The sequence below is a fragment of the Perissodus microlepis genome, chromosome 7 (genome assembly GCF_051167445.1).
Source record: "Perissodus microlepis isolate ML-2025 ecotype Zambia chromosome 7, ASM5116744v1, whole genome shotgun sequence".
NCBI classification, from domain to species: domain Eukaryota; kingdom Metazoa; phylum Chordata; class Actinopteri; order Cichliformes; family Cichlidae; genus Perissodus; species Perissodus microlepis.
Genome location: NC_140467.1, coordinates 41,118,452 through 41,239,399, shown reverse-complemented (window position 1 = coordinate 41,239,399; position 120,948 = coordinate 41,118,452). Strand labels below are relative to the sequence as shown.

The 120,948-nt window shown below is 40.6% G+C and overlaps 5 protein-coding genes and 1 pseudogene across 12 annotated transcripts; 4 read left to right on the top strand and 2 right to left on the bottom strand.

Moving 5' to 3' along the window:
* Positions 1 to 24,344: 24,344 nt before the first annotated feature.
* Positions 24,345 to 39,599, top strand: LOC146383680 (sodium/glucose cotransporter 1-like; annotated as a pseudogene). The gene is made up of 15 exons (XR_014800783.1): positions 24,345 to 24,534; positions 25,298 to 25,369; positions 27,021 to 27,125; positions 27,315 to 27,374; positions 27,467 to 27,571; positions 27,697 to 27,769; positions 31,952 to 32,032; positions 32,125 to 32,333; positions 35,108 to 35,243; positions 35,361 to 35,468; positions 35,552 to 35,702; positions 35,778 to 35,946; positions 36,761 to 36,976; positions 38,782 to 38,887; positions 38,997 to 39,599. The product of XR_014800783.1 is annotated as a sodium/glucose cotransporter 1-like (transcript).
* A 5,747-nt stretch (positions 39,600 to 45,346) lies between these two features.
* On the top strand, positions 45,347 to 67,597 carry LOC146383679 (sodium/glucose cotransporter 1-like). The gene is made up of 15 exons (XM_084935077.1): positions 45,347 to 45,535; positions 46,300 to 46,371; positions 48,260 to 48,364; positions 48,545 to 48,604; positions 48,692 to 48,796; positions 48,890 to 48,995; positions 49,467 to 49,547; positions 49,640 to 49,848; positions 61,884 to 62,019; positions 62,137 to 62,244; positions 62,327 to 62,477; positions 62,563 to 62,731; positions 63,795 to 64,010; positions 66,186 to 66,291; positions 67,389 to 67,597. Exons 1-15 carry the CDS (start codon positions 45,389 to 45,391, stop codon positions 67,595 to 67,597), a joined length of 1,980 nt encoding a protein of 659 aa, XP_084791203.1. The 5' UTR covers positions 45,347 to 45,388.
* A 2,430-nt stretch (positions 67,598 to 70,027) lies between these two features.
* On the top strand, positions 70,028 to 79,031 carry LOC146383678 (sodium/glucose cotransporter 1-like). Of its 4 annotated transcripts, none has more exons than XM_084932592.1 (15): positions 70,028 to 70,174; positions 71,037 to 71,108; positions 71,382 to 71,486; positions 71,659 to 71,718; positions 71,862 to 71,966; positions 72,056 to 72,161; positions 72,610 to 72,690; positions 72,768 to 72,976; positions 75,183 to 75,318; positions 75,452 to 75,559; positions 75,649 to 75,799; positions 75,883 to 76,051; positions 76,759 to 76,974; positions 78,217 to 78,322; positions 78,419 to 79,031. In XM_084932592.1, the coding sequence occupies exons 1-15, from the start codon at positions 70,028 to 70,030 to the stop codon at positions 78,625 to 78,627; spliced, it is 1,980 nt and encodes a 659-aa protein (XP_084788718.1). In that variant the 3' UTR covers positions 78,628 to 79,031. The 4 variants fall into 4 exon arrangements, with proteins under 4 accessions (XP_084788718.1, XP_084788717.1, XP_084788716.1 ...); XM_084932591.1 differs by having other exon boundaries at positions 78,217 to 78,342; positions 78,427 to 79,031; XM_084932590.1 differs by having other exon boundaries at positions 78,217 to 78,355.
* A 4,612-nt stretch (positions 79,032 to 83,643) lies between these two features.
* rnf208 (ring finger protein 208) lies at positions 83,644 to 92,192 on the top strand. 2 transcript variants are annotated; one of them, XM_084935076.1, is made up of 2 exons: positions 83,644 to 84,470; positions 90,019 to 92,192. In XM_084935076.1, exon 2 carries the CDS (start codon positions 91,050 to 91,052, stop codon positions 91,821 to 91,823), a length of 774 nt encoding a protein of 257 aa, XP_084791202.1. In that variant the 5' UTR covers positions 83,644 to 84,470; positions 90,019 to 91,049; the 3' UTR covers positions 91,824 to 92,192. The 2 variants fall into 2 exon arrangements, with proteins under 2 accessions (XP_084791202.1, XP_084791201.1); XM_084935075.1 differs by having other exon boundaries at positions 83,644 to 84,474.
* A 194-nt stretch (positions 92,193 to 92,386) lies between these two features.
* Positions 92,387 to 99,516, bottom strand: LOC146383676 (uncharacterized). Its single transcript, XM_084935074.1, has 6 exons — positions 96,899 to 99,516; positions 95,208 to 95,369; positions 94,791 to 94,965; positions 94,583 to 94,665; positions 94,377 to 94,474; positions 92,387 to 94,165 (listed from the first exon to the last, which is right to left on the bottom strand). The coding sequence occupies exons 1-6, from the start codon at positions 97,508 to 97,510 to the stop codon at positions 94,084 to 94,086; spliced, it is 1,212 nt and encodes a 403-aa protein (XP_084791200.1). The 5' UTR covers positions 97,511 to 99,516; the 3' UTR covers positions 92,387 to 94,083.
* A 5,832-nt stretch (positions 99,517 to 105,348) lies between these two features.
* On the bottom strand, positions 105,349 to 120,738 carry LOC146383675 (AP-4 complex accessory subunit RUSC2). Of its 3 annotated transcripts, XM_084935071.1 has the most exons (11): positions 120,435 to 120,738; positions 120,200 to 120,308; positions 114,191 to 115,589; positions 113,617 to 113,890; positions 112,519 to 113,526; positions 110,594 to 110,670; positions 110,312 to 110,486; positions 110,125 to 110,230; positions 109,988 to 110,034; positions 108,675 to 109,338; positions 105,349 to 108,542 (listed from the first exon to the last, which is right to left on the bottom strand). In XM_084935071.1, the coding sequence occupies exons 3-11, from the start codon at positions 115,532 to 115,534 to the stop codon at positions 108,431 to 108,433; spliced, it is 3,807 nt and encodes a 1,268-aa protein (XP_084791197.1). In that variant the 5' UTR covers positions 115,535 to 115,589; positions 120,200 to 120,308; positions 120,435 to 120,738; the 3' UTR covers positions 105,349 to 108,430. The 3 variants fall into 3 exon arrangements, with proteins under 3 accessions (XP_084791197.1, XP_084791196.1, XP_084791199.1); XM_084935070.1 differs by lacking the exon at positions 120,200 to 120,308; XM_084935073.1 differs by lacking the exon at positions 120,200 to 120,308 and having other exon boundaries at positions 112,618 to 113,526.
* Between the last annotated feature and the right edge of the window lie 210 nt (positions 120,739 to 120,948).

Here is a 120,948-nt window from a genome sequence, read left to right as displayed (position 1 = left end):
CCTACGTGTGATTGGGTGACGGTGCACAGCAGCACGCAGACTTCATTCTAATTAGTGTATAAACTCCAGCATCACCAGGTGGGCTGATAGAGTCCACAAATATTTTGGGATTTTTGCACTTCTTAGTTTTTAGTCAAGTAGTCATTTCAAACTTCCCATACTCTAAACGAAGAAGATATGCTATTAAAAAAATACTTTCACTGTATTCAAACCTATAATAGGATGATATGACCCTGTGGCCATCCTAGTACGCTCAAGTGGAACAAACTTTTTCGTGTTTGATTTAGCATTCAGTATGTCACACAGGGGACCAAGCGTTAAATAAAACTACTACTATTTTGCCTTTTACATCCTGCTCCTTTCATCATGATCTACATCCATGTGTGGGAAATGTCTTCAGGTCATGGGGATATTGTTTTGTGGACTGATTGAACCAACAGTGGGAATCTGTTTGAGGGATGAACATAAATAAAATTCATTTCTGAGAAGGCTGAAATTGTGCCTTATGACTGTCATGTGGTTGGAGTTGGTGCCAACTTTGAAAACTGAGAGAGAAGTCGCTGCAAAAAAAAAAAAAAGGTCAAAGTCCTGCATTTCTTTCATTAATTTGTTTATTAATTCAAATGAGACTGGAGTTTAAATTATTTATTTATTTATTTTCCAAATAAAATTTGAAGTACAAACTGGTCGGCCTTATGCTGTCAGAGGGTAGCACTAAGCAGCTCATTGTGACACTGACAGATGTTTTTAAAGAAAAATAACACAAAAAGTAGCAGTAAAATGTTTCAACACACTCAACAAACCTTTGGTGATGTGTACAGATCTGGGTTTTGTGGTCTAATAACTCTTAAGAAATAGCGCTAGAAATGATCGCAAACAGTTTAGCTTGCCAAGACTCATGACAGCTTAAAATTTCATTTTCTAAATACAGTAAAAATAAAAATGCACTCTTGTTGGCAAATCCCAGTAGTTTTAACAATTTTTGAAACACTCACAGCAGTCCATCTGGAAACCAGCAATGTTCAAATTAATATAAATCACCTTTCATCCTCATCCGATGCTCAATTTGACGTCCAGCAGGTCGTCTGGCCCAGTCTACGTTTCTAAATGCATTGAGTTCAGAGTGATAGACCAAGAGTTTGTCACTGAACGCTTTGGTAAGTATGAAAATAATGTGAATCACATGCTGCCTTTGTAGCCAGAACAAAGTCCGATTTTGGACTGACCTGTCAGACAGTAGCCTCTATGATCAAAATAGCTGGCATATTTCATCCCTGCAGAAGAAACTGGAAGAAATGCTCAGGACTTCACCAATACATGTGACATGATAATTTTTTCAGTACATTGTGTATATACATTGTAAAAAGATGCAAAAATAATTATTCCCCAAGAAAATTAACAAAGAGTGATCTAGAGTAACAAAAATTAGGATGGTAACAGGGCTAAAATAAAGATGATGGAAGGTTCCCTAACTTTTTAATGGTCAGTGTTCCCAACATTTTGAGATATTTACAAAAAGAATATAAAATCTTGTGATCTGCTATATTTTAAACTTACCAAAATGAAAAAAAAATCTATCAGAATATTACAAGAAACTTTGTCACCTAGTAGTCTGTATGGGTCAGTGCGTTCTCATATGAATTCAGAGGTCAGGGTCAGGTTTTTGCTGTTTTACGTGATGGAAATACATGGAAACAGATTGATTGGCCTATAAAAAAAATTACCGGCTTATAACAAAACCTCTGACTGTTTTTACTTTTAGATTGTGAAGCATTGCCCATAAATCTAAGACTTAAACGGGGGCCAGAAACCTCCGGTTTGTCATCAGTATTGGGACATACAATATATAATAAGGAAAAAGGACTGAAGCATTTCTAAAAATAAGAAGTAGTTCAAAAAACAACCACAGGCACAGAAAGAGACATTTTTGGCCATATGATGACAGCTCTGAAACAATAAATATCTGTAATTCCTGGCATGCTCCAGCCCTGTCTATTTGTAGGCCTCCTGAATCATTCAGACATTTTTCAAAGAAAGAGAAGGAAAACAAAGCCTTTCCCACTAACTGGTCTTGTCTGTTTCCATGTTGTTGACCAGAACCAGACCTCTATAAGTACACCTCCTCACGCCATTCCCACTAGGTATGTCTTGTGATTCTTGTGTTTCCGCTTGTCCTCAGCTCAACTCTTTTAACTTACTTCAGCTGACTTTTCCCTGCGTCTCCGCACTGACCTCCACATTTATTCTTGCACTCTATTTCCCTCAGGGCGCTCTCTCCCTCTTTCCCCCTAAGCTTTCCTATCTGCTCCCACCTGCTTCTTGGCTGTAAACAGCCTTGTGAATCAAATGGACAAACTTCAAGCAGCTGTAGGAAAATTCCACAGGTCTGGCTTTCTTGGAAGAGTTTTAGTATTTCATCTCTATCTTTCTTTGCCTGTATCTGGTGGCAAATCTGCCATTTACCACTTTAAATCCAGTCGATCCTCTCATCTCATCTCAGCACTGCTCAGCTTACTCCTCCCTCCTCTGTTTGCTTTGTAAAAAGAATGATGACAGCCAAGCCTCATCCTTCAAACTAACCTTTGGACACTGTCTCCTCCTCTGACCCCTGTAACACAAGCTTAACGCCCTAAATGAAGTTCTGAAAAACAGACTTAACTTCTGTCCTCTTGAAACGACCTCCTGCTTGCTGTCCCGGACCACTGCTGCTGATCTGCACTACTTCCTAATGAGTATTATCAACCGTCCCTGACATCTGGCTGTGAACCATCTGCCTTTGAGTCAGCTCTCTGAGCTAAAGTTACCCTCACAAAACATCTTCTGGACCCTGTGACATCAGCTGTCAAAAACAATAAGTTATTGCCAAATATTAAGTCATTTTTAAAATTTTAGCAATGCCATTTTACTGGATTTTAATGGGTGGATAATGCATACTTATCAGTGTGTGGGTAGAGAGGTGAGCTCAATTTAAAAGCAAGATTTACATTCTGTTACATCATTTTGTGAAAGCCCAATAAAAGCTCAATCATAAATTACAGAGTAATAAATTTAGAACTTACATTTATTTATTTTTCCGGAAAATGAACGAGCAAGTGTGCAGGTCCTCTTCTTTGACGATCTACAGCACAATGCCAGGATCACTATAACTGCAAACATCCAGAGGTTAAGCAGCTACAATGAATGCTTATCATTTAGTAATTTATGAGCATGCTTTGTTTTATTAAATTATGCTAACAAGAAACAACATGTGGTTGATTGCATTGGCGTTAGTTATGCAAGCATTAGTCAAGAACTAGAACACAATTATGATAATTACAGTAATATAATAATATCTGATGATGGTAGATGTTAAAAACATAAATAAATCCAGAATTCAAAAAGTTTCTGCAATGCATCATGGTGGAGGCGCAACTTTGTGTGCCGAGATTTAGGCTAAAAAACAAAACTCAAAGGATTACGAACTCAGCGGGCCGATATTATCAATCAGTATCAGCTGTCTATAAATACTGATATTAATCTATCAGTATCGATATTTATTTATCGATATCATTCTATTAATGATAAGGGAAAAATGAAGAGATGATTGAAGAGATGATTGAAGAGATCACCATTCAGATGTTACAAGTGTGAGTTTGCATAGCTTGTCCACCAGAGGGCACTATGCAACTGCCCTGTTTGTAACAACCAGCTGATCCAAGCAGCGTGAACAAGTAAATAAATATCTACACATCACAAATGTACAAGAAAAATCAGTTTACATTTTGTGTCTGAAAGAAAACAAATATTGCTGATAAATTGATTATTAAATGACCAAATATCAATCTTAAAAATCGTACATCAAGTTGGATGGTTATGCACCATCAATATCTATAAAGAAAAACTTGTAATTCTAATCTTTCTAATAGTGGTTCAAATGTTTCTATCACAAGAAAAACAATGTCCAGCACAACAAGTCTTTATTATACTGGTATGAGAGGCAAAAGCAGAACTCTCTGTACTGAAAACAGGCCTTAACAGGTCTGAAGTGGTGGGGAAGGCCTTGGTCAAGTCCATATCACAGTGCCTGTGGGCATCAGATAAAGTATGCCAACATTCCTCTGCTGAAGCAGAGGGTATAAAATAATATTTCACTCAGCTGCAGTTTGGCTGTGATTGCACAACACCAGGCAATATAGACTGAATCATAAAAAAGGCTGAGGGTTAGGGCCCAGTCCTACTAGTCTTACATTTGAAGCTTAAATCCATTCCGGTAAATGGTTTCCATATTTAACTTTGTACCAAGCATTTAGTTATGTTCACAGTATGGGCAATAAAGTTACAAAATGGCCAAACACTGGCAGCTACGTTGTCACTGAGTTGCAGTTAAACTGTTGCGCAAAATGCAGGATTGCATTTGTGAACTTTTCACTTCCTATTCAGTTAATGTTGCAACAGTAAATCACCAAAACACTTGTTTCACAGGGTTCCTCAGTCTCAGTGACTGAACGAGCAAAAACCTCTGACAAAAAACAAAGAAAAAACAAACGTCTGACAGTAAATTCACCACCACCAATCCAATGAAACCACAAAACTAACACCAGCACCACCAACCCACAGCAACCCTCGTCGGCTTCCTGCTTCCAATGCGTGTCCCTGCAGCAGTGCCAACTGACGAGGTGTCAGAAATTGTCAGACTGACAGATATAGAGACAGTCACACTAACACAAGGCCAGCAGGAACTCATCAGTGAAATAGTGATGCACAGTAGCTGCTTTGCCATTTGTCTTATTCTGCAATGAATCACTTCCTCCTTTTTTTTATTATTTTGGTCACAGGAAAACACATACAGGACGAAGTAGCTTCTGTGTTTAGCTTTGGTCAAGTGTGATAGTCTAATGCTGTTAGCCAGTTAAAAATACTTTTTTCTGTCTTTTGTGTGTGTGTGTCTGTGTGTGTGTGTGTGTGTGTGGGGGGGGGGGGGGGGGGGGGGGGGGGGGGGGGATTTGTCTGCCAAACTCTATGAAAAGCTCTTCTCCGCACTGTGCTTTTATGAACTGCACGCTCTTTATTATTGTAACACTTCTCCAGCTCTGTGGAGAAACAACACTCTGTCTGTTCACATTTTCTATGCTGGCCTCGGTTAATTGCTTGGGTGTCGGCAAAATGGCCTGCAGGCATTATTAAGGTGTCAGAAAACATACTAACTCCACAATCATTTGCTGTACTGTTGACAAACTTATTTTTGACTGGGAGGCTCTGTTTATGAATGAACAGTATGTCTGTTATGCATTGACCTTGTGACCTTGATTTGCTGATTGCTCTGCACTAAATAATTTTCATCATTAGTTGAAAATTGACATCTGTCTATTATTGCAATATAGCCTGTATATAAAAGATGTACATAACCACCAAGACATCACGCCTTGGTTAATGAAGTCCTGTCTTTCAACTGTAACTTGGTGTTATGAAACTTAACAGTGGTGGATCTGACAGTAGGACCCTTATGCCAATCCTTTATCTTCCATTTTGAATCTAATGAAGGCTACAATTATGTGGTGTTAAATAAAACATGAAATTAGCAATTGAGACTATAAACACAGTAAACTGGGCAGTTTCCCCACAGATCTCAAAACAGCTTCTTTTTGCAACCAGAGGAGATACTCTAAAGAAATCAGATTGGCTTTTGATTGGCCAACTTATCTGTGCGATTAGCGTTACATCGCCACCTGCTGCTTCGGCATTCTGTGGACATTAATATTTTCATGTGGACAGTAGAAAAATCCTCATTTTAATGCACTCAGAATAACCCTTTTAACACAATACAGCGACAGAACAGATGCAAAAGTGAGAGAAACTGAAGCATGCGAAGGCTTGCACTGAGATGTGGTGAAAAGAAGCATAGAAACAGATGCAGGTAATGTGTGTTTTAATTGAACAATAATACTGTAGATGCTATTAGTTGTAACCATAGCTGTTCCATCACATTTATCTCTCCCTAACTCACTTCCATTGAGTTTTCTGAGCTTTCTTTAAAACTTATTTTATTCAACTTTCATTGTGTTTTTTCCACCACTTTTATGTTTTATTCAGTTTGTGTTTTGCGTGCTTTTTCAGCATTTTTCTATTATTTTTTCACGGGTTGAGTACAATTAACTGATTTGCTATGGATTTGGATTCTTTCAGATTGACAGTGTGATGGATTTTGAAGGATACACTTTTGACAAGTTGAAGTAACACTCCTTATTTTCTTCCTGAACCTGGTCCACAGAGTAAAAAAATCTTCTCTACTTGAAAAAGTAGCTAATTTATGATCGATAATTGCTGAAAATCCTGTTTTTAATCCACATCAAGATTGCAGCTGCAACCATATTCCAGTTCATTTTCTTTTTATCTCCCTTTCCATGGTGACCCTGCATTTTATAACCCCACTTAAGGACCAGAATCATTTCCAGCCTCTCTGAGACCTTTCATTGTCATCTGTTCCATTACTTCACAAAGATCACAAAGATGCAAGTTCAGAGAAGCAATCCACCTATAATTAACAGGCTTACTGGTTTTCCAAATTCTGGGCAGTCTGCCCTCCAGTCTAAAAATGCCTCGGATGCCTTATCACTAACATCATCTGACCTAACCTTTTGGATGATTTTCGCTTTGATTTTTCCATCCATCCATCCATTCATCTAAAAAAAAAAAAAAAAAAAGCACTTTTCCGTAAGATTTGCTTATGTCTGATAGCTTTTTAACAATCACTTAGTTTCTGTTTTGTTTTGTTTTGTTTTACAGCCAGGTTGATTCCACGTGCATGCTGCCCTATGTCACTTATGTTCTTTTCTTTGCTGAGAAGATAAATTTATCCAAAGGTAGACAATACAGACTAATCTAGTCCAATGCAAGTTCACAATCTGAACCCCTTATCCTGCTCAGGATTACTTCCCTAGCACATCACATTCAGGAAAATGTGAGGTAACTGCATCCACCAGGACATTTGGTGCTGATAAAAGCATTTGTCTTTATTCAAAGTCCATATAATATAGACCAAAAGCATCTAATCACAGAAACACTTTGTCCATGTAATAATTATTAAATGCCACTATATGGACTACTACAGGGTCATACATGATACTTACTCTGTCTCTGACGTATGAAAAACTGATACTAGCCAAGCCGCTGTCCTAACAGCACCTCTCCTGACAGCTATTTTAAAAACATAATGTAAAACATTCACCTTCTCAAAATTGTACATTTGCAGCGTCTATGTAGGAATAACAACCCCAGAAGTCCTGTGTCCATGAGGCCCAGGCTGTTTTGATGGACAAAAGGAGCCTACATAATATAAGACAGGTGATTTTAATTTGTGGCAAATAATAGCTTACCAAATCATCCAAATAACTCATCTGGAAACTTATCCTGGAAATCCAAATGCATGTTAACAACAACAACTTGGTTACAGTATTAGTTTAACATGTGCTTACTTTTTAACTTTGATAACAAAATGTTTACGCACATAAAAATATTTATCTTGGACTTGGTAAGTCTGAACATAGTAGCTTATCTGGCATCACACACCCCGGTCGTTACTAAAGGAGAGCTGAGCATAAATTAAGAACACGTACACTAAGTATAAAAGTAAATTATCTCGTGGAACGGGATCAGAAGATGACTGTGACAAGAAGGTTTGAGTGTTTTATGCCTACAAGTAAATCTAAAAACAACCATATCATAGCTGTTTTAGGCACCGTGGAAATAGTTCTCAAAGTAGGTGATTTTTCCCCCCCCCACAGAAAAAAGAGAAGAAAATAAACCAGTCAGACCATAAAAGCAGGAGACTAAAGCTCAAAGAGTTCAGAAAAGCATCACTGTAATTGGTTTAAGGTAGTTGGCAGAATGAATGAACGGACCTCTGGGGCTGGTTTTACAAAGATAGATTAGACTGGTCTGTATGGTTAGATAAAGTCTCACATTTCCACAATGGAAGTCAGACCATTTAACAAAAACAACAATGGACTAATTTTCAGCCACAGAAACATCTTAACCCCAGACTAACTAACTCTATTATAATAATATAATATAATAATATACCAACTATTTGTACCCAAAGAAAAATAAAAGGGAAAACTGTTGACGTGCAAGTTGCCTGTAGTTTCCTTGTTTGATGTATTATAAATTATATTAGTGAAATTCAATTCAACCTTTCAATTTAATTTTATTTATTTGGCACCAAATCACAACAACAGTCACCTAATATTATAAGCTAGAGAAACTAAAACAATAAAGAGAAAACCCCAACAATTAAACAAGACTCTATGAGCAAGTGATTTTGGTGACAGTGTGAAAGAAAAACTCCCTTTTAACAGGAAGAAACCTTCGGCAGAACAAGGCTGAGGGAGGGCCAGACATCTGCTGTGATCGATTGGGTGTGATGGGAGGACAACAGGACAAGAGACACACTGTGTAAGAAAGCAAGAGATACATAATAACTAGTGATTAAATCCAGATAGGTGTTTCAACATATAATGGGTGAAAAAAAGGTGAGTAAAGAAGAAACTGAGTGCATCATGAGAAGCCTCCCAGCATCCTGGACCTATTACAGTATAACCAAGGGAGGATTCAGGGTCACCTGATCCTGCCCTAACTATATGCTTTATCAAACAGGAAAGTTTTAAATCTAATCTTAAAAGTAGAGAGGGTGTCTGTCTCTTCAATGCAAATTAGTATCTGATCCAAATTAGCTTGTGTTTTATTTTTCCATTGATTAATATCAACCTGTCCACTGTTTATTCCCTAGACCAGAGGTGGCAGCTCATATATATCTTCAACGCTATATGTTTTATGGTCCTCCTCCTAATTTACCCATAATTCACTGCACTATTGTCCTGCTTAAGATAGTCAGAGTCTAAAGTTCTTTGTGCAATGGATGAATTTAGTCACCTACAGTGTATGTGAACTATGACTGCTTTATCAAAGCCATAGTCAAAATCTGTTCCCTGAAACTTCTGTGTACTCTTCTCATAGGCTCTGTATGTAATGAAGGTTTTAGTTTGTTTTTTTTAGCTGCTGCCATGTCTAATGTTGGTGCTGTTTCAAATTTCAGCAAAACTTTTGCTAATGCCACTATCTCAATGTTTATCTTTCAAAGGCAGAAAGAAAATTGTATCCCAGATGTGATTATTTGAGATCTCAAGACATCTATATGTCACCTTCAGACTCCAGAAGTTATCCTGTCCTTTTCTTAGGTAACAGTAATGTAAAAATAGCTCAGTACAGGTGAAGGTTATGCTTTCAAAAGTAGAAATACTTTCTTTGTATATAACTATTGGATGTGGCTGATACAATACTACATATGGTATAACATTACTAAATCTGCTTCATCTACTTAAGAGCAGTAAAGGTGTTCTATCACATAAACTTACTTAAATCTTTTTGTCTTTTTTTAAAAAAACTATTTGGCTCTTTGGGATTTAAACAGGCATAAAATTACTCATGTCTGAGAAAGATTATGAAGAACCTCGCGAACCTGAATGGATAAGTGTTTAAGAAAATGAATAGGAAGACGTTAAACAATGTGGCCCCAGCTAAAGGAGATACATTTCCACAAATGGGATACATTTCCACAGCAAACTATAGTAAGAAACAAAAGAAACTGGAAAAGTATAGATCTTGAATGAATGCTGTTGATGTCCAGCTAAGAAACGCCTCTGAACTACCTGTTAAATATAAAGTAGTAAACAATATTATCTCCTTTTTTGGCTTCCAGAGTTCTTTCAGTTATTTCTCTTGTTCAGTGACGCACCACTTTTGCAGAGTTATGCTACGATGCCACCTTGTGGATAATATAATATAACATACCTAGTCTGTCTGTCACAGAGTGAACACAGAGGGGCATACAACCATTCACACCTAATTTAGAATCACCAGCTAACTTAACATGCATGTCTTTAGACTGTCAGGGGAACCCAGAGTACACAGACACCATAACACACCATCATATTCATAGTCGAAAACAGTAAAAAATAAAGGTTTAAAGTTTAATGACAGCCCTGTGCCCTTAAATATCAATGTTGCACATTCTGCCTCCAAAGTTTTCATGTTTAATTTTTATATTTTCGCTAGCATCACACTGTTAAGGATGAGTAGTGGCTAGATGATAAAAGAGACTTAGATACTACCACAGGGGGCTGAAGAGCAACACTAGATGCTGTATGCTGTGTCCCTCCGTTCTGCTCATGTGAACACCCATCAGATGGAGAGGACTTTTTAGTTTTAAACATACAGGGGAACTGCATCTCCAGTGATAGCAGCAGATCCTGTTTGCAAGCTCCAGCTGGTCACCCTGAAGCTCTTACTTCACCCAAGTTTACTACACTTCAAGACATCAACAGTTCCCTAGGTGTTAACATTGCCTCACTGTTGCATGAAATGGGGTCATGCTCATAGATGGTTTTAACCATTTTTGACCTGCAGGTGAACACTGGCAGTTAGTAGTAGACACTCATCTCCAGCGGCTGGTTCCTGAGCAACCTGGACTATCAAGGCTGTCTGTGTGGCAAGCAGATTAGGACCCAAATGCAAGACTAATGAACACGGGAGGCAAACTAAAATGCAGCTTTGTTAACTTAAAGTGAGTTCAAAATAATCCAGGTCAAAAACATAAGGAAGCAAAAATCTACAAATCTTCCAGGAACCCACACTGTGAGAGCAGACACAAGTATAAGTGAGAGCCTGACAAAGAACAGAAGAAAACTGAGGGTCTAAATGAGATAATCAGCATAGAGCGGAGACACTTGGGAACACAGGTGAACAGAATCTGACCAGAGAGACAGGGCATGCAAACTGAACAAAACACATGCGAGAAGAGGGACTATCAAAATAAAATAGGAAGTAACGAACACGGAGACGAGGACTAAGGCATGTGAGCCAGACACAGAAGCACAAAGGAGGCCGAAATAACCTGGGATTCATAAACCAGACTGACACCTAGAAATGCTACTACAAGAAAGTATGAAACCAGAGCACAACAAACTCCAAGAAAACTCCTACGTCAAAGACTCATAATGCTGACCTGAAACCAAATTAGAATCAAGAAACAAAGATGATCAAAATACAAAGGTATGTATTAACTATTCACTATAGATGTGTGGGAGATATAACTATATATCACCTATACACTAGAACTAGAACTAGCATAACTACCTCAGCCATGATTATTTCTTTCAATAACTAAAAGAATTTAAACTTTACACATAAATATGCCAGGTCCTGCTTCTGTCCCAAGACAACCTGTGCTAGACAGTTATGTCTGTGTCTTAGAGTGACCCCATGAAAGACTTGGGGATACTTTAAACTTGCTTAAAGGGGATAAAACATTTTAACTTATTCTTGTAAAACGATTTAAAACTACAGATTGATTTGAAAACGCCATTGATTCAGAGATCTTCTGCATACTTTTAACAAGCTGTTATTAAAGTTACCGTTTTCTTCCTATCAGCTTGAAGTAGTCTGGACATTCTCCTCTGACCTCTGTCATCAACAAAGTATTTTCAAACACAGAACTGTGACTCAATGGATATTTCCCATTATTCAGACCATTCTCTCTGGCTCTATGGCTGCCTGAAAATTCCCAGTAGGTCAGCAGTTTGCGAAATACTCAGACTACCAACAATCTTGGTACACTCAAAGTCACTTAGATCACCTGGCTTCCCCATTCTGATGCTCGAATTGATCTTCTGTATTTTTATTGACCATGTCTACCTTAATGGACTGAGTTGCTGGATGTGAATGGCTGATTGGATATTTGCTTTAATGAGCAGCTGACCAGGTGTACCTAAGAAAGCATCCAGTGAGTGTATATTGCAGTTTGATGCCTTTAAAAATATTTTTTCACATCATCAAAACTAAGTATTAATTCTATTTTCTTTTCTCTTTTCTAAAACTAACTATTATAGGCAGCTTTAAGGCATATTATTTATTTATTACATATTATTAAGTGTCTCACAGTAATGCTTGTATTTTGTCAGTTCTTTTGTGTTGGCATACGTCTTCTTCAGGATTATATTTCTCCCATTTTCCTAATAATAGTAGATAAGGTAAAGATCAGTTAGAGACAGTATCTGTAAATAATGTGAGATTTGTACAGCCACAATGTTTACACCATATGAGAATTAACCAACTTTCACAACTTCTAGGCACACAGCATTGAACACCGTGTGTGTCCCATTGGGATCATCACTTATTTGGAAACATCTCCATTGTTGTTTGGGCTACACTCAGAGTAGTGCATATTTGGAGCTTAATTTTTTCATATTTGGATTTTCAATTTTCTTGTGTTTCCATCACTTGCATGTTTTTTCTTAGGTTGCAGCCCACTTTGTTCTCAGAGTCACCACACAATAGGGCTCTCTGCAGACACCAGCGACACAGAGATATGCTCATAAGGCATCACATCTGCATTGAGCGCTGGAGATCACAGTTTATTTACCCAAGACTATTTTTTCACACTAGACTCACCCTCCCACAAATGATTGCTTTTTGGCACTATTCAGTAGTGTCTGTTTGTAGTCTTGCAGCACACTGATAGGATCATCTTTTGTGCTTAAAATACCAAGATGTCCCTGCCACGTTATAGATTGAGTCTTGGTGAACAGAAGCCGAGAGACATAAAACTACAAAGAAAACATTACCCTACCTGGAGACTTTTGATGGTTGAAGTCTCTGCTTGTGTTTTAAAATCAGGACCAAATTCAACGCATGCAACTGAGCCTTAATCCCCAAAGAGCATGGCCTCATTCCAGTGATTGATTCTCATTCAAGTGAATATTGATTGTCCTCATTCAGAGAGTTCAAGCAGCCATTTGTAACAGTAACAGTCTGATATCTCCTCCTTTATTCCTCTTCCTCTCGCTGTCCTGGCTGTATTCAGTATCAGTAGGATGCTGTGGTGTAATAGTTACAAAAGCCTACAGACAAGGTTCAAGGTAAATAATACTTTTTATCAGAGCTCATAAATATAATCGGTATCATAACCATATAGTATTATAATCATTGTCATCATGCCAGCCTTACCAGGCCATTACTGCCAGAGCTGTCCAGGGTACTCTAGTGTTTAGCTCATCATTACCTAACACCCTAATCTAATAGATAGACAGAGCAACCTTTTTCTCTAAAGCTCACTCTGCAGGGCACAATCCCTCACGTACTGCTGAAGCTTTAAGGCACACAGTGGTCTCTCTTAATTTGATGCTAGCAAACATCTCAGCTCCTGTTACTCTGACAAACTGAAGCCTGCATGGCAGACAGATTGTCCTAAATACAGGTGTTACTTTCTTAAGTTTGGCAACATTTGATTTTTGCGTCATCGTTGACCACAAGTTTGGTGATTTTTATTCCATTTTCAAAGTGATGTGTCTCTGTTTACATTCCTTGTGTTGTGCTAAATCAGTTATTGCCTAATTGAGCCAGCAGTCTCTGATGTATATAATAAAGAAACCTATGGAGCAACAAAGTGTATTTGTTTTTTTTGTACACCTATCTTGGCTTTAAAATACAAATATACCTGAGATACCCAATAACAGTCATTAGTTACTTCTTTTCCCTAATCACGCTTTGCTCCTCTCAGATGGTTAATGCATATCACTCTTCAATTAGTTTCGATTTTGCATGCTGCAGTCTGGGGTTGGTTCTGATGATGACAAAGAAATGTTTGCTTATCATAACAGGAAATTGTCATGCTCTGTGCTGACCACTGGGTTGTGCAGCGTTCCATCTGTACCATGTAATTTTTGCTGGTAGTCTTTAAGTGTACCACATGCACCTGTTTCCTGTCCTTCTGTATTTGTAGTGGTTGTACAAATGTACCTAACACAGTGCTCCTTCGACCATGGTACATGTCGGCTCGCCGGCTTGTGCCATTCAAATAGTTTGTTATAGAAGTCAGTGTTGCTGTTGTCACGTTGTATGTGAAAGGCCCTTATCTTGTTGAACTCAGTTGGGCAAATCCAAAATTAGCTGCGAAGATTAGACCAGGTCAGCTGATGATAGCCTGTATGCAAAGAAAAATATAACAAGTAATTATGTGACTACTTTTTCTAATTAAATATTTTCCTCACACTGCACCAGTACACCTGATCTTAGGTTGGGTTCCCCCACCTCCCAAATCCCACTTTAACTACTGACCCCTTTTTCCCCTAAATTTTTTTTAATCAAATCATAAATATGAGTAAAAATCATTGAGCAATGTATGTGTTTTAACAAAAATGAAACATTTTTAGTTTGACAAATTTCCTTAATATAGTCATTCTAAAATTGAGGCGTGAACCCAATAAAATATGGAATAACAAGTTTGCTTGTTTGTTTTTTCAGAGAAAATAAACAAATTATAGTTTGATGCTATTTTGCAGATATTTATTCCACTGAAATTCAGCTTTGATCCTCTGTTGTTGTTAATGATTGATTAAAAAAAACTGTGGTGTGTGGGGCGTGAACCTTTTCCAGTTTCTCAAGTTTGAGAAACAATGCTCTAATGGTTTCTCCTTTGCTCGCTCCTCGTGGAGCTGGCAGTAAAAGAATACTATAACCTTGGACATAGATCTCACCATAATGATGATAGATAAAGTGCCAAACAGAAATTTAGTGGTTGGAAGGAGTACAGAAGCACTCGAACAAGTAAGTGTGGGACGTATGTTAGTGCAAGAAATCCTGTGCAGGCTACACTGTGTGCCTTCAGAGGTGGTAAGCAGAAGAGTCTAAAAAGAGCCAATTCAAATTAAAAATTACCTTTTTTTCTTAAATGTTACAATTTCTCACTTACAACATTTGATTGCAATAAAATACAGTTTCTGTTTTTATCTCCATTTTATTTTGTAAATTCAGTTGAAAACATCATCCTTGAATAAAGTAATCACTGGTTTAAGCTTCAACTTAAACTGTTTATATATTTGGTTGGTTATTGTTCAGTTCCTTAGGAGTTAGTTCATTTGCGTTATAATTACAGAGGATTATAATTAGCACATTTAAAGTTTCTGAAGATGCCAACAACCACTGTTAATTTGCCTATGTATATAAAAAGCATAGCTACATTAAATCCCCACTGGTTCTTTAAGGAAATGTGTGTAGCTCTGCTGAGTAAACGTTTGCTTTCTATATGGCTGTATTTATTGCTTTAAAAACAATAAAACCTCTGCTGAACAAATGGCAACTACAATAATGACTTTATTGTGCTGATGTCATGAAAGATTTTGATGAATCATGCAACAGTGTAAATTATATATATATATATATATATATATATATATATATATATATATATAAGTAAAAGCTGTGATTTATTGATGTACAGAATTCAGTTTGAGGTATTTGGTGGTTAAGGCACAGCAGAATGGAATCCCAGCGGTGATAAGGATCAGGGCATTACCCTCTAGACACTGAGGGTGGAGATGAAGATGAAGGCTTGAACTGGGTTGCACAAAGGCGGCTGCAAGGAAAAATGACAGATGAGCGGTGAGATTTAAAGTATGGAGTGAAGGCTGATTGGCCTGAAGAAGGCAAGCAGAAAGCTGATTGGGCTAGACCTGTGGTGTCACAATCAGCTTGAGAGTGTGGGAAAGTGGAAATGATGTAAAGCTTAGATTAGCCAGAAGCATAAGCTTCATGCAAAACTGAGGTTATTGTAATCACCTCTAAACATTGACTTAATACTTACATTGGTATGACATATACGTATGTATGTACAAATATGTAGGGACTGCTTTCTTGCATTTACCCAATATAAAATTAGAAAAATCCTATATTAGAGTGATGCTAAAAACTCTCCTCATCCCCAGCTGATCCAGGCAGATGGCTGCCCCTTCCTGAGCCTGGTTCTGCCACCGGTTTCTTCCTGTTAAAAGAGGGTTTTTCCTTACCACTGTCATCAAGTGCTTGCTAAGAGGGCTGGCCATTTGCCAACAAACGATTGTTGGTGTTTTCTCTGTATTATTGTAAGGTCTTTACTTTATAATATAAATCTCAAATTTAATGGACTTGAATTACTTCTTGTATGTTTGTGTGTTTCAGGCTCTTGCTGTGGTCGTAATTCTGTAATGGATCTTTGTGCCCATCTACATTAAAGCTGGGGTAAACAGAACTCTAAGGCTGCATATTGACCTGAAAGGTCCTCAAAATCTATTAATTTCCACTACCCAAATGACATAAATGACTACTGTGTCTGACAACACTTTGAGTAATGACAAAAATCTCATGCTTTGTGGATGTATTTAAATCGTCACCTGAATACTTCAGAAGAGGTTGAGAGGACAGTGCATTCACATTTATCTCTCTGTTCTCTCCCTTGTCTTGTATATCTTCACCAGTACCTCCAAAAGCAGCAGAAAATGTTTATATTATACCTGTTTTCGATGGTCCTAAATTAAATCCTACACTTTTTTTCTCCCAATTCAGGCAGATATTTTCTCTGGTGCAACTTTTATCCAACAGGCCCTTGGGCCTTTGTTTTTCACTTCTAGCAGTTACTGCACGATATACTGTCAAAGGTTTGTCCACAAGAAAAATTTCCTTCCTTTTCTATGGAACTCACAGATATTTTCCTAGAAAACTACAGTGCCATAGTACAATAACAAGTGTTATCGTACTTGAGAAGACTATGCCCAGTCATGGTACGATAATACTTGTTATTGTACTATGACTGGACATAAAGTATTCACAAGGCCATGTGACTACACATGGAGATTTACACACACACACACACACACACACACACACACACACACACACACACACACACACACACACACACACACACACACACACACAATCTCTGTCTTTCTTCATTGCTGGTTTAAATGTGCTGACTTGTTGTAGTCAACTGGCCGTGGACTATGATAACCATGAATTGGCCTTATGTTGCTTTTTAGTAACAACACATCCACAATTGAAAGTTTTACAGAAGGAGTAGTTACATAATTACAATATATGTGTTTCCAATAAATAAATAATATATTTTATCCAAGGTGGACTGATCTACACAGACACTTTACAGACCATCGTCGTGGTTATTGGATCATTAATTTTCATGGGCTTTGGTAATATTTTACTTACAATTTATTTGTTGGACAGTTTAAAAAAAGGTGGGTGGTGGTGATTCTCCTCAGCTTTCCATGAAGTGAAAGGCAATGAAAACGTCAAGAGACTCTAGATGCAAGCTGTCCCTCAATCAAGGGTAATGTCAGTGCAAACTGCTATGAGCCCCTGCCAGACTCCTCCCATATCTTCAGGGATCCAGTTACAGGAGACCTCCCATTGCCTGGCATGGTGATCGGACTCATTATTTAGGCTACCTGGTACTGGTGTACTGATCAGGTGAGTAAAGAAATAAACAGAAACACTGGGCAGCTCAGGTGCAGTTTTTAGCAATCATTTACAATTAGTCTGTCGTCATAACCAGAGACTCAAACAACTGATTTACAGATTAACTCATTAACATATACACATTAATGCCCCTTCATATTGATTTTTGAAGCATACTCAAAAAGCAGTCTACAATGGGAGGATAACTATGCTTTTAGTTTAGTTCTCTTAGTAAGAGCCTGACGCCAATGTAATATTTTTTGTTCCATTACAGATAAAGATGATTTGCTTCATTGGTTGTGAAGAAAATTATTATTGAAAGTGGAAATCCATGACATCATTTACTTACCAATCCAATCAACCATTCATGGAATAAAGCAAAACCCTCTTAGTCTCAGACTTCATCAGCCAATACTGTGTTACTGCTCTACAGTTTTTGGTTTAAAGTCAAAATTACAAGACTAAACACACAGAAAAATGAAAAAACTCAACTGATGCAGAGTGGGAATGGATATCTGAAGATTTTCTTGCAAAGCTGCAAAATTAACAAGGACTTCTTTACCAAGTTTCACGAGGAACACTCAATAGCAGCTTTCTGACTTCACACAAAATTACAAAAACAGTAAGCCATTTTCTGATGGGAAGTTTATCAAAGATTGTTGGTGGGCTCTGATCTGCTAGTAAGCCCATAGAAAAAAAAGAACGGGCAAGAACACTGAGTCATAGACAGTTTGTCGGACTTTGAAGCATGTGAAACTGAACATGGTGTCATAGGCTTCCACACAGCTGTCAGGTGGCTAAGTCTGCGTGAAGTGCTAAAAAGAGTATGGGAGCAGAAACTCAAGCATTTTGTGAGGAGAAAGGCAATTGTATTTCAGATCTCTCATATGACAAATGCAAGGCAGATCTTCCGGGGTTTTTTTTTTATTATTGATGTGCACTAATAATGAACTAAATAGCAAACTACAAGACCAGAATCTCATATGTGAATTGCACACCCTGTGATGACGTTTATGAGAATGTTGCAATTTATTTCAAACCAGTTGGAGAGCAGCATTCGTACTCACATGTCAACAGTGAAAGAAATCGTACCATCCATTGATCGCCTCAGCTGGTACTCATCCATGTTTGGGGCCTTGCATGTTAACTTTTTAAGGTGATTTGAAGACTTCAAATTAGTTAAGAGTGAAATGCACATGATTTTGTCTCCCTCCACTTGCACTTTATATACTACATCCAGTGATGTTCAGCTTGAACTCACTGACCTGCAGTCTGATTCACTGTTGGCAAAGCATTTCAAGTCAGTATGCTGTCAAAGTGTAAAATATACACTCAAGTTTTATCCCACACATTCATGTTTTTACACACTGGATTATTCATAGATTAAATAAAGGATGTGTGTTAGTTACACAAACTGGTAAAAGCTTTTGTGACCATTTATCCAAAAGTTGTATTTCATCAAATACAACATTGTATAACATTAATACGTTTGTTATGTAACTATTAATATATGCATTCATTAGCCATTTAGGAACTGTATCTATCTGATTCCTGTTTGTCCTTTTTATTTTTTTGTTTTCAGGTGGCCTTATTGGGGGTGTATTGGCTTGAGCAGGATGATTACCGAGTTTATTTATGGGACAGATAGGTCTCCTGCCCCAAGTAATATATACAGTATCTCACAAAAGTGAGTACGCCCCCAAATTTGTGTAAATATTTTGTTATATCATTTCATGGGACAACATTGAAGATATGAAACTTTGATACAATGTAAAGTGTCAGGGGCTGGGTCTGTCACCCAGTGTTTTCAGCTTGCTTTGAGTTCTTATGTTATTTTTGGAGATCATGTTGAGTTAATAGGATTATTATTTGTTTGCCTTGAGTTTAGTTTAGCATGCTTCCCCTAGGTTGTCTGTGTTAGTCTCATGTATATGTTGTCTGCGTGTTTCATTTTGTCAAGCCAGTGTTGTCATGTCTATGTCTCTCCATGTTTCCTGTTTTATTTCGAAAGTCTTGTGTTTCTTTGTTCAATGTGTTTAGTTTTACCCTTCTCCTGTGATGTCATTAGTTTCATTTGTGTCAGCTGTTTTCCTGTGTGTTTCCACTTCCCCTGATCACCTCCTGTGTGTATTCAAGTCCTCTCACTTCCTTTGTTTGGTGTCAGGTTGTCTGTTTTCCTACACTGTAAAATGTAATATTGTGTTTAATTAAAAATATTAAATAGGCTGAACTCAATTTTTATCAATTTGTTATTAGAACTCGATTTAAATAAGTTACCAGTACTTTTTATGCAAAAATGCTGATAAACTCAATTTATTTGAGTTGTCTTAACTTAGAAAAACTAAGTAAGCTGGAAGTTTTGCTTCTCAGTGCGGAAGGATGAAAGATGTGTTTTTGCCACGTCACTACCGTCCTATGTGAGTGAACTTGGCCCCCCACCTTCTTCAAATCCAACAAAAGTGGTATCAAACGTTTGTGCTACATTTGTGCTGGTTTGTGCTGCAAAAATTTTCGTTTGTGCCGCTATCATTTTAAAGATATTAAAAAAATTTTCTAGAGGTCATCAGAGGTCAACCAGCCCCCCCACATTAATTAAATCAAACAAAATTGGTGTCAATCAACTGTGCTACGTTTGTGCTGGTTTGTGCTGGTTTGTGCTGCTAAAATTGTCATTTGTGCTGCTTCTGTTTTAAAGATATTAATGAAAATGTAAAGGTCAAAAGGTCAACCAGCCCCCCCACATTACCCAAATCAAACAAAATTGATGTGAAACGTTTGTGCTACGTTTGTGCTGGTTTGTGCTGCAAAATTTTTTGTTTGTGCTGCTATCATTTTAAAGATATTAATAAAAATTTCTAGAGGTCATCAGAGGTCAACCAGCCCCCCCATATTAATGGAATCAAACAAAATTGGTGTCAATCAGTTGTGCTATGTTTGTGCTGGTTTGTGCTGCTAAAATTGTCATTTGTGCTGCTTCTGTTTTAAAGATATTAATGAAAATGTAAAGGTCAAAAGGTCAACCAGCCCCCCCCACATTACCCAAATCAAACAAAATTGATGTCAAACTTTTGTGCTACATTTGTGCTGGTTTGTGCTGCAAAAATTTTCGTGTGTGCCGCGATCATTTTAAAAATATTAATAAAATAACGTCTTGATGCTTGCTTAATCATCCAGGTAAGTAAATTCCAAAAGGTTGATTCTGTTCATCTGGACATTTTCAGTGGGAGAAACGTTTCATCACTCATCCAAGTGACTTTTTCAGTCTCAGCTGACTGCAGGTTTTCCCAACCTTATAAACAGTACATTTGCATAGTGAAGGAAACTAGCATCACTGAATGAACAATGTGCTGGGGGGTTAGTTCCATGATTGTTAGTATGCAAATTCTTATGACCATTGATCAATGACAACTAATCAAAGCCTACTGATCAATGGCCATGAGTACCATTCACAGAAAGTGGGGAACAATCACAACATTGTACCCTTGGTGAAAGATGTACCCTTGGGCCCCCCTTCTCGATTCAGAGATGGTCAGCATCCTGACAGCCTGATGGACGAAGCTGTCTCTCAGTCTGCGTGTTCTGGCCCGGAGGCTCTTCAGTATCCTTCCTGATGGCAGCAAACGGAAGACGCTGTTGAAGGGATGAGTGGAGTCACCTGTAATGGAGAGGACCTTCCAGATGAGGCAGGTGCAGTAGATCTCCTGGGGAGGGAGGCAAGAGAGGTCCCCACAATGCTCTTGGCTGCTCTCACTACCCGTTGTTATTTTTTCCTGCAGAACCCAGTGCAGGAGTCATACCACACAGTGATGCAGCTGGTGAGGATCCTCTCAACTGTGCCTCTGTAGAAAGTGCTCATAATGGGGGTTGAATCTCTTGTGCTTCTCAGTTTGCAGAGGAAGTAGAGTTACTGTTGGTCTTCTCCACATTCAGGGACAGGTTGTTGTTGCTGTACCACTCTGCCAGATGGTTAACTTCACCCCTGTAGTAGATCTCGTCGTGGGTCAGCAGAGTGAAGAGAAGGAGGCTCAACACACATCCTTGGGGAGCCCCCGTATTCAGTGTTCTTGGGCTGGAGGTGTTGCTGTTGACCCGTATTATCTGCTGTCTTCCTGTCAAGAAATCTAGCAGCCCGTTATACAGCAAGGTGCTGATTCCCAGCAGATCCAGTTTGTGAATGAGTTGCTGGGGAATGATGGTGTTGAATGCTGAACTGAAGTCTATGAACAGCACTCTGACATATGAGTCTCTAGTGTTCAGATGTGTGAGGGCTGAGTGAGGGGCAGTTGAAATTCCATCATCGGGTGAGCGTTTTGACCGGTATGCGAACTCAAATGGATCCAGTTTGGGGGAAAGCGATAATTTGATTTGATGCATGACTAACCGTTCAAAGCACTTCATAATGATGGAGGAGAGTTTGACAGGACGGTAGTCCTTAAAGCAGGAGGTAGATGACTTTTTGGGTACAGTAATGATGGTGGAGGCTTTGAGGCATGTGGGAACGACGGCCTGACCCTAGTGATGTGTTAAAGATGTCTGTGAAGACATTTGTCTGTTCCACAGCATAGTCCGTCAGTGCTCGTCCAAGGATGTTATCAGGACCTGGAGCTTTGCGTGTATTGATTTTGGCAAGGGATCTCCACACACTGTCTGGGGATTGTGTCACCACGGTCTGTAGAGTGGGCTTGTAGTCTGTGATGGTTTGTATTCCTTGCCACTGCCTCCAAGTATCTCTGCTGTCGCTGAAGCTTTGCTGTAGCTGATGCCACGTGACAGGTTTGCCCTTGCTGTTCTTACCCATATGGAAAAGATATATATAAATCTTATAAAGTTTGTATCTGTCTGGTGTGAAACTTGTATGAAAAGCATATAAGAGTGAAAACAGATATAAGATCCCTTGAAAAATTATATAATGAAACTTGTATGTTTTGGATACTTACTAAAACAATGTATGAAAGTAATGAGAAAGTGGCCACTTTCATGAGTAAATCATGTAAGCCTTATATGATTTACTCATGAAAGTGGCCACTTTCATGAGTAATCACATATAAGTTTTTACTATTTCTTTTCCATATGGGTAGGCTCATCTAATTCCCGGCTCTGAAGGCTGCATTTTTCAACCTTAGGAGCATTTAAACCTGACCTGTGAGCCATGGTTTCTGATTGGCCCGGACAGTGATAGTCCTGGTCTCTGTGACATCATCGATGCATTTTGGGATGTAGGCAGTAACAGTTTCTGTATATTCCTGAAAGTCTGTGGTGTTGTCGTGTGTGGCAGCCTGTGGTGGAAAAGCAGTCTTGCAGTGCCTCTGAGGACCCTTCTGGCCACACCTGTACCTGCTTACGAACTGGTTTGGTGACTTTCACCAGGGGCCTGGGGGAACCCATGGCACACTTAGGTTTCCGCCTGTACCGACCCTTATGCAAAATAGGTGGAATTAAGACACAGTTCCAAAAGCAAACACAACTGATCAGTGCTGAGAGTGGTCCTGTTGCTGAGGTTGGGGGTGATCCTGTAATCTCTTATGAACGACCTCCAACGCTTCCGTGACTGGGATGCAAGTGAAGACAGATGTAACATCTCTCTCTCACTGTACATGTACTGTGTATAAAATTAGAGAAACATAACCTGCACAAACAAAATAATTTGCAGGACAAATGTTTGACATCAATTTTGTTCGATTTGAAGAAGGTAGGGGGGCCAACTTCACTCACATGTGTTTATAAGGTTGGGAAAACCTGCAGTCAGCTGAGACTGAAGAAGTCACTTGGATGAGTGACGAAACGTTTCTCCAACTGAAAATGTCCAGATGAACAGAATCAACCTTTTGGGATTTACTTACCTGGATGATTAAGCACGCATCAAGATGTTATTTTATTAATATTTTTAAAATGATAGCAGCACAAACAAAAATGTTTGCAGCACAAACGTAGCATTGCCAGCTCACATTCTGGCCAGAAACATGGCCGGGCAAACCTGCTGCTGCGGCAGGGTGATGACTGGAAACCTGGAAGGCAGAAACGGGGAGGAACCTCAGGGTGCTGACCTTAATCGCTGGGATGCCAGAAATACAAAACGAAACTGAACTGGAATACAGAAACCTAAACCAAACACACAGAGAAACACATAGCCATGAGGGAGATCGCAACGCAGGACAGAGGGAGACGCAGACATAAATGAGCACGAGGGAAAACAAGCGAACAAACCACGGGAGGGAACACAACTGAACATGAACTAACCAGACAGGTGGAAACACTGTCACAATAATACAGGAAACACTGAGACGTAGACTGACACGAGCTTGACAACAGGACATGGAACAGACATGAAAACTTAAAACAGGGGAGACGAGATGGGAAAAAAGGAGAGAAACACTGGAACAGGTAAGGGAGACAAAACAGAGACACCTCTAAGACTGCAAGGGCAACAGAGAGGTAGAGAAAACACAAGACAGAGAGAGGGACGAGAGAGGTCAAGAGAGCAAGAGAGGGCGAGGGAGGGCGAGGGAGAGCTGATGGGCTGGGGAAACATGGGTAAACATGCCAGACAGGGGAGACATGGAATGAACACAAGGAGGGGGAACATGACAACAGAAAAGGAAAAGAAGACACAAGGACACACATAAACAAAAAACACACAGAAGACAAAGACACAAGGGCAATCTAAATAGACAAGAAACTAAAACATAGAATAAACTCAAGATTACTAAATAAACCTGAAAAAAGACCAACCAACCAGAATACAAAATTGACACCAAAACAAAAGAACTCAAAAACACTGGGTTAAATGACCCAGGATCATGACAGTTACACATTTTAACACATTGTTCAGGTCAACATTGTTGAATGAGCAACGTTCATATGTGCATCCACCTTCAGCCAACTGGAGTATGTGTTAATGTCTTAGACAAACCCACTCTTTGTTTACACTTCTTCTACATCTACACTATCTACACCTCCTGCTTTCATCTCCCTCTCACATGCACACCAAAGGTTATAAAGGTAATCGCTTTCTGTAAACGCTTCAAACAGAGCCGACTCAAACAACACTGCTGTTGTCTGTCTCAGCTAAAATGTCTCAAGATTATTCTTATTTTGGATTCTCTTATATAAACAGAAATGCAGAAAATGATGCAAAAAAACACCACGGCTCTTAATAATGCTGCAGATATCTCTGTTATTGTGGTTTACTTCCTGGTCGTCTTGGCAGTTGGAGTTTGGGTAAGTTTTGCAATCACTTTTAAAACTAATTTCTCTGCAATTCCTCAATAATTTTATAAACTGTTTCCAGCTAAGAAGATTTAGTATAGTTTGTATGTTAATGTGTCCTAATGTGTCTTACAACCCTGATTCTAAAAAAGTCAGGACACTGTGTAAAACGTAAATGAAAGCTAAATGTAATGATTTGAAAATCTCATAAATTCATATTTTATTTCTAGCGGATATTTCAAATTAACCTGAAAAAACATGTACCATTTAAAAAAAAAATCCTAATTATGAATTGGATGGAGGAATTTTATCCCATTTTTGTCTAATAATATAGGATTCTAGCTGCTCAGCACTCCTGGGTGTTCCTCAAATTTTTGCCTAAATGGTTTGAGTTGGTGAAAGGTCTGGATTAAGGCCAGGGCAGATCAGTCTTTTCTACTATGAAGATATCCTGTTGTGATAGATGCAATGAGCATTGTCTTGCTGGATAATACAATGCTGTCACTGAAAAAGATGTCATCTGGATGGGAGCATATGTTGCTCTAGAATCTGCACATACAACACCTTGCAGCATTAAAGGTTCCTTTACAGATGTGCAAGCTGCAATGGCATAGGAAGTAAGACACCCTCATACCGTCGAGTGACTGAGTGCTGTTAACAAGCCATGTGTTTCTTCTCCTCTTTAGTCTGGATGTCTTTGTTTCTTCAATGTAGTCTGTTACAGTTTTGCACATATTTAAGGATTTTCTAAAAACGTGCCTTTGTCCTGTTACAGTCTATGGTCCACACTAACAGATCCACTGTAGGTGGCTTCTTCCTTGCAGGGAGGAGTATGGTATGGTGGCCGGTGAGTATCTTTATATTTAGAATTAGATGCTTTACAGTATTCTTCCTGCATTTAGAGCCATTAACAATTTTTTATTGCTGTGTTCAAATGGAAAACAATGTGATGTAAGCTATCATAAAAGAAACATTTTATGGCACAGTGGTGGTTATCATGGTCATGTCATAGCAAGAGTGTCCCCCAGGTTCAAATCCTAGCTGTGCCATTCTGTGTGAGTTTGCATGTTCTCCCTCTGCCTCCAGGTATCCAGCTTCCACCTGTAGTCTAAAGACATGCATTTAAGGTTGGCTGATCATTCTACATGGACCATGAATGTGAGATAGATGATGTGCCAAAGTAGCTGTTCAGTAGCCAAACAGTTTGTCCTCAGTGCAGGTTGACATTCAGAAAAATCAAATGCCTCAGCTTGGATGGGCTGATGCGGTTTCTCCAATTAGTTAGTGTCTGCTTCTTTAAACTGCAGCCAGATGCTGCTTTGTTTATGGGTGTCAGTCATATTCACCGCTGTATATCATCTCACTGACTGACTGAGGGGTAGTGATGTGTGGAGCGGTCCTGAACTATCAATGCTTCCATTACCAGCGTTTCATGTTGCAGGATCAATTCCCATATGAAAATATCAATAACTAATTTGATTACACTTTTCTAATTTTAAATTTTTTACATTTTTAATTTAAATATGACTTACAGACAAAAGTAAACTCCACAATTAGCGGGACATTTGGCAATACCCTTTGGATAGGAACTACAATCGCCTTCCACCTCTCATTCAAGTGCGTGCTAAGGCTCCACAAGAGTGTGAGTCAGTGAGATACCCAAGGCACAAAACAGACCACAAAACACTCAGTCTTGACTTTGTTCACAGATTATAACTGCATTTATGTTCAGCATATAAATTATGCTGTGTGCAATGTGTGTGGGAAGACAGTTAAATACTGTAGCAATGCAAAAAACCTTGTTAAAAAAAAGTGGGGTGCTGGCTCTCACTCGATGGTTCGATACAAGTGCCCAGTAGAGGTGAAACCTTTGGCCATGAAGACTGTTTTGAAGCCTGAGGAAGAGTGCTGGTATCTTCCATTGTTTGGAGTATACCATCTGCAAAAGCCTGGACAAATAAGGGTTGTTTTTGACGAGGGGGTGTCATTGAATGATGTCCTTTTGGTCCAGACTTGAACAACACCTTGGTTGGTGTGCTACTGCGGTTTCTAAAAGAGCCCATAGCAATAACTGCAGATGTGAAACAGATGTTCTACTGCTTTACTGTAAGGGACGATCACCGAAATTACTTACACTTTCTCTGGTACTGAGACAATGACCTTGCAAAAGATGTGACAGAGTTCTGCATGACAGTGCATATGCTTGGCAATAGTCCCTCGCCAACTGTGGCGATGGATGGGCTACAAAAAGTCTAGTTTTGAACAGAGATTAAGACTAGTAAAGTCGCATAGAAATATGATTTATGAGGTTATATGAGATTAACAAATCATCATCATTACTTCTGAGTAATCAAATGTGTAAATCATTTACAATTTATACAATATACTGAGATGTGGGCTAGCATAAAAAGCATAACCAAGTTGATTCTTGAATGAATTCTTAAGTCTCCTTAATTTACAAATGGACCTACTGACAGATTGAACTGTGCTCTCCACAGATCGGAGCATCGCTGTTTGCCAGCAATATTGGCAGTGTCCATTTCGTAGGAATTGCTGGTACTGGCGCAGCTGCAGGAATAGCCATTGGTGGATTTGAATGGAATGTGAGTAACTGTTCCTGAGCCACTGATCCATTATCACTTTTTATTTAAAAGAATTTCTCGCCTCTGATTCTGTATCAGTTCATGTCAGCTCATAGTTTATTGATTTTTATGAGCGCTCCATCGTGCAGCGGACAGAAGGATGAAAGGAAACAGGGTTCCTGATTATTGCATATTTCTTGTGTGTTTCAGGCTCTTTTTGCGATTGTTATCATGGGATGGCTCTTTGTGCCCATCTACATTAGAGCTGGGGTAAACAAAAGCCCTCATATATATATTTATTTACCCTTTCTAAATAAGCAATGATTAATGAGTAAAATCTCATGTTTTGTGGATGTATTTAGATCATCACCATGCCTGAGTACTTGAAGAAGAGGTTCGGAGGACAGCGCATTCGCATTTATCTCTCTCTTTTCTCCCTTGTCTTGTATGTCTTCACCAAAATTTCAGTAAGTTCCTGAAAGAAAACCAGAGAATATTTCTATTGTGCCTGTTTTGGATGATCCTAAATGAAATCCTACTTTTTTTTCTCCCCATTCAGGCCGATATTTTGTCTGGTGCAATTTTTATCCAGCAGGCACTTGGGTTGAATATCTACCTCGCTGTTATTGCACTTCTGGCGATTACGGCACTGTACACTGTCACAGGTTTGTACACGGGAAAAAAATCATTTCCTATTTTACTGAACTTACAAACAGACATTTTCCTCATAAACTACCCAAGAAGTAATATCTACAGTTATATTATGACCAGTGTTGGTCAAGTTACTTGAAAAAAGTAATCAGTAACTAATTACTGATTACTTCCCCAAAAAAGTAATCCCGTTACTTTACTGATTACTTATTTTCAAAAGTAATTAATTACTTAGTTACTTAGTTACTTTTTAAAAACACGATTTACAACCCGAATAGGTGATAAAGTGATAGATCTTTCAGCCCAATTCTACTTTTTCTGCATAATCCATCATACAAAATGTAATCAAATGGAAAAGTCCCTTTTTAAAACTTGTTTTGTTAGTTTTAATCTTTTAACTTTATGCATCAAGCAAAAATTTAATTATATGCAACATTCTCTGACTTGAATAAATTAGTTTAACATTTAAACCTATTTTCTGCACATTCCAGCACATAAAATATTTTTTTGTGTGTGTTTACACTCACTCTTTCAAATAGATGCAAGTAAAACACAGCAGAAAATAAATAAAGTCACAGACTAGCGGTCCTGTTGCTCTATTTTCACCTGTAAAGCAGGAGTAGGGTAGGCGGAGGTGTGCCCTGGTGCAGGTGAGCCGCAGCGGTCAGTGGAAGAATCCGCGAGTTTCTCTGTAAATTTCCCATTACGTCATAGCGCACTCTGTGCTTGCTTGGAAGTTTAGGGGGTTTTTTCGCTGTAAAAAGAAGTTTTCTTCCCACGCACAACGGACACTAATGTTTTTGTCACTTTTTATGGAATCAAACTCAAAATAAGGTCAGTACTTCCACGCTTTAAACGCTGCACGCTCATACTCTCTCCCGTACTCGATATATGATCCATTGTTGATCTGCACACAGCTGTTGCCACGAACGTCGCACTTGCTTACGTCACTGTCATGAGACATTCTCGCAAAAAAAAAATCACGGTTTTAGTAACGCAGTAACACAGCGTTCCTACGGGAAAGTAACGGTAATCTAATTACCGTTTTTGCAATAGTAATCCCTTACTTTACTCGTTACTTGAAAAAAGTAATCGGATTACAGTAACGCGTTACTGCCCATCTCTGATTATGACTGGGGGTAAAGTCTTCTCAAAGCCGTACGTGGAGATGTAGACACACGCGCACGCACACACACACACACACACACACAATCGCTCTCTTTCTTCAATGTTGGTTTATCTTTGCTGAGTTGCTGTGGTTGATTGCCATGGACTATGATAAGCCTGAATTGGCCTTCTGTTGCTGTTTTGTAACAACACATCCACAATTACAAGTTTTAAAGAATGAGTAGTTACATACGGTGGCCCCTAGAGACAAAGCACGTCCAAACTCCAAAACACTTGCAAACTCCAAAACAGATGCAAACCCCAAAACACATGCAAATTCCAAAACACAACAGAAGTGCTCCAGGACGCTAGGGGCAGTGTTGAGCTCGATTTGCAAAATAAACTGCAAGTTTTTCTGTATGGACGGTCTAGTCTCCGTCGCGCTTCCCAGGTTGCCTAGCAACCATGATACTAACCGCTGGAAACGTGTCATACAACTTTGTTTGACAGAAATGAAGGAGAACATATTTTGTTCATTTGTTTGTTTGTTTCTACAAGAGCTTTGTGTGATTTGATAAGTATCTGAGGCTGAGACCACAGGACAGTAAAACATGATTTTTGGGCTTCATTTCTGTACTGAACAGTCATTTAAGATTAGTTAGTAAATAACAATTAGCTAATGTTGTTCATGAGACTAAAGTCATCTCACTTTGGTAATGTAAATATAATATGGCCAATATTATAGTTATTATATTAATCATTATTAGCTATTACAGCAGTGAACATGAACTGTGTGTCAAATACTGAGCTTCAGTACAGATTCAAGTTGCAGTTATTTATGTCTTATCACCTTAAATCTTCACTCAAAGACAAGTATCTTTGACAGTGCATATATAGGTGTATCATATATAAGAGACAAATGCTGTTCCTTCAGTATGTTGGCATTACTAAATTTGGCTCATTGCTTACATATATTTATAAAAAGAAAATGTACAAGCTGTGATAACTGTTTCTGATAAAATGAAGAGTAGACTGATATATTAAATATTCCTTTATTGGGTGAGAAAATCAGACCATGTCATAACTGCTGTAAGTCATACAGAATAGATATCAGAGCCTTAAACAGGCTGACTTCTGCTAAATGGGTCAAACTGGGCAGAAAGTATCCAAACACATAACATCCTTATAGAATATGATGTAACACTATAGATCAACTTACCTCAGAATATATAAAGCATATAAACAATTACAGCAATATGAGGCAACAAACACAGCAGTACTACTAATCCAAAATACTCAAAGCTTCATAGAACTGAAACAAACATTTATTTTTAGGTCCATTCTGCTGCTGATACATACTTTAGGTTTCTGAATATTAAACTTGTTACTGCCTTTCATAGTGTGTAACTTCAAGGCCCTGAGTACTTTCTCCCACACTGAAAACACTGGGAGGATAAAATTATTTGAACATTACCTAATAAGACTGATTCAGGACAGACAATTAGTGATTCTAAACTTTTCTAGCAGTCCTTCACAAACAGGGAACAGTCTGTCTATTCTCTCCATCTGTCAGCTGCTGCTGGCTCTTCCTCCTCCTCTTCCTCACACACTGCTGAGTTTGTCCTGGTGGATCATCAGGGGTGCAAAGCCTCACAGATGACGTGTAGCAGTGGGTCCCTCAGTCTGTCCTCACTCTGGACACTTGCAGTTGCCACACATGGAAATCAAATGTGTGATAAGCTGCAGGATTCAAACACAAGTGTAACTTATAAATACATGTTCATACTTTTATTACACAATCAGAGAGAAAGAAAAAGAGAGAGAGTGCAGGACAGACAGACAGGTGACAGACTCAGGTGTACACACTGCTACAAAACAGCACAAAAGAAGGAGGATTTAGTGTTTGTGTTATTACGAAACAAGAAGAGTTCCCAGATGGTACAGTGGACACATGTGTGACTGCTGTGATTAAAGCATCTTTCTTTCAGCTTAACGAGTGAACCGTCAGCTCGTTCAAACACACGTTAAAGTCCGTTTGGCTGGACACCACCGAACAGAGGCAGCAACATAACATAGCTAACATTAACAGTGCAGTGAATCCTGCTTGTGCCGTGATATTCAGGACTGCAAACCGAGCAGCATCACTGACTTTCAGCCTGTTGTGATTGTGGATATATGACTGACTTTAATTATCCACAAAATCATCACATTCTCTGTAAGATTAAAGTCAACTATTGAACGGCATATATTTTGAAGTAAAGGCTTTAAAACCAAGTTAGTACAAACATTGCTAATGTCACGTAACTTTCCCAACATGTGGCCAACATGTTTTAATGTTCTTCATTATAAAAACATTTGCGCATACATAAGTGACATAATATTCAGTACTTACTTCTGAAAGTTTATTCTTCGGCGGCTCCGCGTCCGCCGTTTTTTTCGGCAAAATTATCCACACCACCGCTGCGCTATGAAATCTGGGATATGTTGGGCCATGAAGGCTACACCGACCCATCCTTAAAATTCAGGGAAATTAAGGACGCATTTGAGGGCCGCATTTCGAGCAGCCTTTGAATTGGGACAGCCTTCGTCGTGTCGCTGTGACGTAATCGGCCTTAAAATGCGGCCTTTAAGGCTGCAGACCCTAAATTGGGATACAGCCCAAATCCGGTCATTGGTACTTCCTGGCTTGTGTAGTTACTAGGTAACAAAAGCTCAACACTGCCCCTAGCGTCCTGGAGCACTTCCGTTGTGTTTTGGAATTGTGTTTTGGGGTTTGCATGTGTTTTGGAGTTTGCATGTGTTTTGGATTTTGCAAGTGTTTTGGAGTTTGCACGTGTTTTGGATTTTGCAAGTGTTTTGGAGTTTGCACGTGTTTTGGATTTTGCAAGTGTTTTGGAGTTTGCACGTGTTTTGGATTTTGCAAGTGTTTTGGAGTTTGTACGTGCTTTGTCTCTAGGGGCCACCGTAGTTACATAATGACATGATGAGTTTATTGAAGAGGACTTTTTTATGTATATTAGTGCTGATAAAATCTCAAGTGATTAAGTGAAGATTTTCACAGACTGATAAAATCATATATTTTATCCCAGGTGGACTGGCAGCAGTGATCTACACGGACACTTTACAAACCTTTATCATGCTTATTGGATCATTCATTCTGATGGGCTTTGGTAATATGAAAAATTTTACATACAAATTATTTGTTGGAAAGTTACAAAAATAAATAATAATGTTGATCTAACTTGCACATGATTTTCCTCAGCTTTTAATGAAGTGAAGGGATATGAAAACTTTGAGAAACTCTACATGCAAGCTGTCCCCTCAATCACGGGTAACATCAGTGCAAACTGCTATGAGCCCCGGCCAGACTCCTTCCATCTCTTCAGGGATCCACTTACAGCAGACATCCCATGGCCTGGTCTCGTGTTTGGACTCACTATTCAGGCTATCTGGTACTTTTGTACTGATCAGGTGAGTTAAGCAAATAAGCATTGGGCAGCTCAACTGCAGTTTTCAGCAACCAGTCTGTAGTCAAAAACCGAGACAAATTCAACTGATTGCCTCGGTGTGTTCATATATTCATGCTAGACTGAATTTAAATAAGGAGAGAACAATTGGAAGAAATTCAGTTAAGTTATGTAACCTAGAGGTGGTGGAGAAAATGCAGATGGAGTCTTGGATCCAGCTATTAGTAAACAGGGTGAAGCAGAGATGAGGAGGACCTGGGCTGCATGAATAGGAATCATAAAGGCAGAATGACAGACAAGCACTGAGATTTAAAAGTATGCAGAGAGGAGAGTAGCAAGGAGAGGGCAGGGGAAAATGATTGGACTAGAACAAGGATATCAGGACTGAGTCTGATGTGGGAAGTGGATGTAAAGAATAGACCGAATGCCCGGGAAAGCAGGTAGATGAGTGATTATAGATCTTCCTTATTAATCTTACGTGTAAAGTCATTTCAATAACAAAAGATTATTTGAAAGAACTGAACATGATTTACAAAGATACAGAATTCAATTAAGTTATTTGGCAATTAGGCTATTGATCAATGGTCTTTGATCAATGGTCATAACAATTTGCATATTAATGATCAAGAAACTAACCTCACAGCCCATTGTTCATTCAGTGGGCTAGTTTCTGTCATTGTGCCAATGTACTGTGTATAAGGTTGGGCTCTAGTGTGGTGGCAAAATAAAAACCTAGAAACTTGGCTTGATACAAAGTACACTACAAGGAATCCTGCGTGGCAGCCTGAAGAACATAACAGAACATTTCATAAGCAGTGACTGGTGGTGTGGTGCTTGCGGTGCGCACTAGAGTGAGAGAGAGAGAAAAGGTGTTGGTGGGTGCATAGTTTGGGCCAGAGGTTATAGTGACTACTGAAATGGAGTGTTGGAGTGGCTTACTTGGGCAGAAAGATGTTTAGGCTCAGAGGGGGAGGCAGAGGTCCGAGTGGGTGGCAGAGGAATGACCTGAGTTTTCTAGGCTCCTGTGTGGGATGGTGATAGCAGCAGGGCAGGCAGGTAGTGCGGTTGGTGGTACTCCCTGGAGTGTGGCTGAGAATCCTGAGAGGTTTTGTGTCCAGAATCCATAAAGGTGAACCTTAGTGTTGGTGTCGTGGTGTAGCAGGCTGGTAGAGCTAGGAGAGAAGATGACAAGGTAAGCATACAAGGACAGTGAAGCTGGCAATTAATACCCTCCATTAATTGGAAGAGGAAGGGAACCACACAGGTCACACCCAGCTGCTCGCACCCTCAAGCCCTTCCCCTCCTAGTCTTGAACAATCTTGTCTCATTGGTTACCTCCTAATTCCAGAGTAGGCATTTCCTTCTTAAAGTCAGGACATCAACAGTTTCCATACTAGTCTTTTTATCACAATAAATCCACATCAAACAGATTAAAATGGATCCTCCCTCCAGTGTCATTTGATTATTTTAAAAGCAACCTTCCAGGCTAAAACTATTTCCCTTTAAAATGTTAACTTCTCTCACTGGAGTCTCCAATTTCAACTGGCTTCCCTGCTGCAACTGTGTCCTACAGATGTTGAGTGGAAAGCCGGTCTTGCATTTGCTATTAATGTTCATGAATGAATGAACCTAATAGAAAACTACAAGGCCATGATCCCAGTGAACATTTTGATAGGAGGAAATATGCAGTAGGTCTCAAGCCAACTGAAGACCAGCATTCTTACTCAGATGCCATCAGTGAAAGAAACCATAGCATCAAGCGATCACCTCCACTGATACTCTTCCATGTTAGGAGCCCTAGAGTTTTAAAGGTGATCTGAGGACTTAAAATCAGTTGAGAGTGAAATGGATCTCTTTTCACTTGCAGTGTAGATAATGCATCCAGTTATGTTCAGCTTCAACCCATTAAACTACATTCTGATTCAGTCACAGATTTCATCTCATAAGCTGACCAGGTGCAAGTTCCCAGCAGAAACATGCTCACTGTATGATTCAGGGTGAAAGGTCTTGTACCTGGGGAGCAGGTGTGAGCCTTCAGCCTAGAGAGAAAGAAAAGCATTTCTCCTAAACTGAGCCAGTGCGTTGGACCCTGCAATGTGTATGACAGACCGCCAGATGTGGTTTACATGGTGTGGCTGGTAAAAATAAAAAGGGTGGTTGTGCTCCATCGTGACTGTCATGCACTCAGGGCTCCAGCACTAACCCTAGACTCTCAACCCAACTTGAGAGACCACTGAGAAATCTTCTAATCTGACTCAACGACAGTGTCACCTCCCCCAACATCTCAAAAATTTTGACACAGACATGTGGGTTGTTGGGGACAGCTAACTACCTAGGTGAGGGCTGTGTGGAGTGTGGGAGTGTCTAAATCTAATATCCCATCATGCCTCTGAAACACTGTGTTTCATACTGAATTTAAGAAATTTATGTTTACTGTTATGTAGCTGTAATAGTTTGCTCCATGCTGCAGGTCTGTTTAGACTTATACGTGTTCTTTATGATGGAAAAGAGATGTATATGTTATAAGTTATGCACAGTGATAGTAACCTGCTGGAAGCACAGTGTTAATATGCTTTTTAAATGCAGAATAAAAGAGCACAGCCTTTGGAGTTGTAGGGTTTACAGCAGTATTTGAAGATTCAGTGCCTCCTTGTGAGTTTCTCAGCTTGCTGCAATATTGTGCAATTACAATACTTCACATTGAATCTGGCTCTATGAGTAAATGTATTTTGTTGCTTACCACCATTGAATTGTACTACAATTGTTTCCTAATTGTAGGTGATTGTGCAGCGCTGCCTCTCTGCCAAGAGTCTCTCTCACGTGAAAGGAGGTTGTATCCTATGTGGATACCTGAAGATACTGCCCATGTTCCTCATGGTTTTCCCCGGGATGATTAGCAGGATCCTGTACACAGGTGAGTGTGGTGTGTGGTTTTAAGAGTCTGTTGTATGTAAATTATGTAGCAAGCTTACTGGTATATTTAAAGTTGTGATAAACTGAAATACTGTGGATTTTCTTGCCTTTAATCTAGATGTGGTAGCATGTGTGGATCCAGATGAATGTGAAAAACACTGTGGGACCAGGGTGGGCTGCAGCAACATTGCGTATCCGAAACTGGTCGTGGAACTCATGCCTAAAGGTTGGTGACCTTTGTCTTATTAACTTTTAATAATTGCAGATTTCTTTTATATTTCTAATTTTTAATCTGTTACTCTATTTCAGGCTTGCGAGGTCTTATGCTGTCTGTGATGCTGGCCTCTTTGATGAGCTCCCTTACCTCTGTCTTCAACAGTGCCAGTACTCTCTTCACCATGGACATCTACACTAAGATCCGTCGCTCTGCTAGTGAGAAGGAACTTATGATTGCTGGCAGGTAAAACACATTTTTGCCATTGATTGCAATGAGAAAAATGATTGCATTGCATGACTGATTGCATTTTTTGTACAGAGTTTTTATCTTGGCCCTGATTGGTGTGAGCATAGCATGGATTCCTGTGGTGCAGGCAGCCCAAAGTGGTCAACTCTTTGTCTACACTCAATCCATCACCAGTTACCTTGCCCCACCTGTTGCAGCTGTGTTCTTGCTTGCCATTTTTTGCAAACGTGTCAATGAGACTGTGAGTGTTTGCTTGACTTTTTCATGAAATAAGAAAGAAATCTGTTCTTCACTGTGGTTTTGTGCAGTGAAAGAATCCTTCACATACCTCTGGGATTTAGTCAGGAAAATGTTATCAAGAGCAAAGCTTTTGTCATTTGTCGCTTGGGGAAAAACTGTTTTTATGCCGAGTGTTAGGGACAAATGATTAAACCAATCTGTAAGTCTGTAGAGAAAAATAAGCCAAGTAGTTCATAGCTCGGCTCAGTAGATGGACTGGGAATAAAATAGAGCTGTCAGAGTGCTTCTTGGCAAAGGTAGTTATTTCCACCACAACCACTGAAAAAGTTCAATTAATAAGTTGTTTAATCATTCCAGACATCCCAGTAGGTCCTGACCAAAAAATTGTATAACACTTGAGCAAAAGTGGTAAATATTCCTTCATGAACTGTCCAACTACTTTTTGTAGACACAATTTTTATATTATGGATGTGTACATATTAAACAATCCTGTGTTTAATATGTACACATCCAAAATATAAAAAAGCATGTTAGCTAACAAGAGTTACAAATGCCGGTATGTTAATATACTGTAAGAATCATGATTCCAGCTTCCTGTTCAATATGCATCCAAATGTAGCGCTGAGTCAATCTCACTTTTAGCAAGAAGCATTTATCCAAAACTATTTCTTCAAACACAATATTATATATACATATGTTGCTATCTATTACTATTTTACTATATTGTATTTATTTACCATTTTTAAAACCTTTAAACTTTTTAAAAGTATTTCGATATAAAGTAATATTTGTCCTTTTTTTCTTTCTTTCCACAGGGTGCATTTTATGGCCTCATAATTGGGCTGTGTATGGGCTTGAGCAGGATGATTACTGAGTTTATTTATGGGACAGGTAGCTGTGCTATCCCCAGTAACTGTCCCACTATCATATGTGGAGTTCACTACCTTTACTTTGGGCTCATTCTGTTTGTCATCTCCGGCATCGTCATGCTGGCAGTGTCTCTCATGACCAAACCTATTGATGACAAACATGTAAGTTTTTAATTTAAGACACCAAAATACCAATGCACCTATAAATTGTTGTATAGAGCATGAGATTTCATGGTCATTGATCACACATCAATGACATAGAGGTATTATGTCTGTAGCCTAGCGCAGCCTTGAAACTTTCTTCTCTTTGTTGCTCCTGTCATGATGATGAGGAACATACTGCTATTCTATGAAGTCTGACAGACATCCACCATCACATGAACTCCATTATTTATTTGTTTGTTTTTTTGTCTTGGTATCCCAGAGCAGCAACTGCCAGTCGCCTTTGTGAATCTAGGTTCAGATTGGAAACAGATATTTGTGACATACTTGTAAGATAGCCAATGCTCAGTTTATGTGATTGACACTGAAGATATTTACACAGAGGAGCACATTGATAATATTCATCAGCTAACAGTAAAGATTTCGGATGAACCAAACTAGCCAGATGTGGTCAAGTGCTGATCCAGATCTTTGGTGACCTACCAAGCCCTGATGATGCTGCTGTTTGCTTGTCTGTTACAACCATTCAAGCCGTGGCTCAGGAAGACATAGGTAATGAGTTGGTTCTGAGATACTTAGAAGAACTAGGTGCGAGGTAGTGGTGAAGCAGGTTTTTTGAGTGTTATTCAGAGTAAGGTCCAAAAAGCTCAACATAACCCCAACACTCACAACGACACCCAACTAAGAATGGTGGCACATCCCCCCAACACAGTAACTATTGATCATGGCGAACCTACCTACAGTGCACCTTCCAGTGCTGTGGTGGACCTTGATAGTATTGATCTCACTCTACTAAACCCAACTCAGACCTAGAAGCTCTTGGTCAACACAAACCAAATCACGCACCTTTGCTGGCCACACTCCCTTTCCCACTGGTGAGGTAGACTATGAAGCATGACAGACTCAAGTAGATCTCCTTCTTAGTGATTCCCTTTATAATGATGAACAAAAGATGAGTAAATACTTTGAAGTTTGCTCAGTCCAGTTGCAGAAGTTGTTAAGCTTCTTGGTGCGAACTCCCTACCCACTGCTTATATTAATCAGCTTCAATTAATATAAGCAATTTAGTGTTGTAGAGAAGTGTTGTTTGCAGCATTTCTCAGGTCCAATCAGAATAGTGAGGAAAAACTGTCAGCATTCTTGAAAATACCCCATCATTGCAAACAAGGAGGGGCTCAGAGCTAATCCCCGACTTAATCCCACCCCACCTTGCATCCATCTGTTACTTCTACCGCACGCCACACTGTAGTTTCACTGCTCTCTTACATATTAGTCTTACATACTTCTCTGCCACTCATGACTTCTTCACGCGATACAACAGTTCCTCTCTTGATACCCTACCATATATTTTCTCCACATCTACAACACCTCCCGACCTCTCATGATCCTGTCTGACACTCTCTTCACTTCTACAACAGTATACACATACTCTTAGTTTGAATCCATCTCCAGTGCTCTTGGCCTTGCTTCTATTCTATCTGCTCTTTTGCACACAATACATCTACCTTCTTCATTATATCAGCCAGCTCTCTCTCTTTACCAGCCATAGTCCCTACATTTAAAGTTGCCTCTACACTCCTGCTTTTTTCTTCTATCTTGCTGCCTCCTAACACACCTTCCCTCTGTCCTCATTCTCCAGCTTCCACCAGACTGATCTAGTATGGAGATTTAACCTGCTTCAGCCTTGATATTTAAAATCTGCTGAGTCTCCTTGTTAAACTGTGTTTAATCAGTTATTAAGAAGTAAAATAAAATGATAAATTTTCTGATAATATTTTTCACCACATTTTGTGCTGTTTGACTAGTTGTATCGACTGTGCTGGAGCCTGAGGAACTGTACAGAGGAGAGGGTCGATCTTGAGATGGATGATTGGACTGATAACCAAGATTCCAACAGTGTGGACTCAGACGGTAATGAGCTGACATACGCAGCAGAGTAAAATATAGCACAGTAAATATGCATACATACATATAAACAAATACATGCAAACTTTCGTTTGTCTTGTTTCTTCTTTTGCAGATGATGAGCCTGGCTTCTTGAAGAAAGCGGTGATGTGCTTCTGCGGCCTGGAAACCAAAAAAGCCCCCAAGCTGACTAAAGAAGAGGAGGAAGAGCTGAAAAGGAAGCTGACAGACACCTCAGAGGTGCCTCTGTGGAGGAACGTAGTCAATGTCAACGCTGTCATCCTTCTGTGTGTGGCTGTGTTCTGTCATGCCTATTTTGGCTAAGAGAGCTTATTTCAACTGCTCTCTGACTCTCTAATTTATACCTCTCTGACCTGTCTTCCCCATGTGATGTTTTGTGTAATGTATGTATTGTCGAAGGGTAAGATGGCGCCGCCATTGCGTGCAATAGGTCGGCAGCCTTATGAAATTTCCCCTTGTGGGACTAATAAAGGTATATCAATCAATTAATTTATACAAATTTAACAGACTGCTCAGTAGGCCTCAGCCCTAAAACCCTGTTTAAACCTTATATGTTTAGAGCACTGTGCTTTTCTTTATCGCTTCTTGATATTTAAACGTTTAAGTGAACCAGTAGACAGTACTGTAATAATACAGTGGTATGCAAAAGTTTGGGCACCCTTGATAATTTTCATGATTTTCCTTCATAAATCATTGGTTGTTTGGATCAGCAGTTTCATTTAAATATATCATGTAGCAGATGAACACAATGATATTTGAGAAGTGAAATGAAGTTTATAGGATTTACAGAAAGTGTGCAATAGTTACTTAAACTAAACTAGGCAGGTGCATAAATTTGGGCACCCTTGTCGTTTTATTGATTTGAATACATTTAGCACTAATTTTTGGAACATAAAACTTGTTTGGTAAGCTCATTGACCCTTGACCTACATACACAGGCGAATCCAGTCATGAGAAAGGATATTTAAGGTGGCCAATTGCAAGTTTTTCTCCTCTTTGCATCTTCTCTCAAGAGTGGCTACATAGGAGCCTCACAACAACTCTCAAATGACCTGAAAACAAAGATTGTTCAATATCATGGTTTAGGGGAAGTATACAAAAAGCTACCTCAGAGATTTCAGCTGTCAGTTTCCACTGTGAGGAACATAGTGAGGAAATGGAAGACCACAGGGACAATTCTAGTTAAGGCCGGAAGTGACATCTCAAGGAAAATCTTAGATAAGTAGAGGCAAAGGATGGTGAGAATAGTCATAGCCAACCCACGCACCAGCTCCAAAGACCTACAACATCATCTTGCTGTAGATGGTGTCACTGTGCATCGTTCAACTATTAAGCGCACTTTGCACAAGAAGATGCTGTATGTGAGAGTAATGCAGAAGAAGCCTTTTCTGTGCACATGCTACAAACAGAGTCGTTTGAGGTATGCTAAAGCACATTCGGATAAGAAAGGTTAATTTTGGAATAAGGTGCTGTGGACTGATGAAACTAAAATTGAGTTATTTAAGCATAACCAGAGGCGGTATGCATGGAGGAAAAAGAACACAGCATTCCAAGAGAAACACTTGCTAGCCACAGTAAAATGTGGTGGCGGTTCCATCATGCTGTGGGGCTATGTGGCCAGTGCAGGGACTGGGAATCTTGTTAAAGTTGAGGGTCGCATGGATTCCACTCAGTATCAGCAGATTCTGGAGACCAATGTTCAAGAATCAGTCACAAAGTTGAAGTTGCGCCAGGGCTGCATATTTCAACAAGACAACGACCTTGAACACTGCTCAAAATCTAAGACATCCAGGCAGAGGATCAAGTACAACATTCTGGAATGGCAATCTCAGTCCCCAGACCTGAATATTATTGAAAATCTATGGTGTAACTTAAAGGGGGTTGTCCATGCTCGGAAACCATCAAACCTGACTGAACTGGTTATGTTTTGTTGGAAGATCTACCAAATGTTGATGTAAATTTAGTTTAAGTAACTATTGCACACTTTCTGTAAATCCTATAAACTTCATTTCACTTCTCAAATATCATTGTGTTCATCTGCTATATGATATATTTAAATGAAACTGCTGATCCAAACAACCAATGATTTATGAAGGAAAATCATGAAAATTATCAAGAGTGCCTTGATACCTTGCCCTGTGTCATGTATTACTGCTAATGTTCATGTGATCCATTCCCTTCTCTGTTAGCTAATTCAAACGGCTCTACACTCTTGCACTTATAAATCTCTGTATTCTGTATCAGTGTTGCAATTATTATATTTGAAAAGCACTGTCCTTTTTTTAACTCTTTGAGGTATTTGAAAGCTTAAGTGAAGTAAACTGTGCTGTAACATAATAACACATATTAGACCTCAAACAAGTTTAGGTAATATATAAATATTTGCACATTTATATGTTATCTATATTAACGGTAACTTTACAAAAGATCTTAAATGGAGCTGCAGGTTTGTCTTCACTCCAAAACAATTAGTGGAAATCTATGATTTTATTTTTCATGAATTATAATGGATGAGACAGATTTAACATTTTCAGACATAATTTAATCGAAAGTTTTGTGTTTAAATGCTTCATTATTGCTAGTGTGTAAAATGAATTGTTACATAACTTTAAACGGAGCTTTATATTTAGCCACTCTAAAGAAGGTCTCTCCACTCCACAGCAATCTGTGCATGTTTAGATTTACTATTCACCACAAAAATGGTTCAAAAGTTTATCCCAAAATAAACTTTCATAAAGTTTCTTTTACTTAAAAACTAAGGAAACAAACATTTTTAACAGGATCTGTTCTTCATCTGTGTGAGCTTAGTGCCATGTGGCTCGTGAAGCTGTTACTTTAGAGACACCTGTTGCTTGCTGATAGTACTTGCTCCTTTTTACAGAGGTTCACTTCATAGATCATATCCCTAAGTTGACTTTGTGATGGAGATCAGCACAAAACTATAAAGTAAGAGATATTTATTTTGTTCTGCATAAGTCTCCCTCTTTTTTTAGGGCTTTATTTTTACTTACAAATTTATATTTATGTTCTTTTAATGGAAAAAGATGAAGATCTGTCTTTGATGTTTTGAGAGAGATCGATAGATCTATCACTCAATTTATAAAAACATTTTTGGAATTGGATAAGCATTAGAAAACAAATAGATGGATGCTTACACTGTTATGTGAAGGCTGTGTGCAGGCAGGAATGGTGGATCCAAAATGCAGACGCTCGGAGGCACAACGTGAACTCAAAACAGCTTTAATGCTGAACTCAAAGTAACAAACTTCCAAAATACAAACATTAATGCAGGCAGGAAACCCAAAACACACAGCATGGGTGAGGGTAGATAAGAGTAGATCACAACACAGGCACAGAGAAACACAGGGCTTAAATACACAGAGGGAGCAATCAGGGAATGGGTAACAGGAGAGAAACACAGCTGGGGCAAATCAGGCCTAACGAGACAAAGGAAGCAAAACCAGACGCATTTACATGACACACGGACTTTCAAAGTAAAACAGGAAACATAACACAGAGACGTGAACTTGACAAGGGGATACAGCTGACAGGGGAGACAGAGCAACTAGAGAACACAGAGACATAAACCATAAGACAGAACTCAAAGAAACCAAAGACTAGAAATGATAAATAATATAATAAACTCAAAACCCTGGGTCAACGACCCAGGCATCCTAACATACACATTTACACTTAAATAAGAAACTTTTTTTTTTTTGCTGCTACAGCTTTATGTTAGCCTGCTGTTATCAGAGAATGATAAGATGAAGGATTTGTATGCTTTACTTGACTGTTTTATTGCACTTATCAGAAGGTAAAACACCTGTAGGTAAACAATGTTGTGAACAAAGACCCTTCCTGATTTTCTTATTGTAATATTTATCAGACTCTCATATTTCAGATCATTAAACACATTCTTGTATATTCAAATACAAGTAAACATAAAAATGTAATTTTTAATTCATTAACCACATTTATTAAACATCCAAGTTCAATATCACAAGCCACAACCAGGCCTCATTACACCTGCTACACCTTCTGAATCAAGAAATCACTGAAACAGAACCCGTCTGTCAAAATGAAGCAGTCTAAAAGATCTCAAACATCACGCCATGACCTAAAGAAACTGAAAAACAGATCAGAAGCACAGTAACTGACATCTATCAGTCTGTCAATTGGCAGGCTGGACTCAAAGGCAGGACTCTGACAACAGGGTAAATTAAGCTATTTAGCAGATAAACTATTTACAGCAGGAATTAATCCACAGTCTATTCACCAGATCTAGCTCTAACTATAAACTTTATCAAAAAGAAAAGTTTCAAGTCTAATTTTGAAAGTAGGGAGGGTGTCTGTCTCCTGAATCCAAACTGAGAGCTGATTACACAAAATCCTTCTGAGCTGTCCCACCATCTCTATCCACACTAGCCACAAGCCACCAGGCTGTTACTGTAGAGACACGGCAGACATTGCCGGCTTACAGCCAATCCTCCTGAGGTGGTCCATCACCGCCGAAGTTGACCCGTAGTCAAGTTCCATCTCTGACGCTGTCCAGGCCCCATAACTGTTCTACAGCCTTGCACCTCACCAGTGTTTGACTTTGCAGTGCTCTGTTTCTTGTTTTTGTTCACTTGAGCCTACAAGGTAGCTCTTCTGTGTTTGTAACCCTCTTCAACACAAGTTGTTTTGTTTCCCTGATGTATAATTTACAAGATTTGTAAATTGGCATTTAACAGTGTACACTAGGGATGGGAATCAACAAAGAAACATTTGCATTATGCTCCTAACACAACTTTGGTTCTTTGCAAACATCTGCTGTTTTTTACAGGATGTGTAAAACACTGATGAGCAGTCAGGCTGGTGCCTCCATTTCTACCTATTCATGTTTCCACAGTAGAATCACCACCACAGCTACAGTCTCACACCACACACTTGGGAGTGTGTGGTGTGAGACTGTAGCCTCAGGGTTATATATTTTTAAATGATAATTATGAGACAATGTGTTTCAGTTATTTTACAGAGTAACATGAAAGTAATGTAGCGAGTAGTGTAATGAAGTACTTCTCATTTTTCCCAACACTGATCATAGCAAAGAGGGGAAATACCTCCAACAATGTGTTATCCCACATTATCTGAATGATATCGACATTCAAAATAAATAAGACATTAGTTTAATAAGCAGAGATCATATAGACCAACTGAACATGATTTATGGGGATAAAAAAAATCAATTAATAAGCCATTTGATTTGGCAATTGGACTCCAATGACCCAACACAGCAGAACAGAATAACTGTTTATATTCATGGACTAGAGGAACAAGCATTGAGTTTGGCAGTGTGAGAAAGAGGAAGTGATGTAAAGAATGCAACTGCAACTGAACACACGGGAATACAAACAAATGAGTGATAACAGATCTTTCCTAATTGAACTTAAGCTTCATTTATTGCAACGGTGACACTGAGCTTTTGAGAACGAAAAGCTCTTTGTCAAATGCTTTTAAAGGTGGCCTGGATTATATCTATGCTTAAAAAATATAAGGGATTATTTAGCATATGCTCGCTTGAGATGCTGTGCAACAGAACTTTATGGCTACGACGTTCTCCCGTTTACAGCTGCACATTGACTATTTTTCGCAGCAGAAAAATGTCCAGCATGTAACAGTAGCACATTTATTGGTATCAGGTGATTTTTGCGTGCACATGTAATGATCTCTAAGCAAACAGTAAACAGCAAACAGCTTTCTTAAAGCGAAATGATTGAGATTTATGAAGCTGAACTCCAACTCTGTTCAGGTTTTCCTATGTGCACTTGTAAAATAATTTCACATGGGTTCAGATTTGTGTGCGAATTGGAGCATGTATTTATGAGTGCTCAATAGTTAAACACAAATCATTGTACAGATTTATAAATCTTAGTTTATGCTTGTGGATCATATCATAACTAACTGAAACTAATTTAAATCCATAATCAAACATTGTCCTTGATGTGCAAATTATGAGTGTGACAAGTTATCAGTGAATGTGTTTGATAGCAATGCCTATTTTACTGATGGGCATAGGTGTCAAAATCCAAACAGATTCAATTGGACTGAATTAAATTTTAGCTATAAGTCATTGCAATGCAAATATTACCTGTAGGTTTTTGTTTTTACAAACCCTGGTGTATTTACTTGAGGTATTCCCTTGTAGGGTTAATAATTAACAATATTATTTGGTAAACAGTTACACATTTTAACACATTTTTCAGGTCAACATTGTTGAATCAGTAAGGTTCATATGTGCATCCACCTTCAGCCAACTGGAGTATGTGTTAATGTCTTAGACAAACCCACTCTTTGTTTTCCCTTCTTTTACATCTACACTATCTACGCCTCCTGCTTTCATCTCCCTCTCACATGCACACCAAAGGTTATAAAGGTAATCGCTTTCTGTAAACGCTTCAAACAGAGCCGACTCAAACAACACTGCTGTTGTCTGTCTCAGCTAAAATGTCTCAAGATTATTCTTATTTTGGATTCTCTTATATAAACAGAAATGCAGAAAATGATGCAAAAAACACCACGGCTCTTAATAATGCTGCAGATATCTCTGTTATTGTGGTGTACTTCCTGGTCGTCTTGGCAGTTGGAGTTTGGGTAAGTTTTGCAATCACTTTTAAAACTAATTTCTCTGCAATTCCTCAATAATTTTATAAACTGTTTCCAGCTAAGAAGATTTAGTATAGTTTGTATGTTAATGTGTCCTAATGTGTCTTACAACCCTGATTCTATAAAAGTCAGGACACTGTGTAAAACGTAAATGAAAGCTAAGTGTAATGATTTCAAAATCTCATAAATTCATATTTTATTTCTAGTGGATATTTCAAATTAACCTGAAAAAACATGTACCATTTAAAAAAAAAATCCTAATTATGAATTGGATGGAGGAATTTTGTCCCATTTTTGTCTAATAATATAGGATTCTAGCTGGTCAGCACTCCTGGGTGTTCCTCGTATTTTTTGCCTAAATGGTTTGATTTGGTGAAAGGTCTGGATTAAGGCCAGGGCAGATCAGTCTTTTCTACTACGAAGATATCCTGTTGTGATAGATGCAATGAGCATTGTCTTGCTGGATAATACAATGCTGTCACTGAAAAAGATGTCATCTGGATGGGAGCATATGTTGCTCTAGAATCTGCACATACAACACCTTGCAGCATTAAAGATTCCTTTATAGATGTGCAAGCTGCAATGGCATAGGAAGTAAGACACCCTCATACCGTCGAGTGACTGAGTGCTGTTAACAAGCCATGTTTTTCTTCTCCTCTTTAGTCTGGATGTCTTTGTTCCTTCAATGTAGTCTGTTACAGTTTTGCACATATTTAAGGATTTTCTAAAAACGTGCCTTTGTCCTGTTACAGTCTATGGTCCACACTAACAGATCCACTGTAGGTGGCTTCTTCCTTGCAGGGAGGAGTATGGTATGGTGGCCGGTGAGTATCTTTATATTTAGAATTAGATGCTTTACAGTATTCTTCCTGCATTTAGAGCCATTAACAATTTTTATTGCTGTGTAATAAAATGTGATGTAAGCTATCATAAAAGAAGCATTTTATGGCACGGTGGTGGTTATCATGGTCACGTCACAGCGAGAACGTCCCCAGGTTCAAATCTTGACGTGCAATTTAGGATAGTTGATCCTTCTACATGGACCGTGGATGTGAGATAGATAATGTGCTGTATGAATGTGTGGTTAAAATATGGCTGCAAGTCTAAAGCATGTTGAATGCACGGGGTTTTTCCCAGGCACCTGGTTTCATCTCATAAACCTAAAAAATGCATGTTAGGTTCATTAGTGATTCTATACTGACCGTGGATGTGAGGTCGATAAATGTGATGTATGATTGGGTTTGGTTACTACTCTAGTTTTGAATGGAGATTAAGAACAGTAACGTCCCATATAAATATAATTTATGGAGTTATTTGAGGTTAACAAACTATCTTAATTACTTCTGAGTAATAAAATGTTTAAATCATTTAATATTTACACAATATACTGAGAATATGGGCTAGCATAAAAAGTAGGGGTGGGAGTCGATTAAAAAAATGTAATCTAATTAATTAGAGGCTTTGTAATTAATTAATCTTGATTAATCACATTTAATCGCACAAGAAGTTCAAATGTTTTTTAATTTTAAAGGGTTTTAGTGGACGACAGAAGAAATATTAGACATTGACATGAATATTGTCAACTGAAGCTCTTTTAATTTATGGGAAAAAGGGATTTAAACTGTATTTAAATGCAAAACAGAAAAAATAATAATATCCTTAAAAGTAGAGTTATTTTAAGTACTTTAAGTACATTTTTCAAAAAGGTATTGTCTTTAAATAATAATAATAACAATTTCAACATAAAGTGGAGTTTTAATTCTTAAAAAAAATAAGGCAGAAACATAAGGATTATTTGACCAGCTTCACCTTTAAACTCTGAGTAACCTTAACCAACATTATTTTGTACATTAGGCTAAAACAGTGTGGTCATCGAACATTTTAGTGCAAAAAATAACAAACTCACTGGACTCACAATACCTCCATGCTTATTTACTGTCCACCTCTATCAGCCAGTTACTTAGAAAAAACTAGCCTGTTTACTTTTTTAGAGCTCAAAGCAGTTCTCTTTTTTGTTACAATGTAACCTGGAAGTGAGAACAGTCTCTCACATGGGACAGAAGTGGCAGGACTAATCAAATACTTGCAGGCCAGGACTGGGTTCGTCCCTGCTCGACCTGACCACCAGTCTGTCTCGCTGATGGTGATTTTCTGCTCTGTACAAACTCAGGGCCCTGTTACACAGGGTTTCCTCATCTGAATATGGAGCACAATTTCTAACGCCACTGATAGTGGTCTACAGTCCAGAACAATCCATTTTGTGAGAGAATTTGTACGTTTGTCCGATGTTGACTTACTAATTTTGGTCCCGAAACCAGTCATTTCATCAATTTTGGGCTGCTGACACCCTTTGTTGGTAGTCGAACTGCTAGCGCTAACCGCTCCCGCGGTTTCTGTGCTCGCTGCAACATGTTTTGCATTTAGATGGTACCATAAGGTTGAAGTGCTTCGGTTGTATGCAAAGTCCCTTTTGTGCTTTCTTCTGATTCTTCCATTTTTGTAACCGTGTGCATCAGTGTAATTGGTATACAAGGAAATTGTGCATTGGTAAAAGTTCCATTTTGATTCCACTTTGAAATTAATTAATCGCAATTCACAAGTTAAATTCCCACCACTAATAAAAAGCATAACCAAGTTGATTCTTGAATGAATTCTTAAGTCTCCTTAATTTACAAATGGACCTACTGACAGATTGAACTGTGCTCTCCACAGATCGGAGCATCGCTGTTTGCCAGCAATATTGGCAGTGTCCATTTCGTAGGAATTGCTGGTACTGGCGCAGCTTCAGGAATAGCCATTGGTGGATTTGAATGGAATGTGAGTAACTGTTCCTGAGCCACTGATCCATTATCACACATTAACACTTTATCACCTCTGATACTGTATCAGTTCATGTCAGCTCATAGTTTATTGATTTTTATGAGCGCTCCATCGTGCAGAGGAAAGAAGGATGAAAGGAAACAGGGTTCCTGATTATTGCATATCTGTATGTTTCAGGCTCTTTTTGCGATTGTTATCCTGGGATGGATCTTTGTGCCCATCTACATTAGAGCTGGGGTAAACAAAAGCCCTCATATATATATTTATTTACCCTTTCTAAATAAGCAATGATTAATGAGTAAAATCTCATGTGGATGGATTTAGATCATCACCATGCCTGAGTACTTGAAGAAGAGGTTCGGAGGACAGCGCATTTGCATTTATCTCTCTCTTCTCTCCCTTGTCTTATATGTCTTCACCAAAATTTCAGTAAGTTCCTGAAAGAAAAGCAGAGAATATTTCTATTGTGCCTGTTTTGGATGATCCTAAATGAAATCCCACTTTTCTTTCCTCCCCATTCAGGCAGACATTTTCTCGGGTGCAATTTTCATCCAGCAGGCCTTTGGGTTGAATATCTACCTTGCTGTTATTGCACTTCTGGCGATTACGGCACTGTACACTGTCACAGGTTTGTACACGGGAAAAAATCATTTCCTATTTTACTGAACTTACAAACAGACATTTTCCTCATAAACTACCCAAGAAGTAATATCTACAGTTATATTATGACTGGGGTAAAGTCTTCTCAAGGCCGTATGTGGAGATGTAGACACACGCCACACACGCACACACACACACACGCACACACACACACGCACACACACACACACACACACAATTGCTCTCTTTCTTCAATGTTGGTTTATCTTTGCTGAGTTGCTGTGGTTGATTGCCATGGACTATGATAAGCCTGAATTGGCCTTCTGTTGCTGTTTTGTAACAACACATACACAATTACAAGTTTTAAAGAATGAGTAGTTACATAATGACATGATGAGTTTATTGAAGAGGACTTTTTTATGTATATTAGTGCTGATAAAATCTCAAGTGATTAAGTGAAGATTTTCACAGAGTGATAACATCATATATTTTATCCCAGGTGGACTGGCAGCAGTGATCTACACGGACACTTTACAAACCTTTATCATGCTTATTGGATCATTCATTCTGATGGGCTTTGGTAATATGAAAAATTTTACATACAAATTATTTGTTGGAAAGTTACAAAAATAAATAATAATGTTGATCTAACTTGCACATGATTTTCCTCAGCTTTTAATGAAGTGAAGGGATATGAAAACTTTGAGAAACTCTACATGCAAGCTGTCCCCTCAATCACGGGTAACATCAGTGCAAACTGCTATGAGCCCCGGCCAGACTCCTTCCATCTCTTCAGGGATCCAGTTACAGGAGACCTCCCATGGCCTGGTCTCGTGTTTGGACTCACTATTCAGTGCATCTGGTACTTTTGCACTGATCAGGTGAGTTAAGCAAATAATTATTGGGCAGCTCAACTGCAGTTTTCAGCAACCAGTCTGTAGTCAAAAACCGAGACAAATTCAACTGATTGCCTCGGTGTGTTCATATATTCATACTAAATTCTACTATTTCTATATGAACAGATCAATTGAAAGAAATTCATGTTCAAGGTGTTGAAAATGCAGATAGATTCTTGGATCCATCTATGAGTAAACAGGGTGAAGCAGAAATGAGGAGGACCTGGGTTGCATGAATAGGAATCATAAAGGCAGAATGACAGACAAGCACTGAGAATTAAAGTATGCAGAGAGGGGAGAAGCAAGGATAGTATGTATTCTGCCCTCACTGCTACACTGGATATAGTTATGCAGATAGATAAACTCCTCGACAACTGACAGGTGTATCGTCCCTTTTATTTACGCTGCCTTCAATTATCAACAGAGTGAAACTACAAACAGAAGAAAATAAGCAATATTCAGTCTATATATTCACACGATAATGCAAATCAGTTGACTAAACTAGCTAACATTGGAAAGAAAGTTAATCTGAATACAGTACACCTTTAACCATAAAAGTGCATAAATAATAGCAAATATAGTTGCATTAACTCTTGTTCAACTTAAATACTCACAAGCGATGCTTTCTGTAAAACAACGAAGAGGATGGATGCAGATGTTTATCCGAACAACATGCTGAGTCAGTCTTTTCTCAAAGAGTGCTGCATTACTAACTCTACAGCTAATAACAAACAAATCTTGGCATGAAAGAACTGTAGTGACTCTTGCTGGTGGGAAGAAGAACTACACCAGCACACTCCCCGTCCAACATCTATTGGATGTCATCACCATCTTTAAGGATCAATGTCTCTATTAGTATTTTGCAGCAGGAGTACAGTCTCTGTCACTGGTCTTAAGAAGGTTTTAGATGTTCCTCCAGAAGTGACCTTTACCTCAATCTTTCTGACATGTCCGTCTTGGCTAGGAAAGGTCTCACCAACCATCCCCATGGGCCAGTGGTTTCTTTTAGCTCGACTGTCCTTTAGGAGAACTAGATCTCCCTTTTGAAGATTTTGACTCACAGATTGCCATTTTCTTCGCTCTTGGAGTGTCGGCAGGTACTCTGTTTTCCAACAGTGCCAGAAGACATTTGAAAGATGTTGCACTTGTCTCCATTGGCGTCCGAACAAATCTTTATTGTCAAAGTGCCCGGATGGTGTAGGTGGTAATCCAGTTTTCTGAGTAAGGAGGGTAGCAGGCGTAAGAAGAAAGGGGCAATCTGGATCTGACGAGACTGGTAGTAGCGGTCGAGAGTTTACAATAGCGGTTACCTCTGCTAGAAAGGTAACGAGAACCTCATGGGTCAACAGGAAAACTGGGTTGACAGTCAGCATAGAGTCCAGTATGCGCTTCATGATGCTGATCATGCGCTCCCAACTTCCTCCCATATGAGAACTATGAGGAGGGTTGAAGATCCATGTGCATTCATTCTTGGATAAAAAGTCTTGAATTTCCTGGTTGTCGCAGTGTTTTGACGTTATTCCGAGCTCCTTGCACGCTCCCAGAAAGTTGGTCCCACAGTCGGACCTCAGCTGCTTTACTGGTCCTCGGATAGAGATGAATCGTCTCAGAGCATTGATAAAACTACATGACTCCATCGTCTCGATGACCTCAACATGAATGGCCCTGATGCCCAAGCAGGTGAAGATGGCGGCCCAGCGTTTGCTGCTAGCAAGGCCTCCTCTTGTTCTCCGAGAGCTTATTGTCCACGGTCCAAAGACGTCAACTCCGACGTAAGTAAACGGGGGGCAGACTGTCACACGATCGATGGGTAAGTCTGACATTTTTTGCGTTTCTGTGTTCCACCTTAGCTTGCGGCAAATTACACAGTGGTGGATGACAGAACTGATGCTCCGTTTCCCACCGACAATCCAGAAGCCAGCCGATCTCATGGCTCCCTCTGTGAAATGGCGCCCCTGGTGCTGCACCTGTTGGTGGTAGTGTCGGATTAGTAGAGTAGTTAAATGGTGGTTGCCTGGGATGATAATGGGGTGTGCTTCGTCGCTTTCCAAGCTGGCTTGTGAAAGGCGACCACCAACCCTGAGACAGTCTGCATTGTCTTTGAAAGGTGAGAGTTTTCTGAGAAGGCTCTGTTTTGGAATGTCTTTTTGGGCTTGAAGACATGTGAAGATGTCAGGGTAAACCTCGTGTTGAAGACCACTCAGAACAACGCTCTTTGCCTTACTGTAATCCTCTGGACTAAGACTTTTGCAGATATGCCAGCCATGACACTTTTCTGGGGGAGTGCTGTTCCTGTAACACCTTCCAATATGAATGAGCCTTGCTATCGCTCTCAACAGTGACCCCCAAGTAGAGAAAGACACAAATCGTCTCGTTTCGAGGAAAGAAGCCGCGACATTGGTTGAAAGTGATGTCACCGTTGGACGGATCTCAGGATCTGATTCAGGATTGACTAGTTCAAAGGTATGTTTAGTCACTTCAGGGGTTGATCTCAGTAGGTAATCTGGTCCTTTGAGCCATGTGCTTGACGAGAGTGCACTAGCTGGGATTGATCTTGAAGCTATGTTGGCCGGGTTAAGCTCTGTTGGAACGTAGTTCCACTGCTCTGGGTTGGACGACTTTCGAAACCTCTGTACGCGATTGCATACGTAGACGTAGAATTGTCTGGATTCATTCTGTATATATCCAAGTACCACTTTGCTGTCTGTGAAAAATCTTGTAGAATGGAAGGGAACATCGATTTCCTCCATAATAATGTCAGCAATCTCGACAGCAAGAACAGCTGCACATAGCTCGAGCCTGGGGATTGTTATTTCTTGCTGCGGTGCAAGTTTTGCTTTGCAAAAGACGAATCCCAGTTCGTTTTTGCCTTCTGAATCTGTGAGCTTGATGCAGGCTACTGTAGCGATAGCTTTCGTAGACGCGTCACAGAGCTCCCTTTTTTCTGCACCACTGAAGGATATGGAGGTGTACATTCTTGGTATTCTGACTTCTTCGAGAAGTTTCAGGGACTCTTTCCATGCACTCCACTCTTTTCTGGGAGTGGATCATCCCATTGACATATGTCTGTGGAAAGTTCTCTAAGGAGAGCTCTGCCTTTGATGCTGACCGGAGCTGCAAACCCGAGAGGGTCAAACAGACTGTTCACAACTGAAAGTACCCCTCTGCGGGTATAGGGCTTCTCAGCAGTGGACACTTGAAACGTGAATTTGTCTGTTGCAATGTCCCAGCTTATTCCGAGGCTTCTTTGCATAGGTGGAATGTCAGCTCCTAGGTCGAGGTCTTTTAGACCCTTGGCTAGATTGTTTTTGTGGAATGCCTTCATTACGTTCACGTCATTGGATGCAATCTTGTGTAGCCTCAGATTAGATGAAGCCAGAGTGTCTTAAGCGTTTTGCATAACAGCAATGGCATCAGTACTTGATTGGAAGGAGGCGAGACAATCATTTACGTAAAAATGTCGTTCCACCAGATGTTGTGTGGTGATGTCTTGCTTGTCTCGGTCCTCTGATGCCCTTCTGAGTCTGTAAGTTGCAACCGCGGGTGACGGGCTTTTGCCAAAGAAATGTACGGTCATTCTGTATTCCACGATCGGTTGATCCATGTCATTGTTTTGGTGTCAGAGGAATCTCAAAAAGTTCCGGTGATCCTCCCTGACCACGAAGCAATGGAACATTTGTTTGATATCGGCTGTGACTGCCACATTTTCTTCACGGAGTCCCATCAACACACCCAACAAGCTATTGTTGAGGTTGGGCCTAGTAAGAAGAACATCGTTGAGGGATACTCCATTGTGTTGTGCACTTGAGTCGAAGACAATGCGTATTTGTTCCGGTTTGCGCAGGTGGTACACTCCGAAGAAGGGGAGGTACCAGCACTCTTCTTCTTTAGTGAGTGGTGGCGCTATCTCAGCGTGGCCATTGTCAAACAAAGTTTGCATAAAGTCTATAAACTGACCTTTTACCTGAGGGGTTTGTTCAGCATGTGGCGTACCAACGTAAGGCGTTGCATAGCCTGCCGCTTATTGTTCGGCAGGCGTGGCCTGGGTGAACGAAAAGGTAGTGGCGCGACCCAACTGTTAGCACTGTCCTGGTAGACTTCCTTATCCATTATCTGTAAAAAGGCCCTTTCCTCCTGTGAGTAGCCAAAGCTCTTGTCCAAACTCGTTTGTTTGAAAACTGTTTCTCCAATCGAAGAGTGCTTTGTTCGCATTGGGGAGTTGACCTTGTTGTAGCCTTGCGAGTTGAAACTTTCCTTTACCTGAATGGCATTTTTGCATGGAAGGAAGTGACTTGGACGACGATTGTCTAAGATGTTTGTTTTGAAAATGTTAGCACGCGCGGATTTGCGAGCTCCACCCAGGCAAACGTTCCCAATGATCACCCATCCAAGAGCTAGCTTCTGTGCAAATGGCGCGTTTGGAGGTCCATTGCGCTGGTTGAGAACTTTGTGTGCTTGAATAACGTCCCTTCCAATGAGCAGCAGGATCTGAGCGCTCTGGTCGAGAGCCGGGATTTCGGTTGCGATTTCCTGAAGGTGGGTGTGGTTTCGAGCAGCTTCAGCTGTGGGAATCTCACTGCGGTAGCATATCACACTCGATAAGTGTCTGGAGCTCAAGACGTGACGTGCAATCTGCCGATTCCACAATGAAGTTAAAAGCTCTCCTCCCTGTCACTTCCTCCAATCCAGCACAGGTTCTCAATTTATATGGAAAGGAGTTCCTGGTGATGCCAAATGTGTCAAAAACTGATGATTTTGCAAGTGACCTGTTGCTTTGGTCATCTAGGATGGCATAGGCCTTAAGTTTCTTTTCAGGTGAGTTCTTTGGGTAAATGAACACAAGGCAGATCTTGGCACATGAGTGACTTTCAAATTCACTTCCACAGACTTGTGTGCATGTCAAGATAGCTGTGGGCCGTGCCGCATTGCACTCCCCGCCATCAACTGTTACGGGCTCTGCAATAGTAGCTGTCGCAGTAGTCGTTGGTGCCAGTCCCGGATGAAGAGCTGTAATGTGTAATTTTGAATCACATTCTGTACAATGTATTTCTGACTTACATGTCTTTGCCTGGTGGTTTGTAGAAGCGCAGCATTTGAAGCATATCATGTTTTTCTTGAGATAGGCCTTTCGCTCCTCCAGTGGAATTTCCCTAAATGCTCTGCATTTTTTTAGAGCATGAGGTCTTTTGTGGATAGGACATTCCTTATTTGGGTCCTCAATGTTTGTAGGAGTTGATTTCGGCTCCGTACTGACAACTTCGGTTCTGATGACTGAGATAGGTTCTCTTTTAGCATGTTTTTCGTAAAGTTTATTTGTCTTTGAAAGGGCAGGAGGCGGCGGCACAGACTGCCTAAAGGTGGGGTCGTTGCGCATTTTTGCTTCTCTACTGATGAAGGCCACAAATGCAGAGAATGGTGGAAATGACACACAATGGTCCTCTTTGTATTTAGAACCATAGTTCATCCATTTTTCTTGCATAGCATAGGGGAGTGTTTCCACCACTGGATTAATGCCTCTCGCTGTATCGAGGTAGAGTAGACCTGGAATGTAACCTTCACTCTTTGCGGCATCTATCTCTAGGAGCAGGTCCTGTAGTTCTCTCAACAGTTGTGGATCTTTGTATGAGATTTTTGGGAAACGGTCCAATCTGTCGAGCAGTGCGTTCTCTATAGCTTCGGGGGAGCCGTAGCACTCATTTAATCTTTCCCACACTTTAGCAATCCTTCAGAGGGATTGTTAATATGCACAGCTCTTAAACGATATGCATATTGCACTGATTCTGTGCCGAGCCATTTAATCAGCAAATCCAGTTCCTCACTGGCCGTTAGGTTTAAGTCACAAATCGCGTTCTCAAACGAAGATTTCCATCCCCAGTAACCTCCTGCCTTGTCACTGAATCTTCGGAGGCCACCAGTGAGTAAGTCGCGTCTTGCAAGAAACCTGGCTATGTCAGAAATGTTTCCTTGTTGCATGCTCACCTTATGTTCAAATCTCGGTGAAGTACCTGGTGACGTTTTCTGCATTAATTTCGGAGACTGGAAAGCGTTTTCTCCTTTGTCAGTACTCAGAGGTTGAAGGACATATTCCTTTAAGGTGTCCGACCTGGTTGGCTCTTGTTTTGGCGTGAGGAATGTGACATTTGGTGCAGGCATTGAATTATACTCGGTATGGCCAATTGGGCTTGTGCTGTCTTTGATGATGAGCTGGTCTTTCACATAGTTAAAGGTGCATTCCAAAGTGTCAACCCATTGAGGTACGCACGCGTTCTTCTTCGAAATCATTGACTGCTGTTTCAAAAACTATTGCTTCGGCGTGTGCCGCTTCCGCATCACGTTCTTGTTGGAGGGCTTGTAATGTGGCCTCTAGACGTGTTTCTTCTACTTTAAGCTCTGCTTTCTTAACTTGCATTTCGATTTCCTTTTTAGCATATTCAGCTCTTTTGCGTGCTGCTTCAGCTTTGGCTCGAGCGTTTAGGGCAGCCATACTGGCAGATGACCTACTTGTACCTTTTGACACATATGATTTCTCTGAACGGACAGATGATGCTTTATCTTCTCTTGGTTCAGACATGGTTGAAGTAGCTGAGTTGACGTAGCATCCAAAGGTTGTCTTGTAGAAGGACGCTTTTTCACTATTCTGCCCTCACTGCTACACTGGATATAGTTATGCAGATAGATAAACTCCTCGACAACTGACAGGTGTATCATCCCTTTTATTGACGCTGCCTTCAATTATCAACAGAGTGAAACTACAAACAGAAGAAAATAAGCAATATTCAGTCTATATATTCACACGATAATGCAAATCAGTTGACTAAACTAGCTAACATTGGAAAGAAACTAAATCTGAATACAGTACACCTTTAACCATAAAAGTGCATAAATAATAGCAAATATAGTTGCATTAACTCTTGTTCAACTTAAATACTCACAAGTGATGCTTTCTGTAAAACAACGAAGAGGATGGATGCAGATGTTTATCCGAACAACATGCTGAGTCAGTCTTTTCTCAAAGTGTGCTGCATTACTAACTCTACAGCTAATAACAAACAAATCTTGGCATGAAAGAACTGTAGTGACTCTTGCTGGTGGGATGAAGAACTACACCAGCACAGTATGGCGTTATTTTTGTGCCACTATTCTGAGCGTACGTAAAAAAAATTTGCAAGTGTAGATGATGCATTTTGAGGAGAAATTTATTTTGAGCAAAGAAAAGCTCAATTTGAGTGAACAAAATTCATTGCTGCGTGCAAGAAATGTATTTCAGTGTTTGCTATTATCCATACACACACACACAATGGCAGCCCCTCTCGCTCGGTTTTTGCATTTGCGCTTGCTCGCAATGTGTTGCTTGCGCTCTCAACATTTCTGCCCAGGCGCGTTCAACTCTTTCTGTACACCGTTATATTTGTGCCACAAAACCAGCCAATCACAGACTTGACTCACAAAAATTCTGATTGCCTGTTTTGGTCTCCAATCAGCTCGAAATGACGAAATGCAATATCCCAGAATCTATTTTGTCCAAAATTCAAACAAGGCAGTGGCGGAGGAACACAGAGTGGCGGAGTTTGAAATATTACACAGCAAAATCTCCAGTGTTAAATTAACACTGGAGTTAAATTAACACTGGAGAGTGTCTATATGGGTCCACACCTCTGAGTGTTAAATACAACACTGTTGAGTGTTAAATTAACACTTTTGACAGTGTTATATGTTTAAAAGTAACCTAGTCAGTTTTGAAGATTAACAATGGCTAACACTGAGCAGTGCTGATTTTCTAACACTGGAAAATAACTCAAAATGTTAGAAATATTCCAGTGTTAGAAAATCAGCACTGCTCAGTGTTAGCCATTGTTAATCTTCAAAACTGACTAGGTTACTTTTAAACATATAACACTGTCAAAAGTGTTAATTTAACACTCAACAGTGTTGTATTTAACACTCAGAGGTGTGGACCCATATAGACACTCTCTAGTGTTAATTTAACACTGGAGATTTTGCTGTGTACTCTTTCTGATCACAAAATAAACTTTTAAGATATTTTCATGCGAGAATGGTGCTGTGTAAACTCCAAATATCTGCTCGATTTATCAAGACATCACATATTTGCATAAGTGCTCTAATGTTTTCGGAGATGCCTGTTACCCTCCAGCTGACCGCAGAGCTGGACTGGACATTGGGCATACCGGGCATTTGCCTGGTGGGCCATGGTGATTTTTCATTTTTATGTTTGTTTGTTTTTTTTAAAACGGTATAAACAATGAAAGGTGGTGGATTAGCCAATTGGTCATGATCAACTCTGGGCTGGACCAATTACAATACATCTGTATTGAGGGGAAAAGGAATGCGATAAGTCCTTTAGCTAGAATGAAAAAAGACACAAAGCTGGAGTTATTCTGTGTTTTTGCTGCACAACTGAGTGTTCTCCCCTCATTCACCCCCCTCCGTCTCCTGTTGCTACTTCAATCATGAAACTGATCAATGATCAGCTGATCGGCTTTTCTGCCACAAGACCCGTCTTTCTTGTTTGTTTATCGCCCACTTTGCACCAGAAAGAGGAAACCAGCGTATGTCGCGCTAAATAACAGCAGCACGTTCAAGCTTGATCAGCTGTTGTTAGAATTTATTTAATATTAATTTTTCTAGTATCAGCTGATGTTTGCTGGAGCCACAGCTGTAAAAGCTGCTGCTCATGATATCGGTTTGGAAACATGAAGGTGATACAAATCATACATATATACCAAAAAGACAGTGTACATTGTCACAACAGCGTTTGTTTTAGTTCAAAGGCTTTATGGTTTTTCCTATAATACCTGGTGGTGTAGTTGGCTGATTTTTTGTCAGTTCAGCCTTATATATTATGCTTAACCCGAGTGACCACCCCGTCAGCTAGTGGGTAACAGGCATCTCCGAAAACATTTGAGCACTTATGCAAATATGTGATGTCTTGATAAATCGAGCAGATATTAGAAGTTTACACAGCACCATTCTCGCATGAAAATATCTTAAAAGTTTATTTTGTGACCCAGAAAGAGTAATATTTCAAACTCCGTCACTCTGTGTTCCTCCGCCACTGCCTTGTTTGAGTTTTGGACAAAATAGATTCTGGGATATTGCATTTCACCTGTCCAGGGTGTACCCCGCCTCTCGCCCTATGACAGCTGGGATAGGCTCAGGCACCCCCCGCGACCCTGAAAAGGATAAGCAGTAGCGAATGGATGGATGGATGGATATTGCATTTCGTCATTTCGAGCTGATTGGAGACCAAAACAGGCAATCAGAATTTTTGTGAGTCAAGTCTGTGATTGGCTGGTTTTGTGGCACAAATATAACGGTGTACAGAAAGAGTTGAACGCGCACGGGCAGAAATGTTGAGAGCGCAAGCAACACATTGTGAGCAAGTGCAAATGCAAAAACCGAGCGAGAGGGGCTGCTATTGTGTGTGTGTGTGTGTGTGTGTGTGTGTGTGTGTGTGTGTGTGTGTGTGTGTGTGTGTGTGTGTGTGTGTGTGGATAATAGCAAACACTGAAATACATTTCTTGCACGCAGCAATGAATTTTGTTCACTCAAATTGAGCTTTTCTTCGCTCAAAATAAATTTCTCCTCAAAATGCAACACTTGCACCTGCAAATATTTTTTACGTGCGCTCAAAGTTTTTTTTACGTGCGCTCAGAATAGTGGCACAAAAATAATGCCATAGGAGAGGGCAGGGAAAAATGGCTGGACAAGAGCAAGGATGTCAGGACTGATGTGGGAAGTGGATGTAAAGAATAGACCGAATAGAAAAGCAGGTAGATGAGTGATTATAGATCTTCCCTATTAATCTTGTGTGTAAAGTTATCTCATTAACAAAAGATTATTTGAAAGAACTGATCCATGATTTATTAAGACACAGAATTCAATTAAGTTATTTGGCAATTAGACTCAGACGACCCATCATACCAGATTACAAATCCAGAGATGATTTAAATGAAAACAAGAGTTCACAAAAGAAAAACATAAGAGCCTGGGAAGATCAGTTTGTATAATATAAAGCACATTAAAATTAGCAGCTACATGACCAAAGGAACAGAATATAGTCAACTGATGAAAAGGTCCAGATAGCAAACAGGAAAAAGGGAAGCAGGACAGAAAATGAGCCTGCGATAAAAGCTCAAGGGCCATCAGAGGCCAGCAGAGAGTGATATGAACCTGCAATAAGATTTGTGGGTTGACAGAGGTGAGTAGGAAGAAAAAGGCCTGTAATAAGGCTGGAAAGCTGTTGGAGGCCAGGCCAGAGCCTGCATTAAGGCTGCAATGTTACAGGGGTCAGGAAAGGAGGAGAGAGAGAATTTTGGCTCAAGGCCTGTCAGAGGCCAGAAGAGAGTGTGAGCCTGCGATAAGACTTAAGGGCCATCAGAGGCCAGGATGGAAAGCAGAAAATCTCCAAAAGGCTGAGAGTTCAAGAAAGAAGAGAGAGCCTACAATATCGCTCAAGGGCCAATAGAGGCCAGGAAGAAGAGCACAGAACCTGCAAAAGGCTGAGAATTGACAATGGTCAGGAGATACAAGAGAGTCTGCAATAATGCTGGAAAACCATTTGAGGCAAGAAGAGCAGAGAGAGAGCCTACAAAAGAGATTGTAGACTAATGAAGACCAGAGAACAAAGTACTTGTAAACAGTAATAGAAATTTGAATAAAGGTGGAAAAAGGCTAAAACTCGCTGTATGTCTTCTTACCAAGAATTTAACATTTGAGTGACTTTAATATGAGGAGCAGAAACCACAGATAAAGAAGACGTGGATGAAGAGAGAAAACATGGATATACCATGATGCTGGAATTTAAGAAGGATAGGCTACTGCTGATCATAACAAGACAAGGAACAAAGCCTTGTGAAGCTGCTGAAGAACCACCTGCCTAGCCTAGAGGTAGCAACCTTACTCAGAGCGGAAAGAGTGGTGCGGCTGGTCAAATAGAATAGGGTGGTTTTGCTCCATGATGAGCACTCCTTGTCTTGCACTCAGGGCCCCATCATCAACCGTAGACCCTCAACCCAACTTGAGAGACCACCGAGGAATCTTCAAAGCCAACTCAACGACAGTGTCACCTCCCCCAACAATTCAAAGATTTTGACATGGACATGTGGGGTTTTGGAGACAGCTAACCACCTAGTTGGGGGATCTCATAAGCTGATGAGGTAGGCCCTCGTTGATGCAAGTTCCCAGCAGAAACATGCTTACTGTATGATTCAGGGTGAAAGGTCTTGTACCTGGGGAGCAGGTGTGAGCCTTCAACCCGGAGAGAAAGATAAGCATTTCTCCTAAACTGAGCCAGTGCGTTGGACTCTGCAATGTGTATGACAGACCGTCAGATGTGGTTTACATGGTGTGGCTGGTCGAATAGAAAAGGGTGGTTGTGCTCCATCGTGACTGTCATGCACTCAGGGCTCCAGCACTAACCCTAGACTCTCAACCCAACTTGAGAGACCACTGAGGAATCTTCTAATCTGACTCAATGACAGTGTCACCTCCCCCAACATCTCAAAGATTTTGACACAAACATGTGGGTTGTTGGGGACAGCTAACCACCTAGGTGAGGGCTGTGTGGAGTGTGGGAGTGTCTAAATGTAATTTCCCATCATGCCTCTGAAACACTGTGTTTCATACTGAATTTAAGAAATTTATGTTTACTGTTATGGTTATGTAGCTGTAATAGTTTGCTCCATGCTGCAGGTCTGTTTAGACTTATACGTGTCCTTTATGATGGAAAAGAGATGTATATGTTACAAGTTATGCACAGTGATAGTAACCTGCTGGAAGCACAGTGTTAATATGCTTTTTAAATGCAGAATAAAAGAGCACAGCCTTTGGAGTTGTAGGGTTTACAGCAGTATTTGAAGATTCAGTGCCTCCTTGTGAGTTTCTCAGCTTGCTGCAATATTGTGCAATTACAATACTTCACATTGAATCTGGCTCTATGAGTAAATGTATTTTGTTGCTTACCACCATTGAATTGTACTACAATTGCTTCCTAATTGTAGGTGATTGTGCAGCGCTGCCTCTCTGCCAAGAGTCTCTCTCATGTGAAAGGAGGTTGTATCCTATGTGGATACCTGAAGATACTGCCCATGTTCCTCATGGTTTTCCCCGGGATGATTAGCAGGATCCTGTACACAGGTGAGTGTGGTGTGTGGTTTTAAGAGTCTGTTCTATGTAACTTATGTAGCAAGCTTACTGGTATATTTAAAGTTGTGATAAACTGAAATACTGTGGATTTTCTTGCCTTTAATCTAGATGTGGTAGCATGTGTGGATCCAGATGAATGTGAAAAACACTGTGGGACCAGGGTGGGCTGCAGCAACATTGCTTATCCGAAACTGGTCGTTGAACTCATGCCTAAAGGTTGGTGACCTTTGTCTTATTAACTTTTAATAATTGCAGATTTTTTTATATTTCTACTTTTTAATCTGTTACTCTATTTCAGGCTTGCGAGGTCTTATGCTGTCTGTGATGCTGGCCTCTTTGATGAGCTCCCTTACCTCTATCTTCAACAGTGCCAGTACTCTCTTCACCATGGACATCTACACTAGAATCCGTCGCTCTGCTAGTGAGAAGGAACTTATGATTGCTGGCAGGTAAAACACATTTTTGTTGTTGTGTCTGATACAATGATTGTCTAAAGTGTTGAATACTGATTGCATTTTTTTCAACTATGTACAGAGTGTTTATCTTGGCCCTGATTGGTGTGAGCATAGCATGGATTCCTGTGGTGCAGGCAGCCCAAAGTGGTCAGCTTTTTGTCTACACTCAATCCATCACCAGTTACCTTGCCCCACCTGTTGCAGCTGTCTTCTTGCTTGCCATTTTTTGCAAACGTGTCAATGAGACTGTGAGTTGCCTCCTTGATTCAATGTTTGCTTGACTTTTTCATGAAATAAAAAAGAAATCTGTTCTTCAGTGCAGTTTTGTGCAGTGAAAGAATCCTTCACATACCTCTGGGATTTAGTCAGGAAAATGTTATCAAGAGCAAAGCTTTTGTCATTTGACACTTTAAGAAAAACAGTTTACGTTTTTGCTGAGTTTTAGGGATAAATGATTAAACCAATCTGTAAGTCTGTAGAGAAAAATAAGCCAAGTAGTTCATAGCTTGGCTCAGTAGATGGACTGGGAATAAAATAGAGCTGTCAGAGTGCTTCTTGGCAAAGGTAGTTATTTCCACCCACAACCACTGAAAAAGTTCAATTATTAATAAGTTGGTTAATTATTACAAAATTTCAACATCATGATTGAAATGTAAAACCAATTAAATTGCAACATTGCTGTAAGCGCTAGGCCACCACGAACTATTCATCCCCGTGGTGTCTTAGCAGACACTTACTACTTAAAACTCAGCAAGTCAGAAGGATTGTGAGCCCCTGCTTTCAAAGTCTGTATTCATAATTAAATTGCAAAATTTAATTGTCTTATAGTTATCTCTGGTTTCCATATAAATAGTCACTGTCTATGTGTTGAGAATCAGCTTGCGTAACATCCCAGTAGGTCCTGACCAAAAAATTGTATTACACTTGGGCAAAAGTGGTAAATATTCCTTCATGAACTGTCCAACTACTTTTTGTAGACACATTTTTTATATTTTGGATCTGTACATGTACACAGGATGCATGTTAGCTAACAAGAGTTACAAATGCCGGTATGTTAACATACTGTAAGAATCATGATTCCAGCTTCCTGTTCAATATGCATTCAAATGTAGCGCTGATTCAATCTCACTTTTAGCAAGAAGCATTTATCCAAAACTATTTCTTCAAACACAATATTATATATACATATATATGTTGCTATCTATTACTATTTTACTATATTGTATTTATTTACCATTTTTAAAACCTTTAAACTTTTTAAAAGTATTTCGATATAAAGTAATATTTGTCCTTTTTTCTTTCTTTCCACAGGGTGCATTTTATGGCCTCATAATTGGGCTGTGTATGGGCTTGAGCAGGATGATTACTGAGTTTATTTATGGGACAGGTAGCTGTGCTATCCCCAGTAACTGTCCCACTATCATATGTGGAGTTCACTACCTTTACTTTGGGCTCATTCTGTTTGTCATCTCCGGCATCGTCATGCTGGCAGTGTCTCTCATGACCAAACCTATTGACGACAAACATGTAAGTTTTTAATTTAAGACACCAAAATACCAATGCACCCATATGTTTTTCTCTGTTGCACCATTCATGCTGATGATACCCTACCATATACTTTCTCCACATCTACAACACCTCCTGACCTCTCATGATCCTGTCTGACACTCTCTTCACCTCTACAACAGTATACACATACTCTTACAGGGCTCTACACTAACTTTTTGCTTTTTGCCAGTTGCACCAGCGCCAAAGTTAGGCACACCCAAATTTTTCAACCGCATTGCTTAACACCACAGTTTTAGATGTGCACTCTTTGGGGGGGGGAATTGCTGTCCATACAGACAATATTGATTTGTAAATGATTAACTAACAATCTTGTCAACACAAAGTTCTTTATTTGGAGCACAGTTGTACACGAAAGATAAGTTACTGAAAAAGTGCTTGTGCTTAAAGTGCATTGGCATTCTTTGGTAATATTGTAGACAAAATTAAACTTAATCATCACATCGGCCTCCTCTGACGACCTGTTTGCTGCTGCCTGCCGCTGAAAGGCAGTGGGGAGAGGGGACACTTGGGCAGTGCATTTATCACAGCATATAATGTGTTTTCTGGATATATGTATTTTTTCAGCGTTTAGATACTGATGGCTCCGTGTCAGAGCACTGACTATGAATTTCAGACGGATCAGGCCTTAACAAAAAAGTTGTCAATCGTTCTTTTCATCTTTTCTTATTACCCACAGCTACATCCACTTCTGTCGGGCCTAGGCTACTCACTAGGGCTGGGTATCATCACCGTTTTCTATAATCGATTCAATTCGATTCAACTTTGCCGCAGACAGTCAGAAATATTATAATTCTGATCATTTATCAGTGCTGATACATGTGTGACTTCATCAGAATTGTGAACATCACAGCAGATGCCTTTGTGTCAAAGTAACTGAGAATAAAACACAGAAAAACATGAAGGAGATTTCCCTGGCCTGGCTTTTTATAACAGAAAACTTAAAAGAAAACTTAAATTTAAGATTATTCTGCAATTTTACATAATTTTAAAAAGTTTAAATTTCTTCAGTATTGACCAGCAGAAATTAGGCTTTGTCCGAGGTCATTTAAGTAAAGTAAAAATAAAAAAAAAGACAGCGGCCAACAGCGCTGTAAACATCGGTAGACTGGTGGGTAATAAGCGAATGAATAATACCGAAAACAGAGACTTGAGATGAGAAACTGTTCTTGAAGTACACACAGAGAGAGAGAGAGAGAGAGAGAGAGCTGTGCATGAAGTGTGATTTTATCATGGTGGAAAAAAAAAACAAACAGAAAAAGTAAGAGGGAATTAATGACGACATTTATCAAATGTGAATCGTAGTTTGGATCGTCTTTTGCTGCTGGTTCAGTGAATTTTGGTTGGAGAGAGACAAAACCTGCAGCTCTGTGTACCTGCTCTCATTTGCTGTTTGGTGGTTGTTGAAATAGTTTTGTGAGCTTTAACCTGAGATTCTGGCATTTCTGGCAAAATACGTTTATATTTAAAAGTCGATTCAGATTTAATAAATCGATATCGCTTTATTCAAGCAATTCACCTCTCTCTATCCGCCTGCACTTTCAAACGTACTCGCGAAGGGCTACAGGAATATCTAGACCAATCAGAGAGGTCCCACCCCTGACTATCCCTGATTGGTTTAGACCACGACAGAGGCATAATGTGTGTCTGTTGTTGACCACAGAGACTTTCAGAGTTGCGGAGTCTTTTTTTTCCACTCAAACAGTTGGTCGCACCAGTGCGACCTAAGATTTTTTTTAGTCGCACCATTGAAATTGGTCGCACTCTAGAGTTTGAATCCATCTCCAGTGCTCTTGGCCTTGCTTCTACTTTACAACTACTCTTTTGCACACAATACATCTACCTTCTTCATTATATCAGCCAGCTCTCTCTCTTTACCAGCCATAGTCCCTACATTTAAAGTTGCCTCTACACTCCTGCTTTTTTCTTCTATCTTGCTGCCTCCTAACACACCTTCCCTCTGTCCTTATCCTCCAGCTTCCACCAGACTGATCTAGTATGGAGATTTAACCTGCTTTAATCTTCATATCTGCTGAGTCTCCTTGTTAAACTGTGTTTAATCAGTTATTAAGAAGTAAAATAAAATGATAAATTTTCTGATAATATTTTTCACCACATTTTGTGCTGTTTGACTAGTTGTATCAACTGTGCTGGAGCCTGAGGAACTGTACAGAGGAGAGGGTCGATCTTGAGATGGATGATTGGACTGATAACCAAGATTCCAACAGTGTGGACTCAGACGGTAATGAGCTGACATACGCAGCAGAGTAAAATATAGCACAGTAAATATGCATCCATATGTAACCCGTTCATGTGTTACGCCTGTTGTTGTTGCGTTGTGTTCTGGCATGAAAGTAAGAGGCTGGAGACAGCACTGGGTCTTTGGCTCTTTACTGCACATCTGCAACACAGAAATAAGGGTCTGATCTGTGTGTGTCACGCACCTGCCAGTACACCTCTCCTCCGGCCATGCTGAAAGGAGCTGTGCCTGCAGCTTCATTAACGCTACAATAATATAATGAATCAAATACAACAAATTGTTTTAAAACATTAACTTAAGCTCTCAAAAAGAAAAAGCACAAAATAAATAATATGTCACTGAAAAATCATCAAAAGAACTTATAAGAACAATAAACAAAATAATTCAAAAACAAATAAACAGTCAGACAAATACAATTTAATAACCAGGACCCAATATTCTAGTGCTTATAGTTCAATCATTATACTTCAGTACAATCATATTAACAACCGCCATCCAACAGGCAATACAACACTGTACCATAAAAACACTGAATGAAAGACCGCATCTCCAAAACATGAGAACATCTCCATACCTGCAACACAGAAATAAGGGTCTGATCTGTGTGTGTCACGTGCCTGCCAGTACACCTCTCCTGACGAAGGAAAAAAGAGTGCACGCTGTTAAAAAAAACTGCAGCGAATACTCTCACAAGCCGCTAGCGATCAGACTAACTTATCCCGAATGAGTCTCTTAATGACAAACAAAAACGCTGCGGTTCAGCTGTATTCACATTGCAGCTTGGGGTCTGAGCAAACGTTAATTAGCTAAGAGCAACGTGGCAGTGACTTACCTCCGGCCACGCTGAAAGGAGCTGTGACCGGGGCACAAATGCACGCGCCTACGTCACCACGCAGCGCACACACACACGAACGCACACAGACTCAGATCACACAGGTAGGAGATTGAGATGCAAAATGAAATATTTAATTTAAAAAAAGGGTGTTTTGGGTGAAACTGATAAGTATTTAAACACATGTTACGCATACATATAAACAAATACATGCAAACTTTAGTTTGTCTTGTTTCTTCTTTTGCAGATGATGAGCCTGGCTTCTTGAAGAAAGCGGTGATGTGCTTCTGCGGCCTGGAAACCAAAAAAGCCCCCAAGCTGACTAAAGAAGAGGAGGAAGAGCTGAAAAGGAAGCTGACAGACACCTCAGAGGTGCCTCTGTGGAGGAACGTAGTCAATGTCAACGCCGTCATCCTTCTGTGTGTGGCTGTGTTCTGTCATGCCTATTTTGGCTAAAAGTCAGCTGATTTCAACTGCTCGCTGAGTCTAATTTATACAAATTTAACAGACTGCTCAGTAGGCCTCAGCCCTAAAACCCTGTTTAAACCTTATATGTTTAGAGCACTGTGTTTTTCTTTATTGCTTCCTGGTATTTAAAAGTTTAAGTGAACCAGTAGACAGTAATATATTAATACATATTAGACTTAAAAAATGTTGAAGAAGTGCATAAATATTTGCATGCTATTTATCATTCTAAAATGTCTGAAGATCATTTGGGCTAAGTATGAATTTTCTTCTTTATCTTAATGGTAAATTTGAAATATTTTGTGAATGAAGCTGCAGGTTAGCCTTCACTTGTAAAGAACAATCCAGCACTGTGGTCTGTGATCATCTTTGGGCTCTTGTTTGTGTATTCTGAACCATTATTACATTTAGCTTTCATTGCAGTGGTCACCAGGACATAAAAACCTTGCAATGGCCTGTATTTTGTATAGTGCCTTACTAGTCCCTAAGGACCCCAAAGCGCTTTACACATCCAGTCATTAGTGATGGCAAGCTACATTGTAGCCCCAGCCACCCTGGGACGCACTGACAGAGGCGAGGCTGCCGGACACTGCCGCCACCGGGCCCTCTGACCACCACCAGTAGGGAACGGGTGAAGTGTCTTGCCCAAGGACACAACGACCGAGACTGTCCGAGCCGGGGCTCGAACCAGCAACCTTCCAATTACAAGGCGAACTCCCAACTCTTGAGCCACGATCACCCCGTATATAAAAATCACTATTCACATCAGACAAAAACACTTCAAAAGTTTATCCTGAAATAACGTATCATAACGTTTCCTCTACCTCCATCTTTTCCGTTGTAGAACTCGCTCATAGAGTAACACTCTGATGCCATATCTTTTTCTTATATCTTCTCTGGCCTTCAGGCAATATAAAAAAGACAATATAAAAGCAATAAAACCTTAACTGACTAAATAGTAACTACAATAATAATTTTATTATGCTGATGCCATAAAAAAGGTCGCTGAGTGTGGTGAATCATACGATCATGGAATGCAGGGCGTTGCTTTTTGGGAACCACACCTACACCACACCTGTGTCTTCACAACCAAATAATTACTGCAAGCTAAGAGCAAGCTTTGAGCATTACACGTGAGAACAGAGCCTTGAACACTATCATGTGGTTTGTTTATCAGGTGTCAAGCAAAGTAACTGGAAACAAAGCATAAGGAAAGAAACTTTAACACAACCTGTTCTTCACCTGTCAGAGCTCAGTGACATCTGGCTCATAAAGCTGTTACTGTAGGGACACCTAGTGGCAGCTGATAGTACTTGCGTCTTTAGTCACCTCATAATATTGTTTGCTTGTGCTGCATCTATTTATTCCTGCTCTGTCCAGTCTGATGCTGTAATATTGTGAATTTCCCAACTGCTGGAATAACAAAGACTGTCTTATCCAAATGATATTAACATGTAAAGGTTCACAACATCAACTGTATCTATCCATTGACTTTAACATACATACATAAAAATCATACATATCACCCTCTGATGTGTTTCCTTTGTTGTTTTGGTGTTGCTGTTTGGTTTGGCTGAATATCACAGGTAACATTTTTAATTCTGACATTGGTTCTCATGTATTTTTCAGTCTGTTACAGACCTCCTCAAACAGCAGTGAGACTAATAAATAACCTAGAAAGGGGAAATAAAACATCTTTTATCAATATTATTTCCTGTGAGTATTAGTTGTCATAGACTTGCAGTAAGTGAGAAAAAAATATTTCCTTGTTTCCTTGACATGAGTGACACAAGTTATCAGTGGCAGTGTTTGACGGCTATTCTTGTTTTACTTATCAACAAAGCTGTCACAATCAGTTTATCAGTGACACAGCAAATGGTTATAGTTTAACAGAGCTGTCATATACACACTTGCAGCAACCTGAACTGGATTATACTTTATTAAATTTGAGCTATAACCCACTGCGATACAAATACTACCTGTTAGGTTTTTGTGTTTGGGCAACCCCAGTATCTTCACTTGAGGTATTTCCTTGTAGGTTTATAATTAACAATATTATTTGCTAAACAGTTACATATTTTAACACATTCATTTTTAAACCAACATTTGTGTAACCGTAAGATTTACATGCCAATCTGTACATGCATCCACTTTCAACTAGTATGTGTTTTAACAATTTAGATGATTAAATCACGATCAATGATTAAATCCACTCTTTATTACCCTCCTTTACATCTATGCCTCCTTCTTTGACACACTATCTCTCCAACACACACACAGAGACACACACAGACACACACAGACACACACACACACACACACACACACACACCAAAGGTTATAAAGGTAATCGCTTTGTGTAAATGCTTCAGACAAACAGGGGCAACTCGAGCAACACTGCCGTTGTCCATCACAGCCAAAATGTCACAAGATTATTCGTATTATGGATTTTCCTACATAAAGAGAAATGCAGAAAACAACACAGGCAACACGGTGGCCCTTAGAAATGCGGCAGATATCTCCGTTATTGTGGTCTACTTTCTGGTTGTCCTGGGGGTCGGAGTATTGGTAAGTTTTACAATCCTTCACCTGATCATTCTTTAAATCCCCTGTCTCTGCAGCTGCCTAACATTTTTATAGCTTTAAGTTGTTTTGAGTTATTAAATTTTCTGTTAATAGTAATAATGAATTACATTGCCAAAGAAAAAAATAACATTTCTTTTTATGTTAATGTGAGAGGCAACTTACTAAATAACAAAGGTGTCATTCTTTACTAATAATCATTTTGCACAATTGACACAATCATTTTTCTCAGCAACCTGGTACACAATAGCTTTCCACAGCAGATCGCAGACACATATTTCACATTTCATAATGTTTATCTATCTTTTACTGTGATATCTTTAAGTTGTGTGAAATCATCCACAATTTTAAACATAAGAATTATACCATACGAACAAAATTACTGAGCCACGTAGCCATCACACCTACAGGAGCTGGCAGGCCATGGAAATACATCCTATGAAGCGCCCAGTTTACTCTGATGTTAGTGCCACAGGAGGGTTATTCATCAGGACTCAAACTGTAACCCAAGCTCTGTAACTTTACATCGTCTGCTACTTTGTTGCTGAGTTGTTGGTAAATGTAATATCTAGGAGGGAAGACACTTAAGGGACTAGTTACAACAGTGGTATTCTATTACACTGCAGTTCTATTATTTTAAAATGACTCATTCTTCCACAAATATTTTTAAAGCACAGTGGCTAGGTGCTTGATTTCATACACCTGTGGCAATGGAACTGAAACCTTAAGCGGTGTGGCCGGATACTTTTGTCCATATATTGTATGTGATGCTTATGAACAGATTATCACAGTAGTGTGTTGCTATTTTGCACAGATTTAATCATTTTCAAAAATTGTTCTATTACAGGCTATGATCCGCACCAACCGATCCACTGTAGGTGGCTTCTTCCTTGCAGGGAGGAGTATGGTTTGGTGGCCGGTGAGTATCTTTCCTTGGAAGACTCCTTTACTTTATAATCCATGCGAAGTAATTAGTTCTTATTGCTTTATTCAAATAGATGGAATGTAATGTGATTAAGGGTGTCATAATAGAAGAATTTTATGAATTGTCATATTTGTATTAGAGCAATCAAGTGTGTAAAACCATTTAGTACTTATTCAGTATGCTGAGTATATGACCTTTCAAAAAAACCCATAACCCATAATGAATTTTAAAAGGAGCTACTGACAGATTTAACTGTGCTCTCCACAGATCGGAGCATCGCTGTTTGCCAGCAATATTGGCAGTGGCCACTTTGTAGGAATCGCTGGTACTGGCGCAGCTGCAGGAATAGCCATTGGTGGATTTGAATGGAATGTGAGTAGCTGTTCTTGAGTCAGTTATATCACTTCTCATGTAGTTCTTGTCCCTGATACTCTATCAGTTATCTTTGTCAGGTCAACTGATAGATTTTTACGAGAGCTCCGGCCTGAAGAGGATGAAATGAAACAGGATATCTGATTATTTCTTCTATGTTTGTGTTTTTCAGGCTCTTGTTGTGGTTGTCATTCTGGGATGGCTCTTTGTGCCCATCTACATTAAAGCTGGGGTAAACAGAATACTACTGCTACACACTGGCCTGAAAGCTCCTTATATGTATTAATTCTCCTATCCAAATGGGAATTCATAACCACCGTGTTTATCTACAGTGTGAGTAATGAGTAAAATCTCATCTGTTGTCGATGTATTTAGATCGTCACCATGCCTGAGTACTTGAAGAAGAGGTTTGGAGGACAGCGCATTCGCATTTATCTCTCTGTTCTCTCCCTCTTCTTGTATGTCTTCACCAAAATCTCAGTGAGTCCATCCAAGAGATGCAGAACACACTGTTCCATTTGTGGATGATCTTGAATAAAATCCTGCATTTTTTACCCTTTCCCATATAGGCAGACATGTTCTCGGGTGCAATTTTCATCCAGCAGGCACTTGGGTTGAACATCTACCTCGCTGTTATTGCACTTCTAGCGATTACGGCACTGTACACTGTCACAGGTTTGTACACGGCAGAAATACACTTCCTTTTCTATGGAACTTATAGATTGACATTTTCCTCAGAAACTACCCAAGAAGTGTTATCTACAAAAATTATATTATGACTGGGGTAAAGTCTTCCCAAGCCCATATGTGGTCATGTACACACACGCCACATACACACAATCTCTTTCTTTCCTCATTGCTGGTTTATCTTTGCTGAGTTGCTGTGGTTAATTGCCCATGGACTATGATAAGCCTGAATTGGCCTTCTGTTGCTGTTTTGTAACAACACATCCACAATTACAAGTCTTACAGAATGAGTAGTTACATAAGGACATGATGAGTTGATTTTTGTTCTTTCAAACAAGTGCAGTCTGTTAGTTGTGATAAAATGTCAAGATTTTAGGTGAAAATGTTTACAGATTGATAACATTGACATAACATTGATAATCCTATTTTATCTCAGGTGGACTGGCAGCAGTGATCTACACGGACACTTTACAGACCATCATCATGGTTATTGGATCATTCATTCTCATGGGCTTTGGTAATATGACACTTATCATATATCACATATCTGTTTGAAAGGTTTAAAAAGTCTAATTTCCATATGATTTTCCTTAGCTTTCCATGAGGTGGGAGGCTATGTAAACTTTGAGAAACTCTACATGCAAGCTATCCCCTCAGTCACGGGTAACATCAGTGCAAACTGCTATGAGCCCCGGCCAGACTCCTTCCATATCTTCAGAAATGCAGTTACAGGAGACCTCCCATGGCCTGGTCTCGTGTTTGGACTCACCATTCAGGCTACCTGGTACTGGTGTACTGATCAGGTGAGCAAAGAAATGAGCACTGGGCAGCTTAACTGCAGTTTTTAGCAACCAGTCTGTAGTGAAAAACTGGGACACGTTCAACTGATTGCCTCGGTGTGTTCACATATTTATACTAGACTCAATTTCTATACGTATATCATTCACAACAAATGGGTGGTCATAAACACTGACTCAGCCAACTGATTTACTCACATGCATGTTCATGCACATTCATGCCCGTTCATACAGATTTTTAAAAAAAAACAATATTCAAAAAACAGTCTGCAGTGAGAGGATAACCATGCTTTTAGTTTAGACGCTGGATCTCAGCGAGAGCCTGACACCAATTCATGTGACATAGAGCACACACAAACAAAACATTATGGTATATCTATTTTCCGTTACAGAAGAAGATGATTTGCTTCTTTGGTTTACTCAGCAAACATTTTGAGTTCAACCACAAAGACTGAAAGTGGTTTGAAATCCATGACAACCACTTACCCACCCAGTCTATCATTCAGCCAAGTCCCCCTTATGCTCAGAATCAATTGGCCAGACTGTTGATTTAAGCTTGATTTATAGTACTGTATTACTACAGCCTGACGTTCAGCTTTCATACACGTTGCGCCAATGCAGACATCAACAACTATGATAGGTCTGCATGGTAGTAATATGCCATGTAAATAGGGTATATCAATTAGCATAAGGATAATACATCTGCTAAACCAATAGACTGCAATTGTATCTAGTTTGCTCACAATCCTAACACGAACAACATATGTTGTGTTTTTAATTTCCATAGCTCTGACAATTCGTGTTTCAAGTTCAATAAAAGCCATGATCGTTCCAAATGTAGTTGGGTTTTTTTTGTTGTTTTTTTCACACCAGCTCATAAGTGCAAATGTAAAAATGTAGTGTCAGCCACTTGTATAGGCTTTGCGGTCAATTAATGCAGGGCTATGAACAGGTGTACACACAGAAGAGACTGGCAACGTGGCAACCAGAGACTGTAACAAGTCAATGAAATTCAGTATTCTCAAGCAACAATGAGTAAACTAACCATTGGCAATGCAAGCAGGTCAGCCGAAGGCTTATCAGGGGGCTTTTAGGACAAGCTGATAATAATGCCACCTAGAAGTAATAAGCATCACTGACATCACTCTGAGACCATATTTTTCTGATTTTGGAGATGTTGCACAAATGCAAGAACCGCTACACTGCAGTACCTGCAGCGGACCCAAGTTAACTGTCTGTTGGGATCTCTGGATCTGTTTCCTGGTGTTTTGGACTTTTTGAATCAATACTGTATTGTGTTTTGAGAAAAGGGTTCTTAATTTATGTCTGGATTTAGTGATTATACTACTGTTGTTTTATACACAAGAGTGTTAGCCAGACAACAGGACCCTGGAATATATGCAAGCAAACTGCTTCCAAACAGGAAGCAACATGCATCAATAGAGAGCCAATGACTTCAAGAGAAAAAGAACGATACACAGGTGACCCAAAGTGGTTGGATCTTAAATTAAACTTTTAGCATCTTTAAGGTGAGCGCTCCAACAGCTTCAGTATTTATAAGGCTGATGAATTAAATTTCAAAAAGTAAAGAACATCACAGTGCACTCTGTAACATCCCTGCTGGCAATACAAATTAAACAAGTAAATAGCAATACATAACAAATGCTAGAGAAATTGGTTTATGTTTCGTGTCTCTGAAAGGTGTATCCTGTGTGGATACAGATAAATTAAACAAGCCCATAAAAACCCATGTTTTCATGATAGTTGATGATTTCGAAATTATAAGCTTTTATTTAACACCATGCGCACGAAGCCTGCTCCAATGTGACTGGACAAGAGAGCTCTAGAAAGCAGATAAAAGCTTCTAGTACCCAAAGTATTTTCCATGACCACATATTCTACATATTATTTTCTAAAAACGAGTCTTGTTGAAGCTTTTGCTCTTGAACGTTCATAGATGTTCCTCTACATGTGTAAACTATACTTTATAATTTGGAAACATATCATATGATTTGTGAAATCTTAGTTTGAATGTAAAAGACATTACTATTCTACAAGTATAATATTTTGCATCGAATCTCAATGAACTAGAAATAACAACTACCACCAAGTTTAAAAGTACAGTAAATGTGCGTAAAATTGTGATACCTGAGTAAATGTATTTAGTTGCTTATGACCACTGAACTGTACTCCCATTGTTTCCTAATTGTAGGTGATTGTGCAGCGCTGCCTCTCTGCCAAGAGTCTCTCTCACGTTAAAGCAGGTTGTATCCTATGTGGTTACCTGAAGCTTCTACCCATGTTCCTCATGGTTTTCCCCGGGATGATTAGCAGGATCCTGTACACAGGTGAGTGTGGTTACATGTGTGTGACATGTAACTTATGTAGCAAGCTTATTGGTTAACATTATATTTGTAGTTCATGCACAAAATTATTCAGTGCTGACCTCACGCACTGTGGATTTTCTTGCCTTTAATCTAGATGTGATAGCATGTGTGGATCCAGCCGAATGTGAAAAATACTGTGGGACCAAGGTGGGCTGCAGCAACATCGCTTATCCGAAACTGGTCGTCGACCTCATGCCTGATGGTTGGTGACCTTTGTCTTATGAGCTGTTAATAATAACTACAGGCTTCTTTGCTTATCTTTCCTTTTCTTGATCTGTTACTCTATTTCAGGCTTGCGAGGTCTTATGCTGTCTGTGATGCTGGCCTCTTTGATGAGCTCCCTTACCTCTATCTTCAACAGTGCCAGTACTCTCTTCACTATGGACATCTACACTAAAATCCGTCGCTCTGCTAGTGAGAAGGAACTCATGATTGCTGGCAGGTAAAACACATTTTCGTCGCTGTGTCTGATACAATCATCGACTAAATTGTTGAATACTGACTGGATTTGTTTCAAATGTCTAGAGTTTTTATCTTGGTCCTGATTGGTGTGAGCATAGCATGGATTCCAGTGGTGCAGGCAGCCCAAAGTGGTCAGCTCTTCGACTACATCCAGTCCATCACCAGCTTCCTAACTCCACCTGTCGCAGCTGTCTTCTTGCTTGCCATCTTCTGCAAACGTGTCAATGAGACTGTGAGTTGCCTCCTTTGATTCAATGTTCTTTTTTTTTCTTTTTTAAATCAGATTTTCAGTGTGGTTTTGTGCACTGACATTATTTTTGCCATACCTCTGAGATTTATTGAAAAATGGCATTTGTTTCCATTCTTGCTGTGGGTTAAATGAGATGATTGGTACAAGTCTCATGTCTGTACAGGAAATAAGCTGGAGCCAAGAGCTGGTTAGCTTATGTTAGCTTAGTATATGGACTGGAAATAAAGGAAAGCCTTTAGAGTGCTTTTTGTCAGAGCCGCTCTAGACACAAGCCAGTTATCCTTGTGTATCATTTCTGAAATTTCCTGCTTAAAAACCTGAAAGTCAGAAAGCTTGTGAGGCCAAACTTTGATGCTCATTCACAACTAAATTACTGAGTTCTGAGGTCATCCAATTGTCACTTCTGGTCTGTGCAGACCTTAAGAATACCAGCATTTTGGGGAGAATCAGTTTTAGGTCATAATTTTCTGCCTGGTCCTACTTTAGTCCAAAAGTGTTGCAAATGCTAGTAGGAGCATGTCATGGTGATAGCTTCCTAATTTTTGTGCAGCAAAGAGTGGTGTTGACGTGATCAAATGTACAGCAAGAAGGATCTATCCAAAATTATTCCCTTAAATACAATATTGTGGTAATATCACTCACTTTACTTGATTTAGACTGACCTTTGTCCTTTTTCTTTCTTTCTCCAGGGGGCCTTTTTTGGACTGGTAATTGGACTGGTTATTGGCTTGATTAGGATGATTGCTGAGTTTGTTTATGGGACAGGTAGCTGTGCTTCCCCCAGTAACTGTCCCACTATCATATGTGGCGTTCACTACCTTTACTTTGGGATCCTCCTGTTTGTCATCTCCTGCGTCATCATTCTGGCAGTGTCTCTCATGACCAAACCCATCGATGACAAACATGTAAGTGATAAATTATTATTATTATTATTATGTAAATTAGGGGAGAGCATTTACTCCAACATAACTGTCAAGTTTTTGATGATTGTCGCCAAAGCTCACCTGCCCACAGCACTTTAGGCAGCCATAGATCAGTCAATAAGCAGTCACTTGGTTTGCAGTGACACATTTTGGTTTGCTTCGAGTTCACTATTATTATAGTGAGAATAAATCTGTGAGAATAAAAATTAAACCCTCATATTCTTACACATACACACGTCATCGCTACTAAAAACACCAGTAAAAACAGTAACTATTCTTAATGTGCTGTAACAAACACCAAGAAGCTTGTATAAGAGCAAGAAGGCTAATTGTCTAATTCTAGGCACTCACATGTTACAACAAATGATTTACAGAACATTTATGTTCTGTAAATCTTTCGTGTCAGTGCGTTTACTCACTCAAAACGATTACAGAACTTTGCATTAACCCCTTAAAGGGAGCAGCTGAAAGAAGAAGACACAATCTTAAATTGAGAACCCCAATGATCAGATGAGTGAGGACTTGGCAATGATGTGGAGGAAGAACTCCCTTTTTAATAGGACAGCAGAACCAAGATCAGGGAGTGGCAGTCAGCAGCTCAGGGGTAAGAGGACAGAAAGGCATAAAAGAAGAATGTACAACCAGGATAAAATAAAAACTACAAGAAAGAGCAGACAAAGGTTAATGCCGTACAACAGCAACATAAGAACAACTGAGGAGTAAAAAGAGGAGTGCAGCTAATAACCACAGGCAACTAGCTATTTAAACTGCAGCATCTACACATGAAAAACTGCTTAAGTCTTTACTGGTGGCCTTCACATCTCCTCAAGCTGCCACGCCTAACTGCAGAGGACAAAGTATTGTTGTTGACATCATTTAGGCATTACGCAAAAATTGTATGTTTGGCTGATGGTAAAAAGATATGTGCAAATTCCCATTTTGTATCTTATTATATTAATATTTATTGACTATATTATTACTTCAATGCAAACAAACTAAACATGTGATCTATGCAGCATCTTTGATGTTTCTACAGCGCAAAAACTTACTGCAGTCTGAATAGTAATTTTGTAATAACAAAGTGAGTCATCACCAGTCTCTACAACTACATAGCCATCTAGTCAAGTCTTTGCATGAACCAACATTTAGTAAGCTATTAAGAAGCACCCCAAAATAAAATGACAAATAATCTATTTCTCACCACATGTTTTGTCATTTGACTAGCTGTACCGACTGTGCTGGAGCCTGAGAAACCGCACGGAGGAGAGGGTTGACCTTGAGATGGATGATTGGGCTGATAACCAAGATTCCAGCAGTGAGGACTCAGACGGTAAGGAGCTCACGTACCCAGCATACATACAGAGTAAATATACATTCATGCACAGATACATGCAAACTTTCATTTTTCTTGTTTCGTCTTTTGCAGATGATGAGCCTGGCTTCTGTAAGAAGGCGGTGATGTGCTTCTGTGGCCTGGAAACCAAGAAAGCCCCCAAGCTGACTAAAGAAGAAGAGGAAGAGCTGAAGAACAAGCTGACAGACACCTCAGAGGTGCCTCTGTGGAGGAACGTGGTCAATGCCAACGCCATCATCCTTCTGTGTGTGTGCGTGTTCTGTCATGGCTATTTTGGCTAAGAGTCAGCTGATTTCAAGTGCTCTCTGACTCTCTAATTTATATAAATATAAAACAACACTCAACACTCTAAAACACAAGCATGCACTTGCAAACTATATTACAATGTTTAGCCTTTGATGTAAAATATATTTTTGTAAAGCACTGTGCTTTTCATTAACTCGTCCTGGTAGATCGCACTGTAATATATGAACACATATTAAACTTACTGTAAAACATGTTAAAGTTGTGTATATTCATATTTGCATGCTACCCATTGTCCCTATGAGTTTTCTTCCTCGTCTTAACAGAAACTTTTAAACAGCTCACGACAGGAGCTGCAGGTGTGCATCCACCTGTAGAGACCACTCTCACGCAGTAAGCGTTATGTAAATGTGTGGTTTTATTTGCAACACATATTAACCACAACACGATAAAATGAGCTGCAGCACACGCTTGTAATCTATTTAATTAATGATTAATCTGTTCAAAGCCAATCTCCAACTAAAGGAATTGTAAAAACGTCATGAGTGTCTTTTGTACTTTCGAGTTTACACATGAGTGGGGCGAAGGGGAATAGAGCATGTCTGTTTTAAAATTCAGGATGCTGTCTTTTGTCAGTGAAGAAGGGAGACAAAATAATATACAATACACCAGCAAGCGATCTGTTATATAAAACCAACAAAGCACAGCATGGGAGACACTTTAAAATTCCTCGAATTACAGTGTGTGCTACCTCATTCCACTTAAGCTCTGTTTCCTGATTATGTGTGCTCAAAGTCCATTAGTGCTGTCACTTCTTAAATCCACACACCTTACTCTGTGTTGTTTTAGGTGTTAATGAATAAAAGCATCTCAGGGATGAAGGGCTGAGAATCACTCAATTGTCATGGCTGACTAACTCTACTGCCCTCTAATGGTTTATTCTTGTTTCTGTTAAACTAAATGTAAAATATTTGTTTTCTGATTGTTGTAAAATTTTTCTGCTCTAACTGAGGATGAATTTCATTCGTATTGCTCGGTAAACAAATGTTAAATTTCAAACAAACATGTAGTACTATTTTTGAATTTACTAGAAGGCCTGTGAGTCATTCCCATTAACTCTATCTTATCAGTAACTCTGTGGTTAATGTGCACTGATTGCAGATCACCAGCATATGAACGGTTGAATCATTTATGATTGCTTGGACCTTCAGGCTCTGTTTCCTTAACTTTTATATCTTTTACCTCCAGCTTACTCTTCACCAGGTGTATATTACTTTATAGCTCCCTGCAACTAATCTCTGGCAGATCCAAATGGTAACTAAGCCTAAAAACCCCTAAAACAAACCAACAACCTGAGACAAAATATATGCTTATCTCACTCCCGCTGGGGAGAAGAGGTTTTTTTTCCTTCTTTTTTTTTTTTCATTTTATTGCTAGTGTGCAAACACTGTCTGTAGATCAGCTTCATTGCCTGTCTGTGACGAGGAACTGGAAGTGTTTGACATTATTTCGAAGCTGCAAACAAAAGATTGAGTGTATTGTGATATGCAGCATTGTATGACACTGTGCCTCTGTTTAAGGAAAAGAAGAAATGAAAATGAAATAAATTATCTTCAGTGTGTTCAGCCTAATGTCCATTTAAAATAAGGGGGAAAGGGCTTGTGATAACAAATGCTTAATAGCACTGTGAGCTCTTGAGGACTGAATGTGCAGCACAAGACTTACACAAGTTGTGTGATTAAGTAACTATGCAGTGAGTTTGATGAGACGTGAGCCTAAAGGTCCCTCACAGTGCCACCTTTATGCAATAAAAGGCACTGGTTATGACTCTCTATAAATCAGTTCCTAACTGATACTGAGGACGACAAAATGTCTCCCAATAAGCTTCACAAAGCTACTAAATGATTACGTCTGGTTATGGAATCTTTACAGATTTATAACAGGAAGCTATATCTGTGACCAACACTCAAATGATACTGAGTGAAAACGGCACATATTTGTTGTTCTGTAAAGATCCCAATCAGCGTTTGACACAGGAGGAAGAACACAGGAGGAAGAACACAGGAGAAGACAAAGGTGGCTTAGACACAGGCGCCATCTAGTGGCAGAAGATTGGGGTTGGGGTTTAACATGACATATGTGATATTACACCTCCAGTTTAATTCTGTAATTGGTGTGGCACTGGCTGTATTCGCACCCAGCACTCATTTGACTGTAAACTGACACCAGTGGAAGTGCTTTCTAATGAGTTTGATGTGTGTGCTGGATGATATCCTACTTTCTAAATAAAACTACAAAATCATCAGGAGAAACAATTTTCATCTTTCATGCTTATATAAAATTATTTCAGTTCTGAGTTACCAAACAAATCAGAGCTATTGTACCAGGAACGACATCATTTCACGCCCACCTCTTCTTATGTATTTGAAAAACAAGTATTATTAAATTAACTGTGAATTTCAATGGTCAAAACCTGCATGTACAGAACCAACAATCAAGTCAGTTTAAAAATGCTTCAAAAGTTTTTCTTTCTCCTTTCTTCAAAAGAAGTTATTACTTCTTGTCACAAACAAATTCGTTTCATCTCACACAATGAAATTAAAGAGGGAGGAGAATTTTAACATCAATACAAATACACATGATGGACAGATGATGGACCTATGCATTATATGGTCCTAAAGTTGTGTTTTTTTCATAGTGTGAAACATCCTGCAAAACATATAAAAGTTATACTGACTTTGTGTTATTAAAGGGTTACTTAAAAATACCAGGCAGTTTATTCCTGGCTACACTGGATGGTGTGCAGTGCTGTTTATAGCTATACACTATATTGGAGAGATGTAGATGAGCTGTGGTGTTCATGGTCTGTGTGAGGCTACGTTAAGTTTAGCAGACATAATTTTATTAAGGTGATGATACTGATTAAATTCATCCACTGAATATCAACTTCATACAAGCTTTATATAGGCAAGACTCAGTACAGAAACTGTACTTGCACCCACAATGCAAATTATTGTGACTTATTTCTAAATAATTCTGTTCCCCATGTTGCCCCCTACCTGCCAAATCCCACTTTAACTTTAGTAATTGATTTTACTCATTTTTCTCTGTAGGTGCTAAGGCTAAGTCACTCTTTTACAATGCAGGTAACAGCAAATACAGCTAGATTTCTTTTACGCCCTTTGCTTTTCTCTGCTTTCTCTGGGATGAAATAAAGTTTATATTCCTTCCAATTAATATTGTTTTAAACCTGATATTAGTATGATACTCTTAAAAAAACGCTTTAAGTGTTTTTTATGGGCCACCTCTGATTATACATAACACCAGCAGGTACTTGGCAGCCACCTGGCAACAGCTAAAATTACCTGTTTTCTGCCTTTTTGCACCTTATGAAAGCATCCTGTCACTTTAATTTCAAGACAGCAACACTTCATCTATAACCAGAAAAGCCGAATTACAGGCCCTGTGTTATTTAACCTCATCATGTTGCATAGCAACCACCTAGCCATGGTCTCAAATGACCTACTTTTTTGTATTTGTGCACCTATGCCTTATAACAATCATCATTTCAGCTCATAAACAAACCAAACATTACTGTAGCATGGGCATGCACTAGTAAATAAAAATAACCGAGGTGCTAATTAATCGATAAGATATAATTACTTAGTAGCTATTAAAATAAATTACCTCGCTCTCTCATTGGTGCTGGTAACAGCGTGTATTGCACAATATTTTTTGACACGTGTGTAATGGGAAATCAGACATTTCATCAAGCTGCCAGCTTACCTTCAGCTTCAGATATTAATCAGCAGATAGTTTAACTTTAGCCTTGAGCGCTCTCCAGACATCCTGTCTAGCCCTCAGCAGAAAGCCACAGATTTCACATGCACTCCCTCCAGCTCCGTATAAAGCCAGGTGATTCATGGCCTCTAAGGTAAGGTAAGGTACGGGGAGTAGGCCTCCTTTTTTTTTCCTACAGCATGCTGCCCTCAGGGAGACAATGCTACATGAAAAAGTCTGCTGAAAATATCTTCAAGTTAGTCACTGAACTGTTTCGATTAACATTTTGGTCAGATTTATGCAGCAGCATTGATTTACTGTAGTCAGAAGTTGAAGACTTATTTTATTCTGCAGTTGTACTGCAGTTTTTAGACTTTTAAAATCCAGCTATTAAATGTGACTGTCTTTGTGAATGGTGTAGTCCTGTATCTATAGCAGGCGCCATGAATGTTGGAAATTCTGCATGATTTGAAACATGAATCGTTACCTGAGGCAAATGCTACAAAATATGCTAAGAGGGAGCTAATTGGTATGCAGAGTTGTCATTGTACGTCAAATATATTATGCATTTGATTCCCACATTATGTAAGCAAACCCCTATTGCTTTAATAGAAAATTCACATGCTGTCTTTTCCTACTTTGATCTGAGGATTATCTATTGGTCAGCATGAAAGCTTGAGCAGATAGAAACTTATTATGCAACATCCCTGCTTATGTGGGTCCAGGGCTTAGGATAGTGCATTTAAGTTTTTGAGTGAATTTACAGAAAAATCTGCAGTCTCAGATTTAGCTTTGAAAAAATCAAATTAAAAGTCTTAAAGAAGAATTAATACAAATAACATCTCCCTGCTCCAGTTTGTGTTTATAGAGCCTGTAAACTGACGTGCAGTGACTGATTTGTTTTTCCAGAGTTTCCAGTCAGGTACGCAGTAAATCAGTGGGTCAGTTTGTCTTTTGTTTTCTCAACTCGTGTATCAGCTGTACTCTGTAGATTACAGATCTGTTTATACCAGCTTCCTGTGCCCAGCTGGTGCACTGAACCATTCATTTCAGTCTGTGCATGTAAAGTATGATTCATAGCTTCTGGTGCTTTCATATCTGAAAAGGCTGCGTGTGCGCCTGTGTGTAAATATGCGTTTGTGTGCTTAGATGGGGGTATGAGAGTGGGGGTGGGAGTGTGGTTCTGCTCCTCATTGGCTGATTTTTTTTCTCTCTGACAACCAGAAAACGTGATGCTGGCTGCAGAGGCACTGCAGTGTGTGCTGCAGCGAGAGAGTGAACAAGAGGAAAAGAGAGGCCTGTGTGTGTGTGTGTGTGTGTGTGTGTGTGTGTGTGTGTGTGTGTGTGTGTGTGTGTGTGTGTGTGTCTGTCTGAGAGAGAGAGAGAGAAGGGGGTAGGCAGGCAAAATAAGCCACATGCATAAGGAGGGAGCCAGAAGCACAGAGAGAGAGTGTATATGTGTGAAAACACTGCGCATGTGTGACTGTGAGGTGCACTGACGGGAGCAGACGGAGGAGGAGAAAGAGCAGCGATGAACGGCAGTGGAGCCAAGAGGAGAGAGAACAGCAGGGGAGACGGAAGGGAGGAGAAGTGAGGTTTACCTGAAAACCAGAAGAAAGGAAGGAAGAAAGAAAGGGAAGGAGACATATGAGAGTCACAGCACAGAAGCTCATATCAGTGCACAGAATGAGCTGTATCATCTGAAGGAGGAAGAGGAAAAAAGAGATGGAGAAAAGGATACCGGAGGGAGACGTTCGGCCACAGCTCAGAGGAGAAGAAACAGGGTTAGTGGAGTGAAGGACGAAAGGCTCCAGAGAAACGAAACAAGGGATGTGGAGGTCGATGAAAGCAGCCCAGAGACATGATGTATCCACCTAGCAGCAGCTTCCTCCATCTTACTTCCCCGTTGATGCCTCCCTTCGCTGCTGCTAGTGGCTGATGCTTCTAGAAGAAGACTGAGAGGAGAGAGAGCGTCCTCCCTCAAACAAAGAGACCACACGGTTTGGTTTTACCTTCACAGAACGAAAGATATCACAGCAAAAACAGAAAGACAGGAACGTGGCGACGAGACAGGACTGAAACAAGACAACTGCGTAGACAGGCAGGTGAGGCTCGGTGTATGCTTCATGGTGAAGACGCTCAGGTTTTTGCTCTGTGTTGCTCCTCGGATTATCTGTGTGACCTGTACATTTAGGCTCTGAGAGGTGTGGCTCGTGTATGTTGCATTCATAGCAACATACACACTTTTTGTTTTTTGTCTTTGTGCTTGAATGAAATAGACAGGCTTTGCTTTATTTTTTTATTTATTTATTTTTGCTTTGTTACATTAAGCTGGGATTTGTGTGAGTGTTGCATCATGGATATCCGTTCTGCAGACACACACACCCACCTGGATGTATGAATGGAGACACACGTGTGCGTCTGCAGAATGGGACCTGCACCTGCCTGCGTATTTATCTGCACGGAGCACAAACAAACATTGTCTGGAAACTGTGAACAGAGCCTGAGCATGTGTGAGTTTGCGTGTTAACAGTATATTCAGGTTTTCCTGTCTCTGGTTTTAACATTTGACAGACCTCTGCGTGGATGGACAACGGGGGCAGGAGGAGGGAGGGTAGTGGTAGCAGGGATGGGGCAGGAACGCGCTGTTCTGTAGCTGTCAGCATCTCCGTATTGGCCATACATTGGCGCCGCAGTGAGAAAGCGGTACACCACCATGCTGTGATTGCATAACTGCTGCTCCCGAACGCACCCCTCCCACACGCAACCAGCACACTGAAGCGAGCCCATCTCACACAGTCCGAACATTTTGGCCAACACACATTAGTCCCTCCGGAGCATCATCAGTGCCATCAGCCTTAAACATGTGCCAAGACAGCCTCTTTAAAGAGAAAAAAAAATCAATTGCCTCAGTCAATCGAGCCACTGTTGTTGAAGAGCTCACCCCCCATAAATCTTGCATGAGGTCTGTGTGAGGCATGAGACATTCAGGTTGTTGCTTTTATTTTACTGCCTGTGTGTGGCTCTGCCATGTTGCTGTGGGAGCTACACAGATGAGAACAAAGAGCACTTGGCTGTAATAAATTGTGAGGGAAAATGGCCGATGTCTGCCATGAATGGCAGCGTGCTTAATTATTAAAAACAACACCTCGCCGCTCATGCACGGAGCACTCTGTGCCCATCTAAAAACACAAACATCAGACTGCATTCAGCCAGTCAGTCAGCTGACTGTAAACATGACAGATGGATGGTTACAAACATGTGCCTAAAAATCCAGCAAATAACAGTGAGATGTATTTAAATGCTGTCATTTAAATTTTATTAGCTTGACAGCACTTTATTGGATTATCAGTGAATGAGTGTCCAAAGCCAGGAAATTAGACATCTATATGTCGCATATAATGGGGTTAAAAATATTAAGAAAAACAGGAATGTAAACAGGAGAAAAGCTCAGTTGTCTTTATAAATTAGCAACCACAATTTGATTCCAATTGTAAAATAAACCACAGGAGTAACTCATCCTTTCGAATCAGCAACTCCATAATTTGCAGAGAAAAGCTGCAGCCAGCAAACATACAGTAAATCTGGGGATTTGCCCTCAGTGCCCGCTAAGGTCACCACACGTTATGCAATCAAAATAGAGCATAATATTTCACACGGGTCCGACTGGAAAGTTTGTTTGTTTGGCTTTTTTTACCAGCCGGGGTACGAATGTAGATGCAAATTTCAACATAGCTGGCATACTTGACATACTACTGGTATGAGGTGTCGGGGCACGATGACCCAATCCTCTGCTCTCTCCATCCGGACAGATATATGGGAGACAGAAACGGTGACGGGCAGATTTTCACTGAGAAAATGAGACAGACAGACATGGAGACTCACGCATCGTCTCTATGACTCATTCAGAACATGGTGCCCTTCTCCTGCACTCCGATGTGCACAGGTGGAATCTATCCACTGTGATCAGGAGGACCAGAGCAGAGCGCTACGTAAATGTGTGTTAATAAATCCACCACTAAGTATACGAGACGTTTAAAAATCCTAATTTTAGTGGCAGTTATCAGCCGGTTATCTGGTTTGTTTGTGTGTCCAGGAATGTAAAGGGTGGTGCCCTGTACGTGATGGGGAGTATGCTGGTGAGAATGTTCTGTGTGTGTGTGTGTGTGTGTGTGTGTGTGTGTGTGTGTGTGTGTGTGTGTGTGTGTGTGTGTCAGAAATGTGAATGCAGCTCTGTGTGTCTTCTAATGGTATGAGGAATGTGCAGCTGAGGCAGCCTCCTCTAACATCTCTGTGGTCAGCTCTCCTTTTCCTCCTCGTGCTTGTGATGATGAGGTCAAATGCCTGCCATGATTTCATTAGTGTAATAATTCCTGTGCAGGAAGATTCAGCTATGTACACACATAAACACACACAAACAGTGTCAAAGCTGTGTAGGGCAGTTTGCACTGTTAATATGGAGTCTTGGTAGAAGATGAGCTCCTTACATAACCGCAGAGGGCTCCGTTGGTTAGGAGGAGGCTGCGCCAAGGCTGGCCCATCAGCAAGCAATCTGCATCCGTTATCAGCCCTTTTCGTAACACTGTCACCAAATTAGAGGGTAATTTTAGCTTCTTCTACTCCCCCAGGCTCAAAGGATCCTCATGCAGTCTAGATACTTTATCAAATTGACCCTTGCCATTGTCAGAGTTATTTTTACAAGCTCCGTCTAGACATGAAAGATCTTTTTTGATTAATAATCATTTGATCCAAATAGAAATTTCAGACTTTTAGATAATGATATTTCCTGTGTTATCTATATGAACATATGACAAAGTTTATTTGTGCTGCTGTGGTGCATAGTAATAGTTGTTGTTGTTGTTGTTGTTTTCATCTTTTTAAGGCTCTACTACAGATTTTGTGTTTTAAGCTACATTTGGTGAAAACGTAGATAAGACTATAAGATTAGAGAAAAAAAACTTGTCTAAGTAAAATGCAGTCTAAAATGGACAAAACGAGATTTAAAGTAGACCTATTAAATTATTTACTTTCGCTCATACAGTATATATGCTACATTAGTGTCTATTCATGTCAAACATAGCTGAAGTTTTAAATAATAAGTACAAATGATCCCTGTGAATGATGAGCTCAGGGCTCAGGCTGCTGTAAACTTTTGTTTCAGGTTGTTTTTCTGTTAGTGGCTCTGTATAATGTCAAAGAAAGGGCACATTCTAAATATGGTCATGTTAAGCACACTGCTTTCACTGTTAGCAAATCAGCTCCACCCACCTGCTGCTGGAGAGGGGCAGAGGGGCCACCAGTCAAAAGAAGGGCCTAAAGTGACAGTGGCATTAAAGTGAAGCCCAAATGGTTCATTTCAGCACCTTCTTTTTTGCTTTCTTTTGATAAATATATGTATATAATGCCTCCGCACAACAACACTCATTCCAAGGTGCTTTGTATTATAAGACGAAGACGCTGAAGTATTAGAGAAAGAGTCCCACTAACTTGGTGACAGTAGGGAGGAAAGACCTCTTTTTTAGCATGAATGATATCTGATAGAAGCTAGCTCATGGAGGTACATCTGCTTTAACTGGGGTGGGTGGGTAAGAGCACAGAGAGAGACAGAGGATCAGTGAAAGAGTTCCATGAAGGCCTGGTATAATATAAAGAAGGATTATTTTAAACTTTGAATCATGTAAAGCTACTGTCACAACATCCAAACATTAAAACATGAAGCTGGAAATTAACAAAGCATCAGAGACATGATCGAAGAATAAAGTACAGAAAGCAAAAAAGTTGGTCTTTGCACCTGACCTTAAATATACTGAATCCATGAAATAAGTTTGATATCTAGTAGAAAAATTGTACAAATATTTTGTCTTTAACAAAAGTTTTATGCCAATTATTAAACGAATTGTGAAATCGGTTAAACGTGTCCCACAGCATTAACTAAAAGCAGGCGCAAATGAAAGTCTGTAAACTATATCATATACATTCTTGTTGTTTATCTCTTTGAGAATTCCCACGTAAATATTTTTTGAAAGAATCAAGGATTTTAAATGAAAATGAGATGGCACTTTGTCTTAACTGCCAACACCACCGAGCCTTGTGAAATGTACAAATTTTATTAATGTCGATTGTGTGCGCAAGAGGATGAGAAAGGCTGTTTTTGGGAGGAGTGCTGTGGCATTGCAGTGTTGGATGATGGTGTAATTGTGAATGATGTTTGCCCACACCTATGCCTGTGTGCAAGTATGACAAGAGATTAATAGAGAGCAGATAAATGGGAGAAACAAAGCCTAAAATGGCTCGCTGCAGAGTAATGAGCTAAAGACTTCCGCCGTCTGCGTACATCTTCCTCATTCAGCGTGAATCTGCAGCAGGGGTTGGGGGCAGGAAACCACTGAGAAGTGAATAGATAAACAACCCAGAAATAGAAACCAGGACCTGTGCTATGCTCTCTCTCTCTCTCTCTCTCTCTCTCTGTCTTTTTTTTCCTCCTCGCCATGTAGGTCACCTCCTCTGCTCATTTTTTTTCCCTCTCTCTCTAATGAATCATCACCGCTGACAGCCACGCGGAGAATGAAAGATGTGTCATCCTCCCTCTTCTGCTTTTCGACAGCTTTTGTTTTGGTCAAGCTAAAAAAAAATTTTCATCTGTGCATTTGTTCTTTCTCGCAAAAAACCCACACGCAGTATGACACAAGCTCCCCATTGCTTGATTGTAACCTGTTCCCACGCGTGTTGGAGTCGGACTGACGCAGCTCAGATGATGGCTGGGTGTTGACAGGAAGCAGGAGGAGTGACAAGAGTAGGCCTGAAACTTGTGGCACAATCACCTGCTCTAACCACACGGTGTAGCAAGCTGTGACTTAAAATACATGTCAGTTACATTTACTGGGTGGGGGGGTGCACCCAGTTCCCAGCACCGTTTACTTTATGTAGAAGATATAGGTACACGCTAGTGTTTTTGAAGGCTGCGAGAAGATTTTAGAGGTGATTGCTTTGCTTGGGGTGGCACAAATGTTCAGTTTATCTTTAAACTTGTCATGTAAGCCTAAAATAAGAAGGCAAAAATAAAAAATACATTTGATGAAATCCACCTGGTCAAGATTATCAGCACTATGTTGAGGCACTTCATGACTCAGTGCTTCTTCAATCCTTGCTGCAGTGTTACCAGAACATTAGTGCAGTCTACTACACTGAATGATAGAGGCTCAAAAGAATAAAGAAAGGCATACACTGAGTGGTAACTTTGTTAGGCTCATTCCAGGCCCTGTGTTTGTGATTCTTTCGCCATTGCACATTAGATATCAGCACGATCTTCAGACCTGGCAGCGTGCTGATTGTGTTTAGTCACAGGAAGGCATGCTCCCTGTGCTGTGCCCCAGAGCGTCTGGAAACATGATATTTATCTGTCTTTGTAGCGACTCACCTGAGCCAAATGTCAAGATGCAGAAGGAAGTAGGACCATTTTTTTACCCCTTAATGAACTGTTGTGATATCCTCTGTCATCAGAATGAAAAACAATCAGTATACAGATAGAGCGGAACAAATTCCGGTCGGTCACACGCACATATTTGGCACCATTTTAGAGAAAGCAACCGTGGATTTTTCGAGAACCAACGCTAAAACTATTTTCTTTTTCTTTTTCTTTCTGATCACAGGTGGATGGACCAAAGGAATCCGGTTATTGGACTGAGGCACCAAACTGTTACCACTCTTTCTGCTTAGCTGGGACGACTATCTGAAAGTCCAAATAAACCACCCTTCACTCCCACCTCTGAGGAATTCAGGAGCCTTGGAGATTTAAGGAGTCATTGCAACAGCTTTTTTTCTTCTTTTTTTTTTGAGCATTTTATGGCACCTTCCAATAAAAGGCCTCCTCACTACTTCTTATCACTGAGCCAGTTCAATTCAACTTTATTTATATAGCGCCAAATCACAACAACAGTTGCCTCAAGGCGCTTACTGCAAGGGTCACACAGGGTCAGCTGACCAACCTGGACCAAGAATTTATTCTTTCGTTCTCACACACTCAAGTTGATGTGTAACACATCCGCAGCCAAAAACAGGAAGCTAAGCAGTGGGGCTGAGCAAGAAACATATTTAAAGCCTTAGCAGGGCACAGGATATCGTTTCAGACAATACCTCGTGGACCTTTCTGAACTGCCTGTAATCCAACCCCCCACTAAACCTGTACTGTATGTGTACATGTGAGAATCTGTGTGCATATGAGATTATTTATCAGTGTTTATCTCTGTGCTGAGCAGTTCTTGTGAGTGAATAGCCATCAGAGACAGCACAGAACCATCAGCATTAGTGAGTTAAAACAGCAACAACAAAAAAACTACCTTTAAGTAGTCAACACTGGTCCGATACTGTAAGCTGGACTGTTAAGTCATCTGTACATATTATCTGTGACAGAATAAGAGCTACAGATTGTGGTGCTCTGGCAAAGCTCTCCTATCTGTCTCCACCTCATAAAGACTCAGGCTGACAACAGTGCTCACCAAGGGGAGGGTGTGGGGGATCTCTGAGGGAAACATGGAGGGAACCATCCGTCCCCATGTCCCCTCTAATGGCTGACTTCAAAAAAGGAGTCTAATCTTTTTTGCCCTCGCACAGAACCAGGCAGAGTTGTCTAGCGCTGATAAGAGCCATTGCTCCTCTCTTTCCCACCTCCAAAACCGTGCGAATGTCCTGCCTCAGGCGTCAGCCCGTGACCATCCCGATGGACACCGTCAAGATCATCCAGTCTGAGAAGTTTCCCAGAGAGTGTCCTGTGCCCGTCACCCAGCCACGCTATGCCCCGCCCCCCAGAGTGGCGTGGGACGGTGGAGGTGAGGGCGAGATCATCGTCAACCAGGCCTGCAGCGACCTAACTCTGGACATAGCAGGGTCTCCCAGGCCGATGGTGTCCCCCCCGGCCCCTGTGATGCGCAGGGAACAGAGCTTCCTGGCGCAGCGAAAAACCAGTGCCAATGAAATCTGCTACCACCAGTTCCACTACAAGATGGACGACGTCATAGTCAACCAGTACGTGCTACGTTCCTCCTCCACCTCCTCCTCCTCTTCTTCCTCCTCCTCGGGACCCGTAATGCCCTGCGAGCCCCTGGATTGCCCTACCTGCGGCCACACATACAACTTCGCCGGGAAGCGGCCGCGCATCCTCTCCTGCCTGCACTCGGTGTGCGAGGAATGCCTGCAGATCCTCTACGAGTCGTGTCCCAAGTACAAGTTCATCTCCTGCCCCACGTGTCGCCGCGAGACAGTGCTGTTCACTGACTATGGCCTGGCTGCTCTGGCCATCAACACCAGCATCCTGAGCCGCTTGCCCTCTGACCCCAACGGGCCCGTGCAGTGGGGCGGGGACGCCGACCGCAGCTGCTACCAGACTGTGCGTCAGTACTGCCAGTCAGCCTGCACCTGCCAGATTGCCAACCCCTTGTCTTCCTGTGGCATCATGTAGACAAGGACGGACACTGCAGGCATGACTTGACGCTGCTCTACCACCACCACCACCACCACTCCTCGTCTATAAGCTCTGCCTGTTCTGCCAATTCCCCCCTTCACTCACACATACAGTAAATAAAGCCCTCCATAGATGTTATCTATATATATTTAATAGCACAGATGGATGCTGTGTGGGACTAATGGATGCTGGTGGTTCAATAAATAGTAAATAAATGTATTTTATGTATGGACTGGAATCCTGTTCACCCTCTCTCGTTTGGTTGGACGTGTTTGTCTTTGTTGACATCTCTTTACATGGGAATGCCTGGGGAGGTCCATCTCCCCCAACCTAGGTGAATAAAGATTATCTAAATGAGAAAAAGTACCTCTGTGTGGCCTGCACTTGTTGGGTGGGAATCATAGGGTACTCACAATACTGACTTTTAAGTAAAAAAAAAAGAATGCTAAACCATTTTCTTACAGCATTCAGATGAAAACCCCAAAATTGGATTAAAAAGTGTAAAATGTTTGATAAGCAAGGACATTTTAAAGGCAGTTTTAGCCCATGAAACCCTTAAATTGAATAGTTAAAGTTTCTAAGTAGTGAAAATCAATTTACTCCAAATCTGAAATAGCTGATTCATTAAGTTCAACAGTCCAACAGCAACTGATGAACAATACATTTGGCAGTTGGTTAAAATCTTCCACATACTGTAATGAGTTGGTTCAAGTCTGTTCTGAGTTTCATAAAAACTTACTGGACAGTTTATTAGGTATACCATGTTAGCACTGGTTTGGACCACCCTTTATTCTTTGTGGTAAAGATTCAACAAAGTGGTGTAAACATTTCTCTGAGATTTTGTTCCATTTAGCATGATACCATCACATGGCTGCTAAAAATTTGTCAGCTGCACATCCACGAGCTTCTTATCTCTAAAAGTGTTCTACTGGAATGAGATCAGGAGTCTGGAGGCCAATCCCTTGAGGTGGTCTGAGATTTGGGACATGGCTCATTATCCGGCTGGAAGCAGCCATCAAAAGATAGGTACACCGTGGTCATAAGGGGATGGACAGCAATAATACTCAGGTGGGTTGTATTGTATTTCTGTAACAATACAGAAAAAACAATATTACACCGACAACAAAAGCCTGAACCAGTCATACAAGTGAAGATGGATCCATGTTTTTATGTTGATTATGCCAAATTCTGTCCCTACCATCTGAGGGTTGTGGAAGAAATCAAGAGTCATCAGACCAGGAAACATTTTTCCAGTGGTCTGTAGTAAATTTGCTTCAAGGTTCCATATGTTGTATGTTCAGAGATGCTCTTTGGCACACCTTGGTATTAATATGTTGTTGTTTATGTTGTCTTCCTATGAGGCCATTCTTGTTTGACTTGTAAAATCAACAGGCCATATCCTGTGGTCAGAGAACTGCTGACCACTGGATATTTTCTCTTTACTCTCTGTAAACTCTGGAGATGTTTGTGCTGAAAAATCCTTGTAGATCAGCACTTTCTGAAATACTCAGACCAGCCTATCTGGCACTAACAACAACACCATGCACGCAAGTCACTTAAATCACCTTTCTTCCCCATTCTTCTGCTGCTTGGTTTGAGCTTCAGCAGGTCGTCTTGACCATGTCTACGTGCCTGAATGCAGTCCGTTGCTGCCATGTGATTAACTGATAAGAAATGAATAAGTTGAGTCTATGAAAAGGTCACTGAGTGTAACCCTTGAACTCCTGATGATTAAAAATTCTAAATAATAAGAAGGAAAAAAAGCAACATTGTTTAAACTGCACGGTCTAAGGTAGTTTTTCACATTAAGCAGAAACTCTGTGTTATGTAATCATGGTTCTTCTTAGACATGAACAACATGAACTTTGTGTTGTCAAATTACAAGAAGACAAAACTCTGGAACTTCTGTTAAGTATTTTCATCATTCCTTTATTTGACATTTGCAGTATAGCCTGCTTTAATTGTTAAAAACAGTAACATAGGACATTTTTGTTGTGCTAATTGTAAATAATGAGAGAACCACTTAACCATTTACTTCCCAGTCAAATAAACAGTATTGAAATTGCCTTTATTTGTCAATATAAATTTTTAAAAAGCAAGTAAACTTTTTACATTTATATAACGCAGCACACTGGTGCATAAAGGGATGAATAGGAAGTAGTTTTGAAAGCAGTTAAAGTGCTTGTACTTTTGCAGAAAAGCCTTTTCTCCTCAGAATCTCTAACATCGAAACATCAAGCCAGACACTGTGGTCCATTTATACAGTTTTGTCTTTCCTCTTGAACAGTTGGCTCAGCCTTCGACGGGTCGAGTTTTTCTCAGATGGCTGCATCTGTTGGCTTTAAAAAATTCATTAGAAAGAGATGAAACGAGTCAACGTCAGAAAGTGGAGGTTGCGTTTGTGCTGTGTTTCATGAAAAAAAGAACAAAATGTTCAAGAGGAGCAGATGCATCGTCTGAAAATCAACACCAAAAATCTCACCAAAGCCTCCTTATCGATGATCCATTACCTGTGGACCACTGCATCAGTGTATAAAAAACACAACTCACCTCCTTTTATATGAAGCATTAGACCCCTCTCTTCTCAAGGACAGGATTTTTTTCCTCCAGTTCATTATAGGTTTTTTTGTCTCCTCCTCTGTGGATTCCTGAAGAGGAAAAGAAGATTAAGAGTACATTAATAAAATAACATTTCTTATCACTTATAATTCATGATATACACATGTATTTTTTCTTATTTATTTCTGATGTTCTACCTGATTTTCTTGGTCTTCCTCAAGCTCCTCCAGCAGGTCATGTGTACTCATATGCTGCCCTCTCCAGCCTGCATTCACTTTTTCTGCAGCAGGAACACAAATAAGGTTTCATGATCACAGAAAGTACACATTCTATTCAAATGGACAGAAATACAACCACAAGAAGTAATCAGGCTTTTTTAAAAACAACAGTAGGATGATAACTCACTTAAATGCATCATGGCAAGAGTTGTATCTGAAGCTGATCTCTGCCGAAAATGTTCGTATTTCCGCTGCTTGGGTTCGCTGCTAACATGCTCTGCATTTACTGTATCTTCAAGGCTTTGACAAGTGGTTAAGTCCTTCTCTGTAGTTACAGAGTCAGTCTGACAGATGTCAGGAGTCTAAAAGAAAAAAAAAGTGAGCTTTTTAATTCATATAGGTCTCCAGATTGCAGGATAATTTGTCATCACTAATCTGACAAACTCGTGTCAGTTTTATTACCTGTTGAAACTGTTATGAGTTCTTAACTGTGAGACATCATAGAGCCTTGAGGGGACTGTTGTTGTGATTTGGCGCTATATACATAAAATTGAATTGGACTGAACTGAATTGAATTCATGCATTAAGAAATGAATGACATTACCTGGCTCACTTGGAAGACTTTGTGTTCCACGAGGACGTCTGCCTCTATCTGTAGCGCTCGGTTTTCCATCTGCTGTCTTGCAATATCTTCTAGCTTCTGACACACCTGCTCCAGGTAGATGAACCCAGGACTCAGTTCTTTTATCTCATTGCAACCAAAGCCCTGCAAATGTCAAAGAGCAAATCAAATGTTAACTTAAAAATCTTGCTGTTTTGTTACAAATACACTTCACACATGCAAGGAAATTTTGTGCAGATATTACTTCTGGGAGTGGGAAACTCTTCCATGATTCCCATTTTTTTTTTAAATTTAGCACCACTATGAAACAGACCTGTTTAAAACATCTCAACACTTTATTTAAAAAAACCCAATAACAACTGGATTTTCTGTCCCGCAACCCCCTGCAAACTTGATTACAAGCTGTGAAGCCAACATTTGCACATGCCAGAAATTTGAGTCAGTACCTTTTATTAAAACAGGTGTCAAAAGATGAAACAGCCGCAGCAATCATACTATCAACCTTTTCATTTTACATTATAATGCTTCCTCTTGGCCACGAGGCAGAGTGGCTAACTGCCAGCAGAACTGGCTCTGACAGTTCCTGTCAGAGTTAAACTGATTAGCCTGCAGTTCTGCCGATTAACGAAAATCCCACTTTTTGTGCAAAATGTATGCGATTCTCTGCAAAGTTTTTACATAGCGCCTTCTTAGGGGCCTAATTTCACCATGCCTGTGGTGTTTGGAGCTAATTGAGTGTGTTAGCATGTTAAATGAAGCAATATATCATATTACTTTTTCAAGTTATTAAGTTCAGATGAGTTGAGATGAAAACCTAACAATGGAAATCACAACCTGTTTAGTTAGAATATCCACATTCATCTGACTGACACATTCATACGCATCTGATTGCATGTAATTACAAAAGTATATAGTTATGTAGATGTGACTACTTGGCATTAAGTAGCTTCCTTGTATTGCATTACCCAAAGCTATTTAAGCTTGGCCAAACGAATACAAGAACAAACTTATGACACACACCCAGTGGCTAAAAACAAAGCATTGTGAACTAAATGCATTCAAATGGTTCAGGTAATCCAGTTGTTTCTTCACCTTTGTGCACTGTCAGCGTGAACTGGTTTTCACATTTTTTGAGAATTGAATCCCTTCATCTCAATCTTGTACACCCAAAATAATTTTCCAAAACAAAGACATTTTTTCTGCCCTCTGATTAACGAAATATGTCTCACATTCTGAAAAAAAAAAGACCCACAGACTTCTCCCCACATGTCCTATATCCATTCTTCACATGCCTGCTAACTGGGCAGACTGGTTTATGAGCCCATGCGCAGACGACGGTCTTGTGAAAGTTTGTTGAAAGAGATCTCGTCTGATTAATGACATGCAAGCCTTACTTTGAATATGAAAGCAGCTTTCTGTGTTGCAACCCTCCAGGAAAAAGTGGAGGGCCTGTTAAACCTCTTGTACAGTCTATCAACTGTTCCTCTAATGCCTGGCTTGTGCCGTGCAAGATGGTACATGTAACCGTGACTAAATTATGTCATCCCGAAACTGGCCCCAGAAAAGCACAAACAGAAACCAAAAACAAGATTTAAGTGATAGAGCATTACTATGGAAAAAACACAAAATCTTAAGAGATTTAAAGTTTGGTTCATGATAGAATAGCATCTCACCTCTGATGTCCGCCTGTTACTAATCATAGACTGAGTCCGTCTGCACATTTCTGACATTGGCTGAATGGAAACAGGTGGACTGACTGTCCTTCTTCTGTCAAGCCTGTCTGATCTTTGACCTCTTACTAATTCCGATGTGTGCCGTTTGATCGGAAAAGACGCTTGAGGTCGCCGACTGAGCATTTCTTCTGGTGTCAGGGGCTTTGAGTTGCCCTTTGAATACATAGAATCAGTCCTTTGTAACGCTTGCTCTAATTTAAGGTGCGAGGCAGTAGAGTCTTTCTGAGTGCTGCTGGAACATAGAAGCGGGGATGAAGAGGGGGAGCAGGTGGGCTTGGGAGAGGACAACACAGGAGACTGCGATGTTAATGCTGGAGTGAGATCTTCTCCTTCTATTTCTGTTGAGGCAAAGGACGATGTAGCACGAAAACATGTGTCACAGCTGGCCGTCTCCACTCCAGAGTCCACTGATTCTGAGCGCCCGTTTGTTTCCATCTCTGAGGAAGGTGTTGGAGGGTCTTTAGCATTGCGCTGAAACCACTCTGAGTCGGGACTTGTGTCATCAGTTACCCAAGTCTCCATGAGGTTTCCAAAGCTCTTGTACAGATTCATGCTTGTTTCGTCCCTTGCACCTGTGCTGCCAGGCTGAAAGAGGAAAATAAGCAAGGCACCAGCTCAGACAACCCACGCAGTCATTTGCAGAGATGAACTAGAATTCACAACATGCCTTCTGATTCGCCTGTGCGCCTTCACCACGCCCATCCCGGTCACAGCCTGCAGCTGCATGTTGATACCTGCTCCTTCCTCGCTAATTACTTGGAAAAGAAGGTGACTCAGATGCAATGCAGCTGAAATGTTGCATTTGTCCTCACACCTGTAACAACGTCCAGAAAATGACATGAGCAAGCCTCAGCATGGCCACACATCTTCAACCTGGGAATCGTGTGTAATTACAGGTGAAATAATAATAATAATAACATGCACTGAGCTTCTAAGAAAGTGAGGTGGAAACGAAGGAATGCTGATATTTAAGGTAAATCGTATAAGTGCTGCCATTTATGTTACCCCCACGAGATAAAAGTGGAAACATACTGACGTTCCTCAGTGGATACAAAGAGTCATGGTATGTGAGGGAAAAGCAAAAGAGCTTGACTGATAAACGCTGCTTCGTCACTTCACAAACTCAGGTTTATCTAATCCCGTAGGCATGTGCAGCACGGACGGTCATGTCTGCTGCATTCCCCAGGTGAGCGGTGACAGCACGGGTCATCTGAGCAAATGCAAAGGCTCCTTCGCAATTCTGGAAACACTGAACAGACATAATGTTCTCACAGTGGTGTTTGTTGTCATCTTGATAAATATTTTCCTTACTCCAAAACTTCATCACACTCTGTAAACGACTTTTAAGGATACTTATTCAGTCTTTTCAAAGGATTTTACACACACACACACACATATGTGTGTGTGTGTGTGTGTGTGTGTGTGTGTGTGTGTGTGTGTGTGTTTTCAAAAATCAGTGTTTCTCACATTGTATTCTGTATTAGTACATTTTTTAATCTAAATGCAGTACTGTGCAAAAGTATTGAGCCACCTCTCATTTCTTTTTATTTTGCTTCCATGAAGCCAGACTTTCTTATCCTTTTTTTTTTTTAGCAATTGAGCAATCATTTTCCAGATTTTGGAAGGTCTTTCAAAGTTTTTCTTACTTATTTTTCACTCTGAGGAATAGTTGGTTTGCTTGTCTGTTTGTTTGTTTTTTGTTTGCTTTAATTTGAGGACACAAAAAGGTAGAACTAGCTAACAACTTAGCAAAAAATAAAATTTTCACCTATTTTTCTTTACATTGTGGTGGACCACTGGAGGGCTCCACTCACACCCAGTTCTCAGGAAGTGTTGTTGCTGTGTTTTGTAGGGGAAAGTATTCAGTTGTGTGGTGATGAGTAATAAACGAGGAGTGTTAATCGAGAGTTCTTGTGTCATCTGTGTTTACCTCCACATTGGTGACCCCTGACTCGAACATGCTGCATGCCCGATGGTGGCACCAGCTCTGCCCTGGATGCATCAGCCGCCGCCAGCCCTCTGCCTCCTGCTGCAGCTGCATTTGCTGTGGCGCTTGAGCTTCCGGACTTTTGGCTTTACGATCCCCCATTGTGGTTCGTGCACGTGGAGGCTCAGTTTGCCCTTCGCAGCATCTCGAACCCGTCGTGCATTGACTCTCCTCCAGGACCCACCCGCCCAAGGGAAATATGCCGCCCTTAAGGAGATGCTTCTTCGGCGCTATGCCCTCTCCGACGCAGAGCGAGCTGAAAAGCTCCTCTCCCTCTCAGGCCCGGGTGGCAGTACAGCTCTCGAACTGATGGAGCACATGCTATCCTTGCTCAGACCGAATGACGGGGGATTCCTCTTCGCCCACATCTTCCTCCGACAGCTGCTGGCGGCTATGAAAGCCGGCCTCGCCAACTCTCTACTTCTGGGTGAGAGAAAGCAGATTGTATTCTCCTGGCTACCCGGACTTTCCACGATCAAGACCTAGTTCCAGCCTTGCCAGCCGCACCTTACACTTCCCTGCCGACCTGCCCTGGAGTATCCCACACTTTTCTTCGCGGACAGGACAGAGGTCCACTCGGACCATCGAGCCCCTGAATCGGACTAATTTAGTAACTTCAGGTAATGTTTTTCAGCGTTTGCTTTTGGAGGCAACAAAGCATGGGGTTGAACATTATATCCCGATGGTCGGTCCCCCAGTGTTCGCGAGCATGCGCCTTCTCAACCCCGCGAAACTGTCCGTCGATCGGGAACAGTTTGCGGCCATGGAGCGCATCGGCATTGTACAGCGCTCGAATAGTGCCTGGGCCTCTCCGCTACACATGGTGCCCAAATCAGATGGTCTGTGGTGGCCGTGCGGGGATTTTTGCCGTTCAAATAATGTCACGAAGAACGACCGTTACCCCATTTCCCACATCCAGGATTTTTCCGTCCACCTCGCCGGCACCTCGATTTTTTCTAAAATGGACTTCGTGCGGGGGTATCCGCAGGTTCCCATGTGCGCTGAAGATGTTCCCAAAACTGCTGTAATTACCCCTTTCGGCCTGTTTGAGCTTTTGCGCCGCCCAGACTTTTCAGTGGTTGATGGACTCTGTCTTGCGCGGGCTGCCGTTCATCTTCGTGTACCTTGACGATATATTGGTGGCCAGCTGTTCTGAGAGTCAGCACGCGTCAGGTTTTTCAGCGCTTGGCGGCACACGGCCTGATCGTCAATCCTTAAAAGTGCCAGTTTGGGTTGCCAGTTCTGGATTTCTTGGGACACGGCATTTCTACAACTGCTTTCTCCCCAGAGCTGCGCACCTGCTGCAGCCATTCTATGCTGCCTTGAAGGAAAAACAGCTAAGGACCCGGTTGATTGGCTCCCTGAAAGCATCAAGCCATTTTCTGAGGCCAAGGCCACGCTGGCTAACGCCGCCCTGCAGTCAATGCCGCCCTGCAGTCAACGCCGCCCTGCTGGCCCACCCTTTTCCGTCGGCGGAGATTGCGTTGACCACCGACGTGTGAGATGTGGCGGTGGGCGCGGTGTTAGAACAGCGGGTCTCCAGTGTCTGGCTACCGCTTGCCTTTTTCAGTCGCATGCTCAGGGACAGTGAGCGCAAATATAATGTTTTTGACACGGAGTTGTTGGCCCTCGCAACGCGGCATTTTCATTTTATTCTCAAGGGTCGTAGCTTTACCGCGTACGTCGATCATAAACCCTTGACGTTTGCGATGTCCAAGGTTTCTGACCCGTGGAGCGCGCGCCAGCAGCGCCAGTAGACATTCAGCACGTTGCTGGTAAGTCCAACTGCGTGGCTGACTGTCCGTCCCGTGCGCTGGTTTCTCCCGTTTATGTCAGCATAGACTTTGACGCTATGGCCGCTGACCAGTGTGCCGACCCGGACGTCCTTGCTCTGCGGTCTGCGCAAACGGGCCTTGTACTGAAGGACAGACCCATGTGGAACGGCGGGCCTAGCCTGCTTTGCGTAAATTGGTGAAAGACTGGGCAGCAGCGTGCATCCCATGCCAACGCGCTAAGATCCATAGCCACACGCAGGCGCCCCTCGAATCCTTCCGCGTTCCAGGGAGGCGTTTTGATCATGTGCATGTGGATCTGGTTGGTCCTCTGCCGCAGTCACAAGGTTTCACACACCTTTTGACTGTAATGGACCGCACAACCCGCTGGCCCGAGGCAGTGCCTTTGGTGTCCACTACAGCAGCAGCAGTGGCCAGGGCATTTTTGTCAACGTGGGTTTTGCGTTTCGGTCCCCCCACCGACATCACCTCAGACAGGGGCCCCCAGTTCTTTTCGGAGCTTTGGTCTGCCATGGCTGATGGCCTGGGGGGTTAAGGTCCACCAAACCACTGCGTACCATCCGCAGGCCAACGGGATGTGCAAGCATTTCCACCGGTCGCTTAAGGCCGTGCTCCGTGCTTCTCTTACAGATGGCAACTGGGTTGACCGCCTTCCGTGGGTTTTACTGGGGTTGCGCTGTGCGGTTAAAGAAGACCTCGGAGTTTCCCCGGCTGAACTTGTCCTTGGCCAGCCCTTCCGGGTCCCCGGGGAATTCTTGCCCGAGAGCCTACCCCGTGCTTCGATCCCTCTGTGCTGTTTCTCTGTCCCCCAGGAGACTCGTTTTCTGTTCCTGGCCCAGTGCACCATTGTGTGCCCGACACTTTTGTTCCGAGGTTGTTGCAGTTTGTTTTCATCAGGCATGACGCTCATAGGCCTCCGCTGCGTCCACTGTATGAAGGCCCGTTTAGGGTTATTCAACCTGGAAGCATTTCCTTTTGGACTTTGGGGGTCAGCAGGAGGTTGTTTCCAATGACAGACTTAAACCGGCACATGTTCTTCTGGATGATCAGGTGGTGCCGGCCCAGGCCCCCCGCCGTGGCCACCCGCCTTCCATTGGACTGGACAACTCTGCTTCTTCCTCTGGGAGCGCCCCCCACCTGGCGGGGCCCGAGCTATCTTCAGCTTTTCCTGACTGCCCATGCCAGAACTGGACTGAAAATCAGTGTCAACAGGTTTTACGAAGTGATTAATCTAAAACTTTAAATTTTCAGTTCAAAGAAGTACAGGAGTGAGTATGTATAGCTATCTGCAAAACATGGTGGAGGCTCTGTCATGGTTTGGGTTGCACAAAAATGTATCAGATTTTGATCCTCTATGTATCACCTGAAAGTGTCAGATTAGCAGCAGTTTCATTTTTTGGGCCCATGATGCTGAACACACTGCCAATCCAGTAAAAGTGTGTGTCTTCAGGTTGTGTCATGTGAAGGCTGTGTGCAGGCAGGAGTGGTGATATAGAGGACCCAAAGTGCAGACACTCAGGGGCAAAACGTGAACTCAAAACTGCTTTAATGCTGAACTCAAAAGTAACAAAACTAAGAATCCAAAATAAACTTATACAGACAGACAGAACACAGCAAGATGAAGGTAGAGTGCGACACAGGAGACAGGAGGGAAACACAGCTGGGGCAAATCAGGGCTGACGAGACAAAGGAAGCAAAACCAGACGCATTAACATGAGACACGGACTTTCAAAGTAAAACAGGAACCACAGACTGAACTTACAGTCACAGACTCACAAGCAGGCACTGCAGCAGAGGGAACAGAGACGTGGGACCAGGACAGACACAGACACTGACACAGATAGAATAGAGGGAGTATGGAAACTAAAACTTAAGAACTACATAATCACACAACAAGAAGAACTGGGGAAAATAGAAATGCAAAACAGAAACCAAAACCTTCACAATAATAAACTAAGATGAGAACACAAATAAAGGTACAAAACTGAAACCACTGGCTCAACGACCCAGGTACCCTAACAGGTTGTGTTGAAGAATAAAGTTTGCCATACCACATGTTGACTTTTAGGCTTATTTTAATTGTACAAACTCTCATTTTACCTTGCATATTGTATTTCCATGTTTCAATAAATCACTGCAACTATTTCCCATTTTCCAAAGATAAAGTATCCTCTGGTAAGACACTGAATGTAACACTTTATAATACAGCCTGTGACTAAGCATGCAATTCTGCTGTAATAGGGTTGAATTTTGTTTTATTTGAAATTCAAAAGTAAATAATATTTACCTACAATTATTTAAAGGTAGGTACACTAGATTAAAGTAAGTTAAGTACAGCGTAAGTCATTCTAAGTAATACTTATATTTACTTTTACTTATAATCGAACCCAAAACTTAACTTATCAGAATTAACAATAAACTGTTCCAAATTCCTGCTAAATGCCTAATATAAAGTGGGGGAAACTCAATAATAGAACATCCATCATGCACATTAACATAATGATTATTAAATACAGATGTAAAAAAAGGCAAGATTAATGCACTCCATAACATGAACCGCACCCTGAGAAGTACACATTAACAATGTAAGACATGAGGAAAGAATGTTTGTTTTTCTGCAAAAGAACCATAAAAATTATGCAGTACTTACAGTTGCTTACACAATACTGTGTGCTTCCTTTCCCGTAAAGTTATGCAATACTTATAATATTTAGAATTACTCGTGCACTAAGTAAAATTACTTAGACATTACTTAAAATGTACTTACAGTATAATTCTTTTTTCCCATAGAACTCTGACTTGTTGCTCCCTTATTCTAGCTTGTTTTTAAGCATTTGTAGGCAAATATAATTAAATTCTAATCTGAAATAAAATACTTTGACATTCTATTTAATTACAGGGGGATTTACAGCCTTGGTCATATTATAAAGCATTAATCTATAATTTATGATCCCTTTTGAGTAAGTCTCTTGAAAAATTCCTCTAAGGAGTTTTAGTTAATCGTATTTCGTTTCTTCCCAGAATAACATATCCACAGTTCATCTTCTTTCCATTGAAAACAATTTGTGAAACGTTCTCACACCCATCTTCGTCGTGTCACGTGTCCTTCCAGCTGACAGTCGCTAGGGGTCGCCCTTGAGCGTTTTCCCAGAATTTTATTTTATTATTGTTTTTGGTGTGTGTATTTGTATAAAATATTACTTATATGAAGAAAACTATCACTTGAAACTCTCTCTGAGATGAAATGCTGCTTACTCGACTACAAATATTTTTTGGTGGGGGAATAAATGGAGCCGATAATCTGTTAACGGGACTGAACAGAAACGTCTCAGCTCTGTTAGCGAGCACAATAAAATCACCAGACCACAGACTGTGCACTTCCTAGCAGACATTTTAAAGTCTTCTATCGGGAGAGGTTTCGGTGCTCTTGTTGGTTCCATCAGGACTTTGAGCTCCATCAGTTTGTTTCAATTTAATTCTCTGTATCAACCAGGAGGCCGAGCGCTGCTTCCTGTGTTTGCTTCCACATGGAGAAATACCCCCCCCCCCCCGCCAAAAATAAAAGAAGTGGACAGATCTTTTTTTTCTTTTCCAGAATTCTGAGAAAACAGTCAGAATTCTGACTGTTTTCTCAGAACTCTGAGGTGGGCACCTGCAAGCAACTAGCTTCAGTGACAGCAATGTGTTTATTTTGAGTGTCTTCATAGTTTTATTTTTGCAATACACCAATTTAAACTTCCAACAGTGCAATTTGAGTTCTGGGCATCCCAGGCACTATACAGAAAGGCATAAAGCCAAACATGACGAGTAAAGACAAAAGGACCAAACCATAAACACAGAATGAAGACAATAAAAGGAGACACAAACTGAATCACTGTCTACTGTTAAAAACAGACGAGGCAGTAAGCAGAACACAATATATATATATATATATATATATATATATATATATATATATATATACACACACATGTATATATATATATATATATATGTTCCCTAGTTAAGACCTAGAACATTCTCGACTGAAAATATGTTAAAAGTTTATTTTGTGACCCAGAACGAGTAATAAGAGTAATATTAAAACTAAGTAGCTGCTGCCATTGTTGGAAACTGGAATTGACTGGGCCGTGCTATGAATTCTGTTATATTGTGGGCCACGAAGGATACACCTGACCCATCCTTCAAATCTAGGGAAAAGGAGGGTGCATTTGTTGGCCGCATTTGGAGGAGTCTATGAATTTGGACCGCCTTTGTTGCGTCCCTGTGACATAATCGGCCTACAAATGTGACCTCAGGAGGATGCAGCCTATGAATTTGGACACCCCCCTTCTGTCTCCAAAAGTGCAACATGGCAGCTCCCACAAGTGGGATATGTCTATTCCTACACCATCCTACAGGGTACCTTTTCCTGTGTGGACATACCTTTGGTAAACCTTCCCAGACTGCACTGGAAAAGAGCAGCAAGTCAAAAAAATACCACACATCCCAAAATACCACACATTACAAATGATCGTAACCAGCATGATGAAGTTGTAAAATTAGTCAAATCCTTTCAAATCACAAGCAGTTAAATGTAAAGACACAAAAAAGAAAAAGGTGAATACATGTGAAGATGTCAAGTCTTTATTAACAGGTTGATTGTCACTGGGCATTAGAGGAAGCATTCGGGGGAAAAGAGAAACTATAGGAAGAAGGAAAAACTTAACAGACCTCATACTATTCAATGAAAGTCACATTTACCTCCATTTTCTTCCATCTTATCTCAATACCAGTCAATCAAAGTATACCTGACACACAGTTAAATACCTGAAACGGCCACAAGGTGGCTTATGTGGTTAACATCACTGGAAGACCTGAAGGCATGCTACAGTATTAACCAAACAGCTCTACACATTTAAAAGTTCCATGCCAAAAAATGTCCAGAACAAAATCTGCACCTGTAAAAACATCAAAGGGGAGAAAAGCAGCGAAAGGAAGTTGAGAGATCCAATGAAGACAGGACGACCTTCTGTACTTTTGCTGACTCGACATGCATTTACAGTAAATCCATGCTGTGAATATGGAGAAGAAAGGCAGGTTACTGGGAATAAAACCATCACTGACAATCTACTACAGGAGGCTGGTGTGTGTGAGTGTGTGTGTGGCGTATCTGGCACTGATAAGCATCTATTTCTTTTTTCTTTTCTTTTTTTCATCAATAAAATGACAATGACGGAAAGTAATGTGAGAAACGGGAAGTTTTGAACATCTGTCTACAACAGATTCACATTTTATGAATGACATCGGCTTGCAGGAGAAACATAATCACCTAATCACGGTTAGTCCACAAATCAGATCGGGGCAGTGGCCCTTGCTCATCTGTCTTGCTCATCAAACAATTTCCTGGAAAAGATTTTGGCTTAAACACACTTCTCTTGTTTATAAAAGAATCCAATAACATGCTCATCATTTAAATTTGGTATTAGGTACAAAGCCAGCATATTAAACGTTGCAATGCTGCAGAGGATTTTGATTTAACGCCAGCGACACTTTTTACGTTTTTTTAAAGATGACACAGGGATTTGCTACACTCTGTTGCATTATATCTTCTTTTAACAGCATTTTTAAGAATTTGGGAACAGAGCAGTTTGTTTTTTTTGTTTTTTGTTTGCTTTTCAGCTGCTCGACTGCTGGGGGCGCCCTGTGTCATATGTTGTATTTACACAGAAACCTCCCAGTCTCTACTACAGCCATGATGCTGGAACATGTGCATATCAGGTGCTGACGTCCTGATATCAGTTTAATCTTCCTAGAAAATGACGGTCGAGATGTTCTCGAGAGCGAATGCTGCCCCTCAAGGGCCCAAAGATCACCAGTACCATCTTTACTTCGGACAGAAAGCGCCTCTATGATGCTCTTTTTATCATTTAATCACATTAGACTGCAAAGATGGTTCACAAAGTGCTTATTTTTGTTTTGTTTTGTCCCCTATTTTCTGAAAAGTGTTGCTGGCATCAAATTAAAAATTTGCTTAAAACCAATTACTTACCATTTTCAATATTTGATGCTGTCTTTTTCTATTTTTTGGTAAATGATGGGTTAAATTGTTTGCAGGTAATTTTATTCCTGTTTTTTTTTTTTGTTTGTTATTGTTTTTTTTAAAGATTTTATATGGCTTCCCATCTTTTTAAAAATAGATTTGTATTTTTGTTAGCCTGATCATATTTATCAAGTCGTATCTGACAACTTATGGCACAAATTACAAAACTCCACAGAAAAAAAAAGAACCAATTGCTGTACTCCCTTTTTGAAACCTCAGACTAAGCAACCTACTGAGCAACCATCTGCAGGTTGCAAACACACTAACTGGCTCTTAGAAGGTTTGTCACTGCACATGCTCAAACCGAATCTAAACCATTCAGTACGCAGTTAGGTACACCTTGCTACACTGGGTTGAACCTGGACTTCAGAACAGCCTTTATTCTTTATGGCATAGATTCAACAAGTTGCTGTAAACATTGCTCGGAAATTTTAGTTCATATCAACATGACTACGGATGCAGATTTTTCAGCTGCACATCCATGATTTGAATCATTACGAGGTCATAAAGGGATGGGCATCATCAGCAACAACACTCAGGTGGGCTGTGGTGTTTAAATGATGCTCGGTTACTCCTGAGGAGCCCAAAGTGTGCTAAGAAAATATCCCCCACACCATCACAACAACAACAACCTGAACTGTTGATTCAAGGCAGCATGAATCCATGCTTTCATGTTATTTACGCCAAGTTCTGACCCTACAGAAATCGACACTCATTAGACGAGGCAGTGTTTTTCAGATCTCGTTTTCCAATTTTGCGGACAGGAGTGTCAAGGTCCCAGGTTTGATGTGCTGTGCGTTCATGCTCTTCTGCAAACCTTGATTGTGACGAATGCTTATTTGAGTCACCGTTACTTTCCTATCAGCTCAAAGTAGTATGGCCATGCTCACCTGGCCTTTTTTTGACCATTCTCTGTATTTTAGAAACTGTAAACCGGTTCCTAAATTACCCAGCCTAGCTCATTTAGCAACTATTTTCATGCTCAGTTTGAACTTCAGCAGGTCATCTTGACCTTGTATACTTGCCTAAATGCAGTGGATTGCTACCATGTGACTAACTGATTAGATGTGCATCAACAAGCAGTTGAATAGGTCTAGCTTATGAAGTGAGTGCATATCTAATCCAATTTGAGTGACTAGTTAGAGAGCTATTATATCAGCATCACTAGGTCTTTTCCTGACATTTATAATTTCATGAATACTATATGTAACACGTTTCTGCATACATAGATAATTAATTTATACATTGACACATTATTAGTCTGATGTGAAGATCTGCCACTTAAACTAGCCTTTTTTTGCTGTTATGCTACACTTTGTGATGCTACACCCTCCCCTGTCCATAGCGCTAATTTGTTTTAAAAGCACAACATGGTGATAAGCTGATATTTAACAGGTACTCAGCAAGAACACAAAAACATTGCTTTGATTCACAACATTTGGTGTAATGCAAAGCTTGCTGAGTAAGAGCCAAAGCTGTTAATCTTGCGTTTTTGTGCTTTCTTCTCAGTTCTGCAGCATGGCTAAGCGCTGCACTTTCATCCAGTTAAGACTTTTGTTCTTACAGTAAATAATCCGCAGTCTGGCTCTCCCCCATGGAGGGTTTAGTTTTCAGCAGTCCTTGTCTGTTTGAGCTCCTCCTAGCTTCATGGACCTGATGGATTGAGCCAAGAGTCCAAGCTGTGATCGGTCCAAACGTAGCCACTGTGATGGTCGCCTGTGCCTTCAAAACAAATGATAAAGAGATAATGCTCATGAGTAGAGTAACACACTGTCTGGATAGTATCCTCACAAAGACAACAACTACAACAACAACTACTCGGGATTACTCGCTCATTCACTCACTGGTTCTTACTTTGTGGTTTGTGCTCCTGTGTGACACTGAGAAATTGCTCCCAGTGTGGATGAAGTACCAGTTGCTCCAAACAGTTTAGCCCAGCGAAGCCCACCCCAACAAGGACTTTGTGCCTGTTCGGTAGTAGGTGGATTTGAGATGCCACAGTCTTTTTCCACCTTTGTTTCTTCTTTCTTGTTGTCCATACTTATTTGAAACCAAGTATCTGTATGATTTTGGCTACAGTCCTCCATTCCATCCACAATGTCAGGCTCCTTAGGGCACCACTCTGGAATAGGAGCTAACACTGGACTCCTGCTGGTCTGCATACAACCACACTGTTGCTTGTTGCAACTTGAACTGTGAGAGCTGAGAGACTCTTGGCGGTGCAAATCAATCTGGTGTGAAATCTGACTGTAGTAGCTGATGCCTTCCTTTTTGTCGCCTTGCAGTCTTGGCCAGCTGGTTGCTAAAAGCGCTGAGCACGGTTGAGGTGGGGAGAGAGCCTGCTCCTCTGACCACAGCTGTCTGTGGCGTAACAGTCGGGGCTCCAGAAGCAAGTTGAGGTCAAAGGGCAACACAGAGAGTGGTTGCAGGAGAAGCAGCAGCTCCTGAAACAAAGGATGACAGCAACCCAGGGACATAGACAGGAACCCCCAAGAATGGTAGTAGGTTGTCACAACATCTATGAAGAAAGTAAAGGAAGAGATCACACACAGATCCACACATAAGCAATAATATTTTGATAGCTTGGGTTCAGTTTTTATCATGGGTACTTTCGACTAGAGCATTTAAAAACCTGTATTATGTGTTACCTTATTTAAAGTTGGATGCTCATATTTTTCATGGATAAATTTTCAATTAATAAGATAAATCTAGTCCTGGTATGCTTCAGAAAGACTCCAAACACAAATTCTCCAACATTTTTTCTACTGACCCGACATTCCTGGCGAGGGACAACCAGTCAGAAAAATTGAACTTCTAGGGAGACAGCCTTAAAGCGACAGGAGCTAAGATTTCCAGCTCCTGTACTATAGATAACTACTGACAAGTTTTTGATAAGCTTACAGCTGTTTAGCTGGTTAACCTGACTTTAGGTTGTTAGACTGATAGCATTCCCTAATTGGTGCTAAATCCAAAGAAGACAGCCAACAGACTGAAAGTATTGAGGAGTAAAAAAAAGCAGGATACAGGTGGGAGATTATGTTATTTCAAGAGTCGTTGCAATCCATTTAGTTGTTAAGCTCACTGAGTGTCAGCAAAAGTGGTGCACAAGCTGAGTTATGGCTCCCTGGAGGCAGAAATAAAGAACTATAAATTGCCTGTCGCCTGACCTTTTTGACTCTGAAGATGACTGAGCCAGAACTCCAAAGCTCTCAAGCTGTAAGAGAAGAAACAACCAAGAGAACATCAAAGGTTATGTTCTTCACACATCTTTATTTGCCTCATTAGTAACATCAAAGGTATTTACTTAAGCAGGCCCATGATGAAGGCTCTCAGTTTCATGCAGTGGCTGGTGAGCTGGGGACAGCGTCTGATTTTGGAAACAAGACTGTGAAGAACTCTGGTGGATGGACCTGTGTTAAACAGAGATTATAAAACTATATCAAAGGCCACAGAATCCTGGTTGGGCAAACTGATGAGACCCTTTAGCCTACCAATCCTAGTAGAGGTTTCGACCACACTCCAGGCGTGATTGCGGCGTTGTCCGATTATAAAATCCAGTTTGTGATCCCTAAGACCGTCCTCTAGAATATCCTGGATCGTTGGACACAAGTGTTCCAGGACCAGACCAGCGATTGTAGGACTGTAAGAACTGTTCCCCAGGCGCATCTGAGCCAGAGGAAATGTTATACATTATATTTTTTGCTTACACAATATACCTGCTGGCACATTTATATTGTGATATGTCAATAACAATGCTAAGGTCAGCAAAATACCTTTTCTTCAGGATCTCTGCTGCTGCCAAAATGAGCCATAATCAGATCCACCGCCCTGCTCACAGACCTCAGCAACCCTGGAGACACCAAACAAGCAAGTTGGACAGGATGAATTTTATTCAGATACAAAATCTGACAACTTTATACTTTATACTTGTTAAAGAGCATGAACTGGTGTGGTGTTAAGGTGTCTCTGTTGATTTCATTGCTAGTTAAAGCTTATGTGTGGTGTGATGCATGACCAACCAATGAGTAACACCCAGAAACTGTCAGTTTTAGGCTGATATACACTCACTGGACACTTTGGTGCAACTTTTTGACTGCCATCCAATCAGCCAGTTCCATGGCAGCAACAATGCATTCAGACATGTGGATATGGACAATGTCAGTAACTTAAATAGCAACTTTAATAGCAGTTTCTAACAGGAAAGGGAGCCTACAATTCACAAGAACTCACCAAAATTGGACAACAGAAAATTGGAAAAATGTTGCCTGGTCTGCTGCAACATTCAGAAGGTATTTGGCCAAAACTTTGGCCTGCCTTGTATCAACAATTCAGGCTGTTGCTGGTTGTGCAGCCAACAAATCTGCAGTAAATGCATGTGCTATCATAGCAATATTGATCAAAATCTCAGAGGAATTTTTCCAGCACCTTGTCGAATTTATGAGACGAAGAACTAAAGGCAGTCTGATGGCAAAAGCGATCAAACCTTGTACTGACAAGCTGTAACTAATAAGGTGGCCAGTGAGCGTATTTCTGTAAGCTAAGGATTCTGACAGTGTTCAAAATGTATTAAATGAAATTCAAAAACTAATTCAGGAAGCTTAAGCTTTCTAACTGCTAGACACAGCTCCACTTTAGCCCTGTAAGACTGGGACTGGCCTGGAGAGACTGGCAACCTGTCCAGGGTGACCTCTGCATCTTAGCTGGAACAGGCTCCAAACCCTCCACAATCCTGAATTGGATAAGGAAAAGAAAAATAGATGGCTGGAGTTTTTTTTTTATTTCAGTCCTCAATTTCAGATTTTATACTGGCCAACTGTTTCCCCCTAGTGCGACTGATTTGCTGCATTGCTGTCTCTCTATGTAGATTATTTTCCAAAAAGCCATATCTTCTTTTAATTGATGAATTAAAACTCTGGAGATGGATAGTTCTAGGTAGGGTTTGGTATAAGTCAGCTTGTTTTGGGACTTTCCTAGTACTATCAGTTTAAAATCATGACACTAGACTATCAGCGTGTGTTTCAAGAAAGTGTTCACTAACTGGGTCAATACACAGTCATAGGAGAGCAGGGTTTCGGGGTTCATTATCATATTTCAGGAATGCAAATGTCGAAGGGAACCAAAGATGAAAGAGTCGTTTTTTCCATTTCAGCAGCGGTCTTCAATGACTTGCTTCACCCTGTCTCTCTTCTTCATCTCTCATACTGGCTAGCCTCTGCAAATGTCACAGTAAATTCTTTATGCATGTTGATGCTGCCTGCAGTGATGCACCACATAGACTTTTTGCAGTTGTGCAAATGCCTCCTCTATTACTAATCTTTACCTTATTGGAAATGGTTTACATTTATATAACTATATTTACACCAAGCGACTTATATGATAGCACTAAAACAAAGTGATTGCGATATAAATCATTAACACTGTTTCTACTGCATCCTTCTCTCTTTTGTCCCACAGTCGCGCACACATAGGCTACAGAGAGGACGGCTCAGCCAATCCTGTGCTGGGAGAGTTAAAAATAGGTCATGTTTGAGAGGAAGCCCCTTCAGGGTATTCAAAGCACTGCTGCAGCACTGTGAGTCTTTATTGCTGCTCTTAACAACTCATCACCGGCTAGACAATCCAGTCACTTTTACTACATTTCAATTATAATATATTGACAGTATTTCACATCATTTATCAGCAGTCATCTGAGGCTCACTTCTCCTCTGAAGATGGCTGATAGACATGGACTCATAAGACGTATCGGGTGAGAGGTTGAACTCTGTGGGCGGCCTGTCGCTCAGGATCAGAGACTCACTGTGATGACTCTGATTTGGCTTCAAACTGTGTCCAGCAGAGTCCTGGATTTGCAGCCCTGAAGCGGCCAAGGAGAGAAGAGAACTCAGAGAGGAGAGAGGAGCCACTGAGGAGAGGGCAGCTGTGAAACTAGAGTGAAAAAAGCCTGAGTCAGCTGCAGGTGCCGCTCCACACTGTGGGAGCTTTTCCTGTGGCAGTGAGGTTTTGGGAGGAGAAACAGACACCTGCGAGTTTGGGTGGTGGGTGTCAGTGGTGATGGTTAAAGTGGGTGGGTTTTGAGACAATAGTGAATGATAGGTGGTGTAGTTAAGGGAATGATTAGCACTTTTAGGCTCGGCGCGCACTTGTCTTTGCTCAAAGGTGAGACTGATCAAGTCCTGGTAGGTGGGAATCCTAACGAGACTGGATCGATTTGGAGCCGAGACAAGACTAAGCAAAGTGTTAGCCTGAGTTTGGCCTGAATGTGGGCCTGCTTTGTCTTGCTCTTGAGCCTCTGTGGGACAACTAGTATGATGTGAATCCAGGCTGCTGTTTGACGTGCATGGACCGGTGCAGTCTTGGCTTTCACCCAACTGATTCCATGAACGCGTGCGGATGAAGCACTCTGGGCTTGGTGTGCAGGTGGAGCAGGTATCAGAGCTAGAAGGAGCCTCTAGGAAGATGGAGCAGTGGTTGTCTGTCGGTGATGGGTGAAAATCTGAAAAACTTTGGCTGCTTTTGCCTTTGAAACTGAAGGCCGGCTGCATGTTAGCAGTCTTACTGCTCTTTTTATTTAGATACTGCTCTAGCAGGCAGCCAAGGGGCTGGGACGGCGGCTGCGGCTTTCCTGCAGGAACCAGAACAAAGGGCTGGATGGGCAGCGAGGTTGGCCTCTGGGCTTTACTGTAGCGCACCACATCTGGACTTGGTCCTGAGAAGGACATGTAAGATAAAGATTTTTCACTCAAAATCACAGACACAAAGCAAAAGAACTGGATTTTTCTATTAGCCACTGCCTTACCCTTCTCAGTATCACAAGGATAGTTGTGCTCCTGGTCCTGCATCACAGATGGCTGTGTGGTTGCCACTCTTGCGTCTTGGCATTTACTGCTATGTGGGCCACACTGGCTGGGGCACAGCGAGCAAGGCGTGTGGGAGAGGTTCTGGATGCTATCTGCCTGTTTCTTTCTGCAGAGGGCTTTGTCAGTGGAGGTGGTTGCAACCTGGTAATCTTGGATCTGAAAATGAGAACAGTCAAACTGAACACCCGTCTCCTTTTGCTGGTCCTCTTTCTCCTGATGGGAAGAGAAAAAGCAAGGAAAAACTGCTTAGTTTCAATGACAATAATCTATCAAGTTTATAAATGCTGTTCCCAAAAGGTGGTCAGATTGTCAAAAGGGAACATTGTGTGCAGCAGCAAAGTTAATTACTCTTATCAAAGCTGTGTAACTGATATATAAAACATTAGTACATAATTTAATTGAGTCATTTGCCATTTCTTCTATTTGCAAATCACATTAAAATTATAGATCTAAAAACAGTACTTCTAAATCTTTTTTTTAATCATCCAAACACTATAAAGTTTTTTTTTTTACCTTCTCAATTTCATTCTGCTGTCCTTCTTTCTTCTGATCAAAACTGAGAAGGAAGGGGCTGCCTCTGCTCTGACCTTCGGGGCAGCCGGTGACACTGGACCAGGCCGGGCTGGGTGACTGGGAAGAGAGGTCACAAGTCACAAGCTTGTAGTACTTCTGGTTGGTCCCCATGGCCAGTGTGGCCTGGCTTTGAAGACAGGCAGTCAGGTCTGATACCTCTAGAGAGGAGAGACCCGCGGGTAGCTCCTCTAGTGAGTACAGATTGCAGTTAGAGTCAAGGCCCTGAGGGGACAGGCGGGAAGCAGAAAGCAGCATGTCAACCTCCTCTTTCGGAGGAGAGTAAACCGTCATGCTATCAAGTTTGACTTCTTCATTCTGACTTTGGGGGACAGGTTGGAGGTTGAGGAATACACATCCCTCTGATGACCCAGAGGGGTGAGCTGCAGGACTGCTAAGATCATGAGGTGTGGCAGGATTGTTGCTCCTGTTGTACATAGTGCAGAAGTTAACCAAGACGCCGTCAGAACTGTTACAGGAAGAGTCACTGACATACTCTGTGTGGTTGTTGGAAAGAAGCTCTGGGGAACATTTGTGTTGGCCGTGGAGGCAGCAGGACATGTTATCCTCCAGTCTGTCTGAGTCCTTCTCTAAACAAGCCAACATCGTGATGCCAGATCTGCTCATGTGACAGCACTGGCATTCAGGTGGCAGTGAGTCCATCTGGTTGGACTGGTTAGAGAGCCACTCCTGATCACTCTCACTAACCAGCATAGTTCCCTCATTGCCCCATTCACTGTCCAGGTTCCCATGGGGCATTGGGTATATTGGGTAATTTGTGGCGACATTACTTAGCGGCCAATTGGAATTTCCATGCAGCACAAACGAAGAGTCCTCATGATATCTGTGCAGATTATCTCCGTCGCTGTCTTCATCCTCTTCGTCCTCATTTAGCTCTGTACAGGGAAGGAAGGAGTTGCGCGACCGGACATTGCTTCTAGGCACGGAGCTTTCCTTCTTCTGGTGGGAACTCGTCTCTTCGGGCGACGAGGTGGATTCGTACTTCCAGCTTCCGTCGCTGCCTCCCTCCTCTTCCGTCCGGTCCTCGTTAAGGCTGCTGTAGCTGCTGAAAAAATGTCTCCGGTCACCGGTGAAGGCATGCTCACAGTTTATCGACTCTTGCTCTGGGAGGGACACGGCCCGAGTCAGGCCTGCTGAGCACAGCCGGCCTGGCCTCTTGGCAGAGCTGCACAGGGCCTGGACAGGAAGCTGCCAAGTGGAAAGCTGCACCACGGGGAAGTGGCAGGCTATCAAGGTGTCCCCAGAGAGACTGGATGCTCCAATCATACTTCTGGATAGGGCTGGACAACGAAAGCTGTCTCCATGTTCCTATAATTTAATCCTGGAAGAGTAATACAGAATAGATTAAATTTTGGGGATTCTGCAGAAATTCATTCAGAATTATACAACAGGAAGCTTGTACAAGTGAAGATAAAATCAGTATTAAGTACACTACATTGATGGAATGCTCAGTCTCTATGTACAGCCATCAGCTAACACTGACAAGCATTAATCATAACTGAAAACGTTTAGAGTTTTGTGCAAAGCACAATTACATCTTTTAAAAATATATATTTGCTGTTGCCATTTGCATGAGGATTTGTCTATTACTGCATACGTGCTTCTCATTTTTCTGTTTTCTTACCTCAGTGATTACTGCAGCTCAATGTTTTATGACATGAACAGATTAAAGAGAAAAGCGAGAGTGTACAGTTTATCAAGTGGATTTTCCAACTGTATATGCAGCTCAGGGGCCTACTTAAACATTTTAGTGTTAGATTTAAAAAAATGCATTTTCAAATCTGGAGTAAAAAAAGAAGAAGATAAAAACCTAAAACACATCTGCAAGCTACTGCTGTCACAGTCTTCTCCCTCAATTTACCCCACCGGTCCTGCCATCCAAGTCTGCTTCTAGCAGCCTACACTCCATAATTCAGTCAACCATAACAAACTCCTCCTCTCTCAGCCTGGGCCAACCACAGTCGCTCACAGTCATCTGGCTGCTCTGTAACTAGGGCAGCTTCACTGCAGAGTTGCTCCGCTGGCACTCCTAAGAGTAAATACACTTTCACATCACTTTAGTTAATTGAAAGTGTTCCATCATGTTCACGTGTAGTGCTGCTGACTTTGCACACACTCGTTTAAAATAAAAACATGCACAAAAAGAACAACGAGGGCCATCTCCCCTTCATGCAATAAAATAATGAGGACAAGAAAAAAACATAAATACAAAGCAAGTGCAAACTACATATAAAATATTCATCCAGTGGTGAGCGCTAATGATGTTCAGTCACAGAAGAAAAGTGTGTTGTTGTAGTGTTGTTTTATGACTTTAAACCAGACTGAAATTGGAAAAATAAAGAACAAAGTAGAATAGAGGTTTAGGAACAAGTGAAGTAGCTTCCTGAAAACAAAACAAGTGTCTGATTTTCCTCACCCACATTAGCTCAGTCAGTAATGGAGATTATGTTGATGGATGAGTGGCTATGATTACCGTCTTGCAGTTATAGGCCTTCACTGACCCATAAAGCCTGCAGTTTATATTCCTATCCTGACTCATATAACACGCGCAGTGAAAACTTTCAAGAGTCAAGAACTTAAAGATATGATTGTTTCAAATTTAAATGTGTAATGTGTTACTGATTAACTATTAAGGTTTTTTTAGATCTCTTATTTTCTTTATTTGAAATTTGATTGTACGGAGCCCCGCAGGGGACATGGGAGAAAAAAAAAATTAAGACGGACTTTTGCGAGATCTCGCAAAACTAACGCGAGATCCCGAGTTAGTTTTGCGAGATCTCGCAAAAGTCCGTCTTAATTTTTTGTGCTCCGTATGATTGCACAGGTTCACAGAAAAATATATTTAAAATACCATTTTTATGATTCTGGCTCAGATACAGGCTTTATATATCAGAGGTGTCAAACTCAATTTACAACAGTCAAAATTTTGAAATAGCTGACACCATAAGAACGATAAGAACGGTGAAAGACGTCCCTTAGCGAAATCTTAAAATATTTGTGTCATTTAGTGTGTGATCTATTAACAACACCTGATTAACAACCAGAGATAGGTGAACACACACACACGCACGAACACACAGTGGAATCCCAGTAAGAAGGGATAAATTCTCCACATGTGGATATTTAGTAACTGCACATTAATGTTTTATAGTCAAGCATCTTGTCTACATCCAGAAATACTTTCAATTTTCCAACCATGTTCACTCCTGTATAATCCTATCATCACCACAAGAGGAACAGGAGTTCATATTACTGAAAAATGTAAGCAATTAATGAGTTCGTTACAATTTTTACATTTTCCAAAACCATCCATTGGGACAGATTACGCAGATTTGGATTTCGCAGACGCTTTTTTTTAACACTGTAATGTAACTGTAATGTAATTCAACACATACATACTAAAATAACAATTGTAAACTTTTTTTGTTTCTTGTAGGAGTTTTGCTAATTTTTTTGACAGCTAATTTTTTATATTATGGCAAAAATTCACTTAGGGGACTGAAATAACAGTTGCAGGACAGCAGTGCTCATAAAACAACAATACACAGTTTACAATTATCATAATTCAGGTAATATAAAATATATATTATTAAAATATGCATGTCACGCCTGGCCATAAGGTAAAAGGCATACAGTTATCACCATCATATAGACGAGTTATCTTTGATTAAAGTACATTCTGTGTATTTTCGTGCTTACATGGGTTATTGCACATAACATATAATCACATCATATGACACAAAATCCTGTTTCTGGTAAATATTTTTGAATGATTATATTACATTTTTTAGTGCATGTCACACTTCAACTCTTTGTAATAAACCTGGTTTTCAAGATTGACCGTTTCAATTGACTGACAGTTTAATGGCCAGGTGAGGCCTGCTCCCTTGTTATATCATGACAAATAAAGTTGATTGAAATTCTGTACTCATATTTTATATATTTTACCTCATGTTGACAAAAAGAGGTGTCAGGGACAGTAAGGGGGGGGGGGGGGGGGGGTGTAAAAATCATGCAATTGAAGCTTTGAGAGACACAGCAACAACTTAAGGAATTGGTCCAAGTGTGCAATCAAGAAATGCCTGCATGAATGTAAATACAGAGTTCACAACAAGGCACAAACCACTGGCTACACTCAAGAACTAGCAGGCCAGATTAGACAGCCAGAAAACATCTGAAAGTGCCAGGTTTGGAAAAAACATTTTGGACAGACCAAGATGAATTTTTCAGCAGAATGATAATAGTAAGAGAAAAGTCTGGAGAAGAAGAGAAACAGCTCATTATCTGAAACGTACCACATCACCTGTCTAATTTTTGTGGAGTCAATGTTATTGCATGGACATATATGGCTCCCATGTGGAACTGGGTCACTGGTGTTTATTGATGATGTGACTGCTGATAGAAGCAGGAGCATGAATTGTGACGTGCGTAGGGCTACACTCTCTGCTCAGATTCAACTAAATGCTGCAAAATTGATAAGACAGAGCTTGATTGTGCACATGGATAAAAACCCAAAACATGCTCCAAAAGCAACCCAAGAATTTGTCAAGGCAAAGAAACGAGATATTCTTCAATGGCCAAGTTTGTAACCTGATCTCAGCTTTTCAGTTATTAAATACAAAAGTGAGGGCAGAAAGATCCACAGACAAGCAGCAGCTGAAGGTGGCTGCTGTAAAAGCCTGGCAGAGCATCTCGTGGGAGGAAACAGTGTTTTTGTGGGGACTTCAGGCAGTCGCTGACTGCAGAGGATTTTCAAACTTTTAAAAATAATGCTTATTTTTTAAAATGATGTTAGTTTGTCCAATTAATTTTGAGCCTCTGGAGATGAGGACTGTGTATTAAAAAAGTAAACCCCTTGAATTAAAGCTTAAAGTCTGCGCTTCAGTCACATATTGACTGTCTGATTTGAAACCAACTGTGGTGGTGTACAGAGGCAAATTTCAACAATGTTTGTCCAACAAGTTATGAACCTGAATATGTTTTTCTGTGTTTGTCTTTATTTCTTCATTTCATTTGTTGCAGATCATTTTTGGCTCCTTAGATACGAGGACATGATTAATTTAGAAATGAAAGCTTTTCCACTTCACAACTGCATAACAGCCTTGTTCATGGGCCATCATTCCCTGATGGTCTTGGAACATGTAAGATATTATAGCTAGATTTGACATTAGTATCAACAGCTATACTGAAAATAAAGGCATTTATGAATTTCAGTCCAGGTATGTATGGTGGAAGGTCTCAGAATCCCACTGAACCCCTGAATTATCACGAGTCACATCTATACATCAAGTGTCAGTATCGCAAACCTCAGCACATGCTGCTTCTGACTTCTAACCCTTGTCTACCTTATATTATGAAGGGATTTGCTCATAAAATGTAACTATAGTTATGTTTATTATTTAAAGTATTATCCATACTCGTAATAAACAAATCAGTTTAAGTTATTTGGTCAACATTTTGGAACCTTACACGAATATCAGTCCTTTAGTTTAGTTTCCCTTGAGTCACCTTATTTTCAGTATTATAATATAACAGGAATGTAGGCCAGAACCTCAGACTACTTGTCTGCAACAACATCACTGCAAAGTGGATACAACTCCTCATCTTTGCCGTAGTCCTCCTACCTTGCATCTCAAATATCTAAGCCAATCAAACCGGCCCTCTGCGTACTGGAGCGCATGGACATGGTTCTGATTAACTGAGCTGCTTCTCTGGAAATATCTGTCAGGTCTAGTTAGCATCAACCTGAAGGATGGATGTTGTGGTTACATGAAAGCAAAGAGGCCCAGACAGTGCTTGTGCTTGTTAAGAGCGATGATGCCCTGTAACTAGACAACATCAGTGACTGCTCATCGTGGTCTCCAGTTAATGTGAAGGGAAAGTTTCACGAGGATCTCGAGAATCAGAGATGATGTCTGACCTGCATCTTACCTTGCGGCCAGGTGTTTGTGTGCATCTACACAATGGCAAAGAAATATTCAAAGTGGCTTAAGTGGGACACGTTAGACAACAAGAGGCAGGGCACACAGGTAGCCAGCTTCTAGAAATAGCAAACCCACACACAAGAAAATGTGAAGTGACCAAATACGAGAACAAGATATGAGCTGAAGCACTTAATGAAAGGCAACATAGCAGGAGCGCAAAACGCATTCAAAGCAGCACCTACTTGAAAACAGCCGTCAGTTAAAGGTGATCTCCATCCGTGCAGGTGCTTCATGTGGATGCGGTTTGGTCCAAAAACGTACACTTTTTTTATTATTACGGACGAGACTATTCGACGCACTACAGCCGTCAAAGGCGTATTATGAAAGCTAATGTTTTCATCTATGTTGTCAGATATCTCCGGTTAAAACCTCTTATTCATAACTATTAATAAACACTAGGGTAATATGAAACCGCTCCGGCATTGAAGTCCCCCACAGACACAGCGGTCCCCACGCCGCCGCTTCTCCACCGGAGGATGGATGGGCTGTTGCGTCACGACCAGGTTAGCCAATGAGGAGGGAGAAGTTCCTGTTACTCAAGTATCCAAGACACCCGGTAGGAAGCAAGTAAAAAATACTTCAAATTTTCTTTTTTTGTTATTGTTGTTTTTTGTTTTGTTTTGTTTTGTTTTTGGCGGGGGTGGAAACGATAAAAGTAAACATGCTGTTCAGTGCCTCGTCTGATTGCTGACATCT

Bases quoted from the DNA above. Each gene is read 5' to 3' on its own strand.
- LOC146383676 (XM_084935074.1), bottom strand. From the start codon at position 97,510: ATGAATCTGTACAAGAGCTTTGGAAACCTCATGGAGACTTGGGTAACT. The intron at 95,370-96,898 runs GTGAGATGCTAT...TGACATTTGCAG, and splicing joins GTAACAGGCGGACATCAGAG to GGCTTTGGTTGCAATGAGAT. The intron at 94,166-94,376 runs GTGAGTTGTGTT...AATTTTTTAAAG, and splicing joins AATGCTTCATATAAAAGGAG to CCAACAGATGCAGCCATCTG.
- LOC146383678 (XM_084932590.1), top strand. From the start codon at position 70,028: ATGTCACAAGATTATTCGTATTATGGATTTTCCTACATAAAGAGAAAT. The intron at 71,719-71,861 runs GTAAACAGAATA...CGATGTATTTAG, and splicing joins CCATCTACATTAAAGCTGGG to ATCGTCACCATGCCTGAGTA. The intron at 72,162-72,609 runs GTTTGTACACGG...ATTTTATCTCAG, and splicing joins GGCACTGTACACTGTCACAG to GTGGACTGGCAGCAGTGATC.
- LOC146383675 (XM_084935071.1), bottom strand. From the start codon at position 115,534: ATGATTGGAGCATCCAGTCTCTCTGGGGACACCTTGATAGCCTGCCAC. The intron at 113,527-113,616 runs GTAAGGCAGTGG...TGTCCTTCTCAG, and splicing joins TCCTTGTGATACTGAGAAGG to GACCAAGTCCAGATGTGGTG. The intron at 108,543-108,674 runs GTAAGAACCAGT...TTTGTTTTGAAG, and splicing joins ACAGGAGCACAAACCACAAA to GCACAGGCGACCATCACAGT.
- rnf208 (XM_084935076.1), top strand. From the start codon at position 91,050: ATGTCCTGCCTCAGGCGTCAGCCCGTGACCATCCCGATGGACACCGTC.
- LOC146383679 (XM_084935077.1), top strand. From the start codon at position 45,389: ATGTCTCAAGATTATTCTTATTTTGGATTCTCTTATATAAACAGAAAT. The intron at 48,797-48,889 runs GTAAGTTCCTGA...CTCCCCATTCAG, and splicing joins ATGTCTTCACCAAAATTTCA to GCAGACATTTTCTCGGGTGC. The intron at 62,732-63,794 runs GTGAGTTGCCTC...TTCTTTCCACAG, and splicing joins GCAAACGTGTCAATGAGACT to GGTGCATTTTATGGCCTCAT.